This window comes from Rhododendron vialii, chromosome 4a, assembly GCF_030253575.1.
Source record: "Rhododendron vialii isolate Sample 1 chromosome 4a, ASM3025357v1".
In the NCBI taxonomy this organism is placed as follows: domain Eukaryota; kingdom Viridiplantae; phylum Streptophyta; class Magnoliopsida; order Ericales; family Ericaceae; genus Rhododendron; species Rhododendron vialii.
In genome coordinates, this window is record NC_080560.1 from 24864316 (window position 1) to 25008494 (window position 144179).

A 144179-nucleotide genomic window follows, 5' to 3' on the forward strand; every position below is an offset into this window, starting at 1 on the left:
GAAGCCTGTGAATATGCCTTCATCTCATCCAAATAGGAGAAATCAAGCAAATTTTAGACAATACTCATTTGATTTATCCAAAGCTGATCAACTATTTGATAAACTAATTAATCAAAAGTTCTTAACTTTATCACCAGGGCATATGATTCCTCCTGAAAATGACAGAAAAGGAAAAGATTACTGTAAGTCCCATAATTCTTTTAGACATAATACTAACAATTGTGTTACATTTCGAAATTGTGTGCAGGACCTAATCCAGAAGAGCCTATTACAATATGCTAAGGGAAATAAGGAAGTGATGGGTATTGATATTGATCCTTTTCCTTTGGTGGAAGTCAACATGGTGACTGCCAGATTGAAGAAAGGAAAAATGGGGTCTCAAATTGAAAGAAGGATTCAAGAAGAAGAAGAAATTATGGAAAGAGAAGAGGAGGTACAAGTGAGGCAGAAATTTGAAAATTATTTCTGTTTGAGATGTGATGAGGAGATCAAGTCAGGGGAAGAGATTATTGCAGAAAAAGAGTATAATGGTACCTATGCTAAAAGTTCCATTAGATTCAATACTATGGGAAGTAATGATTTGCAGATTTATGTAGGACCAAAGTTGATTTTTGAAGGTGAAGACCCTGGGATTTTTATACCTTCTGAATCACTCAAATGGTACGGAGAAGATGATGGACCATTCCTATTTAAAGGATATCCTGTGATTCCAGCACTACCAGGGAAACTAGATACAAGCCTAATTTATCCTCCTTCATTTATGAATGAAAGGGAAAGAGGTTTTTACCCAAGGGGTGTAAGATCAAGGGGAAGAATGCCTTTTGTTAGAGGTGGATATCAAGGAAGGATGGCAATTCCACCAAATATCGAGCATCACGGGTGGGATACAGTTAGACATCCCAAGTTCCTAAATGTTAGGGAATTTGTTCCCATTACCAACACTCAGAAAAGGAGGTTACAAGGGAAGATTTCAGAAAGAGAAAGGAGAGACCAACAGATAATGATGGACTCAACATAGTGGTCAGAAATAAAGGCCAGAACAGTTCCAAATCAGGCAGCCCCTGGTTTGGACTAAAGAGTCAACTGTACCAGTTTCAACAGTGCCTAAACAAAAAGCGAAGGAGGTAGAAAAGCCTGGGGGGCAAACAATCAAACCAACCATTACTCAAAGGCTTGGGGGGCAAAGCTCAAGTTCATCCCCTGCTCTATCGATTAAGGAGCAAAAGGCGGAATTCAAGAAGAGCTTGAAAAAAAAGATGGAAGAGTTCCAACAAGTGTTGTTAGAAGATGATGAAGATGATGATCTACTGTTAGTTAACAGTTCAGATATGATGAAAGAAGATTTCAAAGATGACAAGAATGAAGTAGACTCTCAAAAGTCTACCACTTTTGGCCAAGCACTGGATACAATCCAATTCGGGTCAGTTTCCCCTACTAGAATCCATTGCAACATGATTTTAGTTTTGCCAAAAACTTTTCAGGCAAAACCTAATCAACCCACAAGTATAGAAGGGGATGTTGAAGACCAAATAGATGTTACAGTAAAAATAAATGAGCAAGAGGAAGACTCAAAACAGAAGTCTTTTCAAATTGAGAAAGACACAAAAGGAAAAGATGTGGTTGTCTTGAGGACTCCTGAAAATGCCTCGGTCAAGCATTTAAAGCCATTATATATTATGATTCATATCAATGGACAACCTATTAATAAGGTTTTGATTGATAATGGAGCTATAGTAAACATCTTGCCCTCAAAAATGATGAAAATCTTGAACAAAAATGAGTCAGACTTGATCCCAACAGAAATGACAGTTGGAAACTTTGCAGTAGGATGTTCACCTGCTAAAGGTGTGATTTCTTTGCAATTACAAATTGGAAACAGAAAAATGAACACTACTTTCTTTGTTATCGATTCTTCTTCCAATTATAATGCCTTGTTAGGCAGAGATTGGATTCACACAAACGGTTGTGTTCCCTCTTCTTTACATCAGGCATTAATATTTTTGAAACAAGGAGAGGATAAAGATGTTGGTGGAATGAAAGTTTTCTAGGCAGATAAACATCCATACAAAGCAGATACCAACAATGTGGAGGCAGGTCTATATGATGAAGACTTATGGCCGATCAAGTTTGAAGGTTCAGAAGTGAAGTCAGTAGGGGTAAGCCTTACTGAAAGCCAATTCCTTAAATACATTACAGATATTTTTAAGGAAATAAGTAGAGATTTTGTTAGACCTAACATGATACTAAGGTCTAGTGGTTCTAAATCAAAGATTTCTTATGACTAGTGACAATCTGAGCCATGTAAATGAAGAGTTAGCTACTTTAAAAGCTACTTTTAAGAGATTATTTTCTTTTATTGTATCTAGGAAATTAGAGGCTGATGAGCCTATTTCTTGTAATTGGGCAGACTGTGTAGTGGATGATAGTCCTTTGACTTTTAAGGAATTGACTATGGAAGATCTTAAAGCTGTTTCTGCTAAACTTGATGATTATAAAGCAGAAGTAAAAGATCCTTTAGAGGATTTTAATGTAGGAACAAAGGAAAATCCTAGGATTCTTCATGTATGTGCTGCTTTACCTGATGAAATGAAAGATCGTTTGAAGTACTTGTTGTCTGAATTTAAAGATTGCTTTGCTTGGGACTATCCTGATATGCCTGGTTTGATTAGATCATTGGTTGAACATAAAATTCCTTAAAGAGGACTTTGTTCCATATCAACAAATTCCAAGACAGATGACACCTGAAGTTCAAAGAGAAGTAAAGAAAGAAATGGAATGATTATTTAAGGCCAAATTTATTAGGCCTGTTAAATATGTTGAATGGATTTCAAATATTGTTCCTGTAATTAAGAAAAATAGTAAGGTAAGAATATGCATCGATTTTAGAAATTTAAATACAGCATCACCAAAAGATGAGTATCATATGCCTGTTGTAGACCATTTAGTGGATGCAACTGCAGGCCATCGATTTCTTTCTTCCATGGATGGTTATTCTGGGTATAACCAGATATTTATTGTTGAAGAAGATACACACAAAACTGCATTTAGATGTCCAGGGTATATTGGACTGTTTGAATGGATTGTTATGGCATTTGGATTAAAAAATGCAGGGGCAACTTATCAGAGAACAATGAATGTAATTTTTCATGACCTAATTGGAAGGTTTATGGAAGTTTACATTGATGATATAGTAGTAAAATCACATACATTTGATGAGCATATAGACTACTTAAGGCAAGTCTTGATGAGGATGAGACAATACAAGTTGAAAATGAATGCAATGAAATGCGCTTTTGGAGACTGCTGGAAATTTTTTGGGATTTCTGGTTCATAAGAAAGGGATTGAGGTTGATAAAGATAAGGCCAAAGCTATAATAGAAGCACAGCCTCCAACAAATAAACAAGAACTTCAACAGTTTTTGGGACATGTAAATTTTCTTAGGAGATTTATCTCCAATTTATCTGGAAAAACTCTTGCTTTTTCCCCACTTTTGAAATTAAAGTCTCAAAAAGATTTTAAATGGGAAAAAGAACATCAGAAAGCTTTTGAGTTTTTAAAACAATCATTGGTAAGCCCTCCTGTTCTGATGCCACCAATAATTGAAAAACCTTTAAAATTGTATATTTCAGCAGGACACCAATCGATTGGTTGTCTTTTGGCTCAAGATAATGAAAATGGTCATGAACAAGCCATTTATTATCTTAGTATGAGATTAAATGAATGTTAGATAAAGTATAAGCCTATTGAGAAGTTATGCTTAACATTATATTTTTCTGCAATCAAGTTAAGATATTACATGTTACCGTCGACGGTGCATATAATTGCACAGACAGATATCATTAAATATATCTTAACAAGGCCCATATTAAGAGGCAAACAAGGAAAATGGTTGTTATCTCTAATAGAATATGATTTACAGTACGTGCCTCAAAAGGCAGTAAAAGGGCAAGCTTTAGCTGATTTTGTAGCTAATCATCCTAACATGTTAATGGAAAAGGATGAATTTGAGATACATATGATTGAAATAAAACCATGGAAATTATCATTTGATGGTTCTAAAACTGACAGAGGGGTTGGAGCAGGCATAGTTTTTACATCTCTGAAAGGGGAACTTTTACAGTTTTCTTTTCAGTTAGATGAAAGTAGGATTTTGACCAATAATCAAGCTTAGTATGAAGCTTTGATTATCGGTTTAGAGATTGGAAAAGAATTGAATATTAGGTATTTAAATGTTACGGGGGATTCACATTTGGTGATTCGACAAATAATAGGTGAATATAAGTGCAATCATCCTTTGCTAGAATTACAACTACAGAAAGTTAAAATTCTTGTATCATATTTTGATGAAGTACAGTTGCAACATGTTTATAGATTAGAAAATGGTGATGCTAATCAAATGGCACAAATTGATTCTGGAATTAGGATTCCAGAAGGACAAAATGAAAAATTAATAAGAGTCCAAAATAGATTCTTGCGTTTCTCTATCGAAAGAGATAGGAATGATTTTGATATTATGGAACTAAATTTGGTTGATGATTGGAGAGTTCCAATAAGGAAATTCCTAGAGAATCCAAGTGAAAAAACAGATAGAAATATAAAGCAAAGGGCCATTAACTATGTTATAATAGGCAATGATATGTTTAGAAAATCTTCAGATGAAGTATTATTGCTTTGTATTGCTAAACCCCAAACAATGATAGTTATGGGAGAAGTTCATGAAAGAACTTGTGGTTCTCATCAATTTGGAGAGAAAATGAAATGGTTACTTAAAAGATATGGCTATTATTGGCCAACAATAAGGAAAGATTGCATCTCTTATGCTAAGGGATGTCAAAAATGTCAACAATATGGACCCATTCAAAGGGTTCCAGCTTTTCCTTTACAATCAATTGTTAAACCATGGCCTTTCAGAGGTTGGGCAATTGATATGATTGGAGAAATAATTCCTCATTCTTCTCAACAACATGAGTATGTCATGGTAGCTACTGATTATTTTATGAAATGGACAGAAGCTATCCCATTGAAGAGTGTAGCACAAAAAAAGGTAATTGATTTCATTGAGGAGTATATTTTCTGTCAATTTGGTATTCCTGAAACAATTACGGTAGACCAAGCATCTATGTTCAATGGTCACGAAGTAATGACTTATGCTAATTCATATGGAGTAAAAATCTTGAATTCTTCTCCTTATTATGCCCAAGCAAATGGGCAAGTGGAATCTACTAATAAAATTATTGAGAATACTCTATCTAAAATGATAACTGATAATCCCAGAGAATGGCATGATTTATTGCCAAAAGTGTTATGGGCTTACAGGACTTCAAAAAGGGAAAGCACGAGAGCTACACCATATGAGTTAGTATATGGCCAAGCTGCAGTATTACCCGTTGAAATTAATGTTACATCTCATAGAGTTGCTAGGCATTGTGACCCAAATAATGTTGATTTTGAAGAAGCAATGTATAAAGAGTTAGATGGACTAGAAGAGTCCAGAATAGATGCTTTAAATAATATACAAGCACAAAAGAAAAATCTAGAGAGAGTTTATAATAAAAGAGTTCATGAGAAATCATTTGCAGAAGGTGATTTAGTTTGGAAGGCAATTTTTCCTTTAGATAAGAAAAAGAAAAGATATTTTGGTAAATGGTCTCCAAATTGGGAGGGACCATTTCGTGTATTAAAAGTATTGAGAGGTGGAGCTTATCAGTTAGAATCCATTCTTGGAACTGTACATGAAAGAACAATCAATGGAAAGTATTTAAAGGCATATTTTCCATCTCCTTGGGAGTTAATCGATGGATAAAAGAGTTAAAGGTGATTCATACATAAATAGATCATTTGCAAAAGCCTACAAACTAAGGCTTACTTCTCATTCAACATAAAACAAGTTACATTTCCTACTTACAAAAAGGAAATAAAACATAATATTTCCTATTCAAAAAGGAAACAGAATATAAAAAATAGAATTTAAATAATGCCTATAAATTTAGGCATTGACAGGCGCAATAGGGTTACCATCAGCATCAATTCGAATTATTTCGAAATAATGTGAGAAACTCCAAGTGACAAAAACATGGAATTTTTTCCAAGCATAGGTTAGGAATTCATGCTCTTTGTCCCTAGCCATTTCCTCTGCATCCATTTTTATCTTTTTATCTACTAATGGCCTTATGGCCATTACACTCTTCTCAGCTTTAGCCAAGAGATTGGCTCTCTTGTGATTTTTCTTTCGGAGCCAGTTCTGATGTTTCTTGAGTAGAGTTTTTGAGGGGTTCGGTGGTAGCTCCCAGTTGGAGTGATCTAGGTCCAATACTTTGTTATGAAGTTGAACCACTTTCTCATGGTGAACTTCATAATCAACCCAAAAGGGATCATAGTGAGCAGCAGTGCTGGTCTTCATCCAGAGCCTCATAAGAAGCAGTGCAGATTTAAACCCATGAAGGTGGGTAGTAATGAGACTGCTCTCATAAAACTGGAGGGTTTCACATGCCCACAAGAAGTTCAAATATGAGACATGTTCTTCCAGAATGTGGATATCCAGAAAGGCAAAAGCAGCCAGTAGTTCTTTGGCTATATTTTCATCAGAGTCTCTATAAGTCGAATACCCTGCATGGACATGAGATAGTGGAGGGTTGTACCTTAATTTCTCCAATTCTTGGAACCAATCAGGGTTCTTAGGGAGAGGAGAGATGTCAGGCTGATCATCAGAAAAGCCATCAGGAAAACATGGCTTTCTCACCACTTCTTTCCAAAAAGCTTGTTGATTTTTTGCCCTCTCGAAAAGGGATTCATGATTTTCCAAGCTTGGCTTGCCGCCTGCCTCTGCCAATTGAAATGGCATTGGCCTATATTGCATGGAAAGTAGTGAATCCCATAGATTGCCATTGGTTCCTCTCTGACCCAGGGGAATTGATAGCTGACTTTGACATGTGAGCGTCGAATACTTGAGTTGGGATACAGAGGAGGATCCTCCATTCTTACGACCACCCTTTCAGTGGGTGATTTGACGCTCTAAATGGCTGGAGGATTTGATGGCAAAGGGTCATCCCAGCCAAAAATGGCCGTAATGGGAGAGAGTGGTTGATCGACGACATCAAAAGAAGACGAAGGGGTGTGTAGATCAATTTCCATGGCTTCAATTTGACTATGAGTAGAAAAATTACGAAAAATGAGAAGTCAAGTTAGAATAAAAGAGAGTCGATGTGAAACCATTCCATAAAGGTTTAATTTATAAAAGAAAAGATCAATAACGGTTCAGTTTTCTAAGCAGTTAATCGAGCAGTTATTACGCATGATTATCTCCACTATCAGGAAGTGGAGGAGACGGTTGGTGTTTCCCATGGAGTGTCATTGGTTTATCCCATCGATGAAGAGTTAATATTTAGCCACGATTTATATCCACTATCAAGAAACGGAATAGTCGGTTAATGGTTTTATGATTTCCTATGAAGTGACCTTATCAATAAGGGTTGACGAAAAGTCATAATTTGTTGCTTCAAGTGTAAAGAGGTAAACGGGTGAGGTTTGGTATTTCCCTATCGATTCCGAACGGGAATTGATTAGAGATCCTTATAATTTTGAAAAATGCAGGAATGAGATAAACATACTCAAAATTAATATAAATGTTCTTATCACAGAAAACAAAAGCCATAAAAGCCTGAAAAGTAGGCTAAACATTACAAGAGAATAAAAGATACAACTAAAGAAGCCCGAAACATATAGGCCAAATTTACAGTTGTATTATACAGACTAGCTAATGATTCTTGGACTTAACTTCCAAGAACAACTTGGAGAAGTAGCTCCACTTGCTATTTGTAGCATGGTATTTCTCTTGATATTTCCGAAAGTCAGTGTTGGCCATTGTTATGATGGCTTTAGTCCCTTGCTCATCACAGGAGATTTTGGACAATTCATGATTGATCAACTCTTTCCGTGCTAATAAAATTTTCTGTTGCTCATCGAGTTGACTTAAGCGTGCAAGGAGTTCAGCCTTTTCATTCTCAATTTGTTGCAATTCATCCTTCAGCTGATGAATGTCGCTCCCCATTGTGTCCAATTTTGTTGAAATAGCTGCAAATTGACTGAGAGTATCTTGCTTGTTCTTCATTTCTTTCTGGCAATAGGCTGCTATTGTCAGACTCTCGTTTATAATTGAGCCAAACTCCTCAAGTTTGATTTGCTCAGATAATGGAAAAACCTTCTTGGATATCAAATAATTCACACAGCTAGTAAAAGCTGTAGTGTGATCAGTAGCAATTTCCGATAAAGGAAGCTCAAGCAACTCAAAGAAGGTTTTCATTTCACCTTTGGTCTCTTCACTAAGTTCAGAGGAATTTGGAGGAGTCAAAGATTCAGAAAATTCAGAAACGGACCTTGAGTAGAATTCAGAATATTTCTTGATTTTAGTCAGCATGAGGTCCAAGTCAGAGGTTGGTGAATTTGTTGTCAAATCAGCATCAGCCCTATTAACAAATGGAGGAGAGGCCATTGGAGTTGTGGATTTAATGATCAAATCTGGGGTGTCGATTCCCATTTCAGTTTGTGGCTGTTCTAGGACCTCAGTAGCCTCAATCGATGGTTCCATTGAAAGAAAAGGCTCTGGCACTATTTCTCCTTGAGTAGGAGAATGGATCTCTGGCTGTTCAACATTAAAAGTCTCCTTTTCTACAGGAGGTTCAACTTCCAGAATCGTAGGAAAATTAGGAACTGAACTCAAAATGATAGGATCGAATGGTAAAACCCCTGGGGAAGTTGAAATGTTTCCCATGTCAGAAATATTGTCATCTTCATCCAAAATTGGTGCTGGACGTTTCAAAGGTGAAGGGGCATTAGATGAAAGATCAGGTTTATTGACAGAAGAGGAATTGACAGGAGTTAACAGGTTTGTAATCGAACCTTTGTCTTTATCACCTTCATCATCTGATTGAAGTGCCAGTTGGAGTTTTCTCCTTGTTTTCTAACATAAAAGAAAAGAAATGAATCAATAAAGGACTAAAATATGATATCTAAGTCCAATAAAATAGCAAAAAAAATGAAATTATTACCCTTTGAAATGTTACCAATATCTCTGAGTCCTCAGTTATCTCTATCAGACTTGTCTGTCGATCAGGTAAGTTAAGTCCCTTCATTGCATCTGCCATAAGTGGGGAATCTCGCAATGTATCTTGGACTTGAGAACTCTTGGTTCTTTTCTTTGTTGGAAGTAAAATCTCAGATTTCTTCCCTTTATCTTGACCTCTTGGACCTCTTGGTTTAGAAACAGGAACTTTCTTAGGAACTGAAATTATGAGAAATCAATAATAAGAATATAACTCTTATGACCATTAAGTAAGGGATGATTTCATAAACATAATAGAGGATACCTGGCAAGGAATCTTCAGGGTCAAGCCTCAAAAGACAGTTACTCAACTCTTTGTTGAATATGGTAGGTTTGACAACAATCCCAAAACAACTTGAATTCTGAAGTGAAAGAAGGATCGGCCACAAAACTCACAAGTTGGAAATTGGCTTTGATACCTTGAAACTGACCAATCAATTCCGTGATCAAAGAAGTTTGAGTTACATTTGGCCTTGTCTTAGCCAAATCCTTAATCCTTGAATGAGTATGAGGGACAGGGATCCCTTGCACCAAGCCAAACTGTCTAGCACATTGATTTGGCATATAAACTTCAAAACTGCAGTTTGAAAAGCGCGTAGTTGATGGAGAGAATCCTATCGATAGGAACCTCAAGATCAAGATACTAGCCCAAAATTCATTGACCATTTGGGCTGGAACTAAAAATTTAAGGATGGGTTCTATCCTTTTTGATGCTGAGTAATGGCAGTCCTTAAAAGGAAGCCAATTAGGTAGTTCTTAAAAAACAGGGCTATAAAAAGCCTTGAAATACCTCTTGAAAGATGAATCTTCATGTTTGGGTTCATGAGCTAATAAGTGTTCCGCATAGCTCAAGCATTCGCCCCCATCTTTCCTCTTCGAATAAAAACTCATGGGCTTAAGATATGGAAAGTAGGCGTACAGTCATGCTTGAAGGATCCAGAAGGGACCACCACAATTGCTAGTGATTTTATTTTATGTGAATGTCCACAATCCTTTATATAATGTCTCTAGCACAAAGGGAGCTAATGCAAGCTTCGCATCTTGAGCCAAGCAAATGGCTAAGCGAAAATATTCCTTGGTAATCTTCAAACCAGACACACATAGTACGTATTTGTTGAGCCAATACAAGTAAAATGCTACTTTTTCAGTAAATGATGGCTCTCTGAGATCAGAAGTACTGAAAATGGATATAAAATTTGCATAACTCCATGAGTTATCAAAATCCTCGAACGGTGGATCACAAGGGTGATGATCCAGGGCATCATTAACTTCTGTGCCCGTACTCGATAGGCCAGTCAGATGAATAACGTCCAAAATAGTGAGACTCATGGGGCCATACGGAAAAACAAAAGCGTTGGATGAAACAGACCAAAAACAAGCGGCAGCAGCAATCAAATTAGGGTTAAATTCGAAGGCCTGTGTAGATAGGTCTATAGCTTCATAAATACCCATTGCATGCCACGAGAGATGTAAATATCTCTTCATACGATCAACCCACTTTGCCCAAGATGGGAATACGGTGGGCCATGATCGAATTGTTCCTTTGGTATTCCAGCCGGTGCGATGGAGACCTGGGAGCGAAAAGAGCAAAGGCTCGTCGAAATTCACCGGATAGTAGGTTGGTAATGTTTCAAGAGAATTTGGAGAATAAATAGGACCCAATACGAATTTGGAGGGATAATTAACTACAGGAATGAAATAGAGAAGTAACTGAAGTGCCTCACTTAGACATTGAGGGTACCTTGGAAAATATGACTCCGTTGGGGTCTCAGTTTCTTGAGAACGCGATTCTTTCTTCTTGCTTGACTGAGGAGTCGATGACTTGGAAGAAGCCTTTGAGGCCATTGCTTTGATTAGTAGAGCTTTCTTGGGAGCGATCGATTCTGGAGTTGATTGTTTGCAACGGTGCCCTAATTTTTATAAACGAAAGGGTATATATACGTTGGAAGAACCCTGTGTATTGATCACGCCTTTTAAAGAGGTGAAGGAATTATTTATTCGAGTTAAATGATTTTAACTCAAATAAATAAGGGGGGCATTGTTTGTACCATAACTGAGATTTCCTTTTACCCGTCGATCGGGCGACACGTGGCAAGGGTAAATATGGGCAAATAAAAGAATAGAGTGGACTCACCTTAATTAATTAGGATGGAATTGAATCGATGATGAAACTATGAAAAGTCTTGTCCGTCGATTGGCCAACACGTGGCGTATTTTTATGGTCCTTTGGTCCGTCGATCAAGTGACAGATGTCAAAGGGAATTAAGTCCCATGATTCCATGATTAAAGAGGATGTTAACCACAATTAACGAAACAGTTTTCCAGACATGGGCATGATCGGCAGTTGAAGAAGTTACTTCGCCAAAATTTGAAGGAGTTCTAACTGCTACTTCGGAGGGAAGATTTGAATTCAAAAGTGAAGGGATCTCTATTTATAATCAAAGTGCAAGACAATTTACGAACACACAAATAACGCCAATCAGGCCTTTATCTTTTCTTTTCTAGGAGTAGAGTTAACTTGTAATTGTTCACTCAATTATCTTGATTGATTGTTCTTCTACTTTAAGGGTTAATAAAGTCCATTTTGTTAATCTTCTTTCATACTTCATCCACTTCATTGTTTGTTTCCAAAGAAGTCTTGAAATACGGCAAGGAACCAAATTTCACTTTTCACACCCACATTCCAGCAAGCTTACGATACGATTTCCCGTTGATTCTCCATCGATTGGAAAGAAAACAAGAATTTTGGTAACAATTAGGACGAAAGACATCGATTGTCTTATGATTTACTCATTTTGTATTTTTTAGACAATTATTTTGAATTTGTCTAAGTTCTTTGTAATGATCTTCATTTTGTAAGTGCCGTTGAACATTATAATATTCTTACTTTAAAAAAAAATAATAATCAGTCACCTCATTCAAACTTGCGGTAGGTGGCCCAAAGAGTCAAAAACTCTCCTCTTGGAATACAATAACCATTATAATATCCTCAAAATGTATTTTCAGGGGCGTATTAGGATTTTTTTTTAGCTTTGATTTTAAAATAGTCTTCTATATATTATTTGTACCCTTTCTTTTTAAAATATTTCTGACCCATATTAATTCGTACATAAATTCCCTTGGTTATGAAAACTGTTTGTATGAGAACTGTCTCTATGAAAAATTGCTATAAGAACTCTCTATGAGAACTCACTATGATAACTGACTATGAGAACTAAGCTATGAAAATTGAAAAATATACAGTTTACATAGTCTCATTACACATTATAATACACAGTTCACATAATCTTACCACACACTACAATACACAGTTCACATAGCTCCAATACACACAGTTCATATAATAAAAAATACACAGATCACATAATCTCACCACACCCTAAAAATACACAGTTCACATCACTACAAGAAATTTAGGATCTCCCAACGATTTTTTAGCAACGGTTAAAAAAAACCATCGGTATAGATGATGTATAGTAACGGTTTACAAAACGTTACTAGAAACAGGACTATAGCAACGGTTTTCATGTGACCGTTAGTAGATTACAACATTATAGCAACGGTTTTCATTAACCGTTACTAAAAATTGGACTATAGCAATAGTTTTCATTAACCATTGCTAAAAATGGGACTATAGCAACGGTTTTCAAGAACCGTTACTATAAACTGGTCTATAGCTTCGGTTTTCATTAACTGTTAGTAGAAATCGGATTTAAAAAAAAAGAATTAAAAAAAATCGATTAGTATAGTATAAATATTAAAAGGTGTATGATTTTTCGCAAGTTATAGGCTAGCACAATTGGTTCGCACATGCGCGTGCACACACGAGGTCGGAGGTTTGATTCTCAGAAGGAGCAAGAATATTTCGCCCGCCACGCGGGCTGCCATGTCAATGCCATGTAGACTGCCACATGGGTGCCACGTCAGCGCCACGCGGGCGACATGTGGCTGCCACGTCAGTGCCACGTGGAGGCTTACGTCACACAGTGGTTGGTTTTTTAAAAAATGAAAATTGCCTTTAGCAACGGTTGCTAATGAAACCGTTGGTAAAAAAAAATCTGTACCAACGCTCGTCAAAACCGTTGCTATACCTCTATAGCAACGGATATATTGCAACGGTTTGGCCAAACCGTTGGTATAGCCTAAACGAGTCTCTACCAACGGTTTTTGAATTTTTTGGCAACGCTTTCGACCGTTGCTATAGAACGATTTTCTTGTAGTGCATAGATCCCACACACAATTTCCATAGACCCAACATACACAATTTGCTTAGACCCAATCTACACAATTCGTATAGAAAATACATAGTTCTCATATTTCACATAGAAAAATAATCCAATTCTCTCTTGCCAACGATACAAAAAAGAATAAGTGACTCACCTTTGTCTTCACTGTTTGCTTCATATCCATCCCAAACCCCACCAATTCATTCATCTTCTTTTTTCCCTTCTTCTTTCTCTTTCGTAAATTGAAGGCCAAAACCAAAACGCACAGCATCCACATATTATTTGAAGAGACTTTTCACCTTAAAATTATATACTGATTCACCTTAAAATTCACAAAGACTTTTCCTGCCAAGAGAGGGATTTGTGGAAAACCCTCGAACGGACTTGATCGGCTAGGAGTGGGTTTTGACATCTAGCAGGTACTGATTAAGTGATTATGGATCATAAGTTCTTGGGAAGAACTTCTTGGACTCGATGTCGGCCCACGAATCAGAAATGGCGGTGTACATGTCCAGTAGTCGGAACACTTCTCCAGCCACCTTTACTTCTTTCCGATCTGAGGACGTCTTTGGACTGGACCGGTGATTCAGGGTCGTCGGAGGGCGGGGCGAGTTCGAGTTGGCGGAAGCGTTCGATGGTGCCGTCTTTGTCGACTCGGAAGAAGGGGGAAGTTGTGGGTTATTTCAGTTGGGGTGGAGTCCATTATAGAGCAGAAGGGACTGGTTTATGAACATAACGACATAACCAAGCCTGTCCGGGAGAGAAGAAGAGATTTTCTTCATCTGGGTTGAACGGAGCAAAAAAGTCATTACTCAACATAAAACCAATCTAGCTTCGAAAATAATATTCAGGGTTGGGATCAAGCTGAACCTAAAAACTAGGGACTGCCTCTAATTTTTTATGTATCATTTTGTTTCAAGTATCTTAGTTAGGATTATATACGTGAGCAATATGCTGCATAAACAGATTTATGAGCTCATATCCAAGCATAAATGTGTCTAAGACTGTCTGATGCACGTGGCCCCTCATTATTTTGTGCAATTCAAGTTTATCAAATGATTCTGAATATATTTGTGTTTAAATATGTACTTACAAATCTGTGAGACTAGCTCTCTTAATATAAACAAAATTTTCATATCGTGAAAATTGTAAAGTTTGTGATACAACTAACATTAACCCAAAAAAGATTATTCCGATAATTAAATCATGAAACTTAAAGAGTTTGCTCCCTTCAAGATTTCAGCTTTCAAATAGCTCAGACACTGTAAACTCTTTTGGACTAACCCATGGGATCATTGGGATTGGTCTGCTTTTGAATTAGTCAGACATGCCGGCTGGGCACATGGGCCATGAAAAAACTTTTCCAGCAATTAAATATGAAAAAATGACGGTCAATGACATGTTTTGATAATTAATATTCGTCAAAGACATGATAAAAACATTTGTTAGTGCTGAAAATATCTTTGACAAATATTAATTATCAAAACACGTCATGAACCGTTATTTTCCCATTAAATATATGTGTGCATATCGTTGGTCTTAGTATCAATGTTATTTTCTACTACATCACAATCAGCATTCTTGTTTTTAAATGACCTCGTTCGCTTAAATGATCACACTCACTTAAATATCTGGAGTCGCCACTGCTTGCACTTACAGTCACCTAACAAGAGAGCTATTTGCTAACAACTTGAACTTATCAACATACAAAAAAGCTAGGGGTAATTTTTTGAGTGACCATGCAAAAATCAGCTCAATTGGATATTTGTAAAGTAATTGATCCAATCTTTAAATTTCTCATTAAGACTTTAGGATTATGAATTTTGAATGAAAACTTGAAGTTTAGACCAACAACTTACACGTATCTTATTGAGCTAAGTTTTTACAAGACCACTTAAAAAAATTATTTTGAAATTAATAGTCGGACTCTCAATCACATGCTTCACATGACAGATAGTCAGATACTACCGGATAAACATAGGCTTGCCCAATGTGCTTGACTGAACTCAAGGACGGTACTGTTGTGTGTCCATTTTATAATAGGATGTTCAAACTAATTTGTTGGCATCTTAATTAATTTTACAATCTTGAAATTCATGACTGACTAACCATTTCGCGAGACCTCTTTTGGTTTAATAATCGTGGAAGATTATATTTTGTGTTTATCCAAAAAAAATCACCTTTAGTAGTTTTGCCTCAATTTTTAATGAATTTTCGGTTAGTGTCGACAAGAGAAATTTAAGAAGTAAAATCTTATAATCAAAACCTTAAAATTAAGGATTCACTAAAAATAAAACTAATCCAAAAGAAACAATTTTTTTTTACTATTTTTTGAGGACGATGATTTTCACACTCCATTTTTATATATGCACTCCATTTCTTATTTTTTGTCAAACTTTGATATGAAATATTTCTACTAAAGACAAAAGAAAGGAGTGCATACATCAAAAGAGGTTTTTTTTTTTTATCCCATAAACTATGCAAATTTTTTCTACTTAGTCCCTAAACTATCATATCGTTACCTACTTAGTCTAATAGATAATGAAAATTAGAAATTTGGACGAAAAATGTCACGTAAGACCATATTTGGGACCCTGTAAAGCAGATTCTTGATTATGAGAGCCTTAGAGATAAAAAAAATTAATTATGACTCTTTAGGATAAAATAATTAGAAAAATATGACCTTCGCATCGATTCAAACAAATTAAAAATTGGAGTACTTAAATTTTTTACAAGGTTCATAGATTAGAATCTTACGTGGCATTTTATAGAGACTAATACATACATTTTTTTTTAAAGACTGAGTGCTTTATATATAATTTAGACTGTTTATAAATAAAAAAATATGGTTAAAAATTAAGCACTCTAATTTTCATTCCATGTGAACCGGTGTGAAGATATTATTCTTCTAATCATTTATGATAAAAGTTATAATTAATTTTTTTTTCTAGAGCTCTCATAATCAAGTATCTGCTCTAAATGGTCTCAAATAAAAAAAAATTATCATAGCCCTATAGATAAAAATTAATCATGACTTTTTAGAATAATATGATCAAAAAAATAAGATCTTTGTACCATTCCAAACAGATTGAAAATTCGAGTACTTAATTTTTTTAGAAGGTTTATATACTAAAAAATATGGTTACAAAATTAAGTATTCCAATTTTCAATCTGTTGAAATTGGTGTGAAGGTCTTATTTTTCTGATCATTTTATCCTAAAGGGTCATAATTATTTTTATCTTTAAGGCTCTCATAATCAAGTATCTGCTCTATAGGATCCCAAACAGACCTTACAGGATATTTTCCGTCCAAATTCTTAACTTCCATTATCTATTGGACTAAGTAGGTAACGGTATGATAGTTGAGGGGATGAAATTGTCAAATTAATAGTTTAGGAACTAAATAGAGAAAAGATGCATAGTTTGAGGGATATAAAGAAAAAACACTCTGCATCAAAATAGTGAGTGTGGAAATCATTTTCCTAATTTTTTATTTATTTGATTTTTCTAGTTTGGTTCTTTTGTTTACTTTTCTAATTCTTCTTATCGAGACAAATCAACAATGCACACAAAAATGAACACAAAACCACGAAAAACCGAAAGAAATTAGATTAAAATAGCCTTGCAAACTTAGAAAAAAATTCAAATAAAATAGCCTTGCAAATTTAGAAAAATTATATTAAGCCTGGTCAGCCCTAAGCATCAATTTAAAAAACTTTACTCAATTTGACTCAAACTTTTATGTTTTGGGTGGAAGCCACCATGCAGTATAAATTCATTATTATTAATATTTGGGCTTCTTCCAAGCTGGTCTGTTTTTGTCTCCATTCAGCTGATACCAAATTGTCACGCCTTCGATTTTTGAACATAAAAATAATATTCCATATGTAAAACATCATCTCATCCATACTAACATACTCATGAATGTCACGCCAATGTCATCACATAGACAAAACTCCTTTCAAACCGATATCCACATGTTTACATTTCACAAATTACATATTCCCTTAGTCCATTTTTAATTGTTCTGTTTCGTAATTCCAACTTATTAAAAAGACTTATCATTACGCCTTTTACATCAACTTTTACCTCTATTTTCTCTCATTACCCTCTATGAAAATATCATCATTATATTTTTACTCACTAACTTTTCAAAATGAAATCTACTTTTATGGACAAAATGAAAAATTCATCAACTTTTACCCATTAACTTTGCAAAATGGACACTTATTAAGGGACAACCCAAAATGGAATATTAGACTCTAAAAAAATGACGGAGGGAATAATAGTCAGGAGATAGAAATATTACATAGTGCTACATTTGTCTTAAGATAAAGATATGACATTTAAGTTACAATTTCCTTTCAAAACATAATTAGACAAGGTGGCAAAGATACTCTTTTAACATAAAGCTCCAACGACATCCGGAAATGCACCCTGATACTCCATGCTATACACCTTGATTGAGACCTGAAAATGGAAGGGTTGAGCTACACTAGTTCAGTAAAAAAATATCCAACTAACTTTAATTTACATGCATATGGGATGACAGGTACCAAAGAAATATATATTTTTAATTTAAAAAAGCAACGATTTTCCGAATGCAAGTAGAAAATGCAGCACTATCCTTATTTTAGACTACTCAAAGTTCTCTTTCACATACACATCAACACACACATCAACTATTTCTCATCTGAGTTTATCTTTTATAGAATTGCAATCGTCGAGTTTTCAATGTAAGTCCGAAGTGCCAATACCAGAGTAAACCCTCCTCAATTCATTGCACCTCACCGTACCAAAAATTCATTATGTCCCCAAATACACAGTCTCAACATTTATCGTAAAAGCAACGAGTAGAACACCACAAGGATAGCCACAAGTAGTCAAAATGGAAATACACTCCATAACTCTAGCATACCAAAGGATGCATAAACCGCGCACAAATAGGAACTCTATGAACAATGCTTATAACTATGAAATCAAAACGAATTAATTAATAGTATATCAAACATGCCTTTGAACTCCATCCCGCGTACGCTATTCTTTCTAATTCTAAAGTATCCACTTCCGTATCACATTTGTCACATTTCCCTTCAATCTTAATATATATTGTGAATTTCCTGGCGACATACCGAATGATGGACCTAGAGACATTCTGGGCAATTAGAATTCCGTACATCCTTTTCACATTCCGAACGATTAGGACCCGTAGCACTTTTCACATTCCGGAAGATTAGGACCCGTAGGCCTTTTCACATTTCGGGCGATTAGGACCCCGTAGCCCTTTTAACATTCTGGGCAATTAGGACCCGTAGCCCCCACCTAGCACCCCACCCGTTCGTTGGGTCTAGTACGTGTCCACCATTTGTGTTAATGTCAACGTATCACATTTTCGTCATTCTCCTTCAATTATTCATTTAAATTACTCATTGAATCTCCACGTATCAAATATTTATTTTAGAAGTTCAATATCTTATAATTATGAGAAATTATCCAATGTTAAGAAAACTCTATTTTACACAAGTAATGCTATATGTACCGATTGGGGGAGGGAAAACGTACAGACGGCAGCTGGACGGCTGATTCGAGCCGTCCAAAAATTCTATAAAAAAAAAAACCGATGGGGCTAATGCGGAAATCAATGACATCCGAGGTGTATAGGGTGCTTGATCAGAGCAACCCTTTTTCGTGTATTATCACGAAAAAGGATTGCTCGGGTCAAGCACCCTACACACTAGATGCCGTTGATTCTCGCGTGGGCTCTATTGGTTTATTTTTTTTGAAATTTTTGGACGGCACGGATCGGCCATCCGGTGGCCGGAGACGGCCCGGCGCGGCCGGTTGGTACGTTTTCCCTCCCCCCCTTCCGGTACCTATATCTTTACTCATTTTACACACTTGTTCCCATTTCCACACTAGACTTACCGTAATAAGAAAATATCATATCATGCTGCCACAATACCAAGTGTGCCCAAATATTCAAGCTTAAGTAAAGCCATCAAAACAATCCAATAAAAATGAATCAGTAGTTTCGTCATCAAGAAGCTTACACACCCATGTCAATATTTCAAGTCTCAGACCATCCTCAACCGTATTATCTATCCCATCTCTTTTGCTCATTTCTCATTCCAATCCTAATCCATTTCAGACCATTGGTATACAACTCTAAGTTCAGGGGAAAACAACACCTACGCTATACATTCCTCATTTCCTCGATAAGTATTTGTTACCCTACGTATTCCCATACTTCTAAGTTCTTAGACAACCATCTTCCTTTGATCATTCTCATTTTTCGTTAAGTTCATTATTCACTTCAGGTTGGATACTTTTAAAGGCTCAATCCCATGAATATAATTAAGGGAGTCCAATCCCAAGAGAACCATTCATTTTACAACACATACTCTTATCTCATCACTAAAAACACTTCCTCAATCAATTCATTGATATACCAAGCAATCATCTACATCCTCATTATCACAAAGCAATGTTGAAACAATCCATTATAAACCAACCATGGTATTGAAATTTTCACGACTAAAATCGCGATGACAAAAAAGAGAGGGTACAAGCTTACTCAAAGGCTGAAGCCAATACAAATGAAATTTCAAAGTGATGTTGCCAATGATCTCACATGTGTTCCCGGATTGTTAAAACAATACTGGATGTTACCAGTAACATCGCGTGTATTTTCTAAATAAAATTTCAGCAAGCAAGGGTATCGTTGGGTATCAATACCCAAGCAATCACGGTCCAGAGAGAAGACGGGTATCGATACCTACTGGTTTTCTGCGCGCGATTCCCAGATTTTGCAGATTTCAACATACTATGACAAGGGACGATCAAACACCAAAAACTACACCCAATCAACACATATAAACATATAAAGAGAGAGGAGAGATCCCTACCTCAAGGGTTTTGAACAAAACCCCAAAGATCCAAGCAAAGCCTTAATTCTCCAAGCTTGAAATCGGCCAAGAGCACCTCCTCTGACTTATCCCACGCGATCTACAAGCCGAACCCACTTGGAAGCATCCGCATTGTAATAAATAAATGGATGTGAATAAGCAAATTTAACAACAATGCTCAAAAAACACCTCACATTGTAATAACCAAAGTTACAAGTCTTTTAGTAAATAACCAAATTTCACTTATTCCATAACCAAACTTAACAACTTTTACCAATAACCAAAACTCAATAACCAAACTCAACAATCAAACTCAATAACTCAAAAACACCCTATATTGGAATCGTCTTATCGAGACGAATAATTTGGTGTGGTCGGGTGCATGATTAAAACTCGTTTGCTATTGGACAAATGTGCATTGTGTATTGTGGGATTTTTTTTGGTTAAGGATACAAAAATAACCAATGTGGAGATAGAGATTGTTAAGTTTGATTATGAACTAAATGGATAATCAAATGCTGACGTGGCACATTTTGATTATTAATTTTGATTAATACCATTGCGGATGCTCTAATATACTTGTGTTTTCAAGGAATTTGATCTCTTCGAAGAGACCCATGAGTGAGATGGTGAGAGCCAAGTACGAGCGAGATGTGAGGTGTACGTGAGAAGGAAAAAAAGAAGGGGAAAATGGGTCTCCTGACCCAGAAGTTGATTTATATACAAGTTTAAATAGAGTACTATTTACATTTCCTCCCTTTATATACTAAATAAGGCACCACTTCAAATCCCACAAGAAACTAGTTACCATTTACATTCGAACAACTTAAGCGCATATTATTAACATTTAAATTAAGGGCAAATTTTTGTAGTCATCCCTCTAGTTTTGCAGTTGTCTCAATTTCATCCATCTAGTTTCAATTGTCTTAATTTCATCCCTGTAGTTTGTTTTACGTTCCATATTGGTAAAATCGTTAACATCATTAAAGAAACTAACGGAAAAAATATGATTAAAAAATTAAATGCTATAATTTTCAATCCGGTTAAACCGGTACGAAGATATTATTTTTTTGATCATTTTATCCTAGATGATTGTAATGAATTTTTGGCTTTAAGGCCTTTTAACGAGCACCCGAAGACTCCTTATTTAGTTTCAGGGCTCTCTCAGGGTGCTCATTGAAATGCCTTAGAGCCAAAAATCCATTATGACTATTTAAGATAAAATGATCAGAAAAATAAGATCTTCGCACCGGTTCAACCGGATTGAAAATTGGAGCACTTAATTTTTTAATCATATTTTTTCCGTTAGTTTCATTAATGGTGTTAAAGATTTTACCAATTTGGAACGTAAAACAAACTACAATGACGAAATTGAGACAATTGAAACTAGATGGACGAAATTAAGACAACTGTAAAACTAGAGAGACGACTACAAAAATTTGCCCTTAAATTAAAGAACTTACTCTACAGAGAGTACAAATGGTTATTTTTGAAATTTTTTGTTTTCTTTCTAATGTATTATGTTACTCTGCATAGAGGTCGGGTACTACATATAAACTATTGAACTTCAAAGTATACTTAGTTACGCACATGAATTGTTCGATGAAATGTGTGAGTGGAACTTTAGGTGTGTTCAACGCTAGTGAATTTCACTAGTTGTTCATGGTTATTTTTGAAAGAGCTATTTTGTTGTGTTTTGAAATCTAGTAAATTTCATGAGTTCAAAGTTAATGAAATTCACGAGCTCGAAGCTAATGTTATTCACCAGTTAGTGGTTGTGTTTTAAAATCCAGTGAAATTCATGTGCTCAAACTAATGAAATTTACGAGCTCGAAACTAACGAAATTCACTTGACAATTGTTGTGTTTTAAAATCCAGTGAAATTCACGAGCTCTAAGCTAATGAAATTCACGAGTTCAAAGCTAATGAAATTCACTTGGTGGGTGGTTGTGTTTTAAAAATTCAGTGAAATTCATGAGGTCTAAGCTCGTGAATATTTAGAACTCATGAATTTCACGAGATTCGTGGTGCTTATGTTCTTAAATAGCTACTGAGATGGTGAAATTCATGAGTTTGAAAGCTAGTGAAATTCACTAGGTAAAATCTATAACTAGTGAAATTTGAAATCTAACAAAAATTAGTGAAATTTGAGAAGTAGTGAAATTTCGCCGAAAAAAGTCACCGGCCGGAGTGGTCACTGAAATTAGTGAAATTTGAGAAATAGTGAATTTCACTAATTTTTTGAAGTAGTGAAATTTCGATAGAAAAAGTCTCCGGTTGGAGGTGGTCACCGATGGGAAGTGGTTGTGGGGTAAAGGTGGAAGGGGGTGATGAAAACTTTGAAAAAATAATAATGATGTGTGAAATTATATTTAGTTAATGGTAAAAAGATAATTTTCATATGAGGCTGTCCTTAGAGGTAAATAAAAATTGAGTACATCCTTAATGAAAATTAAGTACTAATTTTCTAGACCCACTTTTCTGTTAAGTGATTTGCCCTAAATTATTAAGCGACGACGGTGTGAATTCTTTAAAGAGCTGTGAATTATGAAGATGTGAAAAAATGACAAGAATAAAATAATAAAAACATCTTTTAAAAGGATATTGACAGGATAGTATGACAAAAAAAAAAAAAAAAAGGTGGCCCGAAACTCCAATAAAAAAATGGGGCCGATCTGTTATTTCCCGTTAATATTATTTTTGAAATGAACCATCCATTATGAATGATTCGCCATATAATATAAGTTATGATTGTGATTGTAGCACTTTAAAAATTAATGGAAGAGCTCTAAAATTGAACTGTGTTGATACACAAAACGACACCGTTTTGGAGCCCGCCATCAATTTTTTGGAGTTTTAAAATCAGTTTCCTATGGGCTTATTTCGATGAGGTATTAGGTTTGGAGATATTATGTAAGAAGAGGGGATTGGATAGTCGGAGGTATTATGTAAGAAGAGTGAGTCCACATTGATGTGACGGATGGATTAAATAATACTTTATTTGGATGATGAATAAAATGAGGGGATAAGGTTGTTTTGTAATTGAATGGAAGAGAGATGAGGTATTATAAGGGTGGATTCCACATTGATGTAAGAATGGTGAGTCCACATTGATGTGACGGATGGATTAAATAATACTTGATTTGGATGATGAATAAAATGAGGGAATAAAGTTGTTTTGTAATTGAATGGAAGAAAAATGAGGTATTATAAGGGGGGATTCCACATTGCCGGCTCCACCTCAGCCATGTGTAAGCCCCCCTCGGGGGGTATTAAGGGGTTATGGAGGAGGGGTATTAAGATATCCATCGTTATTAGCTTGCCAAACCACACCACAGAAAAGGACCCACATATTAGAAGAGTGTATATTACAATATCCCTTTATATTGTGGCATCCAAACAGGCCCTAAAGTTATATATAATGCCCCCGACCAAAAAGAAATCTGAAACCCGATCCACCCACATGGTTTGATGATCCTATTCTTCGTCAATAATCTCAACCTGTTCTCTCTCTCTCTCTCTCTTCAATGGCAATGGCAACAATCAACCTATCATCATCATCACCAATCCGCAGCACCTCCTCATCTTTACTCTCTTCTTCTTATTCTCCCCAAACTACCCCCACCCATGCATTCTACTCCCACCCCAAGAATCCCTCCCATCACTTCCCCTCCATAATAATCTCTCTCCGACCCAAAACCCTAACTAAATCTCGCCTTCGAACCGCCGTTGTTTCTGCTGTCAAGAAGCTCTCCGAGACTAAGCCGGTCGGAGTTCCCCCGGAATCTGAGGAAATCGCCGGGACTTTCCCGGCGGTGGCCGGAGTGTACAGCGTTTACGATCAGAACGGGGACCTTCAGTTCGTGGGTCTGTCTCGGAACATTGCGGCCAGTGTTCTTGGTCACAGGAAATCGCTGCCGGAGCTCTGTTGCTCCATTAAGGTAATCTTAGCATCTCCAGCCCTGACCCATTTTAAACCCAAATTCGGGTGAAATTTGGGGTAAAAATTCCAATTCGGGGTATGCCTTCTCCAGTGCTACTCCCTTATTTTTTCCGGCAAAATTTGGGTCAAAATGGCACATTTGTAAATAATAAGAAAGTGAAAGTGGGGTTGAGAAAAAAAGGTTTGGATTTGGGTGACCCTCATTTTGGGAAGAAAAAAGGTAGAGCTCAAAAAAGGGTAGGCAAAATGGTGTGCAATTGGAGATGAATTTTTAGTGTTTGGAGTCAAATTTTGAGTTTTCGTAGGAAAAAGGTTAAGGATTGGAGATGCTTTATGCATATTTCGTTCAGATTCCACCGTAAGAAAATGGGATGTTGTGGTATGCCTACTTAGAGCATCTCCGATGGTTGGTGCCAAAATGGCAATGCCAGCTCTCAGTGCACTAGAAATTCCATAACTTAAAAGTTGTTGCTCCAAAGATGTGAATATCGCTTCTTTATTTTCTTAACACAAACAAATGTGCATGCCATTTGTGGGTCCTATCAGGAGAGAGATAGAGAGGAGAACCACACTGAACCAATCAATGTTCTAAAAATCGCTCGGCGTTCGTCGCTCGGTCGACCACCTTCAAGCTTCAAGGCCTTTTAATCGCCGATTAATCGGCTTGTAACAATTAATCGGTTTTATATATATACACACACACACACATACACACACACCCCAATGACAACCCTTATGAAAAAGTAGTAAAGTACTACGAAATAACTAGTCAATACAATGAGAAGTTTAATGTTCACAGTTCAACTTCATACCAAAGGACACCAAATACGAAATTACTAGTCAATTACAAACCAAATAAAATCAAGTACGGAATTACTAGCCAATTACTCTTTACTCATCCTCTTCTTCCCCATATCCATCCATAACTTGGTCTCCATCGGACTCAAACTCAAAATCCTCATCTACCTCCTCTTCGGGATCATCTTCCGACAAAAAATCTTCCTCATGTAGCTCTCGTACTCCCACATTTCTAGTACTTCTTCTATGTTGGAGGACTTCATCCGCTCCCGTAGCTTCCCCGATCATCTCCCATGTAAGTCCCGAAATCGGGTCTTCTTCATCAACATCACCACCTTCCACAATCCATCCTTGCGCATGTGTTGCTTCACTAGCACGTAATACATCCTTTCCCTTTCTTTTATTGTTGATGAGTCTGGCATTGAATTGGACATACACTAGATTGTTCAACCTTGTCGCATCTAGTCTATTCCTTTTCTTTGTATGTATCTATACAAAAAAGAAAAAATCCTAAGTTAATATAATTCTTGTCCGATGCATATATATATAAAGAAAGAGAGAGAGTGTGTATGTATTTACTCCCTCAAAAGTGCTCCAATTTCTCTCACACCCCGATGAACTTGAAGTCAAAGAGAGAATTCGAGTGGCCATTCTTTTCAAATTGGGTGTATGATTGCCATAGTTAGACCACCATCCAACTAGTCATGAAAGAAAGCACAAAAAAAAAATATTACTAAGTAACCTAGCCAAAAAAAAAAAAAACACTTAAGGAAAGTAACTACTTATTTACCCGGATCATAAGAGTCATTGTTTGTCGCACATCCCATTGTGGCTAATGGTCTTCCAAATCCACCTTCTTTGTTCTTGTACTTCAACAACTCTCTATTGATGACTTCATCTTGAACATTGACATCATCGGGAAAAAAAGCTTCAACACAAGTAAGAACCCCATCCATAATGATAGGATCATCTTGAATGGTATGATCTTTGTAGAAGTAAAAAGGATTCAAAAAGTAACCCGTCAAATGCAATGCACTATCTAACCGACCCTTGGCTTTCCCATCAATGACATCTAGTATTGGCCGGTAGTTAGTCTCAACTTGCTTGTATGCCCCTTTGATCTCTTCTTTTGCATTTTTGAGCTCACCATATACGAATCCCATTGAGGGCTTCCGATCCCCGTCAACAAGTCGAAGAACCATAACCAATGGACCAAACACTTTCAAGCATAAGGTTACACCATTCCAAAATGCCGTACTCATCACAGTAGCAAATGCCGTTTTCCCCTTTGGGCTCTTCGCCCATTTACTCTTGTCCCATGCGTCACTACTAAACATTGCCCGCAATTCTTGTTTCTTTTCCATCAAGCTTTGCAAAGTCAAGAAGGCTGTCGCGAATCTAGTAACACCCGGCCTCACTATGTCTCTCCTCTTCGTATATTTTCTCATCATCGCCAATGTATTATGATGAGCATAAACAAAAATAGTGAACGCCTTGGCCTTATCAATAATTCCTTTAAACTTGGATTGCTTACCGATTCCTTCAAGCATGAGATTTATTGTGTGGGTGCCGCATGAGGTCCAAAATATGTTAGGCCTCTTGATCTTTAGCAAATCCGCCGCTGCCATATTGTTGGATGCATTATCCGTGACTACTTGAACTACATTTTGTGCCCCAATATCTTCAATGAACTTGTCAACGTATTCAAAGATATACACCCCCGTGTGTGATGCCTCCGAATCTTCCTTCGAAGAAAGAAAACAAGTCCCTTGCTTACAGTTAACGCACAAGTTCATAATGCTTCTCCTCTTTCGATCGGTCCAAGCATCCGTCATGATAGAACAACCCGTCAAAGCCCACTCTTCTTCTTGCCTCTTGAGTAATTTTTTTGTTCTATCCACCTCTTCCTTCAACAATGGCTCCCTTAGTTGGTATTGGCTTGGAGGTTCGTATCCCGGTCCAAATTGGCCAACCGCTTCAACAAAACGTTTGAAACTATCATTGTCTATGGCATGAAATGGAATACCGGCTTCGTACACCCATCGAGCCAAGTATTGATTCACTTCATGACTCTTCTTCTTCCAAATTGAATCTTTTATGTTTGGTTGTTTTACCTTCTTGAATCCACTCGTAGTCGTGTCAGAAGAACCAGGATTGATCTCTGTATATCTATCTAGGGGACCAAGAACATGGGGCCTCTTCCTTGAACCTACATGCTCAACTTCATCATCTTCAAATTCATCACCTTCTTCATGTACTATATTAACTTCCCCCCTAAGATTAATGCCTTCTTGCTTCTTCTCTTTCTTTTTAGCTGCTGTCTCATCAAGTGCCTTCTTACACTTTAATATATCTTCCTTGCTTGCCTTAGTGCATGCGGCAACATCTCCCTTAACCTGAGCTATGTGTTTTTTCATCCTACTAACCCCTCCAGTATACTGATTCCCACACAAAATGCATCTTAGGCGGTCCTTATTTTTAACATCCACAATAACTCCATACTCCCATCCAACATCATCCGAATTTCTTTTCAATACTGGCTCAGAATTAGAGGCCTCTGAAGATGGAATATGAGTGGGATCCATTGACATTTGATATCAATATAGTCTACACAGTAACACACACAAAAAAAACCAAAAAAAAAAAAAAAAACAGAGAAGAAAGTCAAGAAATTGGTAAGTGTTAACATGATTATAAGTTAAGATTTTACACTTTGTGTTAATTGTTAACACCAAACAATACTACTGACAACACTTTGTTTTAAGATTTAAAAAAAAAAAAAAACACTGCGCCACTTTGGCCACTGTCCAGACATGGCCGGCTGGTATGGAGTGAGTCGAGTGACTGGAGTCTATGGACTTACAAAATAAAAATAAGTTACAGCAGTGCGACTGTGCGAGAGAGAAACTGTGAGAGAGAGAGACCATACGGGAGAGGGAGAGGGATCGAGGATTCGAGAGAGAGAGAGAGAGAGAGAGAGAGAGAGAGAGAGAAATTACAGCAGTGCACTGGTGATGGAAGACGACGGCGACGGCAGGCGACGGCGACGGCGACGGCGATGGCAGGCGGCTGCGGCGGCGGCGGCGAAGGCAGGCGGCGACGTCGGCTTCGGTCCAAGTCAAAGATTGATCGAGAGTGGTCTGGGTAAAAAGCCCTAAACAGGATTCGAATTCCTTGAATCCCTTTTAACTGGGAATGAGACATAATTACAGTTACCCCCCTTCATTTTCCAAAAATACAGATTTTACCCCTTTTAATTACCTTTTAACCGATTAATCGCCTTTTAACCGATTAATCTCCTTTTAATCGATTAATCGAGTAATCGCCTACTAATCGCCTACCGATTAAACGCCGATTAATCGGCGATTAATGCCGATTAACCTCCCGAGCGCCAAATTCAGCCGATTAGGCATTAATTTTATCGGAGATGGCAATTTTCCGATTAATCGCCGATTAATCGGCGATTAATTCCGCCTTTTAGAACACTGGAACCAATGGAGCCTCAAGTCCCAATCAATTGGGGTAGACTACATGAATCCGTTTTATGTATTGAAATCTTTCGACGCCATCATGGAAAACCTAAGTTCCATGGAGCTACAACCTCTGAGGTCAATTATGGTCTACCTCCCCTTAGTGCTACTTAGGGCTGTAAATGAATTGAGCCATTCGCGAACTGTTCGATGCTCGGTTCGGCAAGAGCTCGTTTGAGTTCGATTCGTCTGCTAAATGAACTGAACATGAACCTCAATTCTAGGCTCGTTCCGTAAATGAGCCGAACCTGAGCCTAACGGTATTTGGCTCGGTTAGGCTCGTGAACCTATACTTAAATTTAATTAATAATTCAATAGGGGTCTATTTGTAAATATAAAAAAATTTAAGGTTGTATATGTAATTCAATACTTATTTTTTTCCTCAAATTCTATACGATCAACGAGAGAGTTTGGGTTTGCTTGAGTTTAATGAGCCGAGCTGAACCAAACTCGAGTCTTGACGAGTGTAATTCTAGCTTAGATTCAGCTCGGCTCGATTCGTTTGAGTTTAATGAGCCAAACTCGAGTCAAGATGTTCAGGTTCGAATCAAACCCGAGCCGAACTCGAGCCAGACTAGTACCTTAACGAACCCAACCGAGCCGAACCTGAGCCTTGAAAAATTTTAACGAGCCGAACTCGAGCCAAATTGTTCAAGCTCGAATCGAACACGAGCCGAACTCGAGCCAGACTAATATCTTAACAAACTCGAGCCAAACTTAACAGGGTTCGGCTCGATTCGGTTTGTTTACAGCCCTAGTACTGCTACTTGAGATAGAGAGGAGAAATTGTGCCAAATTTTTACATTTTTCCAAATTCTGGAAAAATTGGGAAGAAACTTGGCATGGAAGACACCATCCACTGATTTGGAGTAGTTGTGTCAAGTTTTTTGTTTTGACATGGAGGATTCAGGAGGTATCAGATGATTGATGTTGCTCTTAATGACGTATTACTGTGAGATGTCTGAAATGGAGTTGGAGGACTGTGACAACAAAGTTGTGGCGCAAAATTATTATCGTGTTGCTTTTTGTACACCTTTTCACATTGTTCCTGTGATTTTGAGCCTGAGTCGTGCAATGCAAAACCTAGCCTAGTCCGCTTATGTCAAATCATGAATGTGCCAAGCAAATAGCAGACCCATTATTCTGTGCACCAGCCACATTGTCAGCTAGCTTGGTGAAAAAGCTGCTGAAATCTCAGAATTCTATGTTTGGATTTTCCAATGCATGAAATTGGTGCACTTTCAGTGTGCAATTTTTTTTGTTTTGTTTTGTTGTACATGTTTCATTGCCAGTATATTGAATTATGAGCATTTGTGTCCGTTTGTTTGACTGCACTGATAGTAAAGGGACACATAATCTCATAGGGTATGCAAACCTATTACACTAATAGTGGTAGGGTTATAAGATCATATCTTCCAACGTATGACCCTGTTTTCTCGGAATTGCATATCCAATGGATATTTAATCATATGACTCTAAATGTTTCAACAAAACATAGGATAGGTGACCCTGTTGGATTTGTAATATAATCTAATGCTCAAATCCCAACAAACAAAGAGGCCCTTAAGGGATAGGTTAGATAACACCAAGCCTTCCAATATTTCATTACTAATGTTTCTGTGCAGGTTGGGGTGGTAGATGACCCAGATAGAACAGCTCTAACCCAAGCCTGGAAATCATGGATGGAGGAACACATAGGATCCACTGGAAAGGTCCCACCAGGCAACAAATCTGGAAACACGACATGGGTTCAGCAGCCACCAAAGAAGAAGCCCGATTTACGGTTAACACCTGGCCGACACGTCCAATTAACAGTCCCACTGGAGGAACTCATTGACCGGCTGGTGAAGGAAAATAAGGTGGTGGCCTTCATCAAGGGATCACGAAGTGCTCCGTTATGCGGATTTTCCCAAAAGGTGGTGGGAATACTTGAAAGCGAAGGTGTGGAATATGAGAGCATAGATGTGCTTGACGAAGAGTATAATCAGGGATTGAGGGAGACGCTGAAGAAGTATAGTAACTGGCCTACGTTTCCGCAGATTTTTGTGAATGGTGAGTTGGTTGGCGGGTGTGATATCTTTTCGTCGATGTATGAGAAGGGTGAGCTTTCTGGTTTATTAAAAAAGTAGTAGATGGGAAAATGAGAGCTTTGGAAATTGGTTGAGCCGGGGCAGGATGATATGAAATAGCCCACTGTTTGAGTTGATCATAGAGAAACTAGGCAAGTAGAGCCTGATTTTTTAATGTTCTTGTCGAGCAACCCATTTGTATGTAGTTCTGTTCTTGTCTACTCCGTGTTGCTAGTATGATCTTTTTCCCTCTGGGCATGTCTTGTATGGATTTGAGCAAAATGCAGACGTAGAATGGGAGCCCTTCATAGCATCAGAGAGCATCTTTTGCTCATCTTTCAAATTTCAACACGAAAATTATACATCGCTACTAAATATAGCAATTCAAAAGATGAGCAAAAGATGTCTGGGCGCTTGGCCAGATAGTGGAGTGCCCTTGAGCTTGTCAGCCGGCACGTTGTCGAGTCACGTGGCCGCACCGGGTTGGACCTGTACACCCGTACTTACAACCGCTAAAAGGCTTGCTACAGCCCAACCGGAGACCGTGCCATGTGTAGACACCCAATGGTGACACGTGGTTGGACTGTACTAGTATTGTGCGGTGATCTCGTTGTTTACTGTTTGGCCGCGCCACATGGCAGAACCAGTGCAGTGCCTGATCGCAACCTGAGTCAATGCTCCGACCCGACTGTCTCCCAAACGGGCAAGGAATCTCTATGCTCCTCCCCAGTCCCCTCGTTCCTAAGAGTGGATGTGACATATTGACAGGAGATTTTATAATTTATCTCATTTTTCTTCACTTTTTGTATTTTTTTAAAGAATCTTGGAGGGACTCATTATTCTTTTTAGAAATTTGGTCTCCAAATTTAAAGTGGTCTCCATATTTGGAGATCTAAAAAGTAAATTTGAAAACCAAATCTATAGAAACGACGATGGATTTCTCCCAAATTCACCAAAAAATATATAAAAAGTGAAGAAAATATGGAATAAATTACAAAATCTATCATCAATATGTCACATTCATGCTCTATGGATTAGAGATGCTCTAACGAAAGGGCAATAGGAGGGGACCAATCAGGCCATTGGGCTATAATCAATATTTCGGCTCACTACAGAAAATAAAATAAAAACACGAATGGATTACAATTCACAAGGAAGGAATTTAAATACTGCCTTTCCACCTTAAGGGAGTCAGATCCCATCCAGTATGGTCCATTCGGCTTTTTATGGGCTTTTTGTGGATTCACAATAATAATCGGAGCCGTTCACTTTTTAGAGCTAGTAAAAAATAACAATCATGCTAAAAATCACGTTGATCGGATACCATTATATCATTTTAAAATGCATTATTGTTTGTATAAGAAAGATGTGTGAAACACACGATTGTAGTCCTTCAACACATTTCTCTGAAACTTAATGCATTTTAAAATAATAGAAAACGATATCCGATCAATGTGATTTTTTGACATGGTCGTTGGTCTTGACAAACTATAAAAAGTGAACGGTTTCGATTATTGTAAACTAGAAAAAGACCCCCCAAAACCTGAACTGGATGGGTTTACGGGATCTGAGTCTCACCTTAGCGCTACGGAGGGGACCAAACCTTTCGATTGTCTTAAAGGCCAAGTGAAACGTCTAGATCAGTAGATTGTCGCGAAGGAGTCCATCTATGGTACATAATTTTATTTTTTTTATTTTTGTGTATAGTACCTAAAAAATCACTTTAGTGATAAGTATTTCACATTGAGCGATAAATATTTCGTAAGAAGTGGTAAGCATTTTACATTGAGTAGTAAATATATAAATACTTGCCACTCAATGTGGAATACTTACCGTTCCATATGAAATACTTACTACTCAGTGTGAAATTATTTTATATGAAGTAGTAAGTATTTCACATTGAGTATAAGTATTATACATCTAGTTACCATTTCACATTGAGTGGTAAAAATACTTGTCACTCGATGTGAAATTATTTCATATGAAGTGGTAAGTATTTTACATTGAGTTATAAATATTATACATTTATAATACTTATAACTCCTTATGAAATACTTACAATTCAATGTGGAGTACGTAAACTAAAGTGACTTTTTAGGTACCATATACCAAAAAATAATTTATATACCATAGAAAAATTCGTCATAAAAGGGCAAGTGAAACGTATGGAAAAGTATGCTTTTTTTGTTTCCCCCCCTTCATCTGATCTCTTTTTTTGGTAAACCCTTCTTCTGATCTCTAAGGAAAAGTATCAGTGCACAGGCTTTTTTCGGGAAAGGATAGACTGGATAGTGAACCGGAGAGGAGAAGCATAATAGCCAATTTACCTCATTATGGGTTTTGATTTCTTCTAGAAAAAGACTTCCTTTTTTTCCCTTGGGCTATTTGGACTTTGAACAAGGGCATTGATAATGCCACTTTTTAAATTTATAATGTCATTCCTCAAAATCAATTTTCTATAGAGATTGATAATGCAACTCCCAAAATTGATAATCGCTCTTTTTCTGTGGAAGTGACATTATAAATATCCTAGAATAATCTTTTACCATAAGATTTTTCGTATTTAATAAGAATAAATCGACTACACCTGCCCGGCTTGGTATGAATGCATGAACAAACCAATAACATCAATAGACCACGAACTAGTACGATGTGCGTAATTGATATCCTAAGGGGGACTCCTAAACGCACGAAGAACCACCTTTGAAAATCTTCATTCCCGGGGATAAGCTCCAAGCATCCCAAACACCTTGGGGTTTCTAATATTCCATGGATAACGATAAACTAGGGTACTCCTACCCTAGTTGAACGTTTGTAAACGATATTTACAAACAGTCCACAAATTTCTTTTTTGCCTATAACATATTTATATGCTTTTTGAGTTGGTATTGCAACCAAATATAACTGCAAATTGTCAAACCAAAACGCAAATAACATACAATGGAACAAGTACAGCTGGTCCAATGAATTACGGATTTCGGGTTGGTGTTGTGCAGTGAGGTGTACAGCACCGTGCTGCGCACTCCGAACCGTCGGATCGTGCATCTGATGACTCGGATCTCATCTCGACAACCAATGACCGAGAGCCGTTCATTGCCGAGATGATATCTAAGCCGTCGGATGCACGATCCAACGGCTCGGAGGTGCGCAACACGATACTACGCATACAGCTGCACAGTACGATACTACACACACCACTGCACAACACCATCCCCCAATTCATGAATTACATTCCCTTAACTATGTTCCATAAATTTGTCTAAAATTCTTTGCAAAGAGGGTGTAAATTAACCATCTATGAATTTGGATTTTCAACGCTCAAAATTAGCAAATTTTTCTTTGCATAGTATAACTTTTCGAAGAAAAATATTATTTGATTTTTTGGAGTATTTTTTTCCTGATGTAAGGAAAACTATCAGTTGGATTTACGCAGGATGACACTATACATGGATTGCTTTAATTCAGTTGTTATTTATAATTTTTTTGGGGTGACTCAGAAATACAATTCAGTTGTTATTGTTTGGCCATATCTAGCCGTGGACTCAAATTTGTACTCAGTTCGATCGTGTAAAATAAACTTTTATGCACCATCAGTTTTCTTATAACTTAATTTCTTCAGTTTTACGCCGTAAGGGCGGAACCGTGTGTACAGGTTGGATTGGGGCCGTTGGGCTATATAGCCCAGATCAACCCCAAAACGAAACGAAAAAATTAAAAAAATTTTTATGTAGGATTTCGGTCCAAAAGGATTTTAGCCCAACCCATTTATCTCCCACAGCCCGGCCCAACCCAATTCACCATCCTTCAGTCGACAGAGAAGACGTTACCCCGCGCGATCTTTATCCACATACCCCCACGAACCGCTTCTTCCTGGCCCAGCTTTGCCTGGTTCAAGCGCTGGCTACGGGAGCTATAGAGCCGCCCGTACCTCTCCTCTTCCAATACCTCGTCAGTCCTCCCCCTTCCATAATATTCTCCACCCACTTCTTTATTGCGAAGAACTTCTCTCTCGACGGCGGAACATTATTGAATATCAACGCCGGCAGAGGATCCAAAACATTTCAGCGTTGCTGCGGCCTGCGTTGGTATAATGACTCTCTCCTTTTTCCACTTCTTTATCTTATTCAGTATGTATGAATAGATTATAGGTGGCAAATGAGCATGTTTGGACGGGTTAAAACGGATCACGGGTTGAATATGGATAGATCAAACATGAGTCAAGTCAAAACCCGACCCGACCCGACCTGTTCCCTCCCCCCACATACACACCCGCCCTTTCCCCATTACAGGTTGAACATGGGTCAAACAACTCCACATTGAGTTGCTTTTCTTCCTTCCACATGTCATTGACTTGCAACCTCACTTGAAAAAAAAAGGCAAATCCAACAATTGAAAAGTGTGAACCATAGAGTTTGACAGATACAGAGTATAATAAACTTAAACATTTGAATGCTGGCGATACCCACTGTTAATAAACTTAACCATATAGTTTGACAGATATTTCTGCACCTAAGCTACACTTTTCTGCAACTGATAGTTGGGTAGTTATAGACTTTCTTAGACACTAATGGTTGTATTTGCGCGGAGTGCAGCAACTCTCTCTCCAAAATCCTCCACAAGCTCTTCCTCCTCTTCAACAACTACAATTTTTCAACAAGTACATAACAACTACAATTTTTCAACAAGTACATAAAACAACTGTTATATATCATCCATAAAGTATATCAATCTCCAATAAAAAAAAAGGACCGATTGCTTACTATTTGCATTGTATTGCCAATCTCGAGTACATAACAATGCCTCTACATTTTTCGGTATGAGTGAAGAGCGATATTTGTCTATAATACGGCCTCCAATATTAAAAGCCGACTCTGAAGCAACTGTGGTGATTGGAATACTCAAAATGTCACGTGCCATGAATGAGAGATTTGGATATCTAGAGGTGTTTGCCTTCCAATAACAAAGAATATCCAAATCCACATTTTTCTTCCTGTCAAGTCTAGGCTCTTCTAAATATAAGCCAAGTTCTGACTTGACTCTACTTAATCCACATTCTTGACTCTCAAAAACATCAAATTCCTGCAAAAGTTATGCAGTTAAGACTTATCAAACATTAGAATTAGAAATTGACAAATTTAGACATATATACTCACGTCCAACACATCAAGTATGTCATTTTGATTGCCTCCACTAGTAGTGTGTACTGATGACGGATTGAAAGTCGATGCGGGAGAACGGCTCACATAATCTTCAAACAATAAATATAGCTTCTCACGAATGCTTTTAACCCGATCAGAAAAGTTCACCAAATCTAGCTTTTTCAAGCAAAACTCAACAAATTGTAGCTTGTATCGAGGATCTAATATAATGGCCAACGATAAAACCATGCTATAGCATTCCCAATACTTGTCAAATTTCCCTTTCATCCTTCTTGCGATGAAACTTATAACATCGTCTAAACTTTCCATCTCCTCCTTAATGAGAAGTTGTATCTTCCACACCCCATGAAAGTATAAATTTGCAGTTGGATACCGGGACGAGGAAAATAGTGTAGTTATCTCAAAAAATGGCTTTAAAACCCTAGTTATTCTTTCAACCCTTTCCCACTCCTCTTCTGATGGGCATGTCCTGAAATTTTTATCAACCAACTGTAATAGATAGTAAGCAAGATGATGAACTAGGGCACCTTCAAGCATCAAATATGTTGAGTTCCATCTAGTCACAATATCTTGCCGAACCTTCTTACTACAACATGAAGGTAATTGAGCAAGGCATTCAACAAATTTGATTTTCCTTACTTCTGAACCTCTAACATACTTGACACTTTCTCTAACACTATGTATCGCTTCCTCAATCACTATCAAACCCTCTTGAACTATGAGATTCAACACATGTGCACCACAACGTATATGAAAGAATTGACCATCACACGACAAAGAGTTGCTCAACAAAATATGACACTTGAAGACATCAACGAGACCATCATTATACTTTGCATTATCCAACGTGAGGGTGAATATCTTTTTGTCAATTCCCCAATCTTTCAACAAATGAATAACTCTTTTAGCCAAAATTGGTTCATTATGTGGAGGAGGAACATGACGAAAATTCAAGATCTTTTTCTATAGAACCCAATCCTCATCAATGTAATGTGCCGTAAGAGCTAGATATCCATCACTAGTTAGGGAAGACCATAAATCTGAAGTTAGGCATATCCTACTTGTAATGGATTCTAATGTACGTTTCAATGTTACTGTATCCCTTTCAAATAGCTTCAATACATCCGCCTTTGCTGTATTTCTTGAAACAGATTTCACCATTGGATTTAAAAAAGAATGTATGTCTCTAATTCCTTCATGTTCCACAAATGTAAAAGGGTAATTGTGCTTAGTAATTGTCATGGCCATTTTTGCATGGTACATCTCTTGGTCTACCTGAATAAAAGGATGAAAGTCATGAGGCTCTCTGTTAGGACATTTTTCCCTATGGCGTAATAAATTCGACGTGCCTGATTTACCAATGACATATTGTAGCCCACATAAAATACACTTGGCCCTAATTTTTCCATCAGCACCATGAGGCAATTTTTCAAATTCATCCCATACAGATGAAGTGGACCTCTTCGGATGTTAAGCAGCACTCGAAGAGCATTGCTCAATATTGTCATCAATATTTTCTTCCATTTTAACTATTCAAAAAACACAGTAACACGATCATCTACACCCAATTTCCCACAAACCAAATTCCCTACAAACCAATAGTACTACAAAGATCTCGCAACCCATTCGGAAAATAGAGTCATGAACAATTGGAAGAGTAGAAAATAGTCACCTGTGATGGTGGTCTAAGCCTGACAAAAGACAGTGGTAGAGTTTAGACTGTTGTGTGTATATATATGGCGGTTCCGGAGACCTTAAAAAAACCTCTAAAAAAACCCTCTAAATCTTAATCTCATAGTTCTCGATCAAAATTTGATGATATATCTGAGCCGCTCAATGTATTCAGAACGTGATTTTAAGGGTGCCCGCGAGAAATTGGCAAAAAAAAATAACCGGGAAGAGTTTGATTTGAGCAGTTTTTTATTGAACCGTTCAATAAAGTTCAATAAAAAACTGTTCGGATGAAGCCATTCCCAGTCATTTTTTTTGCTGATTTCTCGCGGGTACTCTTAAAATCACGTTTTGATTATATTGAGCGGCTCGGATCATCGAAATTCGATCGGGAACTTGGGGGGGGGGGGGGGGGGGGGGGGGGGGGGGGGGGGTTTAGAGGTTTTTTTAAGGGTCCCCAGAAGTGCCCCGATATATATATATATATATCGAGGCGGTTTAATGGACAACTATTTAGACACCTAAAAAAACACCTCATAGTTCCCGATCAAATTTTGATGATCCGAGCCGCTCAATGTGATCAGAACGTGATTTTAAGAGTACTTGTGAGAAATCAGCAAAAAAAAAGACCGAAAAGGTCTTCATCTGAGCAGTTTTTAGCTTATATTTAATGAACGATTCAATTAAAAACTATTTAAAACAAGCACTTCCTGGTCATTTTGTTTTGCTAATTTCTCGCATGTACCCTTAAAATCATATTCTACACACATTGAACGGTTCAAATCGTAAAAATTTGATCGGGAACTATGTGATTGAGATTTGGGGTATTTTTTTAGGTGTTTAATTGGTTGTCCGTGGAACCGCCTATATATATATGGGTACTAATTATCGAAAAACAACAGAACCAAAGGGACTTACCGGATACACAGAAGATACATAGAGCGAGATGGGTTTAGGGAGAGAGAGAGAGAGAGAGAGAGAGAGAGAGAGAGAGAGAGAGAGAGAGAGAGAGAGAGAGAGAACCAGATCAAATTCAATCCATTCAATCCTACTCCTTCATTTCAATCCTACTTCTCTTTCTGTACATACATATCATTCATGCATCATTGCATTTTTGCCGGCTAGAGGGTAGGGCTCCCTTATGATTCGATCAGTCTAGGAGACTTTAAATCCATGGAGTTTGAGAAACCTCTGGTGTTTGCCGTGCCCGAACGGCTCCCTTAATCCAAGACTAACCTTAGGTGTGTACGTATTTGGATTCCGGCAATCATATTGCTCTATCTCGGACGGTCAAGGTAAGGAGATTGGCTCTGATTCCGAACCGTTCGGAATTTAAACTGGGACAGAGGGAGTACATGAATGTACTTCTCCACGTAATCTACGATATGAGCGATTTCCGTTACTATTGTGAGCTTGAAACAAGCCTTCAAAGTTGTGAAACTTGGGGATAGACACTTACAAATCTCCATATAGCATCTACAACCCATCTCTATATCTTTATTTGAAAGTATGGATGTAAATATTGAGGACAAATTTTCTAATTTATCCCATCTTTTCTTCAACTTTTTGTATTTTATAAGAGAATGTTGGAATTTATTTGAGAGTATGGATGTAACATATTGAGGACGTCAATCATTCTAAAACCACAAACACTTACACAAATATTTACACAAATTCACTCACATTCACATTGGGGCCCACGATGTAGTGTGTGTGAGACCCATCAAAAGATGTGAGTGTGTGTGTGGTTATATAATTATTGTTAAGGATAGATTTTCTAATTTATCCCATCTTTTCTTCAATTTTTTGTACCTTAGGAGAATGTTGGAGGCATAGTCCTTTGTAACGATCAGTCCCAACTGACCTGCCAACACTTCACCTAACCACGTGGCTCAAAAGGTTAATCTCAAGTTAATAGTAGCTGGTCGGCCTTTACTTATATTCCATTCAACTTTCCCCAAAGTTCCTAATGTGCATGGGACTTTTTTCCCATTGTGGGTTCTCACAATCACCCCACCTTGGTTGCAAGGTCCAAGTTGCATAGGGCTAAAAATCTTCCCCTAGTCGCCATGGTGTGACACTTAGTTCTGTATAGCACAGTAAGTGTGCTCGTATCAGATTCTAGAGGTTCTATACAACATAGTAAGTGTGCTCGTACTAGATTCTAGAGGTGACCCCCACCATGTAGATTCAGGATTGTGCTCTAATACTAACTGTAACGACCCGCCTCAGCTGACCTGTCAACCCTTTGCCTAATCACGTGGCTCAAAAGGTTAACCTCAAGATAATAGTAGTTGGTCGGCCTTTACTTATATTCCATTCAACTTTCCTCAAAGTTGCCGATGTGGGACTTCTTTCCCATTGTGGGCTCTCTCATCATTTTTAAAGATTTGGTCTTCAAATTTATTTTTCGATTTCTATAGTTGAAGACCCAAATATTGTTAGGTCTCCAAATCTTTTAAAAGGGCAACGGATTCCTCTAATACTATACTCATAAAGTACAAAAAGATGAAGAAAAAATGGAATAAATTGAAATTCTACCCTCAATATATTACATTCACTCTCAAATAGAGATATAGAAATGAGTTGGATATAGAGATGTGTTGGAGATGCTCTTAGTAGAAGAGATAAGGACTTTGGAGTTAGGACATAACATTATAAACCACCTTTTTGTAATGTTAGTTTAGAGTTAGTGTAGGTACAGAAAATTCAAAGCATCTTCCATCGGGTCAGGCCAAAATCATTAAATACATTTTTAAGTTAAGCCAAAATTTTATACTAAAAATACTCTTCCACCACTATTGATGACTGTTGACCAAATATCGGCGTTGACCGTTTGAGAACGTACGTTCTCAGCTTTGAGAATATTCTCAACACACGTCTAGACTTAATGGTAATACTGACAACTCTAATGGTAATACTGACAACTCTGGATATTTCAAAGCTGAAAACGTTCTCGAAGCATTCTCACTCTGAGAACGTTCTTAGCACACGCCTATTCTCAGCACACACCTAGACTTTGTGGTAATTCATTCTTAGACGTTTTTATTTCTGAGAACATTCTTAGTGCGGAGAACATTCTCAGCACACACCTAGACTTAGAGTTAATTCATTCTCAAACGTTTTTAGCACACGCCTAGACTTAGTGGTAATTTGTTTTTTGATGTTATCAGCTCTTAGAACGTTCTCAACACATGCCTATACTTGGTGGTAATCAAAAAGACTGTTATACTTTAATTGGAATAAGGTGCAATTTTCTGTAGCTAGTGGTAAAAAGCGAGTTATTTTCAGCATTATCCAAATTGGTTGTTTAGTAAAATCAAGAAAATGTAACTGTTCACCTTTCCATTTCCTTTTCTTTTTTTTTTTGATCCGACACCTTTCCACTTCAATCTCTCTACTTTAGTTTCTAGTTTTTTAGTGTGTTTAAATTTTATTAATTGTATGTGATATTAGTCTCATGCAGTCTAAAGGTATCAACGATATATTCTTAATGATACCAATTTTAAAAAATCTAGTAGTATGTAACATTAGACTCAATTCTAAAGGTAACGTGGATATATTCTTAATGATACCAATTTTTGGCAAAATCTAGTCTATAATGTTGTAATGTAAGTATTTAATAAAATGTAAAAAAACAAATGTAGTTGGTTTTATAATTAAAAAAGATAGATTGGATAGAATGGTGATTTATGGAAAAGGAAACGGAGATGGTTCTCCATTCGGTGGGAGGGATTCCCAACATGGATAATGAAACTTGAGATTCTATTTTGGAGACCTGAGATGAAGTATGGTTGAGGCTATTAATTTTTTGAAATACTAGTATTTATTCCTTTTTTCTCGAGAAATGCTAGGTGTAAAGAAAATTAGCAAAGAAAATACTCTTAAAGTGTACATGAACGGCTCAGATGCACTGGTTGAGGCTATTAATTTTTTGAAATACTAGTATTTATTCCCTTTTTCTCAAGAAATACTAGGTGTAAAGAAAATTAGCAAAGAAAATACCCTTAAAGTGTACATGAACGGCTCAGATGCACTGCACAGTGAATCTGAGCCGTTCATGTACACTTTAAGAGTATTTTCTTTATTCCTAACACTCCTCCTCTTTCTCTCCTCACCCCACCATTCTCTCTTCTTTTTTCTCTCTAAAATTTGGACCGTCCAAAATACGTTTGAATGGTCCGGATCGCCGATGGGGTACCATATGTGTGGACCCCACCGGCACCCAAAAATTTCTCAAATTTGATACAGAAGAGTGTAAAATTAACTTTTGAATAAAAACGTAATTTTTCCCTATTTAAAGTTATTTAAAACTTAATTTAAGAAAAACAAATTTACTTCGTTTTGCGGCACTTTAAACTCTGCATTCCTCATTCGTTTCACGTCTTTCACGCATGCTCCAATTGGTGGAAAGACTATTGGTGGCCTGTGGGAAATCAGGGTCCCTGTAGTGAGGGCGCTTTTGATGAAAGTTGCAGCGCCCCACAGTGATAAGAGTGATGCTATGGAAATGCTTGTGGAAATGACAAGAAAACAAAAGAATGAATGGGGAAGAACGAAGGAAATTGGCTGTGTTATTCAAGAACAGTTGCAGGGTAATTTGACCCACTTCACAACTAATTCTTATGACTTCATTTTACAATTGCATACCTCACTACATCTCTCCCTTTCTCTTTTATACGTCAACGCAAAACCAGCAGCTAACAAAACCACTCACAAACCAACTAACTAACTGTCCAGTTCACCAACTATCAACTAACTCTGGGTAGGTGCGTATCATTCCCACTCCCTTGTTGAGAGCCTTGTCCGCAAGGCAGGAACTCAGGAAACTTGGCTTGCAAATGAGTATAGAACTCCCAACCCACAGCGTCGGCATGGGCGTTGTGCTCACGGTTGATTTGCTCGATCTTGAATTTCTTAAAGTGTTGATTAAGTTCGGTCGCCGTTTCTTGGTACTTCATCATCCTGGGGTCCCTTGCTTCATAGTCCCTCAGAACCTGGTTGACTATGAGTTGGGAGTCGCAAAAGACGGCCAGGTTGTCGACCTTCATTGCAAGAGCCGAACGCAAGCAAGCCAAAAGGGCCACGTACTCGGCTTCATTGTTTGTGGCGGGGAAGTCGATGCTGATAGCGCTTTCATGAAGTGTCCCGCAAGGGGAGACCAAGACGACCCTTGTTCTTGCTCCATTGCTGTTAGAGCTACCATCGACCTGTAGACGCCATATGTCTCCTTGGAAGAAGTGCTAAGGCCTTTGGGTGGCTTGTTGTTCGGCTACGGGTTGGGGTGGTGTGGGAGTGTTGAGAATATCCGTATCTTCTGGAGTTAGTTCAGCTATGAAGTCGACGAGAATCTGCCCCTTAATTGTCGTTCGTGGCTGAAAGCGAATGTCGAAATTTGCCAATTCAACGGCCCACTTGGAGACCTTGTTGGAGAGGTCAGCTTTCTGAAAAAGGCTCTTGAGAGGGTGCTCCGTCAAGATGGTGATTGTATGGGACTGGAAGTACGGAAGGAGTTTCCTCGCAGCTGAGACTAATGCAAGTGCTAACTTCTCGAGAGGGAGGTATCATGTTTGCACGAGTAGGAGCATTTTGCTTTTGAAATAGATTGGCATGTCGTCGGCGTCTTCTCACCAAATCAGTGCTGAACTGACTGCATGAGCTGAGACCGCGAGGTACAAGTAAAGGGTTTCGAATTATTTTGGTTTCACCATTAGTGGAGCCAAGCTCAGGTAGCCTTTGAGTTTGGCTAATGCTTTGTCGCAGTCCGGAGTCCACTCGAAAACTGCGTTGGCTTTTCCTTTTTAATGCATGGAAAAATGCATGGCACTTATCTGAGGACTTGTTAATGAACCAGTTTAGGGCCACCGCCATGCCTGTTAGTCTCTGGACTTCTCTGATTGTTCGTGGTGGGCGCAAGTCTGCAACGGCTTTGATTTGGGTGGGGTCGGTCTCGATACCGCATCTGGTGACCAAGTGTCCAAGAAATTTTCCCGCGCTCATGCCGAACGCACATTTTTCTGCGTTCAAGCGAAGCTTGTGGAACTTGAGAATTTTGAAGACTTCGGCCAACTCTTGAAGGTGGTTGTACTCCTTTTGGCTTTTGACGATAAGGTTGTCGATGTATGCTTCCACTATATGGCCAATCTAGGCATGGAGCATTTTAGAGATGGCTCGGGTGAATGTGGCACCGGAGTTCTTGAGCCAAAAGGGCATAACTCAGTAACAGAAGATGCCATATGGAGTAATGAACGCCGACTTTTCCATGTCGTCAGGATCCATTGCGATCTGGTGGTAGTCTCGGTAGGCGTCTAAGAAGCTTAACCAAGCATTGCTAACCGTGGCATCCAAAAGTTGATCGATCTTCGGGAGTGGGAACCAGTCTTTAGGGCAGGCGTCGTTCAAATTGGTGTAGTCGACACAAACTCTCCATTTGCCATTCTTTTTCTTCATGACCATGGTGTTTGATAACCAAGTGGGATATTGCACCTCCTAACTTACATTGGCCTTTAGCAGGCAGTTGACTTCATCTATGATGGCCTCGGCGTGTTCAGGACTTGAACGCCTGGCCTTCTATATGCCTGGCTTAGAATCCTTCTTGATATTGAGGGAGTGGTTAATGAAGTTTGGGTCTACCCTTTGCATCTCGTAGGGGGTCCATGAGAATACTTCAATGTTATCCTTAAGGAATTGGAACATTTCTTCACGTTTGGCGTCGCTTAGGGAGGAGTCGAGTAAAAAGAAGCGAGAGCCGTCCTCATTGATTTGTATGGATACGAGGTCTTCGATTGCTTTATCCTTGACTTTTTTGCCGACATCTTCAATGATTGCCATGTCTGGTATTTCGACCCATTGGACTTGCTTTACTTTGCTAGAGTTGTGAACGGCTGAAACGCAGCACTTTTTGGAGGCAACTTGGTTGCCACGCAGTTCCTCTTGCCTTTCGTTTGCGTCGATAAAACAGATGACCTGGCGGTAGGTGGAGGTAATGGCTTGTATGACGTGAAGCCAGGTTCGGCCAAGAATGGCGTTGTATGGACTCGGGGCGTTGACGATGACAAACTCGATGCTTAACGTTTTTGTACCGACGACAATAGGAAGGTAGACGCGACCAAGCAGCCAAAAGGGGGTGCCGTTAAAACCGATGAGGGGCACCTCCACCGGCTGTAGGGCCAACTCTGGGAGATCAAGCTTGTTGAAAAGGTCATAGTACATAACCTCCGCCAAACTGCCTTGATCAATAAGTACTTACTTAACATCATGAACGCCAATTTGAATGGTAACCACTAAAGCGTTAGAGTGCGAGGTTTGTACCATCTCAAGGTCATGCTCAAAAAAGGTGATCGTCCATTTTGGTGTGTCTTGCGGGCGGGGTCATTTTGACCCAGGTCCCACCGAGAGTATCTGCTTCAAGGTGGAAGCACAATCGAGTTTGGCTCGAAGGGTGGCCTCGAATTCCTTGTTGACAGGGCCATGGATGACGTAGATTGTCATTCGTGGCTCGTTCTAGTTTGGGATTGTGTTAGGCTGGCGGGCAGGTGTTTTGGCTGGGTCAATGTATTGATCAAGGTGACCCTGGGACGCCAGGCGCTCCAGGAGTGCTTTGAATGGGGCACAGGCGGTTGTATAGTGGCCGAGCTCATTGTGGTAGGAGCACTTCTTCCTTAGGTTTTGATCTGGCTGGCCCGTGTTCGTGCCGAGCTTGCCTGCTAGCCATTCAAACCACTGCTGTCTCATGATCTCTTTGAGGAAAGACCAAATTGGTTCCTTGAAAACCGTTGATTTAGCGACATAGTTGTGTTCCTTTGGAGGACGCTTCTTTCCTTCTTTGATGTTGTTGATGTGCTTCTTGGGTTGGGATTGCGGGGTGGAAATTGGCGCCGAAAGTTGAGGGATTGCGATCGATAGAGGAGCTGTTGGGTTGGGAATCCCTTGTGCTGGTCAATCTGCGTAGAGTTCCTCAAGGGCACAAAATCGCTCCATGATGCGCATTAGTTCGCCCATGCCATGTGAGGACGAATTGCTAGCTCGTCTAAGATCTTGCTGCCTGATTCCAAGCCATTCTTGAAGGAACGCCCAGCCCAGTATTCGTCAATCCCAGGAATCTCGTTAAAAAGTTGCCAATAGCATTCGAAATACTGTCTCAGTGTTTCACTTGGGAGCATCCTCATCTAGGATAAAGACTCAGGCTCCTTGGTTGTCTTGTAGCTGGTGATAAAACGGGTGTTGAATGCACGTTCGAGGTCTGCTAGGTTCTGTATGGATCTAGCGAGTAATTTGTTGAACCGCTGGAGTCCAAGGGAGCCAAGGCAGGATGGGAACGCTTTGCACTTAATTTCGTCCTTTATGGTGCACAGCTCAATGATTTGACGAAAATGAGTTAGGTGGGTGTAAGCTTCGCAGGTGGTTGGGTCAAATTTGGTGAACTTCGGCAAGTGGAAGTTGGGTTCAGCCATTGTGTTAATTATATGGGGTGCGAAGGGCGAGAAGCCGAGGTCTTTCAACTGCCGTTCAAATCCTGGGCGCGGTGGTTTGCTGTGTCCGTCGGTTCTTGACCGCTTGTATCTCTGTCCTTAATCCTAAGGTTATTCGTTGTCTCGGCGCCGGAGTTTATATCTCAAATCGGCCTCTGCTCGGCGTGGTCCATCAATTGATTTCTCTCATTCACGACAGGCCTTGGGATCGTCATCTTTCCCATCAATGCGTACGCCCTTTCCATTTCACTGAAACGGCTTATCATTTTCCAAGTTTTCATGTGGGATTTCACCTAGATGCTCGAAAACATGTCGCCTTGTTTCCAAGGAGCCTCAACTATGGTGGGAAGCGGTGGTGCGGGAGAATTCCGCACGTTCGGTCGAGTATGTACTTGTGAAGGACCCGACGGTGTCCCTAGATCTGCTCCGCTCCTGGTGGCTCCTCAAGCGATGCGTTGCGAAGGTTGTTGGCTGTCTGTAGAGGATTAGTTCTCTTGTAGTGTCTTTTTCTGGTGTGAAGCCAAGGCGGTCCTTCACGGAGCCACGGTAACTCATTTCGTGGGGTTGCTCTTGCGGTGGTGGAGGTGGTGTTTGCCTGCGCCGCCTCCTATCACTAGCAAATCTGGATGTAGCAGGTTCGACTTCTTGCATGTGCTGCTTCATTTGGGTCAACTCTGCCCTTAGAGCCGCCAGTTCGTTGTCTCTCTCGTCGTCGTGCAGCTGCAACAAGCGGATGTAGGGCGCCGTTACATTGTCTGTGGCCAGAGATGGCCCGGAGCTAGCGGGGATTGAGATGGACATGTGCCTTTCCAGGGTGGTGGAAGGATAACGTACGTTTCCACTGGCGTCTTTGGCCCCCGAAACGGTAACGTCCATTAGATCTCCGCTCATGGTGGTTAAATTTGTGGTTGTCTTTTGGAAGAGGAAAGGTGATTTGAAGGGAATTTGAGCCATTTGAATTAGAAGAGTTTCACGTCAGGTTCACCAATTGTGTATTTGATCCTTGATCTCAGTTCCTATTCGATTGGTTCAAGTGTTTCCTAGCCGTCTTGCCCTAACCTGCACAGTGAACGCACGACTAAGATCTAGCCGGGGTTGCCCCCGACAAGGTCCTCCGGTGAGAGGATGAGAATGTGCAGAGAGTCAAGCAAGAGACTAGGGTTTAGGGGTTTAGTAGCATGTACCTTTCTAGGGCTACTTCTCTTGGTATTTATAAAGTCTGCTTAACTTGCTCTCTAAGTACAGGCATGTGCCTTTCACGGGTTAGCTAACATCATCGTGACGCCACTAATGAGATCTGGTAACCGTTTTGGTGTGAGCTGGTACCCCCATGTGCGCCCATCATTATCTATTGGCATAACCGCTTTAGTGGGGGGGGGGGGGGGGTTCGTCATGTGGCATCACGGTTGGCCGAGCCCCACCCTTGGCCGAGCTTAGGAATAAACGATTCGTGGGAGGTAACAGTTGACGGAGTCACTGGTCTTGAAGGTAGCCGAGCCTGATGACTCTCCTTGTCAGGCTATCAGGTGGGTGCATCATTGTTCGTTGCCATGCCTCGGTTATAGCCGAACCAGGGATCTAGCATGGCCACTTCTCTTGTCCCTAGCCTAGGCCTGTGCTTCTCAGGCGCGCGATTTGAGCCATTAGGTTCAACCAACTACATAATTTATTTTATACCTCTACTTTATTTTTATTTTTTTTCCATATACTAAAACTACATGAAATATATGTTACGGTCAATCCGGAACAGTACCAAGATATACACCGGTACCAAATCTATCGTCCTAGTAGAGAAGATGATACGCTTGCCAATTCGGGATTGATAACTTTGCCCAAAACTACATAGTTTGGGGCACTACAAATTCCAGCGAGGACTCCGTTGCTTCAGGGACTCGATTCCAACCTACGAAATAGTACATAGTTTGGGGCGCTGCCAATTCCAGTGAGGGCTCCGTTAGTCCGATTCTGATGCACTTATTAGGGTGGATCATAAGCATCTTAATTTGTGCGTTTTAGGTAACAAACTAACAAAGTGTGTAACAATGTGAGTAGATGGAGCCATATGATCGAAAAGTCTGTTTGCATAGAGCACAGATCATGCACATACATTTTTTTGGTGCCCACCTTTTTTTTTTAACCAGATTTTGGTGCCTACCTCAGACAAAAATGATTCAAGTCACTCATTTTTTTAAAAGTTTTTTTTTTCTGATTTTGTGTAAAAAATCAATTCAATTGGATATCAATTAAGGCTTTTTGAGAATTCGTAGGGCGAAACTGGCTTTTTAAGAATTCGTAAGGCAAAACTAAATGGTTTGCCTCACGGATGTAGGAAAAGTTCTTATCGATATTCGATTGAGCTAATTTTTTTTTATATAAAAAACCATAAAATATTTTTTTTTAAAACTAAGCAGTTTGAATTTTCAGGATGGAGATTGCCCTTACCGATATCCCATGTACGTGCATAGCACGTTTGCATATGAATACATTGCCACTATCTATATTATAAAACAGAGCGGTTTTTGTTTACATATACAAACATGAGCACATTTATAGCCGTTGATCGCATTCAAGCCAAGATTGTAGCCATCTGATTAAGAGAATGTTTCCTTAAGTTATATTTTGACCTGTTGTTGTGGTAATATATACACTTTCCTTTCCAATTTATTATCTTTTGGATTTTTCCATTTTAAGAGGGTTGATAATTAACTTGTAACTTATTGCCTTTTTTTTTATTATTTCTTCTCTGTATATACCTTGGCATGAGCTTAATTTTTAAAGTGAGGTAGAGAGTTAGTAGATTATGTTGGATAGGTAGAGTAGATGGGTAGAGCATACAATTTATTTAAGTTGGAATTGTATTTCGTTTGGGCGTGCCTTTAGGTATGGGCATCCACTAGTGCATACTATACAATACAACATACTACAACACACACAATAATATATAGTAGTACGTAGTAAATATAAAGTATATCTATAACGCCCCAAATTTTGGGTACGTTAAATAAACATTTTTATTGATAAAACCAAATGGAGTCTGGCTCGTTATTACAACAAAACTCCCACAAGAGTTCAATATTTACACAAATGAAGGGGGTTCTAGGGTTCCTAACTACAGCTCCACCTGCTCCTCCATCCTAGCCAGCTCCTCAGCTCCAAAAGCCTCCAAGGTTTACTGTTCGTCTTGAATATCTACAAAGTCTGACACATTATACCAGCGTCGCCACCGATATAATATGTCAGGGTCACCAAAGGTAACACCATGAGCTACAAAAGCTCAGCGAAACAATCCCATACCTGCTAACCCGTAACTTACAAACAATAAGACATCGATTTTCACATGATACATGTATACACAGCTAACAATGACACATCCATATTCGTTAATCAACTATCGTTGGTGTCCAAGATTTTCTGTGTTTCTCCTACGCGACTCGTCGTAGACTGTGTCAATATTTTCATTTACAAATCAACCTTTCAAAAATCGTTTTTAACACGCCCAACCTCGGTTCCGCCATTCCGGGTTCCCGAGAATCCTCACAATGGTTCCGCCGTCCCGGGTTCCCATTGGCACACATTGCATTGGCTCCGTACCGCGGATAACCAAGCACACACCCAACATCGGTTCCGCCGTTCCGGGTTCCCGAGTATCCTCACAATGGTTCCGCCGTCCCGAGTTCCCATTGGCACACATTGCATTGGCTCCGTACCTCGGATAACCAAGCCATAATTCAAAACCCTCGGTTCCGCCGCTCCGGGTTCCCGAGTATCCCACAATGGTTCTGCCACTCCGGGTTCCCATTTGGGGTTTTCGAAAAACTAAACCCTCGGTTCCGCCGCTCCGGGTTCCCGAGTATCCCCACAATGATTCCGCCGCTCCGGGTTCTCATTGGGTTTTTCATAAATCTTACTTGTACACACACACACAACTCACATAATGCCACCCAAAACCGGTCATTATGTAGTTTCAAAATATTTCCTTCCTCGAAAAACATTTCCTTTCATTAATCACACCCTAGGTGCCATGTTTCTACTTTCTCGGTTCTCATGTCTCGTTTACATGCAAAGACTCCGCGGTAGGACAAAAGTAAGCAGGAATCATTCTAACAAGATCATCCAATTCTATATTACTTATCACGCTCAATCACCACTTATAGCATAACGCCACATGTACGGACGCCCTTGGAGTGTATCACTTATGCTTATTCAAAGCACAACGCCACATGTACGGACGCCCTTGGAGTGAAATCACTTATGCTTTATCACACCACAAGTAATACAAGCACTTCATATATGCATGCTCGAAATCATCTTAAAGATCAAAATACAAATACTTCTAAACAAATGATAAGTTCTATCTTTCGAAATCCGTTAAGGATAATCTATTTATACTTAGGGAAGTGAGTACAGGTATTCTACTTTCTAACATACGGTTCTATACGTAGAGTTAGGGGGCAAGGGGTTCTACCTTACTTCTTGGCGGTAGGACGGCTATGGAAAGTACGTCGGTGAGAGAAGTTTGGGTTCTTAGGTTGAGTTTCTTGAAGAACTCAAGAACACTCAAGAACAAAGTAAGAACAAACTAGAACAAAGAAAGAACAAGATTTTTCTAGAGAGAGAAGTTGCTAGGTGAAGGTGTGAGTTGAAATGCTTGGAATGGGGTCCTATTTATAGAAAAACCTTGGCTCTCTCTCTTCTCTTCAAGGCCGCCCCCCCCCCCCCCCCATCTCTCCATAGCTCACAATTTTGACACTTGTCAAGCACTCATGGAAGATCAAAGCCTAACCCTAGGCTTGCATGGCTAAGATTTGTACCAAGGATGAGATTTTGGAAGATTTGTTGGAAGGAAAGGAGACAATGGTACAAGATTTGGGTATTAAACAATCCTAGAAGTACAATGGGAGATAGATTTTGGCTAGGAAGGATATTCATGGCCAAGGATTTGAAGTACAAAGAAGATCAAAGATCAAGGTACACATCAAATCCCCTTTCTCTCTCTCCCTCTCTCTCCTCTCTTGGCTCACTCTCTCCTCTCCCTCTCTCTCGGCCTCTCTCTCCTCTCTCTCTCCCTCACCCTCACGGCCTCTCTCTCGGCCCTCTCCTCTCTCTCTCTCTCTTGCAAAAGTACACACACACACACACACACACACACATATATATATATATATATATATATATATATATATATATATATATTACAAGAAAGAATAAGAAAGTACCAAAGTACAAGATTTTTCAAATCCAAAATTCCATTAAAGAAATCCAATTAGGCACATGTCCCTTTAAATAAATAAACTAGTGTACTAATGTAATCTAGGAAGATCAACTCCCCAATAAATTAATCCAATTGGGTACAAAACCCCAATATAAAATAATAAAAGAGTACTTTAAGAATCTTAGGCCTTAAAGGCTACTAAGTACTTTAATAATAAAATATATGTACTTCATCACATGGGCAATTAGGAAAAAGACTAGTTTAATAAACTCATGTACTTGTTTGAAAGACTAAACCTTTTACCCAATGGATAATAAGTCCCCTAACTTTTATTGTCCAATGGACAAAAGTTAAAAGGAAACTTTTATATTAAAATAATCAAAGTTGTCCTTTAAAGCATGTGACAAAAGCCCTATATTTAAATATAGGTGTGGTACCAAGTACCCCAATTAAATAAAAAGGCTAGGATTCTCCCCATTAGATTATAATAGAGTACAAGTATTAAATTAATCAATAAAGTACTAGAAAATCTAGGGTTTAGATATACCCCAATAGAAAATCTAGGGTTTAGAAAATCTAGAAAATCATGGGAATCCAAATCTTGATTATAAAAATAAAACTTTGTACCTGGTAGGAAGATTGAAGCTATTACCCAATGGATAATAGTTTCTCTTGCGGTTAATAACCAAAGGATAATAGAAGTACAAGTACTTTTATACTTAAAATAAGATTTTGAAAAGACTACATGTACTTTTAGTCAAATATTATAATGAAAAGCTTATTGTCCAATGGACAAAAATTACCCTAACATTATGGACCAAAGAGTAAAGGCAAAAGGTTCAAGAGGTTCAAAAGGTTCATCTAGTAACTAGGTGAGTTTGGTTGCTCGGTTCCTCCAAGTAGTCGGTTGGAATCTAATTCGATTGGCCCTGAAGGACTAGAATCTAATTACGACGGATTACTGAAAGTAAAAATAAGTAATTCAAATAAAATTCAAATATTTAACGAAATTTTTACTGACCAAAATTCAGGGGCGTTATAATATCACATCTGAGTATTGCCTATCACATTTGAATGAGTATTTATAAGAATAATCCTTATGAGGGGAAGTGATTTTGCCATTTTCCTTTTTTTAACGGCACTCCTTTTTGTGTCTCTATGAGGTGATTTGTTTTGTGAAAGAAGATGAGTGCTGTAATACCCATGACCTTTTATTACGTTTGGAATTTAGTTATGTGTTGTGTTTTGGGCTTATTATGTGAGTTATTGGGCTCAATTTGCTAGCTAAATGAAATTAGAACATAAGTTGGCGTATGGCACACTCACACTCAATATCTTTTCCTAAGCTTAGCAAAACAAAATAGAGAGCTTCTACGTTCTTCCTTTCTCTTGTTCCTATCACAAAACGTAGAGAGAGAGAGAGAGAGAGAGAGAGAGAGCACTACTACAATAATAGATAAATACCACACTAAGGAGGTTCACAAAGATCACAGTTTTCAGTGAAAGCGTGATAAAAAATTGTAAGCTAACTTTTTAATCTCAGTTTAAATCAAACGCTGAGATAAAATGTGGTGCTTAGCCACAGAAAAGAGCAAGATAATAGATCTCACTCTTGCAAGGAGATAAAAGAAAAAAGACCTCATTCTTACAGTGTGATAGAAGACTTTAGCATGGAAAAGAGAGAGACAAAGACCTCGCTTGTGGGGTGAGATAAAAAAAAAAGACCTCACTCTTGCGGCGTGATAAAAAACTTTGGTGCGAAAAAAGGGCGAGATAAAAGATCTCGCTCTCGTGGTGAGATAAAAAGACTACGGAAAAAACCGGGAACTTCTGAATTTTTTGGCTCATTTAGGCGCGCTTGGAAAAGGGAAAGTAATTGAAAGGGTGCTCAAAACGACGTTGTTTCACGTTAGCCCAAATAAGCCCTAGTTCCTCTCCACTCACCTGTTGAAGCTCTCCAGTACACGTTGAAGCTTCATCCTCCCACGCTGCCGTCGCCTCTTCGCCCCCATCCTCACACGCCGCTGCCGCCGCCTCTTCTCTCTCCACCACCACCGTGAAGGAAGAAACGGTGCGCTCCCTCTTTGTGATTTCTTGTATTCCTCCATTATCCTTCTCCAAAATGTCTTCTAATTTAATCATCGGTATGGAAAATCACATGGGAGATGAAGATTTTCGTGTATTTTTATTGCATTATAGAAATGCAATTTGTATCTATTTCAGTGTTGTGTTATCAGATCTGAATATCTTTCACTCTCCAGAATTTTTTCATAACTAGAGGATAGATTTTCATTTCTTCAATGGATTCTACCGATGGAACAATCACCTGGGACGAAAAGGGTAATCCTAGTCTGTTCGCAGCGTTAGTGGGCTACAAGGACAGTAAAGCATCATTGGCGAGTGAGGGACTCAACAGTAGGGGCCTTTGCAGTATCAATACCATGAATGTGAAGTAGTGCCCAACGAGGAACAAAGAGGGTGCAAAAAGAAAATAACAAAGAAAGTTTCTCCAGTTATGCATTTGTCCTAATTTTTCCAATTTAACTTTCAATTTCCCAATCTTTCTCTTCTGCATGTCCTCCATTTTTCATTTCTGGTATTTCATACTTGACACATTCAGTAGACTTGCATGTTGCTGCTCTGGAATTTACCGACATGACTTAGGTACTTTTTAGTTTCCTAGAGAAGGAATGAAATTGTTATTCCTAGGTCTTTTCATGGAATGGGCTGCGTGGCCACGCAAAGCCATGTAGTTTAATTAGTCTTCCCTTCCATTAATAGCTTTTGTTTTTTCTAAATGAGGCCTATGGTTTTACCCCTTAACTGTTGCTGCACTCAAACAGACAGGACCTAGGGAAAAGAGAGATCAACTCTTAAGATTTTGCTTTACTTGTTTGTTTTTCAGCGAATAGGGATGTGATGCGTCAATGGTTATGGTTGGGTTGACTGAATTAGGTGGTGGATGGTGTTAGTAATCTAAACTAGTCAAGTTGTTAAAAATAGTATTTGATATCAACATGGGCCTTTATGCTAGTTCAGGGGCTTATGTCTAGGGGGAAGGTTGGCCCTTTATTGCAAGTTTGTAATGATTATTAGGTGAAAAGGGAAGCCCATAACTGCAATGGACACAATTGTCATGTCTAAATGGTTTCTGTTAATAAGTTAGCAGCCATAAATCTCTTTGATTAAGGTTGAAGATTTGGAACAGTTGCAGCGGCAATACTTAACCTAGCCTTATATCAGTTTTTTTGCTCATTTGGTATTATATTTTGCTGCAAAACCTCCTTTATTCTTACTTATATGGAAGGAATTCAATTGCAAGTCTTGTCCTCTAGTTTTGAATATGTGTGCTAGTGGATTAGTTCTCATGCTTTTGAATAGCTGAATTCACTCGATATTTGTTTCAAAACATGATCATACTCATGCAATCGTAAAGTCATGTTAATCCCTTTATCTCGCACTCACTTGCACACAATCACTTTTTCATCTATTCAGTGCCCATGTCTACTATGTGGGTTTGCTCTAATGTTTAACTATCAATTTTTTAAATTGAAGCACTTAACCAACTAACTATATGTTTTTCTACATTCAGAGACTGTGAACTACACAATTGTGCATCAGACAGCAAAGTGATTGTCGCCAAAGAGCTCCATTCATTCCAAAGACCTTGGTAAGCTCACTATGTGTTCTTTTCCAATTTGGTTCCCAACATTATGTGTTCTTTTTCAATTTGGTTCCCTACATGACAATTTTTGTACGAGGCCTTCCTAGTGTATTGATTCAATTGTGTCTGTGTTTCTCAACATGACCATTTTTTACAATTTTTGTACGAGATCTTCGTAAATGTGTTTCTCTTTTTTACAGTTTTTTTTTTCAATCTATTGCAGTTCAATGGAAAAAAAAACTTACATGTAAGCCGAAATTGATGAAGTGTGAGCCGAGTGGTTAAAGTCCATCATGAACAAAGTATAATCAGCTTATACATGTAAGTTAGCTCTTTGTTTGTTTAGATGGCTTTGATCAAGAATGTAGGTTGTAGCTTGTTAATTGTTTGCATTGGGAGTGTTGAGATTAGTTTCAAGCTTTGGAAATGTTGGTCATTTGATTCGTTTGTGTTTCTCTTTGTTTGTAGATGTAGCTTTCTGACCACGATACTTTCAGTTGATACTGTGCCCTCATGGACCATTTTGTTGTTCTCTGCTACTTGTTTTCGTTTCCTTATCGTGAATTTTATGAAGCTTCTATGATTCAAAAGTTAGGATTGCAATAGGTAAATCTCTCCTGTTATGTTACAGAGATGTCCAATATCATCTGAAATAAACTTAGACCAAGCATCTGGCCCAGTACACAAAATTTTAGATTGGCAATCTGCGAAGAGGAGTTATATTTCAAACCCAACTCTTCAAGCTGAAATTGGACGTGTTTCAGGCTCAGATTAAACAGGCCATCGGGCCTAGTTCGAGGCGAATAGGAGCCCTTACTAACTGGATTGCAGCTTTTAAAACTTTTTCATACATGTAACGCCTACTACAATTTACGAATCCGATGCTTTGGCAATGGAATCGTCCCGTGTCTTTTCGTTCTTTATGCCACATAATTCTGTGTTCCTGCGGGTCAAATACCGTTATCCTCACTAATCTTCCAATCACCATTCCAGTCTCAAGAATTACTTGCACTCTGTGGAAAATGAATGTAACTTAATGTAAATCCAGTATTACAGTAGTCTCCGCATTTGGAGATTATTTATCCAGTGTACATATTGGTATAGTGATGAATGGGAAATGAACCGGGCAAAGTTTTCCGTGTAAACTTAAAAATGCCCTTGAAGTAGAGATGTTCCTAAACCGTCGAAAGCATGAGTTTTCGTTTGTGCTAGTGGCCTTTGTGGTCTTGTTTTCATCTCGATTTATACTACTCCTACCCTTGTGTTAAGAAAATTGCTATAGTCACTTAATTCTTGGTGGTTTCTGTGAATGAAAATTCTTCCTGTGAATCTGTTTCCTTTGCTTAAAATCCCTTGTAAAGATAATAGCTTACAGCTATCCCTGGAACCGTTGCACTTGATTCTGATTCCTTAGGAATTGAATTGCATTGATTCTGATAGAAATTTTCATTTCTGTTGATCTCTGGAATGGAGTGGCTAATCTGTCAAGGAAAATGCATAATGTGTATCGACTATTGACGAGGCTATTCCCTTGATGAAAATGGGAAAAGTATTGTCAGAAATCTTCTTGAAGTGGGGTTTTTTTTATTGCACAATCAATCGTCCCGAATACCCTCTCTATCGCACGATCAATCTCTCCGACTCTGATCGCGTGATAACAGTTGAGGTATCAATGCAATCTTTCTCCTTTTGGCTTTTTTTGGAATTGTTTTTATGTTTTTTCTGATTGAAATTATTGTATTTGTCTACAATGCCCGAAACAACCTACAAACGTGGAATGTGGGTTCTATGTAATGAAATACATGAAAGATTTGATTAGAGATGAGAGGATCTTAAGCAGAGGAAATGTGAGACTTATTTTTAACTTGTATTTCTTTATATTGCTTTATGAATAGAATTGTTAACTTGTAAGTATTTTTTTTTCAATCTATTGCAGTTCAATGGAAAAAAAACTTACACGAAAGCCGAAATTGATGAAGTGCGAGCCGAGTGGATAAAGTCTGTCATGAACGAAGTATAATCAGCTTATACATGTAAATTACCTCTTCGTTTGTTTAGATGGCTTTATCAAGAATGTAGGTTGTAGCTTGTTAATTGTGTTGCATTGGGAGTGTTGAGATTAGTTTCAAGCTTTGGAAATGTTGGTCATTTGCTTGGAGCTATTTTATGAGCTCCTATGTGTTTGCAAAACATGTTATCCTCTTTATTCTTTGACATGTCTAGATGAAGGCCTCATGTGGCAAAACTCTGGACTTCACGTTTCGTAAATGCTCACTTCTATTTCTTGGTACTTGCATAGTTGCATGAAACCCTGAAGTCACCTGTGTGAATCAATTTTCATAGGATGGTGTTCAACTTCTATTTGAGTTTACTGTTGTTGAAGCACAAACTGTCATTCTTCCATCCTTGAATTCAGTTCTGGATTGAAACGCCTTTATGTGTTTGGATCAAATAGCTTGGAAGTTGGGTCTATTGGATTCAGAATGTGGTCTGAACATTCATTTGACTGGAAACTCTCCTACTCACCTTCAACATCTCATATCTCAAATGCACTCTGCATTTCTATGAAGGAACTTGGTTCTCTTTCCTATTTTCTGGGTATTGCTGTTCAATCTTGTGCTAAGGGCCTTTTCTTATCTCAGTCTAAATATGCTAGAGAAATCCTCCACAAAGCTGGTCTTGCTGATTGTAAGCCCTGCATTTCTCCTTCAGTGATCAAGCCTACTTCCTCTTTTGTGTCCTCTGTCCCCTTTGCTTCTCTAGTTCTTTTTAGGAGTATTGTAGGTGCTCTCCAATATCTCACTATTACTCGTCCGATCTTGCTTTTGCTGTCAACCAAGCCTGCCAACATATGCATTCTCCTGCCATTGGTGACTTTGCAGCAGTGAAACGATTGCTCAGATATCTTAAGGGTACTATTGATCATGGTCTGATTTATCAACCTTCCTCATTTGAGCTTCATACTTTCTCCGATTTTGATTGGGCTGGGGACTACTCTACCCTCAAGTCTTCTTCTGGCTATTGTGTGTATCTTGGTGACAATCTTATTTCCTGGTCTGCAAACAAGCAGACAACCGTTTCTCGTTCCTCTACCGAGGCTGAGTATTGCTCTCTTGCTCACACTGCTGCTGAATTGAGTTGGCTTCAAATGCTTCTTCGTGACCTTCATATTCCGATTACTTCCACTCCGGTGTTGTGGTGTGATAACACCTCTGTTATTGCCTTGGCCACGAATATGATAAGAGTACTGAATCTAATGTATCCTCACAGTAAAATGATGGGTCTAGTTACTGTGGTATAACTGTGGTAAGTCGGTTAGGAGTCAGTTATTGGAAGTATGTAGTGGAGTGGAGGTGCTAGTTGTTGACAGCTGTATTAGTTCAAGTAGTTCGTCTTTACTCTTGTATGAAGTTGTATTCTGTATAAATTCCTGAATCAAGAATGGATCTTTTCTAAATCTCTTTAACAGAGATGTCCAATATCATCTAAAATAAACTTAGACCAAGCATTTGGCCCAGTACACAAAATTTTAGAATGGCAATCTGCCAAGAGGAGGAATATTTCAAACCCAACTCTTCAAGCTGAAATTGGATGTGTTTCCGGCTCAGATTAAACAGGCCATCGGGCCTAATTCGAGGCGAATAGGAGCCCTTGCATTTTGGATATGGCACATTCTCTTAAAAAGGAGGAGACTTTTTTATTATGTTGATTTTGCTGTTGCCATGATGTTTATGTGAAGTGCTCTATTAGCCTGCTGCTTGTTCTACTTCTCTTGATGCTGCTACTTTTTGCTTGGAGTTCTTGATCTTTTATATGCCTGAGTTTGGTTCTAAAGATATGTTTTCTGCTGGATTAATTTAGGCATGCTCAGAGAATGACGAAGTGCTTGAAATTGGCTTCAGAGAATGACAAAGTGCGATTCGTTGTAGCTTAGGACATAACTCCATGCTTGTGGTTCAAGTTTTCTTTGTCTTTTTTGTTGTTGAAGCTTTTGTTCTGCATTTTTTATGCATTTTCAGAAATTTAATTGATCTTATATTGAAAGTAGGCTTTGTGGCACCATGTTTAATTCTATCTATGATATGTTTTGGGCAAGATGTAGTATCATTTATGCATATTTCGTATGGCAATGTCTTTTGTTTTGGAAAAGATAGCTATGGGCTGAATACATATTTTATGTGCATTTATTATTGGTTACAGATTCGGGCATTTTTTAAATGCAAAAAAAAGAAAAAAAGTATCTTTCAATCGCGGTACTAGACTGTGATGATAAGAACATTTAATCACGCTTTTAGACGAAAACCGTGATCTAAAAACCACAAAAGACCACGCCTAACTATTTTCCATCTCATTTTTTAGACATGAAAGATCACAGTTTTTTGTGGTGATTGTTATCTACATACAATCACGGTTTTTTGAGAAAAGCGTGATAAAAAACCCAGGATGGAACACGCTGGTGAGTTTCCATCTCGGTTTTGCCTAGAAACGATCACACCTTTTGGGTGTGATTGTTTCTATCTTTCAATCACGGCTTATAACAGTGATAAAAAAGAGTGATTTATAATCACACTCAAATCTATCACGGTAGCGCGAGTGTGATGGAAAACTAACAATCACTGCAAATAGCTGTGATTGTTATGCTTTATTGTAGTAGTGGAGAGCAACCAAGAGAAGGAGAAGTGAGAGAAGAAAAAATTAGGGGAAACCTTGCTTGGCTTGAAATTGAAAATTTAACTTGATAATTCTTGCATCTCCTACTTGAATTCATGTTTTGTATGTTGAATTCCATGCTTTAGTAGTTGAATTTCATGTTTAGTTGATGAATCTTGCATGTATTTGGTGAACTTCCGTTTGGGGAGGAACACCACTTGAATCTCTTGTATTGATGAGTTTAAAGCTTATTTTGATGCATGAATTTGATGTTCTTGGAGTAGCTCTTCTATATATATGAGTTTGAGCATGATTAGTGAGGTTTTGACGTGAGTTCAAAGTATTTTGGAAGGATTTAAGAGTTGAAAATTGAAGGAAGAACAAGATGTACATTTCTGGAAAATTTGCAGAATTGAGAAACTTGTATCTGACCTGATTTTGAGGAATTTTATTGAGATAGTTCGGAAGTTATGAAATTTCTGAAACTTTTATTGAGAGTTCCTCTATGAGTCCTTTGTCAATGGTAAAAATTTCAGGATCAGATTCGAAGTATTGAATTCTGTAAAAATTTGTAACATTGCATCGTGCAGTTTTGGACTGTGCTGCCAACACAGACACGTGTTGGGGAAACGGCTATAATTTTTAGCTCGAGCGACAAAAAAGCAAACCGTTTTCTGATTTAGAAACTAGACTCATAGATCTTAAAAAATATGTAAAGTTTGTGCCTTAGTTACCCCTGTGCAAAGTCAGATTTTAGGTTGAAGTTCTAGAATTGCATATTCTAGAATTATTTCTTGAGACTAACTATCTAACTTCATATCTTTCACCCTAGGACCTTATGTTCATAAAAATAGGTGTATTAACATCTTCTAACCATGTTTTATTGCCTATTTGTCATAGGAGGTTCAGGTGACACATGATCGAGGTGAGTGACTCAATACCTAAATTACATGGTTTTATGCAAGTTTTCAATTCAAAGCTTATTCTACATGTTTTGTACTATGAGTTGAATTCCATGGAAATAAATGAAAGGTGGTTTTGTTTTCTTATCTAGAAAGACATTCCTACTATGTGACACTTATACGCTAGTGGTAGTGCTAAGATGTCGAAGCTTATCCACTACCGGGGACGCCTGGTAGATACACCAACTATGGGGAATGTGCTTTATAAAGGCTATGCTTCTATGTTTGAAATCTCTATGAAATGTTTTTATCATTTCCATGGAGAGTGTGTAAATTATGTATTGGTCACTCATATGAGCGTTAGCTTATGTATTTTTCTCCACCTTTCAGGAAGCGATGATTAAAGTGTCGACGTGGTCTTTTTTGTGTGGATATGTTGTAGATAGAAGACTTGTACTTTTGTTGTAGATGGTGAAGCTTACTTTAGAGGCTTGTTTGTTTGTAGTTGAATCTTGTAAGATATGTAGAAGGCACAGCTTTGAGAGGTTGACAAGAAAAACCATGTATATAACCTATGATGTTTGATATGGTAATAAATGTTTTGTTTCCGCTGAATCCATATTTGTCCCTTTGTCATTGCTTATGAGTTAAATGTTACTTGATATGGCATTGGTGGGAGTTCCACCGGCGTTTTGTTATGGCTTAACCTCTAGGGACGGGCTAGGGTCGTTTCAAGTGTTGTTAGAGAAAATGGGAATGACAAAATTATCATGACTTAAAGCATCTTATGAGGTACATTATCTTATGACTTGATGATATAATCACCTACGCAAAGTAAGAAAACCCAGAGTATTCGGCTCTGATTGATGTTTGTTCTCAAAGAAAGCAAATTGCCGACCCTATCTCTCTCCCTCCCTCTCAACCCTAGCCACCACAACTCCTCTTCTCCCTTTCCCACTCCCCCGTGGGTTTCATACCCGTGTGCGGCGGCGGGAGGGGAAGGCCATGGTACTATTTCGACTCACTTTCTTTGCTTTTTCCTTTTTTTCTTCCGTCTCTCCAGATCAACGACTTTGTCGTCTGATCTGTGAGAGTTTTGTCTCTCTGTGGGAAGCGCTTTCTCCGATTATGAACCCTCTTGGAGCCTTGGAAGGTGTGGTTAATCCTTTGGATATGGAGAAGGTTGAGTCCTGCACACTTAGGCCCCGTTCCAGAAATCTTCTTAAAAAATAAACAGCTTATTTCACATTTTCAAACTCAAAAATAAAGTAAATGAAAAATAATTTTTAAATTTTTTTTGCATCATATAAAAGATCTCATCAAGATCTTCTAAACAAGATCCATATTGCATACTTTTAGATTTCAATAAGACCATAATTTTTGAGCTTGAAATTGCCTTCTTAAAAAATAAGGACTTATTTTGGTTTCCGGAACGGAGCCTTAGCGAACATGTTAGTGCGAAACTCGGATCGTTAGGAGTCCGGGAAGGGCACTCCGATGATCAATTCAGTATTCTAGGGAGAGAGGGGAATTTCTTGGAGAGAATGTGTAGAAAGGGAGAGGAAGGATTACCTTCTTCTGAAGGGGGAGTCCTCCTTTTATAGGTGGGAGGTTGCTTGGAGCCCAACCCACGAGTGACCACCATGCGCTCAATGGTTGGGGGCTAAGGCGATATGCTCAGATGAGCCTGCTCTTATCCAAAAAGCCTGTCACGAGCTCTATCCTCCGATCATTGGCCAACATAGGTAGGATCATGCCAACTCTCTGCCACCTGCTGGCATGTAGCTAGCGTGGCATTTCAACCCCTCCCCTTACCTATCTCCACTTGACTTCTTCTCTTAGTCAAGAGGCAGGTGGTGGCTCGGCATAAAAAGGTGTATCCGGATAAGGCTGTTCGGCACTCTCTGGCTGGGACATCCTTTGTGACGAGTAGCCTTGGTTCAGTGAGATCTTGCCGAACTATCAGAGTAAGAGGCCAATCATCCTGGGAGCACAAGCTTGCCGAGTCTCAATGTGCTTGGTGGTCCCCTTCAGTGGCCGGTGTCTCTCAGGGCATTGCCAGCAGACAGGCTCCGTAAGCTACTGGTCAACCCATGGACCCTTGTGGTTAGTCAGTTGCCAATGACGTGGCCGAACCTTGCCACCACACTCTCATTTTTTTGAGAGTTGTTAGTTTCGTTTTTGGACGAATTTTGTCTATAGATCGGGTTCTCTCAATTGAGGTTGCTTCACAACAATATCTGTGCTTCAGCATTCTATCCCTTGATGATGTCTTTGGCGGGGCAACTCGTGGCGGCTAGGCAGATCTATAGTTCTTGGGAGTTCATTGGTGTGTTCATCTTTGGTTGGAGTGCATCTGATTGTCTGGATATTTGGTGTCTTTATCCTTAACTTTGCACTTTTTCTCGTTTAAGACTCCTAATTAGATGTTAGGCAAGTTAAAAGTGTCATCATTGCATCAAGCCATGCCTGGGTTAAGATGAAAGATATCGATTGCCTTGTGATTTACTCATTTTTATTTGTTAGGCGATTAGTTTGGCTTTGTCTAAGTTCTTTGTAATGATCTCTGTTTTGTAAGTGTCGCTGGGCGTTTATCAATACAATCTTCTCACTTTTGACAAAAAAATAATAATGATATAATGAATTACATCAGCTAGTATCCTGTATCTAAATCTAAGCACAAACACGCCCTTCGAAAGTCTAGAGCATTATTAGAGCATGTACACCAAGCAAGAGGTATTTTACTTACCCAACACTCCATTTTTTTCATTTTACCTACTCAAATCTCTCTCAACTCCACATCAATCCTCTCTATAATCATCTCTATCTAATAATATATAAAGAAGGAGAGTATTTGTTAATAATATATAAAGAATGAGAGAGAATGAAAGGGTGGTAGGGAGGAGAGAGAGAGAGAGAGAAAATAATTTTTTAGTGAACAGCTCTTGAACATTGCTCGGTACTTGTAGTGTAACGACCCTGATTTATGGTAAATAAAAATTTCGTTAAGTATTTGAATTTTATTGGATTGCTTTTAAAATTCCTTGTTAATTTCTAATAATCCATCATAATTAAATTTGAGACTTATAAAATTATATTTTTTCGTTCCAGACAATTTAGTCATTTTCTAAAAACAAGTATACTTGTAGAAGCACTTGTATATTTTCCTAGCAAGTTAAATAAAATCTTTAAATTTCATTTCTTGGCTAGAAATCCTATTTGGCAAGTCTAGTTAAATCCTAACTACTAGTTTGGCCTAAAATGGAAATGACAAGTGAGGAAGGCATGGCATGCTTGATTTGACAAGACCATGGAACAAATCCATGGGAGAATTGGAGAGAGAGAGGGCCAGCCAAGAGAGGGAGGGAGAAAGCTCAATGCTTTGCTATAAATAGCACCCCATTCTCACCATTCAACTCACACCTTCAAGCCTTTCAACTTCTCGCTCTAGAATTCTTGAGTTTGTTCTTTGTTCTTATTGTTCATAAGTTGTTCTTGAAATTCTTCCTAAGTTCTTCAAGAAACCCATCCCAGGCCGCCACTAAACCACCACTCGATCACCCTTTCGATTCCAAAAGTTAGTAGTTTTAGTCAAGAACTAGTTTCGAGAGAAACCTTTCTCTTTCGAAGCTATCGGAAGCTTACGGTAGGAAGCTACTCCATTCGACCGCCGACTTACTTTCCGTAGCCGCCCTACCGCCAAAGAAGAACGGTAGAATCTTCTTATCCCCTATCTCTAATTATATGTAGAATATTTCTACTCTTTACTCTATGTATGATCGAAGTTTGTATATTGTTTGTATAATTTGAAAAGCATGAAGAAAGATAGCTAGTATACTTATTTTGCTAAAGGATATATGAGCATGTTGAATAATCGACCTTTACTTCAATAAACATCTGTTGTTTTGAACTTCCCACAAAGGAAAAAAGAACGGATTTTGAAAGATAAGAATTTAACGTTTGATTAGAAGTATTCGTATTTTGATCTTTAGGATGGTTATGACCATGTATACATGAATTGTTTGTATTACTTGTTATGTGACAAAGCATAAGTGATTTTCACTCCAAAGGCATCCGTACATATGGCGTTATGCTTTAAGTGGTGACTTGAGCATGAGTAGTAATATAGAGTGGATGATCTTGCTAGTTTAGTTTCAAGATTACAATGAATGATTTATGATTACATATGTAAAAAGTCCTACCGCAGAGTCATTGCGTGAAAACGAGACACCAAAGTCGAGAAAGTAGAAACATGACACCTAGGGTGTGGTTAATGGAAATATGTGATTTGAAAAAGAGAAAGGTTTTGGAAACCGCAATGTGGGTAGACGTGGTAGCCCATTGTGTGGTGTGTGTGTGTGTGCGCGCGTGCCAATGGGAACCCGGTGCGGGGGAACTATTGTGAGGATACTCGGAAGACCAGAACGACGGAATCGAGGTTGGGTGTATAGCTTGGTTATTCGCGGAGAGGAGCCAATGCAAGTTTTATGTGCTAATGGGAACCCGGTGCGGCGGAACCACTGTGAAGATAGTCGAGAGACCGGAACGGCGGAACCAAGGTTGGGTGTGTAAAAACGATTTTGAAATGATGATTTGATTTATGAAATGTGGGAAAATAGTGACACGGTCTACGAGAAGTTGCGTAGGAGAACTCAGAAAATCATGGACACCAACATTAGATTGGATAGTGAATGGGGATGTGTCATTGTTAGCTGCTTTGTCTAAAATGCATGTACTATGTGGAAAACGTTAATATTATGTTGTATTGTTCATAAGTTAAGGGTTAGTAGGTATGAATTATTCTATTGAATTTTTGTAGCTCATGGTGTTACCTTTGGTGACCCTGACATATTATATTGGTGGCGACGCTGGTATAATGTGTCAGACCTTATCGATGAACAGGGTGAACTCTACACCCTGTAAGCTTTTGGAGCCGAGAAGCTTGCTAGAATAGAGGAGCAGACGGAGCAGTAGATAGGAACCCTAGTTTTCCCCTGTTTGTTAAATAAAAGTACTCTTGATAGAGTTATGATGTAATATCGAGCCAGACTCTATTTAGCTTTTCAATGAAATTACCTATTTAACGTTCCTAAAATTAGGAGCGTTACATGTAGAGAGCATTTTCTGTAAAGGGAAAATAGCTACTAGTTTACGTAGGCTGATGCAAGGTATTTTTGGTGTCCAAAATAGGTAAAATAGCTGTAAAGTAACGTTTTGCTAGTCTTGTGTACATCTCTATTACTCCCTCCGTCCCTAAATGTTTGGCACTTTCATGCTTTTTATTGTCCCATATTATTTGTCCATTTTGAAAAGTCAAAAGCAAAATATGGTAAATTTCCTATGTTACCCTTTTCTTTTGGGCACCAAATTTCAAATTCAAATTTTCAAGTACTATTCAAAGTACACTAGAAGGGTAAGATTGGACACTTGATTTTTGCACAATACAATAATATTTGTTCATTAAAAGTTAGAACTCCCAAAAGTGCCAAACATTTAGGGACGGAGAGAGTATAAAACACAATGGTGTGGGGACAAGTTGTTGCAATGATTGAGATTGAATTGATCCAATGGTTGAGGTGAAATTTCCCTTTTATTAAATTGTCTAGCCTTTTTCGTTTAATTATAGAATTGCCACCGATCAATATTACACCCACTTTCAAATTTGAAACCCTACTGCAGAAGAGTTCTCATTCTCTCTCTATGATCCCACACAAACACTACCTCACCCAGACCATCTCTCTTCTTCTCATGCGCCATTTTCTCCTTCACCGTCCTCCACCACTCACGACAACACTGACCCGCCTTTCAATCCTTCCACAATCGAGACCCCCTTGCCCCTCTCTAGCTTTTGCTCACGGTTCGAATCTAGTGGAAGGGTACAAATCAATTTCAATCGGGGTGAATAGTGCCGTAGGCACAGAAAAACACTAGTGCTCTTATACGGCAAATGTCATCTCCTTGTGTGATAAAGGAGACGAGAGAGGGAGTAACTATTTTGTGCTCCAAAAGTAATGCTCATTCCTTTCACAAAAATGTGTGGGGTCAACGCTTAATTGCGAAACGCAAGTAACCGTTCTTCAATTTGAATGGCTTTCTAGTCCGTGGCGGTTATGCAAATTTTTGTTAGGGATGTCAATCAGAAAATTTATTTATTTTTTAATCCTATCAAGAAACATGTGCAAAAAGCCTTCTACTAAGCATTCTTAAAAAATAAGTATTCATTTGTAATTTTTAAGCTTAAAAATAATGAACTTACTGAAATAGTCTTTTGTGCAATATGAATCTTGTTTGATAGATCTCAATGAGATCTTCTAAACGGTTCAAAAAAGTTAAAAAATAATTTTCATAAATACATTATTTCAAAATTTGAAAATTGCAAATAAGTACTTACTATTTTTCAGGATCCTTTAACGAAATAGTGCCTAAATCTATTGCGCTGATGTTTAACCCCAAAAAAAACCATGAAAATGCATTGGTTGTGTTTGGGATGTTTGCTAGTCACGGTTTTCTAGCTGCTGCTTTCACAAGTCCTTCCTGTTAAGGGTCAAACCAAAATCGACCAGTAACCATAATTTACCAGCCGCTTAGCTCTTCTAAAAATTCAACTAACCATTTCACTATATATATCTTTCTATCTATCTATTCTATTCTATCTATCTCCTATACAAATGTGTGTGTCCTAAAAGCCTCAAAATTCCCAATCCTACTTTCCTAGATTTTTCATTTACTTTAAAAAAAAGGAAAAGAAAATGACTTCTACACTCTCCTTTTTATCACATACACTCCTTTTTTTTTGTCTTTATTTGGTATGAATTTACTCTATTGTCCCTTAATGTGTAAAAAAGTGAACTTCATGGTAAAAAGGTAAATTCACACGAATAAGGACAAAAAAGGGAGTGTATGTGGTAAAAAGGGGAGTATAGAAGTCAATTCCCAGAGGAAAGGAAAAATGATGGCTCATGACTTATTTTGATAATTAATACCCGTCAAGAACATTTTTAGCATTAACAAATATTCTCAACATGTCCTTGGCAAGTATTAATTATCAAAATACGTCATTGGCCGCCATTTTGTCTTAAAAAAAGAAAAATCTAATACCCACGGATATATATTCCTCTGAGCCAACACGTGTCCCACCCTACCCTTGCACCTGAATCGTTACACTCAACTTAATCCAAAAATGACTCCCCCATGTCTTCCCCCACGTTGCCCAATTGGAAGGAAAAAACAGTATGCAAGAACAAGCAAGAACAAGGTGAAAAGAAGAAGGCAATTAGCAAAAAATAGTTAATTAGCTAGCCCACGTACGTTCTCCGATATTACAACATCCAACAACACTTATATTTCCCTCATAAATTATCACATTCCACGTGTAGACACTCCAATTTGGGCTTCCAGATTAGTTTACTTACGGTATTTGATTCCCCAATGATGAAGCGAATCAAGAACACCTCGGGAATGTCAGGTGTTTGAACTTTGGGTATTGACACCCTTTTGAACCTAATCAAGCCTAAGCCACTTAAAAAGAGCCACAAACCCTACTGGCACGCGTTGGTTGAGAGCCCGCGCGCACAGATCAACTTGACAGGTGTTGGTCAATGGTCAAAGCTTGACTGTTTACCAAAGCGTGAGTAGGTGGTACACGCGCGCGCTGCTCCCAAACTCGCGCGCGCTGGTCAAACTGCCAGGTGATGGTCAACAGTCAAAACTTAGCCGTTGACCATCGCGCGCCAGGGCGCAGCCCTCGCGCGCCATACTGACTCCCGCACGCGACCGACCAAGCCTGTCCCTATCACCTTTATTGGTTGGTAAGCTTAGCCACTAAGCAACCCTCAACCAGCCTTGTGGATTGGCTGAGCTCCTCTCTTTGCACCAACCAGATTTACCTTATCTCTCCCTATAAATACCCCTCTTTGTTTCTCTTTCAAAGGGTTTTTGATTTTTAAAATTTTTAGGAAGGATTACACACACCATCCTCCATTTTCACACTTCAACCAAGTAACATAGCTTGTTCTTTGCTTCTACCTTTTCAAGGACCTCAATCAAGCCTTCAAGCATCAAAGCTCAAACATGTTTCAAACTCAATTTAGGTATAGCATACATGCTGTTTTCTGTTCTAAATCCTGAGGGGGGCTGGCAGGACCAAGGCTGGTAATTAGTACCAGTCTTGGTCCTAAAGCTGACAGGGTTTCAAAAACCGTTGTGGTAGGAACCAGCGCGCGAAACTACGTGGCCGCGTGCACAGGACCGCGTGGAGATTGGTTTCCTACTACTTTATGTCTTTTTGTTTATATAGATCACTCTGCAAGCATGATAATAACCAGTTTACTGTTTTTCTTTGTTAGAAATATTAGTTGTAGTTCAATATGTATTTCTGCTGTTATGGAGTACTCCTAGGATCATTCTGAACCTGTCCTAGAACCCAAAAACGTGTAAATCAAGCACTGGTGTCGTTCAGACCCTCGTGCGCCAGGGCACAACCCTCGCGCGCCGAAGCGCCACCCTCGCGCGCCGGAGCACCTCTGACCAGTGGTTGGCCTTGCATGGGTAGCTTGGCTTTAGGCCATTATTTTGTCCCCACACTATTTATGTGATGTTTTGTTAATTTGTAGGACTTTTTCAGCCTTTAAATTGTATATTAACTGCTTATAACTGTTTGGTTTGTCCTGGATGTGCACTGGTCCTTCCAGAGCTCAGAGGGTTTGAGAATAAGAGCTGTGGGTTTGAGCTCACTATCGCGCACGTGTCTTAGAGTCGCACGCACAGGAGTGAACAGCATGCAATGACTTGTTCGGTGCATACTGGTTTCTTCCTGCGCACGTCATTCCAAAATAGGGGCTTCCCAGTTTGTTTAAACTCCCACAGCAGTCTGTTTTCATCCTATACTAACTGCTCATCTTTGCTATTATTCACATCCTGCAAACATGTTACAGCTTTAATTCCCATTAAGCTGTTCCCCGCCCCTAAATGGCTAAAGAATTGATTAATCAAACAGAATTGCAAACGTTTTCGCAAATGCCTAAGTAGAGACCGATCTCCGGATTGGGCAAGAGGGATGCCTTAAAACCCTTCCCCTCTCGTAACCTGGCTCCCGAACCCAGATATGGTTATGACGGACTGGTGCCTTCACCTTTTTCAAAAATCAAACAGCACAGCGAGCGTTTCAAGTTCGGTTCGTTGGGTGTCGAACCTTCAAACCCAAGTGACGACTCTGAATTAAGCGCTCATCCGCCAAAAAACGTGCTCATCGATCCGCCCTTCTCAGGGCATGCTGCCCACACCACAACACTTATATTCCAACCTCCAAACTCCAATTGCACATCCCACGTTCTCTGAAATTATCACTGCAATTATAACATTCATTCACCGCTAATGGTTTCCAAGATCCCACGCCATAGTTACGAGAATTTCTTCATAGAAATTTAAGCAACAAATCGGCTTCTCCATTCTCTACAAGAATTTGTTCACGGATTTTGAGACCAAGTACAGCTCTAATTGTTACGAGAATACCATTCGATCAAAGGTTGGTTTCCATCTTCAAATTACCTACGCATTTACCAAGTTAAGATCACCGTGTGCATATTTTGTTTTGTTCTTCAGCCTCTATATTTGATTTAGTTCTTCAGCTTGGAGTTCTTCCAAAATCTTTTTTTTTTTTTTGTCTCTTTGGTTAAGAATTTGTTCATGTTAGTCCATGCACGTGGGATTCTAACCCCATATAAAAGAATGGTTAACTTTGAAGCAAAGAATGTGTATTGTTTCTGTATTTTTTTTAGGAAGTTCAAATGCTCAAGCTCCCTTCAAATCCTTAACACACTACCATGGAGTTTTCTTAAAAAATAAATAAATAAATAAATTTAAAAAAAAAAAAAAACCGGCTCCATAGTGAAGCAACTTTTCCAAAATGATTTTTTTATGGGAAAAAAATATTTTTGTTCCTAACATTTCCATTCCCCACAAATGTACATCCACGGGTTTTGATTTAAGCAAGGTGTAGCAGTTAAGGGCCCGATTTGATGCAGGTATAATTTTTGAAGGATTATTTATGGAGGGAGAAAAAGATGGTAGGGAGAATTAGTTATGGAAGATAAAGCCCACATTGATGTAAATTTTATGAAGGGAAGATTAAATAGTACTCCCTCCGTCCCTTTTTTAGAGTCCAGTATTTTATTTTGAATTGTCCTTTAATAAGTGTTCATTTTGTAAAGTTAGTGGGTAAAAATTAGTGAATTTTCTATTTTACCCGTACAAAAAGATTTCATTTTGAAAAGTTAGCAAGTAAAAAATATAATGATGATGTTTCCATAGAGGGTAAGTAGGAAAAGTAGAGGTAAAAGTTGATATGAAAGATATAATAATGATGTCTTTTTAATAAATTGAAATTATGAAGTAGGACATTTAAAAAGGGACGGAGGGAGTACGTGGTTTGGATGTGAGATAAAATGGGAGGATAAAAAATGGTGGATGATGTAAAAAGGTATTAAATGACGAATTTGCCCTTATTCAGTTCCAAACTTAATATGTATTGTATTAAATATGTAAATGCAAATATAACTAATTTTTCAGAATTAAGGTATTTATGTATTACATTAATAATAAAGTTTACTAACAAATTAATGTTTGTTAAATAGTATAATAATTAAAAAAAACTAAAAAAATTATTTTTATTATTATTGTGGTTTATTATCATGAGTGGAGTACACAGAAGTGTGGTGCAACTTGTTACACACAATCAAAACTCTTTCGCAGAAAACCCTTTACTGTCTTTTCCTTTTTTTCGGTGAGCAATCTATTTTCAAGAGAAAAGCTTTGAAGTCCCATGGCCGAACGACGGCACCTCTGCAATAACTGGGTTTCACGATCATCCGCAGCTCGTCGCTGTCGTCACAGTACCTCTCTATTTTCCATTTTTCCCGATCTGGTGTGCATGTGTGTGACTGTGTGTGATGAGGAGGGTGGATGAGGAGGGGCAAAATCGTTCCAAAATGAGGTGGATTGTCCCGGATTAGTTTTCTCCACCTCAAAACCTGTCCATAATTTATGCCCCCTTAGTCAAATAAGAGAAGGAAATAATCAGGGAGGATGACGTATGGAGGGGGAGGAAATGTTTGCCAAAGGAAGCCAAAACTGTCAAATCAGGTCCTCATCCGCCTGGATTGGCTATGGAGGGCAACTATGGCTACATCCAATCGGGCCCTAAGCTTCAAAGTGTTTATTTCCATTTGGATTATCATCGGTCAAATGCTTAAACTCCCTTCAAATCCGTAACCCACTACCACTGAATTTTTCTTAATAAAAAAAAAAAAAAAAAAAGTGACTCCATATGTGAAGCAACTTTTCCGAAATAATTTCATTTTTTTATGGGCAAAAAATAACTTCGTCCCTAACAGTTCCATTTCCCACAAATAATTTCCATTATCTATGGCTCAAAAAGTTGGTCCAAGTCTAATATTGAATATGTTTCCAAACCTTCTTTCTCCGTGTATATATAGATAGATTTATATTATGATTCCTGCTTTAGTCAAGGGTTTCTTATTCACATGTTACACTATGTTATGTTAGATATATTAAGCATGTATAATTGTGGATCCACATGCTACCTATCATGTCAGGTGCATATATTGGCATGGATTTTAATCTCGACCGTACATGTTAGTCTTGCATGTGCATAGAACAAGTTGAAACGCTAGTAAGAGGGTAAAAAAAGTTTCTGAAGCATCATTGATATTGCCAACTTCTTGTGTTAGACTTCATCTCACATCGCTCATCTAAACCACCCAAACTTGTTTAATAAAATCCAGAGACTATTCAAGCTATTGCCAATTAATTTTAGGTTGGAACCCTCCAAGAGTGCATATAACTTCTTCAATATGTAACCAGCCAAGGTAAAATGAAATTACATTAGTTGTTATTAAATTGTTACTTCTTTTTGGAAGCCATACAACTTCTTTTAATTCAGTCAACCTGAAATCTCTTTTTCATTTTTTTTAGCTAACGGGGGAGAGCTTATAAGATCACAAGCGGCTTCGTTGGGGTGATGGAGCTGGCTTGAAGCTGGCAATCCCAGTGATCTCCCTGCCTGCGACCAATGTGTTGATATCGTAAGTGCCTTCATATGTGTAGATGGGCTCTAAGTCACAGAATGCCTAAAAAACACCATAAAGGCAACAATTAATCCAACAGACGGTGGTGTGGATTAGTGGATACAGATCTGAGAACAAGAAAACACTGGCCAACCATAAGCAAGCAAGAAATGACGATAGGAGGGAATTAATTCAAGAAATAGTGATCTAACAAAGTGGATGTGAGTACAGCATGAAAAGTCGAAAACATTTACTATGTGTTCAGTCCTAACATAACAACAGACTACAACTATTTGATAATGGAGGTTGTAGTTCAGATTTTGGGTCGTTCAAGACCTGCTACAATCAAAGGAATATCAGTCACAATCAGGATTCAGGACTGATTGAGCAGCAGAGAACAGTGCCAGTTCCAGCTCAATGCTGCTGCTCCTATAGTCCTATCGCAACTGCTTAAAATACTTGCAAAAGTTCTAACCTAATCTTCAAGCTAAACAGGAAGGGGGTAGTCATTCAGTTCCTTACATTTCTAGAAATGAACAGGGAGGGTGCAGCTAGATTGGTTCCTTTCGACTATAATGAAACAAAAACTGAAGTCTAGAACACTCTGGTGTTATCAAATGTCCAATGCAGCTCCTCCATTTAGAATGGTTTCATAGTTTATTGCCAAACCAAACCAAACCAAACTGATCCTTGTGTCCCAATCAATTGGGGTTGGCTACATGAATCCTATTTTTCCATTGAGCTGTCCAGGGCTACCTGTTCACTTAGATTTAGTAAGCCCAAATTCTTAGTAGTTCATTGCCACAGATAAGAAAACCGTTGCAGGGGCAGATTTGATTGACAAGTTTGAATTCATATCCTACACTATCAGATTGGATATCACTAGAAACGTGAGTTCAGATCCCTTTCTAGTTTCTTGTTACTCTAGGAAGTATTTTAAATTCTACTCTTTACAATTTGAGAAATTTTGGATCCCATTTTACTTATCAAACAGCATTATCAATACAGCCTAGACTTGGTTAAAAATCGGATTTCTTAAAAGCAGAGTCACAAGGGAAAGTATGAAGGAAAGTATGAACCAAGAAATGCAAACCTTTGCAACTAGAAAGTCGGTCAAGATTCCATTGCCACCAAGTAACTCCCGCCCAAGAGATGTAGTCTCCCTTGCTTTTGAGGTAATCCATGCCTGGAAAACACATCATCAGTACAATGCATCACCTCCATTGCAAATCTACAAGAACAAGAAACAATAAAAGCCCGTACCTTTCCTAAGCTTACACGACCAGGAGTCATTTTCCCACTGTCATACAACTTACAAAGGCGCCAACCAACAAGAATCATAGCCTGAATATTCCCCAACATGCGAACTAGTTTTTGTTGGGTAAGTTGGAAAGCTGCCAATGGTGCACCAAACTGTTTCCTCTCTTTCAAGTACCTTAGAATTTAAAAAAAAAAAAAAAACCGTCAATTGCTCAAATTGAAGACCGGAAGCAAGTTAAAAGCACATTAAAAGAAGGAAGCCAAATACTTTAGTAAATCTCATGCTAAGTTCTACTTCCATATTAGACAACTTCCCAAGTAGAAAAGGTGGGGGCTCTCTCTCTCTAGGTGACTTCTTCCCTCTGGTTTTCCGTCACTAGGGTTTCTACTTGGGGTGGGGGGGGAGGGGGGTGCGCCCCTCTCTCTCTCTCTCTCTCTCCCCCTAGATTTTCAGCGCCTCCTCTTCCTCCCCTTTTTCTCCCACTGCTGCTCTCTCCAACGTCGATCTTCTCTGTCTCGCCGGATTCACCCGTCGGTGTCTTTCTCCTGGGTTGATCCGATCTTTGAGCTTAACAGCTAGGTGGTGCGTTTGGCAGCAGAGGATGGTCATTTGTTTGGGCGTTTTGGTCTCCCACCGGTGCTGTAATTCTGGTTTTAAGCTTAACGGCGAAGTGGTTTCCATGAGGCCTTTTCTGTTTGCAGCCCTCCTCTTCGGCTGTTTGCAGATCTTTTCCGTCCATGGTGCTCCTGTCTGTTTTGGTGGTGGGTGCAAGCGTGTGTCTCTGTTGTTCTGGGCTTCAGTCCAGAATTGCGATGGCGGCTGCTGATGGTGGAGGTTTGTGTCTGGTATGGGCCCTTGGACAGCGGTTTTCCTGGTGGCCGAAGCTGTTGGGGTTGTTTTCAGTGGGTTGCAAGGCGGCGGTGATGTTTGGCAGCTGGGATGGTGTTGCTGTTGTCTAGGATTAGGCTTTGTTTTTTCAGGTTTGGGCTTTTCCCTCTTAGGTGTTGGTTTTGGGCCTTTTCGCCCATTTGTTTGGGCTGGGCTCTTTTTGGGTGCTTGTTGGTGTTTTACTTACCAACTTTGGATGTTTTTTTCTCCGGGTTTTTTCAAAAAAATGTGAGGTGAGGTGTAGTTTTAGGTGAGGTACTACTATTTGTGTATGATGCTCCCCGGTGTATCACTACAAGATTTCAGTTTTCTGTTTTGCATCATTTTTAATGGTATGGAAACCTTTCTTTGCTGATAAAAAAAAAAGAAGAAGTTCTACTTCCATATCGAGATTGAACAAAATGGCTTCTGGCTACTGACTACTACCATCAAAATTTACTTGATTTATTTTCCTTTTCCTTTTTTTCCACCCCTCGTGGTTGGCTATAGTGTGACCTTGGGGCTTAAGTATAGGTCACAAAGGAAGTCCCTTCAACAGCGGGTTTTATAATGAGTAGAACCCAGGTGAAATTAGATTGTTACTCTCTGCAGCACGAATATTTTGTCCAAACTGGGCATTCAACAACTTACCAAATAGATTATTTTCTACCAAAAAAAAAAGGAACATAGGCAACAAAAACGAAAGAAGTACATATTTTGCTTTCTTAGTTGAAAGGTGGTCTTGTACACGAGCTCATACCACCCATTCAACAACTCTATACTGAGTTTTCAGACACGAAGTGGGTACAAACACAAAGTAGGTTAGGATCAAAGGGAACACAAAGCTAAGGAGATATATTTAAGAAGACACTGATTTTATTAACTTCAACTGACTTGGTTATTACAATAAGCGGAGCCCTCCCTTTATAGGCGTAAGGAGGGAATACAAACACTGGTGATTACATCACTGATTACATCATAGGGATAGTACCTATGCATAATTGTGAATTACTATTTTTAGTCTACCTGACACCAACTACATTGTACAACTACTATGACTTATTAGTTTACAGACACACTTACTATTACATCATTGACTAAAGCTTACACCTTTCTAACTTCGTACACCAATAATACAACTACTACCAACAGTAAACACCAATTATTTCACCCTCTCTGTGTTCCCTTTGATCCCTTTGATCCTAACCTACTTTGTGTTTGTACCCACTTCGTGTCTGAAAACTTGGTATCAGAGCCATGTCTTCCATTCTAGCTTAAACCTCTTCTGGGAATTTCTTTTTCAACACAACTTCAAATCTTTTCTAAAAGAAAACACTTGAAGTGTATGCTCTGTGGTTGCCTTCTCAGGATCCTCCACATCAGAAACTTCACTAACTATTTTGGTTAAAGAATTTTGTATCAGTGGGATAAAAGTACATTGAGACTTTGGCCCTGGAGTTGGCAGTGTGTCTCGGTTTATCTTCCCTAGTATACAGAATTTTATTAATCAAAATTGGTTGAAGATCTTACTTTGAAAAAAAAAAGGTTTGCTGTACTAAGGAAAAGAAGAACCCAGATTTTTATCTAAAGATGAATCATCTGTTTTCTACTTACTCTTCTGCTACCTCGTCTCTTGTTCCTTCACGATCGTCTACCAGTAGAAATTCCTCCGCATCCTCTTCTAATCTTGAATACTTGTATGAGTTTGAATACCTACCTGATGATAGTAAGGTCCCTCTTACTAATCTCCCTTTCCTTAATCCCTATAATGCTTTTGTTAGACCCCAAACCTCTGTAAAGAAATCCGTCATCCAACTTTTCTCCACAAAACGCCAAACTTCTGTAAAAGAGTATGTCCAAGCCTCCAAATTTGATCAATCTTTTATTGCAGCAACAAAGGCTGAACAACTTTTACCTTTAGAAATCCCAGTTGATTTGCCTCGTCTTTGGCAACAACAAGGATTTACCCACCTTCACTTTGGAGCCATTAGACTGGCCGTCACTTTCCATGGAAGAAAGGGTTTACCTGTTACTTCCAGACTTGCTCTGGTAGATACCAGGTTTCTACAGTATCAGCACGCATGTATCGCTACAGTCCAAACCACCTTAAATGCTGGAACTGTGATTTTTACCTTTTACCCCAATTTTAACATGCCACTAGCAGATCCTCATTTGCTATCAGCCTTGAAAGTGCAAGTTCAAATTGGTGGTGCCTCCCAAATCTCTACCACATATGCAGCAACCCTTCACTACCAAATGGCCTACCGTCTCCAAAACCATGCTTTTGACATGTCCTTACCTTCGTCCACAGATGAAGCCATTTTCCTCACTGTTAACGCACCTCATCAAGCTTCATGTGTCCATGTGCCGCGTCAAATTTCCCGTCCTGAGCTTCTCAAGCTTCTCCCAGAGTCTTGGGTTACAGCTTATGAGAAAAATCAAAACTAGCCCATTCCTGTCCAATCATCCAACCCACTTTTCATCACCAAACCTGATGGTACCGTGGAAATCACTTTTCCAAAAGAAACCTCTGCCTCATCTTCAACCCATTCTGTTATCTTTCCCTCGCGAATAGACATGTTTGTCGATGGTTCTAGACCTGGTCCTTCAATTCAATATTTTCAACCCAGTGGTCTCCCAGTCTACTATTTCAAAAATTCAGAAACAGGTCGTTGTTACTTTGATGCCTGTGACTGTGATGAATGTCTAGAGGAGAGTCTTTTAGAAGATGACGAGGACTTTGATGATGATCCATGTCCCCTATGCACATCTCCACCTCTCACTCCTTGTCAATCTCCACCTTCTCCTCAACCTCCATCTGATGATGGTTCTTCGAGTCAACCCAGTGGATGTTTCATGTTCACATCATCCTCTTCCTGGACAGAAGCAGATTTTCCTCCTTTGGACTTCCATAGTTCCCAAGAATGGACAACCCACCGTCATAAAATCCCAGATTCTACTACCATTCTCCCTGATGGTAGTACCAAGGCAGTCTCAGTAGCAAAAGCAGCGATAAATTGGCAGTCAGCAAATTCTCTCGCCCAAAATAAAATTCTTCAGAGAATTGCTAACTCCCAGCAAAATTTGAAGAATGTTGTTCATAAGAAGTTATCAACCTTGGAACTTCTTATCAAAGATTTGCAGCAGAAAATCCAGAATGTTCACCAGGAACTTCTCCAGATGGCCTATGCCAACCAAGCATTTTCAGCAGCCTTTTACCAAAAGGATGCTGAAATGAAGCATCTCAAGAACCAGCTTCATTCTCTCCAAGCTTAGCAGAATTCTCAACAAAAAAGCCATTTTGACATGTTCACATCTTCCTCTCAACAAAATTTGTTTGGGTATCCTCAAATGTCTCAACGTTTACCTATAAATCCTACTTCAGGATTTGGTGAGTCCAATATCTTTGGGAGCTCATCAGCTTTTCTTCCTCCACCAAAAAGACCATCTCCACCAAAACTTACTTTCCCAAAGCCCCAGATTAACCTGTTCAACCTCCAACCATTCCGTCTTCATCCTCCATCTTTACACCTGCCCCAACTATTTCCACTTCTTCTCAACCATCAGACCCAAATTCCAAGTCGCCTCAGTTAATGGTCCAGCCAACATCTAGCCCTACTAAAAATCCAATCTCCACTCTCCTACATTCCTTAGCCACTATACCTGAAACCCCATCTCCTGAACCAACCATTGAGTTTGATTCAGATACTGAATCCACAAACTCTATGCCAATTCCTCATGTTTTCATGATGAACCCTAAAAACCCAGAGGAACATGTTGAAGATCCCATCATTGAAGAAGGTCCTGAGTTTGATACACCCCCTGAAATTCCAACTTTTGATTCCTTCTCACATTCCAACATCCATTCCCAAGATTTCTCTTTTGATACCATTTCCCCCTCAAAATGGTTGGATAAACTTTATGAGATTCATGCTTGGTGCACAGCTGCTATGCTTTCCCCAAACGCTACACTCAGTGATGTCATTACTAAGTGTACAGCAAAATTTCTTGGCCGTCTACGTTAATGGTACTTAGCTCTTGGTGAGTACCAACAGCTGCAGCTTAAGCAACTCCCAACTCTTGATCAATTCATCTCAGTTCTGCATACTGAGTTTCTTGGAGACCATAACAATACGAAAGAATTCGTTCGAGAAGAATATCTCAGCATGAAGTGTTGTTCATTCAAAAGAAAGGACTTGGAGATCCATTATGACCGCATGTCTCAGAGATTCTATCTTCTCAACGGCATGGATGATGTCAACCTCAAGCAAGCTTTTCTCAATTCCCTTCCTGAACCATTGGGAAATGAGACAGCACGGCTACTTCAAACAAAAGGATTGATGCTGAATGCAACATCGCTTGGCGGAATTTACCAGCACTCTTTGATTGCCTTGGAAAAGTTGTGCAATCACCAGAAATTCCTCAGAACGCTTGAAGAACAGGGAAAACTTCTTGGCGAAGCATGTGACCGGCCTGACCTATCTATAAAATGCAAAGACAAGAAGTGCACTTGCCGACCATCATATCGGAAGACCAAACACTTTCAGAAATGGAAGTTCAGACCTCCTGGCAAGTTTTCAAAGTTTTCCAAATCTGGCAAGTTCTCACACCGAAAAAAATGGAAATTCTTCAAGAAGAAGCAATTCAGAGGACAGCGAAAGTCTGATCGCTGCTACATATGCAGAAAGAAAGGGCACTATGCAAAACAGTGTCCCAATAAAGCAGCACGAGACAAGATGGTGAGCTCTTTGGTTCTCATTGACGATGATCTTGAGGATGCTGATGTCGAATCTCTATTTTCCATTGATGATGAAGCAACAGATGAAGCAGTCCTTGCCTTCACGTTTGACGACTCTTCATCAGAATCAGAAGACTCTTCTGAAGATTCTGACTCATTCCCTTATGAAATCCAAACCTTTGGATTCTCAAACATCATGCTGGATCAACCCTTAGCCAAGGTCAAAATCTTGCTTGGCAAATATGAGAAACCCATACCAGTTATCGCTTTCTTTGATACTGGTGCAGCAGCCTCCATCCTCAACCCTGCAATTCTCCCCAGGTCCTACTGGCAGTCCTATTTCAGACCCTTTACAGCAGCCAATGGAGAAACTTTTGTCATCACTTTGATCAGTAAGCCTATTGTCATCCAACTTTTCCCTAGATACACCATAAAACATCAAGTCTATGGTTCTGATCTCCCAGGAAAAGATTTATTGTTAGGCTTTGATATCCTTCAAAATCTCAGCAAAGTCTCCTGGCTCAAAAAAGACTTGAAATTTAAAAATTACCTGTTACCTTGGACCACTCAACCCAACCTCTTTTCCATAGAAACTTTCTCCTCCATCAAAGAAGCCATAATCCAAACTTCTTGTGCAGAATCCCATTCTCAGTTCCTCACCAAATGTTCCAATCCTCTTTGGAAAAATCCAGACTTCTTCATTTCTCTTCCCTTTAAGAAAAATGAAGATATCAACCCCACCAAAGCTACCCATCATGGAATGAACCCAGAACATTACCAGCTTGCTCTTCAAGAGCTCCAGCAACTTCAGTTAGAAGGTTTAATTGAGCCCACAACCTCTCAGTGGGCGTGTGAAGCATTTTATGTGAACAAAAGGACAGAACAGATAAGAGGAAAGCTCCGCCTGGTTATCAATTACCAGCCTCTTAATCATTTTCTGCAGGATAACAAATTCTCTCTTCCTCGGAGAAGTGTTCTTTTTGCAAACTTGCCTAAAGCACAAATTTTCTCAAAGTTTGACTTGAAAGCAGGTTTTTGGCAGCTGGGCATCCATCCAGATGATCGTCCCAAAACTGGTTTCTGCATTCCAGATCACCATTTTCAGTGGTCAGTCATGCCTTTTGGATTAAAAACAGCCCCATCTTTGTTTCAAAAGGCCATGATTCGGGTATTTGCTCTCATTCTATCCTCAGCCCTTGTTTACATTGATGACATCCTACTTTTTTCTCCAGATATTGAGTCTCATGTTGTCTTACTACAAATTTTCCATTCCCTCGTCCAAACCCATGGTATAATGCTCTCAGAGAAAAAGATGCTCCTTGCTCAACCAGAAATTGATTTTTTAGGGATGCATATCTCTAAAGGTCAATATACCCTCCAGCCTCATATAGCCTCCCAACTTGACCATTTTCCAGATGAAAATCTCACAGTCAAACAAGTTCAACAGTTCCTTGGAATTGTTAACTATATGGTTGATTTCATTTCTAGCCTTGCTCAATACCGTACTCCTCTTTCAGCTCTCCTAAAGAAAAGTCCTCCTCCTTGGTCAGTCCATTGTACCAAAGCTATCACAGACCTCAAAGCCATATCCAAAACCCTTCCTCCATTAACCATACCTTCCGATGGGAAACGAGTTCTTCAAACAGATGCCTCTGATCTATATTGGGGAGCAGTTCTTTTGGAAGAAAATTCAGAACAGAAGCGCAGAATTTGTGGATACAAGAGTGGTGCTTTCTCTCCAGCAGAACTTCATTACCACTCTACTTACAAAGAAATTCTGGCAATCAAAAGGAGCATTGAGAAGTTTGAATTTCATCTAATCGGTCATCATTTTCTCATTGAGACTGATATGATGAGTTTCCCCAGCATGCTCAAGTTTAAACAGAAACACCTTCCAAAGGCACAGTTGCTCAGATGGGCAAATTGGTTTTCCAATTGGAGTTTTGATGTTGTCCACATAAAGGGAAAAAAAAATGTCCTCCCAGATTTTCTGTCAAGGCTCAAAAAAGAAATCGACCAGTTTTCCAAAACAAAACCATATTCATTTGTCCCTGGTTGCTTTCCCATAATTTCCTGTTTCCACCCAGTTAATCTTCCTATCCACCTCCAGTGTCATCTTGTGGAATTAACCCTTCTCTCCAGGTGTGTCCAAATATGTCAAAACCTTCAACATCTCTGTATTTTCAAATATGGTCTTGATGAAGGTCCCATAAAAGGTCTACCCTTCCATCCTGTCTATCCTTTTCTCACCCAGTTTGAAGTGTCCTACCATAATGTCTTTTATTTCAAAAAAGAAGTCTTTCTCCTCTTATGGTATTTAGTTGATGTGTATACTATAAGTGTCAGTTTCAATAAATCAGCAATATTGGTGTATCTAGCACATGCACCGTTCAATCGAGTCCAACCCCCAGAAGATTTCTTTTTGAAATTTCTCTTGCTCTTTGGCAACATACCCTACTGGCAACAGCAAATCAGAAGAATCCCTACCGGTGCAGATGAAGACCTCCAATTTGCTTTTTGGTCAACTCGCATCAACAGATGTCTTCCTAATCCAGATGGTTCTCTCACTTGGCGAAAGGAGTATCACACTATATTTCTTTCAGCATATCAAGAGTCTCCGAGCATTGAGATCCACAGTGGAAATTATTTGGTCATGACTCAAACAATGTGTTCACTCAATGGATTAACACCTGCAGACGTTCTCTCATCTCTCCTCCATTATGAGTCTGCAAACTGGAAATTCAATGATACTTATCTGGAAGAATGGCGCCAAAATATCCGCTATCTTTTGGAACAGTATCACTTGACTGAAGATTATTCTGGAAGCAGTGGTTCAGATAATCCAGAGTGAAAACCATGTGCTCATACCAACTGTCTCTTTTGTGTGGTGTATATTTACTTTTTGTAATAAAGTGTGGTAGTGTTGTCCTCTTTTCCAGAGAGGGTGAAATAATTGGTGTTAACTGTTGGTAGTAGTTGTATAATTGGTGTACCAAGTTAGAAAGGTGTAAGCTTTAGTCAATGATGTAATAGTAAGTGTGTCTGTAAACTAATAAGTCATAGTAGTTGTACAAAGTAGTTGGTGTCAGGTAGACTAAAAATAGTAATTCACAATTATGCATAGGTACTATCCCTATGATGTAATCAGTAATGTAATCACCAATGTTTGTATTCCCTCTCTACGCCTATAAAGGGAGGGCTCCGCTTATTGTAATAACCAAGTCAGTTGAAGTTAATAAAATCAGTGTCTTCTTAAATATATCTCCTTAGCTTTGTGTTCCCTTTGATCCTAACCTACTTTGTGTTTGTACCCACTTCGTGTCTGAAAACTGTCATTTGTTCAGAAATAAATAAGTAAATACAATAGTGGTTAGAGTTTTCTGATTCTGAACAAATATCTGAAACTTTATTGCTTATATTTTATGTCTTGCAATTGTACGCTAAAGGTTGCTAAACTTGTTACAAGCAAAAACTTGAAAAACATTGGCAATATCATACCTGTGACACATATCATAGACACCCATTGAAATGCCAATAGGCTGCCAGGCAACCATGAGACGTGAAGCAGCAAGGACCTGTTTGCAGAGAGCAGTAAGTGAGTACGCCACTAAAAACCCTCCAGCAATACAAGTTCAAATAAAACACCATGCAGTAAGTAATTATTGGGTGTTTTGACCCGATTCGTTGCGCTGTATCAATAACCATGGGGATACAGGGTTAGGACTCCAGAAACTTATGATCTGCGTGTTTCCTAATTTATCTCATCAACACTCCAATAATAGATTAAAGAGATTTTCAGAAGTGATAGTTCAGTTTCATTTTTCAATGAAACAGAGGAGGGTGGGGAAGGATGAACGACAGCACAAATAAAAAGAGAGAGATCGCAAAAAGCGAAGCAAAATCACTCTTTTCAACAGGAATTCTATGACAAAAGCTCCATAGGCACACGTGTTGGATGTAGCATTTGTTAGAAAAGCGAGGTACGCTTTTTAATCTGGCAATAAATAAATATTAAATCTGAGATCATGATAGCATAATTCTTAGTGGTGCCACCACAGACTAGCCTTGGCCTGGCTTAAAACCTAAAATTGGCCCATCAGTCTCCCATGGGTAATGGTCCTAATGGACCTGATAAAGTACAGCACATGACATGGCAAAATTGCATAGAAACATCCATAATAAGCAGCAGGAAGGACCTCTTAGGGTATCAAGTTGCAGAGGTTGATTCGAAACTCTGTTGTGACATAGCTCTAAGTTTTATTGTACAACAAAATGCAATCATTTAACATACAGTCCCAAAAAATGCCCAAAATTCAACTAGACAAGACTTGTGCACTTATTTTGTCCTCTTTTGGGGGTAATTCAGAAGCCATCCCATCAACCGCAAGTTTGCATGACCACACCACAAATTGGAGCCCCCTTCTGCAGTTACTTCAAAAGCTTGTGGGGAGGTGGCCCAAAGGTTTTGCTTTTAGTGGGATGCTTATTTTGCCCTTATTCATAACCAAATGCAAATGAGTGTTAACTAGATATATAAAGGAGGGGAAAAAAGGTTGCAAACCGCATGGTGTACTACCAGAGTTAAAAACCTAGTGGCATGATTTAGACAAATTAAAGAAGGGGAAATGCAAAAGAGTAATGGTAGTTTTGCATACAAACTAAAAGATGGGCAGATAAGGTATGTAGAAAAATATAGAAGTTTTTGGACTCTTTCCAAAAAAAGACTTATATTTCCTAACAAAACTCATACTTTTATCCTTTTTCCTTGCTGTTTCATGGAGGAAAGGGACTTTAAAGAGAATGAAACAAGTATTAACTGTGAAAATGACATAACTTGTGAACGTTAATTTAAACGCTAAGCCATTAGTAAAGCAATTATAAATTCCAAATTTTCCAATGATAAGTGTACATGTAGCAAGGGATTAAAACTGAAACTCCAAGAGCACCGACTATAATTGGTCTCTGCGGGATAAACTACCAGAATCTGTAGATACTTCTACGACAAATATGCTGAAAATAGAACTAAGGGGTAACTATGCGGCTTGCTTGTGATTAATGGTTTTCGATTCCATCAGAAAGAATACATCAACTTATTACGAGAGAATCCATAAGATGGGTTCATCATGCATTGCATATGATTCCCGTTTTGAGTCTACAGAAATAGACCATGCTATTTTATATCTTGAAAATTGAGTACTTCCTTCTTTCTTCTAACTTTGAAAGAACTCCATACGAAATCAACTATGTTTGGTAGGAGAGTGAATGAGATATGAGAACACTGTAAAAGAACCAATTTGTTGCCATACCTTATTCGTATCCTGAAAAGAATTGATACCGGGCAATCTGTCCTCATCGGCGACAAAAACTCTTTTCAAGACAATATCTCCATTTTGGACAATACGTAGGCCAATCTTATTTTCAATTTTAGTAGCTTGTAGTCCAGGGGCATCCTTCATTACTAGAAATCTGAAACAGATGGAAGAAGCACTGGTCATGCTAAAACAAAGAGAGAGTCAGATTTAGATCCCCGAATTCGATGTAGTGAAATGAAAATAGAACTTAATCAACTTCTCCGGGGGACCCTTGAAAGAAACTGGTTCAGCCCTCTCCTAGGCTTGAACTGAACGTGGGTAGCATTTGAACGCGTGGAACAATCGCCATAAAGAGTGAAAACCCATTTAAATGGTGGATATACAAGCCCATAGACAATTAAATACTAACATATCTAGGCGTCAGCTGTGGAGGAGTATAGGGATGTAAACAACATACTTGGAGAGGAATGTAAAAAAATATTAGTAGATTGTTAAACAGTAAGTCTAACGGTACAGAAAAAGTGTACAGATTTTGTGTGGGGCCCACTACGGGTCCCACTCAAATGATCCGAGCCGTTCATTAAATGTAAAACAGTTTTTCAAGGGCCCCCGCAAAAAATCAGTTCAATCCAATACTTATAGATGCTCAATCCAATAATAGAATGTTTCATTATCCGAGAATCGAAATCAAAATTTAGATGATTGGATTGAGCATCTATATGTATCGGATTGAACTGATTTTTCGCGGGGGCCCTTGAAAAACTGTTTTACATTTAATGAACGGCTCGGATCATTTGAGTGGGACCCGTAGTGGCCCCCACACAAAATCTGTACGCAAAATCTGTACACTTTTTCTGTACCGTTAGACTGACTGATAATCACAAAAAGTGTACAGATTTTGCGTACAGATTTTGTGTGGGGCCCACTACGGATCCCACTCAAATGATCCGAGCTGTTCATTAAATGTAAAACAGTTTTTCAAGGGCCCCCGCGAAAAATCAGTTCAATCCAATACTTATAGATGCTCAATCCAATAATAGAATGTTTCATTATCCGAGAATCGAAATCAAAAGTTAGATGATTGGATTGAGCATCTATATGTATCGGTTTGAACTGACTTTTCGCGGGGGCCCTTGAAAAACTGTTTTACATTTAATAAACGGCTCGGATCATTTGTGTCAGACCCGTAGTGGGTCCCACACAAAATCTGTACGCAAAATCTGTACCGTTGGACTTATTGATTATTAAACATACTTGGAGAGGAATGTAAAAAATTACTTAGTAGATTATTAAACATGCTCTGGGAGGAATGTAAGAAAGTTAGTTTAGAAATATTTAGTAGATTATTAAATTACTTTTGTTCCATTTTGAAGTATGATAAATCTTAGAGAAATATGTGCATGTTTTTTTTTTTTCCCTTAGTAACAAATATATAGATATTTGTGATGAATTTTTAATTTTATTTTCTAGTAATGAATATGAGAAATTCATTTATGAAATACAATTCCTTCTAACATAGAACAGTCAAATCCTAAGATACTTAAGGCTTAATCCAAATCCTAGCTCCACCTCTATTGGGCGTGCAGTCAAGGAAGCTAAAACCAGAAAATTATGACGACCATGCAGTGAATCCAGCACTACCCAAACACATTAGTGCAACAAATGAAACAATCCAACTTACTGGCTTCTCAGAAGCACGTGCTCTCTCTCTCTCTCACCACAGAGAATTAAGAAAACATAAAATGGTAACTGGTAAGTACAGGAAAGTGGAAATTGGACATTTTAGAGCAGGGCAATTGTAGCTTAAAACATCCATGTTGGATAAGTGAGACACTAACAGCCATTCAAAGAATCCTGTTTCAGGAGTCAATGAATCAGTACTAGTCAATCTGAAAAGTGAGCAACCTTACAGACTAGCACAACAGGTTGGTTTCTTCAGGTTAGTAAGTTTGCATGCTAGTGTATCTGCCCTAAAATCTAGTAAGTGGTGCTCTATTTCAGATACTTTTTTATAGCAATAATTTGATGCTCAAAAGTGTATGAGGTCTGTCATCAGTCCTACTCTATGACAACTGAACAAACATCCTTACGCGTTTATCTGATTTGTTGTTGTGTTCCTAGCAAATATAACCAGCACATCTGCAAAAGTGCTGTTGCCTATCCAGCGCTTTTGGCCTTCAAGGATCCAACCTCCATCAACCTAATCTTACCAAAAGAAAGTCAAAAGCAAGAACATAATACAGAAAGAAACTGCGGTTAAACACAAAATGAAATTCAACCTGAAAACTAAAACAAACCATTATCCCCATTACAACTTAATAAAATACAAGAGATTATGACCATGCACCTTTGCTGCTGTTGTTTTCAGAGAACTTGCATCACTTCCATAGTCAGGTTCAGTCAAACCCTATAAATTGAATACATTATGTGAGTTGCTTACAGCTAACAAAGATATCAATGCAATATTAGAAACCAAGACACATGCCAAAGAGACACATCCTTACCCAACAAGCTATAGTTTTTAGTTGTGCCAATGAAGGTAAATATTTCTGTTTCTGTGCTTCAGAACCTCCAATTGCTGTGGTCAATAGACCAAGAAGGTATAAGAACCCTCACATTCATCAACAAATCATGCAACGAATAGAAAAAATGCTCTCTAACAACTAATTAGTCTTATTTTTTCACACCAAACTAAAAAGTTGCAATAATGCTGCAAAAGCAAAGAAACACAATCATGAACGTACAAATAGTAAGCATTCCCAAAGAAGAATGCACCAAAATAAATGTAGAGCAGCTTGCATCAACTCTGGCAATCTCTGCTGCACAGATGGCATTTGCAGTTATTGATACACCTGGACATCCGTAGCCCTGGAACAATAAATCTAAATGAAATGTCAAATATAACAAGCTAATAAACATAGATCGAAGCAAAATCTGTATAAGTACCTTAATTGTGCCACCAGCAATACCCAGGGCACCAAGTTTTGGAACAACATGAAATGGAAATTCTGCCTTCTCCCAGTACTGAAAGACAAATTTGGAATAGTATCACTTAAAAATTATCTGACTAGAAGGCCATAAAGACTGTTACCAGTTCTTGTGTATCAAAGAAACTTCTGAAATCTGACGCTGCTTGACGTCCTATGGGAATACGATAACATTCACATGGAAAATTGTGCCTACACTTGTTCCATAATTTCTATCCCACAAACCAACAAAGTTATAATGACACCTAGAGAAGTCAGGTTTAACAAATGAAAATACCTTTGCCATTATTGGAGCTATTTCTTTTTCCATACACTCTCTTACTTTCATCCTTAAGCCCTGCTCCTCAGGAGTCAATAAGTCATCAAGCTGATAATAGTCTGAAGCTGTATTTTAAGAGTTAAGCATTATAAGTACAACAAAAATACATGTATGCAGCCCAAGAATCTTCTTCCTTGCCCAAATATTACATCCAATATAATCATTTTCATTTTCAGAACAAATAGTTGCAAAACAGCGCAGCAATTTTGTGCTTTGTTGCAGGGAGCTTTCAAAGTGGATGCGCTCCCGAGACGGGAGCTCGAATCGGCACTCCTAATTAAGGAGCATGCTCCCATCTCGGTCCCATCAAGACGGGAGAGCCCTCCTAAATAGGATGGGAGCTTCCACACTAATATCAGGGAAGAAACTCAATTTTCTCTTTGCAAACATATGCAAGGAAGAAGAAAAAAGAGAAAAAAAGTAAGATAGATTTGGGACTATCTTCTCGTCTTTGACCTATCTGCTTAGTCCATAACATTGACGAAAAAACAATATCGGGCCGTCTTTTTCTCACTCATGTCTATATATAATAAACACCTATATACACGCTACTTTCGGCGCACCCAACTTAGGATCTTCTACATTCCGCACTCCCGCTCCAGCTCCCACTCTCGTTCCCGCTTCGTGCAACTAAGGTTTTGTGTTCGTATTTTTCCTTGTTTTTCGGTAAATAAGCAGCTATTGATAGAATAGGATTGCAAATGTAAAAATCTGCATTCAATAGAAACCAAGGTATTTCAAATTTTTAATGAGTAGTTATCGGTATATTTTGCAAGGATCATCAACATTTTACCACATGAAATGTCCATACTATATGTACGGTGTGAATGTCAGCTCAAGTGGTGGAAAAAATAGTATCAATGCCTAGTTGGCTGAATTCTACGTGCTCTGGAGTTGCTTCGGTGGTGTTGGAACTGTAAAATTGATGCTAACTAACATATATGTTTCTGCAGTAGATTGTGCAGATTTAGGATTTAGGATTTAGTGTTATTCGCTATCTCTACTCAGACTATTTAGAGATTTGGGTTCATAAAGGTCTCTTATGGGTTACATCTCTACTCTTCCTAGATGAGGTATTAGTTGTAAGGCAATACGAACAACCAATGAGTGATGGTGGAACTATTCCATCACTCAAATTCATGCTAACTAAGAACTTTGAATCGGAAATCTGCGGCCTTTCTTCAGTTCTTCTCCCTCAGGTCGAGTGACTTTCAGTTCCATCTGCTTTGAATGCAGATGTGAAACCCACGTCGCGGTCTATAATTGGCATGTCCACAACTAATGCAGAATATATAGCCATCCCCACACATCGAGTGGAGGGGATGTTTGTTGCATGTGATTGTCCGCCACGTGGTGTGAAAAGCCCAATAGAGTACACAAGACACACCCTACGTGAAAGGGAAAAGGATAGCAGTCTTACTGCAAGGAGGAAAGACGGAAGCTGGAGTAGCTTGGGGGAAGGCTTCTGATACATCTAATGCTGGTAAATTGAAGTAAGAGCTCTTCACATCCTTGTAGTGCTCATCTGCGTTCAATTGCAGCCGAGTCAGTCAATAAAACCACAAAATGACTTCATCAGGAGGGAAAAAAAAAATAGGGTGAAGAAAACAAAATAAACTTTGCCCCGAAATTTACTCAATTCGAACCTGATAATCCATTAAGAACCACAATAAAGCCCATTATTTCCTATCATTTCAAACTATCCTGTAAGATTCTCAATTTTCCATTATTATCTACTCAATTTACTATCATTTCAAACTATCCTGTAATAAGATTCTCAATTTTCCATTATTATCTACTCAATCCGGGTCACAGATTTGTATTCTATTGGTTCCAATTCAGTAAGAGATCTCAATTTCAACAACAATAATCCAGGGATTTAACTACTAATAACAGCTTTTCAGTTCAAGACTAAGATAGAAAAGAATCGGATGATCAAACTGAAGCGTTGACAATTTTATTACAAAATATGTTCAACCATGAATGTTACAGATTACTACAAGACTACAACGAACGAGCGAGAGAGAGAGAGAGAGAGAGAGAGAGAGAGAGAGAGTATCATGCAATCAGAATCTCTAGTTTGACCTAATCATGCTCGCAGATGATGATTCTGTTGGTTCCAAGTTGATGAAAGATCCCAATGTTATTTAGGAAAACACAACCTAATTATACTATAAAACTACCCAACGGAAGCCTAGACTATTTCAATAGAATTATGTTTATGATCAAACGGAGAAAGAAAATGCAAAAGCGTTATTCAGGGAAAGACAGACCTTGATTATCCGAGGATAGAACAGTCATGGCGATTCAGCTACGAGAGAATTACAAATCTGGAAGTAAAACAAAATGGTGGTAAGGATAAAAGAACTGAGGATGAATCCAGAGAGAGATTGGGGCACGCAAGTCTAGACAATACAGTTGGGAGGGGATATCTATATTTACCTGGGGAAAGAAATGGGGACCACGTCCACGTCCACGTCCACGTCCACGTCCTTACAAGTCAGTGTCCTCGTCCCGAAGTTCTTGAGCCCAGTTTGGTAAGCATTGCAACAAGGGTGTTCCAGTTTTTCCAGTTTCTAAAAAGGGAAAATTACCCACAGGCGGTGTGGTGTGGACCGGAAAATACCACCAGGACCGGAAAATACCACCAACCCATGGTCCCAACTCTCAAAATCACCACTCTCATGACATGAGGGGAAATATTCACCAAAACATGGTAGGCTTGGTTGAATTGACAATTATACCCTCCAATATATTATCTGTAAAATGCCCTAATATTTATTCTCTCCTAAATCCATCGCTTTCTGATTTCAAGCCTCTCATCCGCTCAGTAGCTCTCGACCCTCTCTCTCCAGGTAGCTCTCTTTCTCTGTGGTAGCTCTCTCTCTCTCTCTTTGGTAGCTCTCTCTCTCTCTCGTAGGTGCGTGTGTGTGCTATGTGTTCTGTGAAAATCGAACAAAACCTCACTCCAAACCCCCCCTCTCTTTCTCACACACACAGAGTCGTAGTATCCAGACATTGAGACAAATTTTTGGTTGTTTTATGCAGATTTTTGCCCACATTGTTGTGTGAACCCTGATTTAAGGTTTGACAGAAGCTACTTTGGTCGAGTTGGTGAGTTTGCTGTATTATGTCCATATTTAGGTAACTGTGTATGATTTTGTTATTTTGTACTATCTGTGTAGTTCATGTTGTTGTTTGGCATGTGGGCATGTGGGTTTGTTTACAAATATCGTGTAACCACCTGATCTGAACAGAGTTTATGGTTTCCATGGTCGGTATAGAGTTTTGATCTTTATGATTAGGTGATTGTGTCCTTACAGAACATGTATGTGGTCCATAGTCACATTTCACTTGTAACAATAAAACCTCCTGATCTGAACAGAGTTCATGGTTTCCATGGTCGGTATAAAGTTTTGATCTTTATGATTAGGTGATTGTGTCCTTACAGAACATGTATGTGGTCCATATTCACATTTCACTTGTAACAATAAAACCTCCTGATCTAAACAGAGTTTATGGTTTCCATGGTCGGTATAGAGTTTTGATCTTTATGATTAGGTGATTTTGTCTTTACAGAACATGTATGTGGTCCATATTCACATTTCACCTGCAACCAAAAAACGTGGTAGGTATTTGATTAAGTTTGGGAAAAGGACACTGCAATCTGTAGCTTAGAAGAAATTAGGGCATGTTGACCGTGTTCCCATTATTAAAATTCTTGTTGTCGAGTTGGGGAAGAAAAATCATGCCGAAGCTTAAATCATGGTAGTTTTATTCACCTTTAGTGACATCCTTTGATTTGTCATGTGTTTTATTGACCTGGAACAGATTTTTGGTTTTGATTGATGACTGAGTTTGGTCTTACTCTTCTATTGGAATGTACTTTTATGATTCATAACCTAAACTACCATGAAAACATTTAGAAATTGGCGTGCAATTGGAAAAATTAGGATGGACATTGGAACAAATAGGGATGAAATTGAGTATAGAGTCTGGAAATATATAATTCCCCTCCCTTTCGTTTGAATCTCTTGAACATTGCATTTTCACAAATACGTTGTAGGCAAAAGCATGCCTTCTCAGCTAGGTATGAACCGTGAGCAAAAGCAGAGAGGGAAGAGGGCCAAAAGGGGCATATATCAGTTACAAATGAGTTGCGATGAGGGCCGACGAACTGGTGGTGGTGATAGAGGAGGATGGACTGACAAATTGGTGGTCGGAGATCCCAAGAGCACTTCCCCTCTTCCCTCACAATGCCTCTTGCTAAGCTGCATTGAAAAAAAAATTAACCATACCGTATTTCCTCTTTTGCTAACCTGCATTCAAATCATCACTAAATCTTTTTTTGGTAAGTTGCATCCAAACACAAAACTCGTATCCAACCCTCCAAACCGAAAAAAACTAGACTTTTGAATAGGGGGGAACAGTGGTGTTATGTCACTATACATTGAGTGATATTGGAACGGAGAGTACACTGTTTGTGAAAGAGAGAGGTTGGTCGGAGGAGTTGGGGGCCAAATTTGGGGCCTTGGATTTAATATCAGTTTTGTAATTAAGTTTAAAACTATGGGCACTTTAATGAAAAGAGGACAAAGCTTTTCAACCCTTGGATTAAATGAATCTCAGCCATCATAAAAAAAATGTGTTTGTATCGGTCCACACCCTCGTGTTTTATTAGGTAGATATTTGTTTTTCACTGATACTCTACTGAAGGAAGAAGCCATGTTTATTGACTTTACTTGCATAGTTTAACTTAATTAATAATATTGAAGATGAATTGAAATATTGTTTGGAACTCTAATAATTAGATTATTCTCACGCCTAGTCATTTTTTTAATGGTAGGGGAGTCATGGCGTGTAGTTCAAATAGTGGTACTCAAGTCCTTTGAGGATACGACTTTGCGACCACGGCAAGGAAGCGGTAGTGCACACCTCCTAGACCGATAAAAATCCGGGTAGGAGGTTCTTTTGCTTCCCTTTCTGAGTTCCTGGTGCGCCAAAGAGGAATGGTCCACACTGCAACTACTTCGAATGGTTGGATGGTGAGATAGGTGAGCAAGAGAAAGTGGCTCGCCAATCTGAAAGGGACACAAGATCACTCCATAAGCGTATTGAGGAATATGAGAGAATGATGGGGGAATATGAGAGCAAGATGGTGGAAAGTGAATTTAAGTGTAAGGAACAGGAGGACAAATGCAAGGAGTATGAGAGAAAGATGAAAGAAATTGAGAAAAAGATTAATGATTTAGAGGCGAAGGTGTGGAAAACCACCGGAATGATGTGGGGAGCATGGGTTGCATGTTCCATTTTGGTTGTCATCATTTTTGCTATCTCAACTGGACGTGGGTTTGAGAAAAAGTATTTAGGAAGACCTCGTTGAATGAAGGGTCGTATGCTTTGGTTTTTGAAGTTTAGAATGCGGGACTACTAGGTTGTTCCTTTTTGTAAGAACATGTTATGAAAGCTGATTGTGGAGACAGTTAAGATGGTTCTTATATGTAATATGTGAATAAAATATTAAGTACTGAATTTCTGTATTATATACTCCCTCCGTCCCTAATTAACTGTCCACTTTCACTTTTTCCAAATTTTTTAAAATGAGTTATATCTTTTAATTTATACTATTTTTCATAATTTTCAAAATTTTGTCTAATAGAATCAATCGAAATCTATCAAACAAGATCCATATTGCATATAAAAAATATTATACTTTGGAAGATATAAATAATTTTTTAAAATGTCCGGAATAGTAACGTGGACAGTTAATTAGGGACGGAGGGAGTATATATATATATGTTTCTGTTGGCATTTATATTTGTCCTCTCCTTTTCATTAGAATCGTTTGCACTTTGCATTCAATATTATTGTTTAGATAAAACCTTGTATCTTGTACCATCCAAGTAATAGTACAAGTCATAATATTGGTCAACTAGAGCTCACAAATGGTAACTTTTACACCAGTGTAGTTTAGCTGAGGACCAGCTAGTGAAATGAAAGAAACTTTATTTAGTTTGATCATGCAAGAAGCCTGGTCTCAATAGTATCAGAATGTTAGTTAATTACCAAATCGAACCAAGCATTACGTCCCAACCCTTTGGGGTCTGCTAAATGTTGGTTAATGTAGTGAGAAAGTATCTTATAAGTAGTGTTCTAACAAATTCAATATCTATAGATAGGCGAGCAGTGTTGTGGCTCTCATGTAACCAAACCAGAAAATGATTAGGTTTTTTTTGGTGTTGAAATCATGAGGAAGTTGTACCATGAGCTCAACAAGAAAATTTTAATCGTATCGCGTAGGGGAAAAGCACACGATGTATACATGTTCAGTATGTTGTTGAGTTGGGTTGACTAATTGTGGTTGGCATACGTATTACTATGATTGAATCCTCCTGGTTCTCTGTCATTGACTATAGGCACTTGGATGCATTATGCCCTGTTCTATAATCAGCTCAAATAACAAGAGACAGTGTTTGGTTTATGGGAGGGAATGTTTGTGAACTGTAATATGTTAATCATAGGTTTTCGGTTTTGGAAGCTACATAGCCTTAAATTTGCTTTGTTGGATCCGTATCTTATCTCATCAAAGGCGTCGAAAATATAAAATGCTTGGTTAATGAATAGTGCAAACCATTGTCCTTCCTAGAGCAACTATATTCGTCACTGTGCCCATGACTATTGCCGATGCTTCAGCATGTAAACCTGATGTAGCCTCATCCATGAACATTATGGAGGGATTGAAAACAAGCTCCACAACATTTGTTAATCTCTTGCACTAGTTAGTTGAAAGACCACTTTGCCCTGGAATTCCAACAAAAGAACCTTTGATGCCATCAAGCTCAATTACTTCAATAACTTGTGCTACAAATTTCTGCATTTTTTACATGTGGGGAAATAGACAACCTCATTTTGATATATTAACTGTAAACAGAATTTGTTTGTCAGTGGTCTATGTAGTATTAAAGACTAGGAGTAATCAGTTGCTCACTTCTTACATGGTTTATGTCTGATGTTCATGTATGTGAACATCTAGTACAACACAAGGCTAATTTATTGGTTTCATTTGTTGTAATTCAACTGTGTCAAACCCTACCGGATTTGCTAGAGTTGACGTGCTCGTTATACAATAAATATGTGGTCCACACAGACATAGAGTGTAGTCTTTTAGCAATATGGACTCGGTCTTTGTCTTCAAAGAAACACTAACTAATACTGAATTTATGTATTAAGTACGCAATTTTTGTCAAATTAACATTCCGTCCACAAATAACCTTGTATCATTTCATTGATTATCAATTGTGTTGTAGTTATATAATGAAACCGGAATATGGTTGTGCAGCCATGTCGACGACTCCTCAAAAGAAGTTGATGTGCTTTTGTTATTCCGATGGTGAGCGCATGGTGAATGCGAATGGTGTGTTAGGAAAATATTCGGGTAGTGTTTCTAAAGCTACAGTCATCGAAGATGGCATATCATTTGACGAGTTAGTTAAACAAGTTTGCTCCCGTATGGATATTAGCCACGACGGGAAGACTTTATTTTATATTACTTCTAGGGACAAGTCAAAGCATTTACGTATTAGGGATGAAGATGGTGTTGCTATGTTGTTCCATTTAAATGATGATGAGGTTGACATTTATGTACAAGAAGAGACTATTAACCATTTGCCTTGCAACATAAGCAGCAGGTATATAAGCTACAAATTTCATAAGTATATAGAGAGAAATAGTAAGATTTTCACATGTGTATTTTTGTCTTTCATTTACGTGTTTTCTTTGCTTTCCTTCTGTAGGGAGTTGAACTTGTTAAGTAGCAGCCCCTCCACCGCTGGTGGAGGAACTTGTTCGCGTAGTGAAGGTAGCCTGACTGTTTGCCACGAAATGGTTTGGTGCCATACTCCCAACAACGAGGTGAAGACATCCTAACTGGGGACGGCCAACTGTTTGACAACCCCAGCCTCTTTAAGAAGGCTATTATTCTATTTTCTGCATTGAACAAGTTCACATTCAAGTATTTGGACAATAGTCGTTCATATTATAGGTTGGTATGCGTCATTGATGGTTGTCCATGAAAGCTCATGGCTAGATCGCAAGGCAAGTCTGAACTAATTAGAGTGATCAAGCTGAACAACGAACATTTGCACACTGCACACGACACGGCTTCTTTCAAACCAAGGATTCGGGCAAAAGAGATGGGTATGATTTTCAAGAACAAACTACTTGTGCAACCCAAGCACGTCCCAAGGAGCACATGCAACGACTTTGAGTTAGCGTTCCATAGTCCCCTAACTTACTCGCAGGGATGGAGGACTAAGGAACGCGCCCGTAAATTGATAAGTGGGCCAATTTCGATGACGTATCACTTAGTGCCGTGGATGTGTGAACGACTTATACAATCGATTCCAAACACAAGGGTAGTTTGGACTTCGAACATGGATGGCAAGTTCAGTCAACTTTTTGTCGCTTATGGTTGTAGCATTACGGGGTTCTTGTCGGGATGTCGACCCATGTTGTTTATCGATGCCTGTTTCTTGACTGGTCCTTATCGAGGTAGTTGCTTGTCTGCAGTCGCGTATGATGTGAATGATCAGTTGTTCCCCGTTGCATATGTTGTTGTATCATCTGAGAATTATGAGGATTGGCTATGGTTCATGCAGAATTTGAAGGAAACTATTGGAGATAAAGCAATTGTGTTAGTCACCGACTGCAACAATTCGTTGTTAAGGGCAGTGAAAGAGGTGTTTGGCGAGGAATTTAACGCATGGTGTGTTCGCCACGTGAAGGAGAATTTTAGTAAGTTTGCCACCGGGAAAGGATTGAAGGGGAACCCAAAGAGTACCGCATTGGACCTTTTCACAAAAATTGCGTATGCAAGAGATCATCGACTCTATGGGGTGTACATGACAAAATTATTCGGTGTGTCACCTGAGTTGGCAAAGTGGGTTGAAGACAATGGCCCACAACACTGGTCAAATGCCTTTTTTCCGTACCGGAGGTGGAACAAATTGTATACGAATATTGCCGAAAGCTTCAACAATTGGATATTAAAATTGAGAGACTTGGACATCATTCAATTCATGAAGGGGCATGTGAACATAACAAGAGAGGAGCCATATATCAACCTCAGTGCTAGTGCATCTCATAAGGACAATGGAGTAGAAGAATAACAAATTATCTTTCAGACAATAGCAGTAACACTAAACGCCCTGTTCAAACATTAGTACGATAGTAATATGCAACATTCGTAATCTGCTTCAGTTCAAGCCCCCTATGCAGACTGGATTTTTGCAGTAATGCACATCCAAATTGAAGAAGCTCTTCAAATTCTTGGACGTCCAAATTGCAACCTAATTGAACTTTTCTAGCTAAATGTTCGAATAGGAAGGGTATTCGATAAAACTTCTTCAGGATTTGCAGCTGATGTGTTTTTCCAACATGAAAAGCTGAAATTATGCTCAAAAGGCCTAAATTTTTGCAAGATTCACTTAGTTGCCTTTTTGAGCTTGCTTTTGTTGAAACAATTGAACTCAAATGGGCCAAGAGCCCTTAACACTTGAATTAGATAGAAGATAAAATCAAATAACTATGCATAAATCTTAAAATAACTTGTAGCTTTTGCCATGATTGCTTCTAAAAGATAAACAACATAATACAAACTGGTCAATATAAATGAGGAAAGGCAATGTATTAGGGATTAGTGGAGTATTATTTAAAAAGGTCATAAGTATCAGATGAAGATATATTAAAAATAACACTTGCAGAAAATATTTCATACAACAAATGTTTCCAAAACAGATATACCGTGCGATGTAAATGATGCAAACAATGTATCACGGATGTAAGAAATGTTGAGAGAAGACATAATAGGTCTAAGTCAAAAGCCATCTTTTTCTTTTCAGTTTTTTTATTGGGACAAGCTAAATATTCAGTAGGCAAGAATCTCAATTTTTCTTTTCATTTTTTTTCATTTTTTATTGTCTTGCCTACCATCTCGCCTGTTTGTCTTCTTTCCTAACCTTCAAGTTTTCTGCTCAGTTTATCTTTTGGGTCAAGCAATGCATTACTTTTGCTATGTATTCAATGGTAATAAATGGTGAGTTGGTAGGGTTCTTTAAAGGAGAAAGGGGCAGAGACAAGACGACCCAATTTTCCCATATCTCTTCGTCATGGTAATGAAAGGGCTTTATTCTATTCTTTAGAGAAGAATTGCTCAGAGCCAGTTCACCTACCATCTTAGATGTGCCAATCTCTCCATTTCTTACCTTGCTTTTGCTCATGATCTGTTCATCTTAGCTGGAGCAGATTATCCTTCAGTAAGGGTTCTTAAAGAGGCTTTGGATTAATTTTACTATTCCTCAGGATTGGAGCCTAATTTACAGAAGAGCGAAGTCTTCTTTTCTGGTGTCAATGGTACAACTAAAACTGCTATTCTTTAGATGCTACCTAGGAGTGCCTCTCATTTCAACTAAACTCAAATATGAGGACTGTGTGCAGTTGAAGGAACAAACACAACAAAGAATTAATAGTTGGTCTAATAGAATGTTGTCTTTAGGTGGTAGGGCTCTCCTCATTCAACCAGTCTTATTCAACATGCAAACTTTTTGGTGTTCCTTGTTTATTTTACCAAAGAAGATTTTGAGAGAGATTGAGGCTATCCTTAAGAATTTTCTGTGGTATGGTATTAATCTCAAAAGAGCAGGAGCCAAAGTCAAATAGTTGGCAGTGTGCACCCCAAAAGCTTAAGGTGGACTGGGGTTAAAGTCTCTTACTATTTGGAATAATGCTACTATGATGAGGCACTTGTGGCCTTATGTAAAAAAGAAGACACTTTATGGGTGCCATCATATATAGGTTTGAGATTTTTTTAAATGGAGGTAAACATAAAACAAATAGAATGTAGCAAAGCGTGCCATCATATTTTTTGTTTACTTTGTATTCTTTAGGTAGTTATGTAAATATCGAAGCCTACAAGCCATGATCAGGACGGTTTGTTTTGGACTAGCGGTTGTACCAAGTTTGTTTGAGAAAACATCATCATACTATATAAACAGTTCATCAAAAAAGTTTTTATTTTTTCCTTGTAATTTTATTTTCTAGAAAAATGAATCTTTTAAGAAGTATACATTTGAGGTCCATTTAATATCGCTGCTTAACAGCGACGTTTTAACATTTTGTGACCTACTTAATGTTGTTCTCTGCCTTAAGATTTTCCCAAAACTCCTCTCAAAGAAGTTGAAATATCCTAGTGGGAGATATTTCGTGTCCTAAACATGACATTAATCATTTTCTTTTCTTTTTTTATAACCAGGTTTTTGGGTTCATTTGTGCGCAACCCAACTAATTAATTTTGGGCTCCTACAGTTAATGGCCGGACAAATTCCCCAATGGCTTCAAAGTTAGGAATGTTTGGGCTTCCGTGGGATTCAAACCTGCAACTACATAAAGAGAAACTACTTAAATTCAATCAAAGTTATGAATGCAATTTTTTCTACTTTGGTTTGCATACAACACTTCCAAATTCAATCACAAGATTCTCACTACAGATCAAGTAAACTTTGCAACACAAAACCCAATAACACAACTACATACACCGAAAAACACACACATCTCACTACAGATCGAGTAAACTAACCTAATGAACTGGCGATGGCAATGGCAATGTTCAAAGCTTGGACGATTGAAGGTAGCGTCTCCAGAGTAGACGATTCAAACGGAGGCGAAGGAGGGAGTTGGGGAACCACGTCGGCTGTTGAATGGGAGAGAGTAGGGAGAAGTCTTGAGAGGCTAGGGAGCACAGATGAATTTCCGCCGGACCAAACCCTAGACTGCTTCGTATGTCAGGAGAATGGAAAAGAGGGAAAGAAGAGAGAAGGAAAAAGGGAAAGATTGGGACGAACGGGAAGGGAACGGTGTCGTTTTTTAATCAAAGGGCAAATTTGTCCACTCACATCATGCTTAATACCTCATACCATGTATTGGTAATATTGGTTCCAGGTGCCATGTCTTGATAATTTGGAAACTTCAGACCATGAAACTGGTGATATTTTCCGGTCCACACCGCCTGTGGGTAATTTTCCCTTCTAAAAAAAACGAACTTATAGAAAGTGAAAGTAATTTTAAGTTTAAAAATTATGTATTTATGTAAATAATTTTTTTATTAATATGGATCTTGTGTTCATATATCTCATTGAGATCTTTTAAAGGGTGTAAAAAATTTTAAAAAATTATTTTTCATTTTTATTATATTTGAACTTAAAATTATATATATTTTTAAAAAAATTTAGAAAGAAAGCGGAACAGGATAGTCCATAATTGTAGTGGTTCGGCCAGCCCCTTAAATGCATAGTATTTTGCCTAATAGGATTTTTTTTTTAATAACTCCATGAAAGGAGGCAACTTCTCGGGCCCTGTTTGGTAAGCATTGTAGACCATAAATTGTACTCCCTTCGTCCCGCAATGTTTGGCCCATAAATTGTACTCCTTTCGTCCCGCAATGTTTGGCACTTTTGTGCTTTTCCTTGTCCCGTAATATTTGGCTAGTTTGAAAAGTCAATAGCAAAATTAGGTGAACTTCCCATTTTACCCATTTTCTTTTGCACACTAAACCATTTTCTTTTGCACACTAAACAACAATCTATTCAAAGAAACAAAAGTACACTTTTCATTACCCATGCACTACCAATTTACATACGGCCCGTTCAACATTTACAATTGAAATTAACAACTGGATTGAAAAACTTGGACAACAAAAACTCCATGTTCTTTCTTTTCAATAACAAAAAAAAACTGGAAATGCTTCACTTCAACTTGACTTTACAAAAAAACACCATAGTTGATTGAAGAACTTGGCCACAAAAATTCAGCAACTTCTTCTAGAGTTAACCTGGAAAAAAAACCGGGAGAAAGCATCACCAATGCATAAAAGAAAGAAAAGAAAAAAATTGAAGAAAATGAGAATGAACAGAATGTAACACTAAACAAAAAGAAGAAAAAAGAAACATGGAGTACCTTGATTTAAACTCTGTAAATGAGCCAATGCACTCTCCATGATACCGCTTTCACATTTGAGTTGAGAAGGAAGCATCGCACTTCGAATCAATTGGTTTTTTTTAATGTGAGGCAACTTTTAATTGTTTCCCCCGTGAACTTTCATCACTTCAACCATACACGCTTGCAATGATACGAACACACGATTAAGACTATCCGTCGACAATTCTTCAAAAGATTTTTCCACCGCATTGACAAGCGCATCAACTGTCTTAGGCGCCTCTTGATGTTGCAATGATTGAATTGCTCTAAAATAACCAAGATCCAAAACATTCATGTTCGGACTACTTGGAGGTTGATTCGATAAACAGATATCAAATCCATATTTCGTTGCCACTTCAACAAATTGAAGATCGAATGGTTGGATATGTGGCTTTGCATTGTCTTGTTGAATAAATATGGTTTCATGTGCACTAGAATGTGGCCATTTAGAGTGGATTGCAGGCAAAACTTGATTAATCATGCAAGAGCGAATAATATCTTTGGTTACCGATATTATTGCCTTTGTCTCCAATATACCCGCAGGGTGATTTTTACTGGATCGTCGGGCTGGTTCTTTGAATACAAAAGGAAAAATACCAATCTTACCAGAGAATTCCTCATTTTGGTTAGCATCAAATCAAGGCCGAGCTACCGCGGCCAAGAACATGACCTTTGGGATGAACCTTTTACGTTTGCAAGTGCGGTGAGGTTCTTCTTCTTCCGGGAGTAGATAATACCTCTCCGCTTCTTTTGTCATGTAGAACCATTTTTCATCAATGTGAACATAGTTGTACATACTCTTGAATTTTCTTGGCTGATTTTCATCATCACTGGGCTCGAGCATTGAAAGGCAAAACTGGAGTCTTGCCTTCTTAGCTTGCTCCGATAAATATGGTTTCAATGCGTTGGAATGAGACCGAATTTTACCTTCTTTAATTCACCTGTGAATGGTTGTTTTTGGGACTTTCATTGCCGCTGCCAATGATAGGATGTTTGTTCGACGGGCGCGATCAATATCCCTTATTTTGGTGAAGTCGATTGGTACTCGTTTGCGACCGCATGAAGGCATTTTGCTGTAAACATTGACCATCACTCCATTAGTAATACAAGCCATCCCTCGATTCCAAATTCGGCGCATTGTGTTGATACTAGTCGAGAACAATTCAGCAACCTCTCTTACAGAACTTCTCTTTAATTTTCCATTCACACTTTGCAGCAACACAGCTGCAAAAATTGCTTCTCTTTGTTGATTGGTTGGATTTCTTTTTGTTCTTGAATGAAGAGAGGCAATTTCAAGTGCATGATTCATGATCGATTTTGGAGGAGAAAAGTGGAGTATTTAGAGTAGGAAATTTCCCTAGTAGAAAAAACTAGACAAACAGAGAGAGAGAGAGAGAGAGAGAGAGAGAGAGAGAGAGAGAGAGAGAGAGAGAGAGAGAGAGAGAGAGAGAGAGAGAGAGATGGCAATTGGAGAGAGAATGGGCTAAATTTTAGGAATAGATTATGCTTGGAGAAGGGGAATACTTGTGATTGGAGCAGAAAATTAAGGAAAAGATAGAAGGAGAGAAACGTGGGAAGTGGGAACAGGGAAGTGGTGAGAGAGAGAGAGACACTTTGAGAAGGAAATTGAATTTATAGTGGGTAGTTGTCAGCCCTATCAAGAGGTAAAAATTGACTCAATTCAATTTTCAATTTCAATTTGGGAGCCACAATTAGCGCCAAAACTTTTTGGTATACAGCCCAAATTTGAAAAAATTCAAATAGTGTTGAAATTACACAAGGGTAAAATTGAAAAGTTAGCTCATCAATTGTACATCAATTTTTTTCTCTTAAAAGTGGGAATTCCAAAAAGAGCCATACATTGCATGACGGAGGGAGTAGTGGTTTGGCCAGCCCTTGAAAAGCATGGTATTTTGCCCAATAGGATTTAGGAAATTGATATTCGCGTTCTATTTTTTACTAATGGTGCTCTACTTTGTTTATGAAGCTACTAGTAATTTCACGTTAAAATTGGAGCATCATCAGTAAAAAATGGAGCGCAAAAATCAATTTCCTCGGATTTACTCCATCATAAGGAGTGTAGGGGTTCGATTTAGGAGGAGGGACCTTGGCCTGAACTAGTACTTCTGTTCCGCTGCTCCCTTCCTCCGCCGCTGACCCTGCAACAAGTCACTAAGGCTGGAATAGCCTAGTGACCCTCCGACGATCAAGTTAGATGTAAGGAGAGATGCTTTTAGGTCTAGGGTTAGGGAAAGATGGCATACCTCTCAAAGATGAGTATCCCTTTGTATTTATAGACCTAGGTTAACTTGGGCTCCAAGCTAACCCGTGGAGATCATGCTTAGGTAACCGCCTCGGGTGACGTCATAGATGACGCACCAGATAAGACGGTTACGAAGCACATGGCCAGACCTGGCCTAGATGATTCTTTCCGCCACGTGTTGCTCTTGGTCCCCTCTTGGTGCGCTACTCTTTCAAGAGATCTTAACGGAATGCTTGTTCTTCGGTAATACCCGAAGCGCCAACAGGAGACTTGACACCGAGCGAGTACAGAGGAGTATACACGGTCACGCCTGATATGAGACTTCGGTTAATGGTAGTCCGGTTAGATAACCGAGGCCATCGCCGAAGCCCCCACAATAGCCCCTCAAGGCCCTGGAGCCTTATACGCCTGCTTCAGGGTCTTGACCTCATCATGCGAAATATCAGACCTCGGACCCTTTCTTTACAGAACCACCAGAGAGTAAACTTGCCTCGGTAGATCCCATCCTGCATGTGTCAGAGACGAGAGCCACGTGTCAGCAGTTGCCGAGGTCTTCAAAATAGAAAGGCTGTCTCGGCACGTGCCATGTCAGCTGATTGGTACGAAACGTCGCTTCGGTGACACGCGTCAACATGCCTAAGGTCTGAATATCCGGCACCTGTCCTCGGTGCAGAGTCCTTGATACTAGTCGTTCGATGATAACACGTGTCAATGATCTAACGGCTCGGTGCACGACGCCTCGTTTCCGGCGCAGCTTTCCATCTCTCCCATTATAAATAGGAGAGACAGAGGTGAGATCGTCACCTTTTCCTCCGCTTCTGAAGTTGAACCACCGCCGCCGTCTACTTCCAGCTTTCAATCGAGATTTTGATCGTTTTGGTTGGGAGATCTTGCACGAACTTGAGGTATGTCGATCTCCTTGCTTTAATCTTCACGTTTTGACCATTGTTTTTGAGTTTTTCGCCGTTTTCTGCATTTGTTCTGGCTGAGCAACCGCTCGCCGCCGCCTGGTTTAAGGCGGCGCTGGGCTTCTCCAGCGCTGCTCACGCTCTTACCGAGGTCTAAACTCATCCGAGGCCAAAACTCATCCCGAGGCCAAAACTCATCCCGAGACCTAGATTCATCTTGATACCAAGGGAATGGACTTCTGAACCTCAAAAATTCTTCCAAGAGGGAAGCGCCTTCATAGGAATTGATTGCCCGAGGGTTCCGAGGAGCGATGACCATTCCACACCGAGCGTTAGATCTTGATTTTTCCCAGAGCATATAGCTAACGGGTTTTTTGTATTCCTTTCCTTGGTTAGGCAGAAGCGAATGGTCATCGAGCTCTCTTTGGACAGTTCCAGTAGTTCGGGCTCTTCTCCCATCGAAATTCCCGAGGATATTCGCCAGACACTTCGGGAGAGGGCATTCTTTCGGACTCCAATTGACTGCGTTGAACCATTCGAACCCTCGAGAGCTCCTCGTGAGGTGACGACATTCGTCCCCCAAGAGATGGAAGCCCCAAGTACCTCAAACCAAGGTCCGGGTCCATTCGCAGATGCCCCCGAGGAAGTTCGGGGACGCAGGAGGGCGATGAGGCCATGCCCATACCGAAACCAATATTTTGATGGCTCCTCGGCCTCTTATGCTGAATTCAAGAGGGTGTACAGCGTTCCCCATGACGTTGACGTTCGGATTTTACCGAACAGTGACCTCAAAGACCTTCCACACCGAGAGGGAGCGCTGATCTTCCCCTTGATGGCCATCACCGAGGGGGGCATTAGATTCCCCCTACATCAGTTCGTTCGAAGGGTTCTCCGAGCCCTCTCTCTCACGTCTTCTCAGCTCACGGTGAATTCCTACCGGATCATTACAAACATCATAGAACTGAGGAGGCAATATAACCTTACGTTTGGACTCGAGGAGCTCTTCGGTGTTTACCTCCTTGGAGTCAACCGAGAGAGCGATCGACATTACCTCTCCTGTAGGACGGGGTATGATACATTCCTTATCGACCATCTTCCCGACTCGGAAGAATGGGCGAGCATCTACGTGTCGGTTACAGGGAATTTTATGTTTGGGCCTGGGGAGAGCGCGGACACAGCCACTACGGTTCAGTTCAAAAACGGGGCTCCTGGTCGGTAGAAATTTCTTTTTGCCTTCTGTATATGTTAGCACATTTTTCCTTTCCTCATCGTATACTGATTCTTCCATTGCTTTTCAGCCGAGGGCATCGTTGTAGAGCTTCGAGGAAAGGCTATCCGAGCACGGATAACAGCTGCATATGCCATTCCTGTCACGAGTCGGTATGTGCCTGATCTGCTTGGATACAAACCGACCTATACCGGCTATTTGAAAAAGAAGCTGAGGCAGCAAGGTGTTCCTCGAGCGGGACGAGGACGTGGCCGAGGGAGAAGCCGAGGAAGAGGAGAAGGTAAGGGAGGAGGAGCTGGGAAGACAGAAGACGAAGTTGGAGATTCTGGTCCCCGAGGCGTGATCCGAGAAAAAATTGACCAAGAGACCCCAGAGAGGACAGGGCTCAGCGACGAGATGAGCGGTCGTGGAAGAGAAGTGCTCAACCTTCGGCGCCAGAGGCCACTAGGACGGGGCGCTGGGGTCATGATTGGCTCACCGAGGGCCGGGACTTCGAGGGTAGTCCCTGTTTCTCCTCAGGAGCCTCCGGAGAAGAGGGCTCGGACCGAAGAAGAAGCCTTCGGACAAGGAAGGGGCGGGGAGCCGATCTTGATAGACGAGATAGGAGCCGGAGGAGATGAGGGGGATGTGGAGAGCAGGGGAAGAGCCGACACGGGGACTCGTGTTCCGGCGAGGGAGGTCCCGTGGGCCCCTGAGGTTCGTCACTACTCGGGGCGCCTAATTCATCACGCCGATAGTGCATCCTCCAACATTGGGACAGCGTTTGGGCTCCTTCGGTCGTGTATTCTTCCGAAGGACACCCGAGCCGTCGAGGGCTGCACCGAGGATCTCACAGGAGAGATAGCGCAGGCGCTTCTAAAAGTAAGTTACTCTTCTTATCCCCTTGATAAAGTTACTTTTCTTATCCCCTTGATTTGAATGTTGAAACTCGATCATTTTTACTTGTGTTGGTAGGCCGGCGCTCGGGCGCTCGTGGTGAGTGACCGATGCAAGGCACAGGAGCAGGAGATAGAGCTACTGAAGAGAACCCTTGCTCAGAAGGAGGACGATCTGAAGGTGGCGAGGGAAACTTGTGACCTTTATCTAGCCGACTTCCAGAGGTGCGACCGGGAATGGGTGGCCGCTGAGGGGAGGGCCACAAAAGCTGAAGAGGATGCTAACACCTTGAGGGTTGCTGGAGCCCAGGAGGTGGAATTTGCGAAGAACAAAGGCTACGATGAAGGCTGGGACGCAGCCGGAGTAGAATATAAGAAACAAGTCCGAGAAATAGAGGCCGAGCTCTACAGAGACCGGTTCTTGGATGGGCTCCGGTATGGGCACGAGGCTTTGATTAGCAAGCTTACACTGCCAGAAGGTTCTGAGCTTCGAACCGTGCCTGAGCCCCCTCCTGGAGAGCTCGTGCTACCAGTGGAGGAAAGCGAGCAGGTGCCGAACCCAGAGCTGTGAGCGTCCGAGAAGCGATTTGATCCCAGCGCCCCTATTCCCTGATGATGCATAGGAACTTTGCCTTTTCTGAAAAACACTTCAATCTTTTGTTTGAATAGTCGGTTAACTGGACGGCTCCGAACATTTGGAGTTTGCCGTTCCAGGGTTTGTAATTGTTTGATACCGAAGTAGTTAATTTGTGAATGAATGCTCTTCTTTTCTTGAATGCTTTTATCTTTGAAATGCTTGTTTGATTGGTTTGCTCCTTAGGTTATGATGCCCCTGCTTCGGTGGGACTTGAAAAGTTTGTAGAAACAAGTTTAACCTAAGCGTTAACCGAATCGTTTTGCCAAGCATAAAAAAGATGTTTAATCAAGAAAAAATGACTCGTTCCGAAGCCCCAGCTAGTGGGAGGGCTGGTAGGGACCGAATCAGAAGCACCTGTTTAATGAATTTTTGACTTTGCACGCCCCTGCTTATTAATAGAAATGAACTTATCGAGCAGAGGCGGGATGGTATTACTGCTAGGGACGTAGGGCGGGGTCACGAAGGGGTATGGCTTCTGTCATAGGTTCGTGATGCAGCGAGTCCGAACAGTGGGAAATTTCTGGTGGGTCGGTATAAGGGGCTCGGAGAGAGAGGCCGAGTATCCTTAGAGCGAGTGACCAGAAATCAAGACGACCGAAGAGGCCTGGGCGACTTGGTGGGAATTTTGTCCGAGGGTATCACCTATGGGAGAACAATATCCCTGAAGTCGGTATAAAATGGTCCGGGCAAGAACGAACCAAGTATAAGTAATTTAAACAATCAGTGTACGAATAGTGCCAAAGAGAATTCTCATTAAAACTCGGTGGAGTACTGTCAATACATAAGCAGATTGCCTTCAAAACTTTCTTAAAAGAAAATGCAACGTAATAAACATCAAACGGGCTTGGGTAACCGAGCACTATCCGTAGAACTTCTTCAAGTTGTTTGCATTCCATGACTTAGCAATGGGGGAACCATCCAGCTTCTCCAATTTGTAGTTACCCGATCCGAGGTGCTTGAGAACTCGGTAAGGACCCTCCCAATTGGGCATTAGCTTTCGCTTTTTGGACTTCTCCACCACCTTTTTCCAAACGAGATCGTCAGGCTTGAATGACCTGAGGCGCACGCTTCGGTTGTAACCCTTTGCAACCTCCTGTTGGTATGAAGCGAGTTTGATCCTTGCGTTGTCCCGTTCTTCTTCGGCTAAATCGAGGTCCGAAGCAATGGTGTTGCTGTTGACCGACTCATCAAAATTTTCTGTTCTCATTGTTGGGAGTCCGACTTAGAGTGGGATGACCGCCTCCATTCCGAATGCCAAGGAGAAAGGAGTGCGACCGGTGGATCGCCGAAGCGTCGTACGGTAGCCCCAGAGTACCCTGGGTAGCTCTTCGGCCCATTTTCCTCGCCGTGACTCGAGTCGTCGCTTAAGTCCAGATGAAATTGCCTTGTTTGCAGCCTCGGCTTGTCCGTTGCCCTAGGGGTAAGCCGGAGTGGATGTGTCCCATTTGATACCGTATTCGTCAAGAAGGGCCCGGTACTTCTGCCCTGTAAACTGCCCTCCATTGTCAGTAATTATGGCGAACGGCACACCGAAGCGTGAGATGATGTTGCGCCACACAAAGCGGATGACGTCTGTTTCTTCGATGGTTACCAGGGGCTCGGCCTCGACCCATTTCGAGAAATAATCTGTTGCGGTTAAGAGGAACTTGAATCCACCCGGAGTGACTGGGAGCTTTCCAACGATATCCATGCCCCATTGGGAGAAGGGCCAGGGGCTGGTGAGAGGGCTAAGGTCCCGAGCCGGCTGATGGATAATGGGAGCGAACATCTGACACTTCTTGCAACGCTTGACGAACTCCTCAGAATCCTTCTTCATTGTCGGCCACCAATACCCCTGAGTGATGGCTCGGTGGGCGAGTGACCGTCCACCGGAGTGACAACCGCTGCCGCCGGCGTGAAGCTCTTCGATGATGCCCGAAACTTGATGTGGGTGCGCAACCAATAAGTATGGCCCGGTAAATGATCTTCGGTAAAGCTTGCCGTTGGGATTGAGCCAGAAGAGAGCGGCTTTGTGTCGGAGTCGGTGAGCCTCCTTTTTGTCAGTGGGAAAGGAGTCATCCCTCAGGTAAAGGACGATTTCATCCATCCAGCTCGGGCCAAACTCTATGTTGAGTACTTCCTTTTGTAGATCTTCGAGCTCAAAACTGGGCTTGTCAATAGAATTGAAGGAAATGGAGCGGTGTCCGGTACATGAGAATGCCGAAGCGAGCCCTGCGAGGGCGTCGGCATGGGCGTTCTGTTCCCTTGAGATATGCTCGACCCTGATTGCTTTAAAGCGTTGAATGAGCTGGACTGCGGCGCTGAGGTAGGTATGCATGTGATCATCCCGAGCTTCATATTCTTCAGAGAGTTGGTTAACCACCAATTGAGAGTCGCTGTAAACGACGAGCTCTTCGATGCCAATGGCTTCGGCAGTCTTGAGTCCCGAGATAAGTGCTTCATATTCGGCCTCGTTGTTAGAAGCTGGGAAGTTGATGGAGAACGAGCTTTCATGCAAGACACCGGAAAGTGAGAGAAGAACGACGCCTGCACCTACGCCTCGGCTGTTGGAGGCACCATCGACGTACATTTTCCAAACATCTCCGTGAAAAAGTTGCCATGCTGTGCTAGGGTTGGCCTGGAGTACTGCCTCGGTGCTCGGGGTGGGTTCCGAAGCGGATATGTTGGGCGGTGTAAGCTCGGCAATGAAGTCGGCCAGCACCTAAGCTTTTATTGCTGTTCGAGGCTGAAAGTGGATTTCAAAATTGGCAAGCTCAACGGCCCATTGTGAGATTCGGTTGGAGAGATCGGCCTTCCGGAGAAGAGATTTGAGGGGGAACTCGGTCAGGATGATGATGCGATGCGACTGGAAGTACGGGGCAAGCTTTCGGGAGGCTGAGATGAGGGCGAGCACGAGCTTCTCCAGGGGGAGGTAACGCGTCTCGGCGGGAGTCATGGTTTTGCTGGAGTAATAGATTGGCTGGTGCTCTCGGCCCTCCTGTCGGACGAGCACCGAGCTCACAGCGTGCGGAGAGACAGCTAGGTAGAGGAAAAGGTCCTCTTGGTTCTGAGGAGTGACGAGGAGTGGAGCCGCGGAAAGATACTCTTTTAGTCGCTGTAGGGCTCGGTCACAGTCTTCCGTCCAATTGAAGCTTCGTCGGCTACCCTTCAGGAGTGCGAAGAATAGCCGACATTTGTCCGAAGAACGACTTATAAACCGATTCAGGGCTGCAGCCATGCCGGTTAGACGCTGAACATCGCGCTTGTTGTCGGGAGCCGAGAGCTGATCAATAGCTCGAATCTGGGAAGGATCGGCCTCAATACCACGTCGGGAGACGAGGTGGCCGAGAAATTTGCCGGAGCTGACGCCGAAGACGCATTTCTCGGCATTGAGGCGGAGTTTGTGATTCTTGAGTATCTCAAAGACTTCGGCGAGGTGAGTTAGATGATCACCGGCGTGAAGACTTTTAACCACCATGTCGTCAATGTACGCCAGCATAGTGTCGCCTAGTAATCGCTCGAACATCTTGGTTATCATTCGCTGGAAAGTTGCTCCGGCATTTTTTAAACCGAAGGGCATGACAAGGTAACCGAAGATCCCGTGGGGGGTAATGAAGGCGGTGTTCTCAATATCGCCTTCACTCATGGCGATCTGGTGGTAGCCCCGGTACGCATCCAAAAAGCTTAGTCGATCGTGTCCGGAGGTGGCGTCGACGAGCTAGCCGATACGGGGAAGAGGAAAGAAGTCTTTCGGGCAAGCGTCGTTGAGGTTTGAGTAGTCGACGCAGACACGCCATTTGCCATTCTTCTTCTTGACTACGACGGGGTTAGCCAACCACTTGGGGTACTGGACCTCTCTGATTGCCCCAGCGTTTAGGAGTCGGTTGACTTCTTCAATGACGGCCTCGGAGTGAATAGGAGAGGACCGTCATGCCTTCTGTACGACCGGTCGTTTGGCTTTGTCGATGTTGAGCTCGTGGCAGATGAAAGAGGGGTCGAGCCTCGGCATCTCATAGGGGGTCCAGGCGAACACTTCAATGTTTCGGTTGAGAAAAGCTACCGTCTCATTCCGATCAGTATCACTAAGTGAAGAACTGACAAGGAAGAAGCGGGAGCCGTCCTCGGTAATTGGGATGGTGGCCACGTCTTCAATGGTTTTGTCGTCGGGGGATCTACCGACGTCCTCCAAAACTGGGGCTTCGGAGGTTTCGATGAGATTCACCCGGGAGGTCTGTTTGGTGCTTCGGACGGCGTTGAAGTAGCACTGCTTGGCCGCGGTTTGGTCTCCGTACAAGTCTTCCTGGTGCTCGTGAGTGCCAATGAAACGTACCACTTGGTGATAAGTGGAGGCAATCGCTTTAAGCCTATGCAGCCAGGTTCGATCGACAATGGCATTGTAAGGGCCAGGGACGTCGACCACCACAAATTCCATTTCAAGAGTTACCGAGCCGGCACGGACAGGAAGAGTGATCATACCGATGGGCCAGACAGGAGCTCCGTTGAAGCCGATAAGGGGAACTTCGGAGGGACGGAGGTCGGTCTCGGGAATCTTCAGATCCTTGAAAAGAGAGTAATACATGACTTCGGCCGAGCTACCCTGGTCTACGAGGACGCGACGGACGTTGAAATTTCCGATGCGTAGCGTGACCACGAGGGCGTCGTTGTGGGGAAGCTGGACGCGGTCGAGATCCTTCTCGGTAAACGTTATCGTCCATTTGGAGCCGTCATCGGTTTTAGGGCGCTTTGGTTCGGGGCCGACTAACATGACCTGCTTTGAGGAGGAGGCTTCATTCAACTCTGCTCGGATGACTTGAGCGGCCTCGGGGTTCAAGGGACCGTGTATGACGTGGATTGTCTGGACCTCTTCCTCCGTATTTGTTTCGGTCCGTTGTGCCCGAGCCGTCGTCTTTTCATGATCGATGAAGTTGCCGAGGTGGCCTCCCGCGACAAGCTGCTCCAAGTAGGCTTTGAAGGGCTTGCAAGATGTGGTGAAGTGACCTTGTTCGCTGTGGTAACTGCATCGGACGATGGGATTCTTGATTTTCCCATTCTCGGTTCCTAGCTTTTGATTTGGGAAGGAGAAAAAGGGCTGATCCTTTACTTGATCGATGATCCGGTAGATAGGAATAGTGAAGACGGTCTTTTCGGCGTTGAAGTCACTTGGCTTCGGTCCCCTCCTCGGCGACTGCTTGATCGTGTTGACTTGTTTCTTCGATGTTGGGACAGGTGGGGGAGCCGGTATGGACACCGAGGTGTTTAACGTCTTTGAACTCGTGGGCTTCCCAATGCCTCTCTCTGCCTTGGATTCGATGAGCTGACACCAGCCCTCAATTCGAGTCATAAGGTCCTTCATGGAGTTTGACTTATGGTGAGCGAGGTCGTCGTAGACTTGCTCATCTTGGGAGGTGAGACCGAGCTTGAATCCTCGGGCAGAGATGACGCCGTCGCAACCCTCTATTTCATTGAACAACTCCCAATAACGGCCGGCATACTGCCGAAGCGTTTCGTTGTTCTTCTTCCGGAGGGCTAAGAGGGAGTCGATCTCCTTCTCGTGCTTGTTGCTCGTTACGAACCGGGCCATGAAGGCATCACAGAGGGAATCGAACGAGGAGATTGACCGAGCCAGGAGTTGATTGAACCAGGTGAGGCCCAGGTTGCCAAGGCTTGCAGGAAACACTTTGCACAGGAAGGCGTCGTCCGAGGGTTCATTCCGAAGAAATAGAGACATGACAGTTTTATACTGAACCAGATGAGTGTACGCCTCGGTCTTGCCGTCATATTTGGCAAACTTGGGTTGGGAGAATCCCTTGGGGGGGGGGGGGGGGGGGGGGTAACCGAGTCGATCTCTCTTGTGAAGGGAGAGGTCATGAGTCGTGCAAGTCGCGCATCGCGATGAGGTCGGATCGAATGGTCGGGGCCGTCTGGATGCTCAGTCGCTGTACGCTTCTTGGGGACGAGTTTGTCCAATCGTTCATGCTCTTTTCTCTTTGGATTAATACTAACCGATTTCCTGGGAAAACGCTCTTGGTGGTAATGACGGTAGCTATCCCGAGCGGAAGGCTCGAGGCGCTCGGTGATCGGGCTCCTGCTGTGTGCGCCGCCGGGGTGTGAGACGATGGGACTTCTGGCTCGGGGGCCCTTCAGGCGCTCTCGGTATCCTCTGGTCTGGATCTCGACAAGGCCGTCATCCCCCCTGGCTGCCCTTGTGAGGCTAGGGGTAGATTCCCGACCTGTCCTGCCCACTAGGACCGAGTGGGTGGAGGAGGCAGAGACGCTCCCACCACCGAGCCTGTCAAAGGCCGATGGCCTCTTTCGAAGTTGCACAGGGGAGCGGGAACGATCCCTATGCGATGCGTCTTTTGGGGCTCGAGTGTCCGCCGCCCTTGGTGACTCGAGACGATCCTTGACTGAAGGGCGGGGTCTGTGCTCTAGAAGGTGCCCGGCTTCGTGACTGCATGGGGGGGTGCGACGGTTTGTCCTTCCGCTGCGGCTCCCGGAGGAATGAGATGGGGAGATGAGGAGGTGTTTGATCTCTGCCAACTCGTCTCGGACGTGTCTGTCGCGGTCCACGACCGTCGTGAGGTCGTCGATTTTTCGCTCGAGATGGCAAATGTAGGAATGGAGCTCGGAAGATGGGCCTGCGTCTGGAGCTGACGCTCCGGCGCCAACTTCGATGGATATGTGGGTCTTTCCAAGGGCGGCCGCTCCGCCAGAAGCCAGGCTGTGGTCCACGAGGGAACCGAGCCCGTGGGCGGTACCACCGTGATGTGCGTCGTCGATCTCCACCATGTTTGATTTTGGATGTTTTAACAGAGCAGAAAGGGGGAGGTGAAAGTTGAAAGGGTGGCTAGGTCCCCAGCAGAGTCGCCAATTGTAGGGGTTTGATTTAGGAGGAGGGACCTTGGCCTGAACTAGTACTTCTGTTCCGCTGCTCCATTCCTCCGCCGCTGACCCTGCAACAAGTCACTAAGGCTGGAATAGCCTAGTGACCCTCCGACGATCAAGTTAGATGTAAGGAGAGATGCTTTTAGGTCTAGGGTTAGGGAAAGATGGCATACCTCTCAAAGATGAGTATCCCTTTGTATTTATAGACCTAGGTTAACTTGGGCTCCAAGCTAACGCGTGGAGATCACGCTTAGGTAACCGCCTCGGGTGACGTCATAAATGACGCACCGGATAAGACGGTTACGAAGCACATGGCCAGACCTGGCCTAGATGATTCTTTCCGCCACGTGTCGCTCTTGGTCCCCTCTTGGTGCGCTACTCTTTCAAGAGATCTTAACGGAATGCTTGTTCTTCGGTAATACCCGAAGCGCCAACAGGAGACTTGACACCGAGCGAGTACAGAGGAGTATACACGGTCACGCCTGATATGAGACTTCGGTTAATGGTAGTCCGGTTAGATAACCGAGGCCATCGCCGAAGCCCCCACAAGGAGGCAGCTTCTCGGCAGTTTGCCCGCAAACTGCACACCGTATGGTCGCCCATTTTCCGGTGCCTTGCCGGAGTTAATTCAATAATCTGGTCCATTAGTAGTGCAGCTTACATCCAAACACTTAAGTGTGATTCGAAATTACATAAATTGAATACCCAAATAATAAACTTGATTTTCGTGGGTTTTGTTGCAGTGTGTGGAGAACCCAAGTTTGATTTTGTTTTTGTGTTGGTGTTTGTCTATTTTTACTTGCAGTCGACTAATCGACTAAAGGTTGTTGAGTGTGCTGGAATGTGGGTGTTTGTGGTGGTGGAGTTTGGTCCCTTGCCGTATTTCAGGACTTCTCTGGAAGCAAACTTAATGAAGTGAATGGAGATGAAAGAAGAACAACAAAATGGACTTTATTATTCTTCGAGGTAGAAGTCGATCGACGGTGAGAACACAATCGAACGGACAGTTACGTTACAAGCTACTCCTAGAGCAAGAAATGTAAAGTACAGATAAAAGTAGAAGCCTTTGGGCGATTGATTGAGGGGTTCTAAATATCTTCTATTCTTGTATTTATAGGCTGTCTTCGACTTGTAATTCAAATCGGATGGAATTCCCTCCTTTGATTTGAATTGAGTGGTTACTTCCATGCCTCCTATTCTTGCTCCACTACGAGGCGGTTGTTTCTCCATGATCTCACATGTTCCCAACGTTGTAATTACTTCATTTGCCTGCCTGCATTAATTGTCTTGTCCACGTTCCGTATATAACTCACGCTCTGAAACGTGTTCTGGAGTTGAACTTTAACCGTCGATCAGTCCACTTGATTTTTCCTTAATAGGCTTCACATTGCATTTACATTAGTTAGTCTAAAACGTGCTGACACGTGTAACATACGTGTAACATTTTGACCCAATCGATCATATTAAACTAAAATACTAAATTATGGTGTAAACAGTTGGGATCATGTATTATTTCGTATCCAGTTTATTTAATTATAAACCACACATAAATGTTTTGATGGTGCTACAATATGGACGGAACAACAGCAAGAAAGAAGCCGTCATTGACCCTATCTATCTCCAAAGCTTATCGAAAGACATCACACCTTCCTAACCCAGTCATTTACCTATCTATCGCCCTTCAGAGATAGAGGCGCAACAAAAAGTCTTCAAAAAGGCGACAGATCATTGAATTAACTCTGGCAAGAGGTTTAAAAATGGGCAATCACACATCGTGCAATTCTTGGGCAAACTCCAAAGAAGCTATCTCTATTTATAGATACCATTTTGGTCGGATCGGTAATCCTCGGACAAGCCATCCCAAGGAGATTTTACCACACCCATCCTAGGAGCTCGAATGTCGAAGGAAATTTTGTTTGTATCCCTGTGGTTTCTCAGTACCCACACCACCCATGTATATGTGAGTGACATAGATTCAAATACCCGAATTCGACAAGATACACTACTCTTGTCATTATGAGAACGATTGAACATATTTTAAGTATCTAGCATGCAAAATCACTACTTACAAAGGAAGATAGCACTAAAAATTTGTAAACAAAACCGAAAACATAAGCTATAAGTATAACTAAACCCCCCCTCCCAAAAATAAATAAATAAATAAATAATAATAATAATAATAATAATAATAATAAATAAATAAATAAAATGTGCATTGTCCTCAATGTATAAGGCATAAAAGTAAGGAGAGAGAAGAACCAAATACCAGAGGAGTGGAATGTCAACCACCCTATACCTCGACCAAGTTTGAGGATTTTGCATCATCTTACTCCTTTTGTCTTTGGTAGAGCTTCCAAGGCTCATTCCTTCGGACCCATGGCGGGACCACAACTCGTCACACAGGGCCATCGTCGAGACTTTCTTGGCCTTCCAATTGCGACACATAGTTGCACCCATGCTTAGAGCTCTTGAATGCCGCATTCACCCCGACTTTTAGACCCAAGCTACCAAGACTGGTGTGATAGCTCGTTCACCCTGCAAAAGACTTAAGTACCAACTACCTACTTGGCGAAAATGATTAGAGCACCAACTTGCTATGCCAAGTCCAAAAATTGACATAAAAGTAAATTCACCAAATCTTACACGATAGCACGAGTACTACTTTTCTCCCCGTCCTCACTCAAAGTGTCGTAGAGAAAATCATACAACAACTTCAAGTTCAAAATAGGTGGCTATACTAGACCATCAAAAGTGGAATAGAAAAAAGACAAAAAAAAAATAAAAAATTTGAGTTGCCCATAGGAATACTATCTAAGTTCAAACGTCTTCATCTAAACGTGGATTTCAAAAATGGATTATGCCATTAGGAGCAAAAATAATGAATATAGCACTCCACTCTTCACTCTTTGTCAAGAATTGAATTCGGCCATACCACAAGATAAGATATTTTAAGTAAAGCAATTGTTGAAGTCGTTTCAAAAACTTAAGTTTCACCAAGTGCATGTGCCAAACTAAATTAATTATTAAACTATTGACAAAATCTACAAAATATAAGGATGGTACATCAAATCGAAATCATCAACACCAAGAAAATCAATCAGTTACCCTCCCGCAGAATCTGGTTTCTCAAAAGTAAGAGACCAACTCTTGGTCTCATACGCGTTATGTAACGCCCCGCTATTTTCTAAAAATAAACTTCAAAATACACTGTATTTCAAACACTTTTAGGCCTTTATTTTCTCCATAAATAAATTATATCACTAAAATAAACCTAAGTCGCCTTCTAAATAATCTTCTAGATGCTCCAAAATTATCAACTCTTCGAAGACCTCTCCAAATTAATCCTTATATACTCCGATTCAATTTCTATTAATCCGGCTCTACACCTGAAAAAGAAAATTATCCGGGAAGTATACGATACAACAGAATAACAAAGCTTGTAACGACTCTAATTTTCATTGAATAAAAATTTCATTTAAATTTTGTTACTTCTTTTTAATTACTCGATATTACTTTAAATATTTCCTTTTAATTCCTATAATCCGTCATAATTAGATTTTAGCCCTTCAAAATTCATTTCTTGATTAAAAGCCCTATTTGGCTAGTAAAGTTAGTTTCCAACCGATTGGTTGGAGGAACCGGACCACCGATCCACTTAGTTACAATACCCTAACCCTAATTGGACCTTTTTGACCATCTTTGAGCCTTATGAACCCCTCAAAACCCTATTGAACCATTAAACCATAGAGGTAATCATTATTACCCCATGACTAGTCATTTCAAACCCTAATTATATCCAAAATCCCTTTGACCTTTGGGCAATAAATGTAACGCCCCTGATTTTGGTCAATAAAAATTTCGTTAAATATTTGAATTTTATTTGAATTACTTATTTTTACTTTCAATAATCCGTCGTAATTAGATTCTAGTCCTTCGGGGCCAATCGAATTAGATTCCAACCGATTACTTAGAGGAACCGAGCAACCAAACTCACCTAGTTATTAATTGAACCTTTTGAACCTTTGCCTTTACCCATTGGTCAATAGAAGTTAGGGTAATCTTTGTCCATTGGTTATTAACCACAAGGGGAATTATTATGCATTGGGTAATAGCCCAAATCTTTCAACTAAGTACAAGGATCCTATTTTATATTCAAGGGTTGATTTCCCATGTACTTTTAAACATTAGAATATGTGGGTAAATCTAAACCCTAGATTTTTAGTACCCTAGTCAATAGATTAGTACTAGTACTTTTATTATAATCTAATGGGGAAATCTTAGGCTATATATTCTTGGTACCTAGGTGTATATAGGCATGTGTACATTTATACAATATTATATATGGGTATAGATTTCCTAAAGTACTCTATTTATTAGTTTAATGGGAACATGTGTCTAATTAGGATTGTTTAATGGTTATTGGATTTGGAAGAATCTTATACTTTTGTACTTTTATATTATTATATGCATATATATATAAGTGTACTTGAGAGAGAGGGAGAGAGAGAGAGAGATTGCCGAGAGAGGGAGAGAGAGAGTGACCCAAGAGAGAGAGGGAGGGAGAGAGAAAGAGAGAGAGGAAGAAAGAAAGAAGAAGATTGGGTTGTACATGCCTTAATCACCATGATCTTCTTACATCTTTCAAAATCCATGAGTGTATCTTTCTTCCTAGCCAAAAATCTATCCTCTCATTGTCCTTTTATGGTTGTTTAAGCACCAAATCTTGTACAAACTCTCCTTTCCATCCACCAAATCTTCCAAAATCCCATCCAAGGTACACAATCTAGCCATGCAAGCCTAGGTAGCCCCATGACCTAACCCATCAAGCTTTCAATCAAGCTTGACATTTGAAAGATTGAGATATGGAGAGAGAGAGAGGGGGCCGGCCTTTAGAGAGAGAAAGGGAGTTCAAATTTTGGCTATAAATAGAGCCACCTCCATGCCATTCAACACACTTCATTCCATCCTTCAACTTCTCTCTCTAGAAATCCTTTGTTCTTACTTTGTTCTTGAGTTCTTCTTCTGTTCTTCAAGAAACTCATCCAAAGCCGCCACTAAACCGCCACCCGACCACCTTTCGATCCATAAAGTAGAGTAGTGTTAGTCAAGAAGAAGTTTCGAGAGAAACCATTCTCTTTCGAAGCTCCCGAAGGCATACCGTAGGAAGTTACTCCGTCCAACCGCCGATTACCGTCCGTAAGCCGTTACTACCGCCTAGAAGAACGGTAAGGAAATCCTTAGTTACTTCATATTTACTTACTTACTCAAGTATAACGTTGTTGTTTTGAATTGCTAAGAAAGAACGGTTTTCAAAAAAATAAAACTTTACTATTTGGATTGAAGTATTCGTATTTTGATATTTCAAGGAGTTTGAGTTGCATATGTGAATTGATGGAGTTGGATGATCTTGTTAGATTCATGCTTGCTTTTGTCCTACCGCGGAGTCTTTGTATGAAAACGAGACACGAAAATCGAGAAAATAGAAATATGGCACCTAGGGTGTGGTTAATGAAAGGAAATGTATTCCGAGGAAGGAAATATTTTTGGAACTACATTAAGACCGGTTTTGGTGCGTAATGTGAGTTGTGTGTGTGTGTGCCAATGGGAACCCGGCACGGCGGAACCGAGGTTGGGTGCGTGGCTTGGTTATCCGCGGTACGGAGCCAATGCAATTGTGTGCCAATGGGAACCCGGCGCGGCGGAACCATTGTGAGGATACTCGGGAGACCGGCCCGGCGGAACCGAGGTTGGGTGTGTTAAACAAATGATTTTGGGAAATGATGATTTGGTTTATGAGAAACGGAAAATGGAGACACGGTCTACGATGAGTTGCGTAGAAGAAACTCGGAGAATCTTGGACACCAACGATAGTTATATAGCGATTGTGGATGTGTTATTAATATTGTCTTTTGTAGCTGTGTATACACATATCATGTGGAAATCGATGTTTTATTATAATCTGTTGTTTGTAAGTTATGGGTTAGTGGGTATGGGATTGTTCTGCTGAGCTTTTGTAGCTCATGGTGTTACCTTTGGTGACCCTGACATATTATATCGGTGGCGACGCTGGTATAATGTGTCAGACCTTATAGATGTTCAAGACGAACAGTTCACCGTGGAAGCTTTTGGAGCAGAGGAGCTTGCTAGGATGGAAGAACAAGCAGAGTAGTATTAGGAACCCTAGTTTCCTTCCTTGTTGAATAAATGTACCCTTTACTCATGATGTATTTATGATGTAATAATGAGCCAGACTCTCTTTATTATGTAATAAATGCCTCATTAACGTACCCAAAATTCGGGGCATTACAATAAATGTTAGGGAAAAGTCCAACAAATATTAGGCTTGGCTAATGAAGGTATGTATATGACAAGACAAGTCATACAAAGAATCCCATCATTTTGCTTCCAAAAGAAGCTACTTTAGCCATGCATGCATGCAACCCTAGGAACTAATAGGCCTAACCCTAAATTACCCACCAAAGTTACCTTCCTAGATTCTTTGTACTTGGCATACTTATACTTATATACCATAAGCATATATATATACATATATATATATATGTATATATATATATACATATATATATATATATGTATATATATATATATATATATATATATGTACCAAGGAGAGAAAGAGAGAGAGAGAGAGGAGAGGCCGAGAGAGGGAGAGAGTGTGTGTGCGTGCACGCTTTTGGACACTTACACAAGCTACCTTATAGCCTTAAGCCTATTATTCTCATGACAACCCATGACTAGACCACTTTAAGTATAATCTTAGCCTAGAATCTTGTTCTTTCTTTCAAGTTAGCCCATACTAGGACAAGACAAGTCAATGAAACCTTCATAATAACCTAGGATTTGGCCTAATATTGGAATGACAAGTGAGGGAAGGCTATGACTTGATTGAAAGGCTTGATTTGACCAAACAATGGAACAAAATCCATGGGAAAGAAGAGAGAAAGAGGACCGGCCATGGGGGAGGAGAGGGAGCCAAATTTTTGGCTATAAATAGCACCCCATGTTTGCCATTCAACTCACACCTTCATCCTCCAACTTCTCTCTCTAGAAATTCTAGCATTCTTGCCTTGTTCTTGTTGTTCTTGAGCTTTTCTTGAAGTCCTTCAAGAAACCCACCCAAAAACCCCTTTTCGATCCAAAAAGTTCAAGTAGTTTAGTCAAGATCAAGTTTCGAGAGAAACCTTTCTCTTTCGAAACTACTGAAAGCCAACCGTAGGAAGTTACTCCACCTGATCGTCAACTTACCTTTCATAGTCGCCACTACCGCCAAGAAGAAAGGTAGAACCCCTAGTCCAATAACTCTACGTATAGCATAGAATCGTACGTTAGAAAGTAGAATGTTCTTGATTCAAAGTATCAATATCCTCATCATTATCCTTAAGTAGATAAGGTTATCTATTATTTAGTTTTCAAGTAGATAAGGTTATCTATCGTTTATTATCGCCATGCATGGCAGTCAACAAGTGTATCTTAATAATGGAAGAATGAGCATGTTGAATAAGCTACTTTTACTTTAATAAACATGTGCTGTTTTGAATCTCCCACAAAGGAAGAAAGAACGGTTTTCGAAAGATAAGACTTTATCGTTGATAGAAGTATTCGTATTTTGATCTTTAGGATGGTTATGAGCATGATTACTAATATAGAGTTGGATGATCTCGCTAGTTTAGTTTCAAGATTACAATGAATGATTTATGTTTGTGAAAAGTCCTACCGCGGAGTCTATGCATGAAAACGAGACACGAAAATCGAGAAAGTAGAAACATGACACTTAGGGTGTGGTTTAATGAAAAGGCGTGTTTTGAAAAGGTAAAATATTTTGGAAACCGCAATGTGGCCGAACATGGTAGCCCATTGTGTGGTGTGTGTTTTGTGTGCTGATGGGAACCCGGTGCGGCGGAACCATTGTGAGGATACTCGGTAACCCGGAACGGCAGGACCGAGGTTGGGTGTGTGGCTTGGTTATCCGCGGAGAGGAGCCAATGCAAAGTGTGCCAATGGGAACCCGGTGTGGCAGAACCATTGTGGGGTGACTCGGGAACCCAGAAAGGCGAAACCGAGGTTGGGTGTGTTAAAGACGATTTTGAAAATGATTTATATGGTTATGAAATGGAGACACGGTCTACAAGAAGTCACGTAGGAGAAACTCAGAAAATCATGAACACCAACGTTAGTTTGGATAATGAATGTGGATGTTTCATTGTTTGTCATATATGTTTGAACTATGTGGAAATCGTTGTTTTTATGGCTTAATGTTTGTAAGTTAAGGGTTAGTGGGTATGGGTTATTCTATTGAGCCTTCGTAGCTCAAGATGTTACCTTTGGTGTCCCTGACATATTATATTGGTGGCGACACCGATATAATGTGTCAGATCTCATAGATGAACCGGGTGAACTTTATACCTTGGAAGATTTTGGAGCCGAAGAGCTGGCCCGAATGGAAGAGGAAGCGGAGCAGTAGATAGGAACCCTAGCTACCCCTTCTTTGTTGATTAGAAGTACTCTTTTGAAATTTATGTTGTAATATTGAGCCAGACTCCTTTTAATATTTAATGAAATTGTCTTATTTAACGTTCCCAAAATTTGGGGCGTTACAACTTGGTATCAGAGCTTTAGGTTCAAAACTTCGGCCATTGGTAGAATGGGTAGAACCATAAGATAGTTTGACCGTTGCACAAACGTGAATTGAGTTTAAGTTTACCGTCCCAAATTGGGTGGAATTCTGACAAAACAATCTTCGGATTGAAGCAAGGTGTAGGAAATTGGCAGTACCACCGAGCTGGGAATTCCCGAACAATTGGATGATGACTTAAATCAAGAATCGAATGTGGAACTAGAAACTCGAAAGCATTTTTAGTATTAGTAAACCTTGCCTAAAGACGTCACTAATTGAGGTTTAAAACTTTTCCTTGTAGATGAATCACATGAGTCCCTACCAAGTCAACCTGCTAGCCGAAGCTCACCATCTCGCAAGCACCCTAAGGTCGATGACGAACCAACTGGTGGGAGATCCCTATTTTCCCTATGCATTCCCCTACACTCACGACTTCTACCAAGAGCATGGCACCCTTGCCCTTCCCGTAAATGAAGAAGAAGTAGATGAGGCCGAAGCAGTAACCGTCCTAGTCCAAATAGCACCGCCCAACGATGTGGAGTTTCTAATTGAGGAAGGCAATGCCAAAGTAGCACCTGCCCCAGCCCCAATAGCACCCCCCAACAACATGGTTGAGGAAGTTGAGGAGGATCCCGAAGAAGATCCCGAGGAGGAACCCGAGGAAGACCCTGAGGAGGAGGAACCCAAAGTAGAACCGATGGAAATTTGGGGAAATGAAAATTGGGCCTCAAACGACGAAGAGATATTTTTTGGAGCAGAACCAGTAGAACAAGTTATGCCCGACTTCATGGACATACCCGCTGACTCGGGAGATGTACCCCCACCACCTTTCGAGACCGACATAGGGGCAAATCAGGGTCGAATTCCCGAGTATCTTTTAGACCAGTTAGGAAAGCTTAGCAAATGGTTGGATCTTTTGTTGTAATCGGAATGAAGTAGGAAGTTTAGGCTAGTAAGCTATCCATGTTGTACTTGTTATTCTGTAATGAAAATCATGCATTTCCTTTTGACATATGATCACTGTTTATGTGTGTACTTGTATTTATCTGTGTGTAATCCACCATTAAGTCTTATATATAATTTTCTTTATTGATATAGATGTCAAACCTACCACGAGGAGGATGCCCACCATTCGCCCCACGGGTCTTGGCCAACTATCGGTCATTGCTAGCATCAGAGTACACCGGACCAACCTTTGCATCCGAGGATGACATGGAGCTCTATGAAGTCCCAATCACTTGGGAAATGCCCCCACCAGTTGCAAATCCTGAGCCCCTTCCACCTACCCAGGTCCCTGCACCACCTGTGCAGAATTTTGAGCAACCATTTGGCCCTGCACCACCTGTGAGCAACCATTCGACTATCTCATGTCTGACCCAGAGTTGGAGGCTACAATGCTGAATCTCTCCCAGTATTACCTAAGACCACTGGAGGAACCACCCGTCTTAACTATGGATGAGATGCTCGCACAAGAACGTGAGCGTCTTCTTAGAGAAGAAACCGCTGCTGAGAGGAGCTATAAGATGTGGCTGAGAGAAGTCTTTGGAATCAGTCCACCCTAGAGTGTTGTGGCCATGGAGTAGAATAAGGCTTGTAAGCCCTAAGATTGTGTAGTAGAAGCGTGAAGGATCGTCTCAACGTGTATTAGGGAATCTTGCTTTAATTCTACTTGCCTTATAGTAGAACTCTATGTTGTGATTGTAATGTCCTGCTTATCTATGAAAAGTTTGCCTTGTTTTTGTTTAAGAGTACTGTTGCATACTATACAATCTATTGCGTTTAACTTCTAGAAAGATGTACCTTTTACAAAAGGAAATTGTTAAATAAACTAAGACTCCCCTTTTCAATTTTTACTCGTAGATGGTGAACCGACGCAGTGGACTAGGATATGAGAATGGTGAATCCTCTAACACTAACCCCAACCTAGCTCAAGTCATGCAATCGCTCGTAACAGCCTTAAACGCCAACCGCCGAAACCAAAACCGCGATGATGAACCTATGACCCGAACTCGAGCGATGAACGAATTTTGCAAACGCCGACCTCCAACCTTCAATGGAGATACCAACCCCACTGTAGTTGAAACACGGCTGAAGGAAGTCAAGGTGATCCTGGACACCTTGGAGATTAACCGAAATGGAGTTCGTGTAGCCTTAGCCACATACCAGCTAAAAGGAGAAGCCCGTTATTGGTGGGATTTGATGGAGGCAACCCATACCATAGCCACCATGACCTTCGACGAGTTCGAGACCCTGTTTCTCGACAAATACTTCCCCATCCCTCTTCGTTTGGTCAAGGAACAAGAGTTTCTAAATCTAAAACAAGGAACGATGACTATTACCCAATACGCGGCCAAGTTTGAGGAACTGTCGCGCTACGCCCTAGCTGCCATAGCAACGGAGGACAAGAAAGCGAGAAGGTTTGAATGGGGGTTGACAACTGCTAGAAGGGCTGTGGTGTCTCAAGCCTTTCCCACTTATGCCGGTGCCGTGAAGTGTGCTCTTCGGTTGGAGAGTGAGGAAATTGACTTCAAAACCCGATGGAGGAAGGCAACAGGCAACGTCGGCGGACCAATCCAAACTCAACCTTCCAATAATAACCGCGGACCCTACCCTACCAAACCCTTCACCCCGTCTCAAAACAATCAACCATGGAAGACTGTTGCACCAGGGCGTGGTGAACCACAGAGAGTCGGCCAAAACAAAGCGTCAGTTCAATGTTTCAACTATCAGGCCATGGGCGCCACTACAAGCGGGAATGCCCCGAGCCCCAGAGGAATCAGAATGGGAACTTTGGAGGCCAGGGAACTCAACAACCTGCACATGCCTGATTTGGGAAGCAAAACCTCAGAGGCTCAACACAGCAGCCGCAAAATGGGCAGAACAAAGGGAAACAGCCCATGGGAACGCAACAGAATACTGGAGGATGCATCTTTGCACTACAGACTAAGGAGCAGGAGCAGGATCCCTCTGTGATCCAAGGTACGCTATTATTGTACAGTACCTGTGTGCAAGCTTTGTTTGCCTCTGGAGCATCACATTCGTTTATATCTTCTGCTTGCGTAACTACCCTGGCACTAGAAACAGAACCCCTAAGTACGAGTACAAAAGTCACATCACCGTTGGGGGGGAGTATAGCTATTGATCTAGTGTGTAGAGGGTGCGAGATAGAAATAGCCAACCTACGTCTAACCTGCGACCTCAGAGTGATCGACATAGCGGATTTCGACGTAATCCTTGGGATGGACTGGCTATCAGCTCACCGAGCGGTCATAGACTGCCACCAGAAGACGGTGATGGTTCATACTTCCGAAGGGACTCGTTTCCGATTTAAGGGGGATAGACAAATGACAAGTTCAACGACAAAAAGATCCAGGTGGCAGAATCAACTGTTTGGATGGCTGGCTAGTCTCCAAATGGAAGAAACTGGCCAGATGGAATTGGGATTACCGCACATCGTTTGCGAGTACGCCGATAATTTCCCTGAAGAACTTCCAGGTTTACCACCTCTAAGAGAGATAGACTTCTCTATAGAACTCCAACCGGGAATAGCACCAATCTCGATGGCACCATACCGAATGGCCCCTGCAGAACTAAAGGAGCTCAAGACCCAATTGCAGGAGCTGTTGGATAAAGGATTCATCAGACCAAGTACATCACTGTGGGGAGCGCCCGCATTGTTTGTGAAGAAGAAAGAAGGAACACTTTAACTGTGTATTGACTATAGGAAGTTAAACCAAGTCACAATCAAGAACCGATATCCCCTGCCTAGGATTGACGATCTATTTGACCAATTGAGAGGAGCAACCTGTTTCTCCAAAATTGATCTCCGATCAGGTTACCATCAGTTAAGAATCCGGAACGAGAACATCGCCGAGACAGCCTTCCGTACCCAATACGGACACTACGAGTTTGTAGTGATGCCGTTCGGATTGACAAATGCTCCGGCAGTATTCATGTGTCTCATGAACAAGGTCTTTCAACCCTACTTAGACAAATTTGTAGTGGTGTTCATTGATGACATCTTGATATACTCCGCCAACAAGTAGCAGCACGAGGAACACCTCCGGATAGTGCTACAAGTACTTCGAGATAGCCAACTCTATGCCAAGGCGAGTAAATGCGAGTTTTGGCTGGAAGTGGTTAAGTTCTTGGGGCACGTAGTATCCAAGGACGGGATTGCAGTGGACGAAAGTAAGGTTGAAGTAGTACTAAATTGGAAACAGCTGACCTCGGTATTCGAAATCAGGAGTTTCCTAGGATTGGCTGGATATTACCGAAGATTCATACAGGACTTCTCAACCCTAGCCAAACCAATGACCAGGCTAACTCAGAAAGGAGTGAAGCTGGATTGGAATGAAGCCTGCAAAAAGTCTTTCCAGGAGCTAAAAAGAAGACTAACCAGTGCACCGATACTCATCATTCCCGAGCGGGGTGTAGATTATACGGCTTACTGCGACACGTCAAGAGATGACTTAGGATGCGTGCTGATGCAGAATGAAAAAGTTGTAGCCTACGGATCACAACAACTTCAACCGCACGAAAGGAATTACCCCATACATGACCTAGAATTGGCTGCAGTGGTATTCGCCCTTAAATCTTGGTGTTAGTATTTGTGGGGAGAACAATTCGAGGTCTTCACCGACCATAAGAGCCTCAAATACCTTTTCACTCAGAAGGAGTTGAACCTGAGGCAGCGTCGATGGATGGAATACTTGGAGGACTACAAGTTTACACTTCAGTATCACCCTGGCAAGGCCAATTTGGTAGCTGACGCTCTAAGCCGAAAGGATAGGGCACAGACGGTCAATACAGCTATTAAGGAATGGGAGATGGTAGATACCCTCAACGAGTTCAACCTGAGACCATCATCAGAAAACGGAGACGCTCGATTGCACGCTCTGGTTGCAGAACTGGCGCTTCATCGATAAATCTTATTGGCCCAAACCTTTGAGCAGGATTGTGAGTTCATTCGCTATCGAATCCGAGAAAGAAAGGCGCTACCAGGATGGACAATTGAGAAGGATAACAGCCTGAGATTCAAGGGAAAGGTGTTCTTACCTAATATTGGGACCCTTCGAGAAGCTGTACTCCGAGAAGCTCACCATTCGAACTTTGCTGTACATTCTGGCGGTACAAAGATGTATCATGAACTGCAGAGAACGTACTGGTGGGAAGGAATGAAGAAGGACGTAGCTCAATTTGTATCAACATGCCGAGTGTGTTAGCAAGTCAAGGCTGAACACTAGAAATCGGGAGGAGACCTTTAACCCTTATCGATACCAACCTGGAAGTGGGAGCACATTTCAATGGATTTCGTGACTGGACTGCTAAAATCCACCAAGTCAATCACTGCCATTTGGGTAATTGTGGATCGACTCACCAAATCCGCGCATTTTTTGCCTGTTAAGATGACAGAGAACATGGAACAACTAAGCCTATTGTATATTCGTGAGATTGTTCGCCTACATGGAGTACCTCTCTCGATTATATCCGATAGGGATCCATGTTTCGTGTCACACTTCTGGAAAGGATTGCAGAAGGCGTTGAGGACAGATGTAAGGCTTAGTACCGCATTCCACTCGCAAACAGATGGACAAACGCAGAGGACTATACAGAGATTGGAAGATATGCTGAGAGCTTGTGCCTTGGATTTTTTCGAGAATTGGGAGCAACACTTACCGTTCGTAGAGTTTGCCTACAACAATAGCTATCAAGCAAGTATCGAGATGGCACTGTACGAAGCTCTATACGGTTGACCCTGTCGATCTCCAGTCTGCTGGACCGATGCTGGAGAAACGGGATTGATTGGGCCTGACATAGTACGGGATACCACGGAGAAGGTCAAAACCATCAGGCAAAGGATCCAGACCGCTCAAAGCCGACAGAAGAGTTATGCTGATAAAAGGAACCGACCATTGACCTTCGCAGTAGGAGATCATGTATTCCTAAAGATCAGACCAAAGAAAGGAGTCATCAGATTTGGGAAAAAGGGAAAGTTGTCCCCACGCTACATTGGACCATTTGACATCATGGAGGAGATCGAGAAGGTTGCGTATCGTTTAGCGCTGCCACCACAGCTAGATAGAGTACATAACATGTTCCACGTTTCAATCCTCCGCAAGTATCTTGCATTGCCCACGCATGTCCTCAATTGGGAAGATCTCACCATCGAAGAAGATGCGACGTACGAGGAAGAACCAATAGAGATTCAGGACCGAAGTGAGAAGACAATCCGAAACAAGACCGTCAAGTTGGTACGAGTTTTGTGGAAGCACCGCGGTTCTGAAGAAACCACATGGGAAAGAGAAGAAACTATGAAGATGAATTACCTTCACCTATGCGAATCCGAGCGTGCACCTAATTTCAAGGACGAAATTTTTTAAGGGGGATAGTTTGTAACGACTATAATTTTCATTGAATAAAAATTTCATTTAAATTTTGTTACTTCTTTTTAATTACTCGATATTACTTTAAATATTTCCTTTTAATTCTTATAATCCGTCATAATTAGATTTTAGCCCTTCAAAATTCATTTCTTGATTAAAAGCCCTATTTGGCTAGTAAAGTTAGTTTCCAACCGATTAGTTGGAGGAACCGGACCATTGATCCACCTAGTTACAATACCCTAACCCTAATTGGACCTTTTTGACCATCTTTGAGCCTTATGAACCCCTCAAAACCCTATTGAACCATTAGTAGGGCTGCAAACGAACCGAGCGGCTCGCGAGCGGCTCCCAACTCGGCTCGTTAGTGGCTCGTTCGAACTCAACTCGAAAGATAAACGAACGAACTCGAGCTGAGTTTTTTAGCATGGTTTATAGACGAGCCGAGCTCGAGCTGGCTCGCGAGCCGAATATATATATATATATATATGTATATATATATATATAATATATATATGTATATGTATATATGTATGTATGGAGTTCTTTTCAGGTCCGGACGCCTTACGGTTTGGACCGTCTGGACCTCACATTTTCCGATCGAATTTCGATAATCCGAGCGGCTCAAAGTGATCAGAACGTGATTTTAAGGGTACCCACGAGAAATCAACAAAAAAAATTATCGGGAAGGGCTTGATCTGAACAGTTTTTTATTGAACGGTTCAGTAAAAAACTGCTCGGATCAAGCCCTTCCCGATCATTTTTTTTGCTAATTTCTTGCGAGTACCCTTAAAATCACGTTCTGAGCACATTGAGCGGCTCGGATCATCGCAAATCGATCGGGAAAGGGAAAATCCGGACCATAAGAAAATTCGGGCGAGTGGACCTGAAAATTACTGTGTATGTATTATATATATTTATAAATATTCAATTTAATAATAATACTTATTATTATTATATTATACTTGATATTTTGGTAAATATGACTGTTATCAACGTGAGAGCTCAGTGTTTTCCACGCATGGGAGCACGTGTAACCATGTAGCCCACCAGTTAGCTTTATAGACCCAAAGAAGGCCTCTCAAGCATGTTTTCCCGATGTGGGAGCAATGAAGAACAAAGCCAAAGTGTTTTCTCCCTTCTCTTCTAGTCCCACATCGGACACTTTACACAAGGGAGCAACGGAAACCACACTATAAATAGAGGGAAGGCCACAACAGATTTTTTCGTTGCTAGGCTGGACTCTACCTTATGACTTACGAGCCATTTCAAGCCAAGCTCGAGCCTAGAAATTAATTTTCGAGCCGAGCTCGAGCCTAGCAATTAGAGCTCGTCACGAGCTCGAGTTGAGCTCGAGCTCAATATTTTTTAGGCAAGCCGAGCCTGAACATGCTGAAACTCGGCTCGGCTCGGCTCGATTGCAGCTCTAACCATTAGACCATAGAGGTAATCATTATTACCCCATGACTAGTCATTTCAAACCCTAATTATATCCAAAATCCCTTTGACCTTTGGACAATAAATGTTAGGGAAAATATTGTCCATTGGACAACAAATATTAGGCTTGGCCAATGAAGGTAGGTATATGACAAGACAAGTCATACAAAGAATCCCATCATTTTGCTTCCAAAAGAAGCTACCTTAGCTATGCATGCATGCAACCCTAGGAACTAATAAACCTAACCCTAAATTACCCACCAAAGTTACCTTCCTAGATTCTTTGTACTTGGCATACTTATACTTATATACCATAAGCATATATATATATATATGTACCAAGGAGAGAGAGAGAGAGAGAGAGAGAGAGAGAGAGAGAGAGAGAGAGAGAGAGAGAGAGAGAGGAGGCCGAGAGAGGGAGAGAGAGTGTGTGTGTGTGCAAGCTTTTGGACACTTACACAAGCTACCATATAGCCTTAAGCCTATTATTCTCATGACAACCCATGACTAGACCACTTTAAGTATAATCTTAGCCTAGAATCTTGTTCTTTCTTTCAAGTTAGCCCATACTAGGATAAGACAAGTCAATGAAACCTTCATAATAACCTAGGATTTGGCCTAATATTGGAATGACAAGTGAGGAAAGGCTATGACTTGATTGAAAGGCTTGATTTAACCAAACAATGGAACAAAATCCATGGGAAAGAAGAGAGAGAGAGGGCCGGCCATGGGGGAGGAGAGGGAGCCAAATTTTTGGCTATAAATAGCACCCCATGTTTGCCATTCAACTCACACCTTCATCCTCCAACTTTTCTCTCTAGAAATTCTATCATTCTTGCCTTGTTCTTGTTGTTCTTGAGCTTTTCTTGAAGTCCTTCAAGAAACCCACCCAAAAACCCCTTTTCGATCCAAAAAGTTCAAGTAGCTTAGTCAAGATCAAGTTTCGAGAGAAACCTTTCTCTTTCAAAACTACCGGAAGCCAACCGTAGGAAGTTACTCCGCCCGATCGTCAACTTACCTTTCGTAGTCGCCACTACCGCCAAGAAGAAAGGTAGAACCCCTAGTCCAATAACTCTACGTATAGCATAGAATCGTACGTTAGAAAGTAGAATGTTCTTGACTCAAAGTATCAATATCCTCATTGTTATCCTTAAGTAGATAAGGTTATCTATTGTTTAGTTTTCAAGTAGATAAGGTTATCTATCATTTATTATCGTCATGCATGGTAGTCAACAAGTGTATCCTAATAATGGAAGAATGAACATGTTGAATAAGCTACTTTTACTATAATAAACATGTGTTGTTTTGAATCTCCCACAAAGGAAAAAAGAACGTTTTTTGAAAGATAAGACTTTACCGTTGATAGAAGTATTCGTATTTTGATATTTAGGATGGTTATGAGCATGATTACTAATATAGAGTTGGATGATCTTGCTAGTTTAGTTTCAAGATTATAATGAATGATTTATGTTTGTGAAAAGTCCTACCGCGGAGTCTATGCATGAAAATGAGACACGAAAATCGAGAAAGTAGAAACATCACACCTAGGGTGTGGTTTAATGAAAAGGCGTGTTTTGAAAAGGTGAAATATTTTGGAAACCGCAATGTTGCCGGACATGGTAGCCCATTGTGTGGTGTGTGTTTTGTGTGCCAATGGGAACCCGGTGCGGCGGAACCATTGTGAGGATACTCAGGAACCCGGAATGGCGGAACCGAGATTAAGTGTGTGGCTTGGTTATCCACGGAGAGGAGCCAATGCAAAGTGTGCCAATGGGAACCCGGTGTGGCGGAACCATTGTAAGGAGACTCGGGAACCCGAAACGGCGGAACCGAGGTTGGGTGTGTTAAAGACGATTTTGAAAATGATTGATATGGTTATGAAATGGAGACACGGTCTACGAGAAGTCACGTAGGAGAAACTCAGAAAATCATGAACACCAACGTTAGTTTGGATAATGAATGTGGATGTTTCATTGTTTGTCATATATGTTTGAACTATGTGGAAATCGTTGTTTTTATGGCTTAATGTTTGTAAGTTAAGGGTTAGTGGGTATGGGTTATTCTATTGAGCCTTCGTAGCTCACGGTGTTACCTTTGGTGGCCCTGACATATTATATTGGTGGCGACGCCGATATAATGTGTAAGATCTCATAGATGAACAGGGTGAACTTTATACCTTGGAAGCTTTTGGAGCTGAAGAGCTGCCCCGAATGGAAGAGGAAGCGAAGCAGTAGATAGGAACCCTAGCTACCCCTTCTTTGTTGATTAGAAGTACTCTTTTGAAATTTATGTTGTAAAATTGAGCCAGACTCCTTTTAATATTTAATGAAATTGTCCTATTTAACGTTCCCAAAATTCGGGGCGTTACAAAGCTCATGTTCAAGTGGAATCAATAAGCGATAATCGACCACCAAGTCGAAGCAACAATCACAGGGGACCTCATACCATGTCCTACTCAGTACATGACCAATGACACTCCCCCAATACCTTCCTCACCGAGTCATCCTCGATCCATCCTAAATATTGAATAGGCTATTGGTGCATGAGTTCACTCGAACCCTATACTAAACAGTTCTGTAGCACTGAGCCAACAACATCATATTCGATACCAATTATTCCACTTTTCAATGATATCCACAAGATTGAACAAATATCATGAGATAATCAAAAGGGGTACAAAATTGAGAGTGAAGAAAGGATTCCGGAAGTGGGAAGCATATTGTATACTCCCCGGATTACCTCAAATATGACCAGCCATTACGTCTATGAATCAATGCCTTAAAACATTTTTTCATCTTCCGATTAAATACACCACTAGCCCACTCTTTTTTTCTCTTTTATCTCTCTCTCACTCTCTCACTCTCTCACTCTCTTTAAGCGAACAATTGAAATGAGAAGTGAGGTGTGTTGTGGTGTGAGGAGGGGAGTGGAGAAGCCTATTTATACTAATGGGAGGAGCATCTAGATCATATCTAGAAAATCCTAACCATATCTTATATAATCTAATAATATCCAACAAAATCTATATAATGTCTAACAAAATCTATATAATATCTAATAAAATCCAATCAAATCTTATCTTAATCATATCTAATAAAATCCAATCTTTATAAAATCTAGGGATATCTAGAAAAAATCTATATCAAATCTCTCCCACTTGCTAGGATTTGTAAAAATAAAATCTATGTTAGGGTTTGCATGTACATATATATCCATATAGCTTTACATATTTACTCAATAGGGTTTTAGTATTTTCTTTTAAATAATATAAAAAAAATCGAGTCATTTATTAAAAGAATACTAAATTAACATCTAAATGAAAGAATTTCAATTAAAATATTAAATTTTATTATAAAATTTAGGGTTGTTACACGTTATCTTGCTTTTCTAACAATGAGTACAAATGATCCACCTCTGCGTCCATCTCCTCAGAACTGAGATATTTTTCCAATGGATTGTCACATAAAAGGGAGAACACAGGAGGAGAACATTGGATATTAAGCTCATCACTCCATCCAGACTCCAAGGAGTTTTCAAAACCTAAACTAACACCTTTAGAGAAAATAAATGGCTCAATTTCCTCTTCCATGGTATTTAAGTTGGTATCTTCAAAATTTATAAAATAAACCCACAATGCTTAGTCCACGAACCTAACCGTTGAAAAGGTTGGAATACCCCAAGCGTATGGCTAGGTCGTCAGTAACATAATATCCGAAAGTCCGGGATCGTACCCACAGAGATTCAAATATAGCTTGCTCGAATTTTAGGTTTGCAAAGGTTTGTGGTGTTTAGACAGCCAACTTTTGGTTTTGCTTTGAAGGTAAAAAATGACTAGGAGAGAGTTTTTAACTAGATTAACGAGCGGCAAGGTCTCAGGGATCAAACCATCCGCAACTTAAGCTAATGGTTCTTTTTGTATAACTCAAGTGAGAGTTACAACCGTGTGCTCTCACTCAGAAGGTTTAACGTTGAAGATCACGTGTATAAATGGAGTTTGAAAATGGACCAAAATTCATTTAGTCATTTCATCAAACACTTAAAGTGCCAAGGTTCCAAGCATTGTGCGTGCCAAGTTAAGCTTGTCGACGCACTGTGGGCAGCGTGCCTTTCGAAATTTCCGGATTCCAAAAATGCAGGAGCCTCGGGTCGAGGGAGCGCGAGCGGGGAAGCAAGCGCTCGCAAAATACAGAGTCGCCACTCGGGTTTTGAAGATCCGACACCCAAGGAACCGTATTTCGAAGCACTCGTCGCGCTGTTTGATTTGAAAAAGTTAAGGAACCAGTCCGTCATAACCATATCTGGGTTCGAGAGCCAGGTTATGAGAGGGGAAGGGTTTTATGGCACCCCTCTCGCCCGATCCGGAGATCGGTCTCTACTTAGGCATTTGCGAAAAATGTTTGTTTGCGATTCTGTTTCATTAATCAATTTTTAGCCAATTAAGGCGGGGGAACAGTTAATCGGGGATTAAAACTGTAACAGTTTGCAGGATGTGAAAAGATATGGCATGGACGGGTGAGATAACAAGTAATAAACGGAATGAAGTTCAAAACGTCGATCATACATCAAGGCAGTGCTGTGTACGATTTTGGCACGAACAAACAGCTAGCTTGCATGCGTGAATCCGTCTGCATGCAAGTGAACCATCGCGCGACAATACCATACACTCGCGCGAGTGTTGATGCTTCACCAACAGTTTGAATTTCACCCCCTTCTGGGCTCTGGAAGGACCAGTGCTCACCCAGGTGCAAACCAAGCAGTTTATAAGTACTTGAAAGTAAACAATATTACAACAGGCAGATGGAAATATTATGAAAACACGACCCCTAAACAGTGGGGGTATCTAAACAGAGGCCAAGGCCAAGCTGCTCATGCAAGGGCAGTCCCTGGAAAACACAGAACCATCGCGCGACAGTATGATACAGGCGCGCGATTGTTCAGACTGGACTTCCAGGAATTGCTTTGCATATTTAGGGCTCTGAGACATGTTCAAGAGCATCCCAAGAGCATTCTGAACCAAGTGAAGTTATAAACTAAGCTAAACGATGATTTTTAACATGCAAAACAGTGAACTAATACTTTTAAAAGACTTGAAAGTGACTATGAACACAACAAGAAACTTAAAGACCAGCATCCCTTCCCCACGTGGTCCAATCTCACGCAGACAGAACTGTCGCGCGAGTGTGTGGGACCATCGCGCGAGGGATTGCTTGGTAACGGCTCTTGAAACCTTGCTAGCTTTAGGGCCAGAACTGGTATTGATTACCAGCCTTGACCCTGCCAGCCCCCTTCAGGGGTTCGAACAGTGAGCAGAAAGGTATTATACCTTTGCTTGAGTGTCTTGGAGATGGCTTGAATGAGGTGGTGAGGCTTGGAGGGTGATTATGTGGGAGTGAGTGTGGTATGGGATGTTTGTGCTTGAGCTTTCCTTCTTCTATCTTGGAGAGAAATTGGTAACCCCTTGAAATGAAGCATGGAGGGGGGGTTTTATAGAAGAATGGGTTGGTTGGTGGCTAGACAAGGCCATGTAACCAGCCAACAAGGCTGGTCACAATTGCTTGGTGGAGAAGTGGGGTGGCAAAGGTGATGGGAGAATGGGGGGTGAGGTGGTGCAAGGGGAGCCCCCCAGAACGTTGTTCAGTCGACGAAACGGGATCACATAGGCCTGTAGCCCCCTGATCACCACGCAATCCGGGTGAAAACGACAGGTGTTGACCATCGCGCGAGACAGTGAGACCATCGCGTGAGGGTCAAGCTAACCCCGCGAGGGTTAATAGTCAAAACTTTGACTTTGACCACCACCTGGCAAACAAAGCATCGCGCGAGTATTTCAGACCGTCGTGCGACTATAAAACCTGAGGCCCAGGTTTGGATTCAAGGGTTTTCAGGGCTAAGGATGGGTTCCACACACGCCAAACTCATGCCATTCCAAATTCTCGAGACTGTTTTCGACCTGATTCATCATCGGGGAAACAAGAAACCGAAAAATGAAGTAAAATGATCGGGAAGTCAGATTGGGGTGTCTACAGTAGTCCCTCTTTGACGGCACGCGGAGCACCATTGGTTGGTACGGGTAACGTCAAAGATTTCTAGACACCCATCCAATTAACCCAAAAGCCGATTAAACAAAAAGTGCAAGCGAGTACATACAAATACCGTGCACCAAGGGATCGGAGAGCAGATAGATCGCTGTTTTGGATTCAGACGGATGAATCGTCGCTGATTTGATAATCGGACGGATAGATCGTTGCTGATTTGAAATTGGACGGATGGATCGTCGCTGATTGATAATTGGACGGATGGATCGTCGCCGATCTGATAATTGGACGGATGGATCGTCGCCGATCAGATAATGGGATGGATGGATCGTCGCTGATTGAAATGGGACGGATGGATCGTCGCTGACTTGATAATCGGACGGATGGATCGTCGCTGATTGAAATGGGACGGATAGATCGTCCCTGATTTGAAATTAGGACGGATGGATCGTCGCTGATTTGATAATCGGACGGATGGATCGTCGCTGATTTTAAATTGGACGGATGGATCGTCGCTGATTGAAATGGGACGAATGGATCATCGCCGATCTGATAATTGGACGGATGGATCGTCGTTGATTGATAATTGGACAGATGGATCGTCGCTGACTTGAAATTTGGACGGATAGATCGTCCCTGATTTGAAATTTGGACTGTACACGGGCAGACCACTGCTGGGGATATAAACGCGCCTCGGATTTTAAAAGTCATCAACTCACAATAAACCTCAAAATTGTTGCAGCGCCTAAGTGAGAACCTATGGGCTCTTAAGGGTGGATAAGCATGATTGGGCCTGTCCAGAAGCTGCATTGGGCCTGGAGGCCCAACCAAACCATCGCGCGACATAGTCACTCCGTCGCGCGAGGGTTTTCTGTTCAGGCCTGGGTCTGTTAAGAGCCCAGACCCGGCCCAGACCTGTTTTCTTCCATACAATCGACGGGGACGTTCTGAAAACCGCTCAGCACAGTTTCAAACTCTCTCCAACTATCTTCTCCCTCAAACCCCTAACTCAAACCCTTTGATTTCCCCATTAAAATTGATTAACCCACGCGTAAGAACACACCCATGGCGGATCACGGCAATGGTGGCGGTGGAGGAGAAGTTATTGATCGTCCAAGGGACGAGAGAGGACGAATGGAGGTTGTCACAGGGGATCAGACGGCAACGGCGGTAGCCATGGGTGCCAATGTAGCGGCTACAGGCAGCGGTGATGGCGTTCAGAGCCGCGAGCAGGAGGTGGGTGGCGAAGGCGACCATCGCGCGACGGTGTCAGATCATCGCGCGACGGAGGAGGCCGGGGCGACGGGGCTTGTTGTTCAGCCATTGGATCCGAGCATGGTAGTAGAAGGCTCGGTGGTGATGGGTGGTGGTTTTCGTAAAGATACCGGCAACAGCGGCGTTGGTGGTGACAGCGTTGGTGGTGATGGCACTGGGCCGGGCGATACCCCGCCGAGGGATCCGGCGAAGGGCAAGGGCGTAGTGGCCGAGGAGGAGGAGACCACCGGGGTTCCTGAGGAGGAGGTACTGTTTCGGCTAGGAGCCACGTCATCGGGCCACAGACCGATTTCAAGACAGGATCTCGCGGAGTTTTTTAGCGACGAGAGATTAGCCAGGCTCCTCGAAGAGGATCCCATGATCGGGTGCTGTTTTGGAGGCTCGAGAGGAGCGAGAGCGGGAGATAGCTGCTTCAGAGGCTACGGCGAGGGCCGAGAGGGCGAGGGCCGCTGAGGAGGAGGCTCTGAGAGATGCAGAGGCCGAGGAGCGAATTGGAGCCAGGGGACATGGGCCGAGGGTGACAGCGGTGTCCGAGGCAGAGAGTTTGACTCGTGCTCCATTTTCAGCAGAGGGATACAGGCCACCGGTTCCACACCTGTTTGTACCATCAGGTCTTGCGGCGTACAGGCCACGGCAAGCGGAGTATGACCCCGAGCTTGTTCTGAGAGACCCCGATACCCATATTTCGAGCAGCTGGGCTGAGGTAAATTTCTGAAAGTCCTTCATTTCCTTTTGTGATTACAAATTCAATACAATGCATGTGCTTACATACCGAAAAACGTAGGATAATCCTTTGAAGTAGATTCGAATAGTGACACTATAGTTTCACGTTGAATGCCATGCATGAGACCTAATAACTTGAACCAACCATCTACTGCCAAGTTGTATTGATTACCTAGAACTTGAGAATGAAAGCTTTACATGCTGATATATCCCCTGTTGCTTGTTTCCGTGTTTAATGCAGGAGAGAGCGAGACAGAGAGACATTCGAGGTTTTGGGGGCGCCTGCAGCTCCTTGGCGCTCTACCAGGGTTTGCCTGAGAGGGCGAGGCAGTTGGTGGATGAAGCAGGTTTCGGGGAGTACATACAGACCCTTACTCCGGCCAGAAATGACCATGCGGTCTTGGTTGCACTCGCAGAGAGGTGGAGGGATACCACCAACACCTTCCACCTACCGCTCGGGGAGATGACGGTGACGCCTACTGACTTTGCGGCGATTACTGGTTTGAGGGTTGGAGGCGATCCTATCCCGTTTGACTCGGGCATTCAAGAGGACGAGGCAGCCCTGGAATGGTTCTTGGGAGAGGTGCCCAAGGTTGAGGAGGGGATGGCGAGATACGGACAGTTCACGAGATACCTTGCAAAGGAGGTGGCGACTAAGCAAGAGGCAGAGCAGATGGCCCGGGCGTGCTTGCTGTATCTCTTTGGTGCTACCCTGTACCCGAATAGGCGTAGTAAGGTTCACCTATCGTATTTGCCTGCACTGAGAGATCTTAGGACGGCCTCGCGCTTCGACTGGGGGGGAGCTGCGCTTGGCGCAGCTTATGGCTTTATGGGGGACTCGTCGAGGACTGAGATGAGCACTGCTGGATACTGGCGGATTTGGGAGGTATGATCATAATTGAGTAAAGCACATTTCCAATATGCACTTATCAATTTGAATACATGAACTGCTCAAAAATATTCCTGCATTGTACTAATGATTTGAACTTTGATGACTGTGCAGCTTTGGGCCTACGAGGTTTTGAACATGTGTCGTCCAGTGACGAAGAGCCTGGACTTGGGGATCCTCCCGCGTGCTCATGTCTGGAGCAAGAAGAACATGGGAGAGAAAAGAGGGAGAGGCGACCTGAACGGCTTCAGGATATACCTAGACGAGCTCCGACCCTCACAGGTATGACATGACTTTATCAAATAGAAATATGCATCCCTTTTTATTGCTTTAATGTTGTCGCTGACCGACGCTTGCATTGCTTGCTTGTGCAGGTAGAGTGGGACCCTTGGAGAGTGGCAGAGCCAGAGCCTGAATACTTGGCCAGGAGCAGGGCCGTGACGGCGAGCAGAGTGCTGCTGGAGTCGGCCTTCGGTTGGCAGTGGTACTTGGGTGACCGAGTGACACGCCAATCACTTGGCCATGCAGGGTTCCAGGTGCCCGAACCGCTTCCACCACGGGCCTCACACACAGGGGAGTACACGTTGGCCGAGCTAGAGATCTTCACGCGGCCTGACACCGACTTGACACGCTACCTGCGTCCCAGCATGGACTATGCAGTTTACCAGAGAGAGCGCTTGGCGGGGCCGCTGAGAGTGCGAGAATTCAGGGAGGTCCAAAGTCAGGCCCGTGGAGCTGCTGAGGAGAGGAGAGCCATCACTGTGAGGCAGAGTAGCAGTGAGAATCGTGCGAGACGTGGTCCGAGTGGACCTGTGAGAGGTGGGCCACCAGAGTTGACATGGCATATAGTAGTGGTGGACTCTCAGGGTAACCCGGTCGAGCTACACCTAGTTCCTGCCAGAGTTGAGCCAGCGCCCGTCACCGTGCCGGTAAGACATTGTATCTTTCATCATTGTACTTCCATAAAATCTTGAAACATTGCTCCATTGCTCATATTCAAATTATTCTTGCAGGTGCCCAATGAGTGGGCGAACGAGGCCATTCGGCGTATGCTTGCACTGGAGAACGTGATAAGGCGGGCGGCAAGTGGCCTACCTTCAGACTTGCGCTACCCACCACCGGCAGCTCAGAGATCTCAGGTATATCCTTCAGAGAAACGATACATTCCTGCATTCGATACTTGACAAATGCATGCTTTTCTCGATACATAGTATACTTTAATTGCCATCAACTTTGAAATTGATTGTACCTGTCTGCAAACATACAATACATAGAACATGTACTAAATGTGCAAAATTTTACAATGCAGACACAGGGACGGGCGGCTCCTAGGAGAAAAAGCGCGAGAGAGCCTCCACAAAAGAAGCTAGCAACTAGGATTCCTGCTCCTCCACCTACTACTAGACCACAGACACGGGGCGTACAGCCACCTGCTGCGAGCGAGGAGGCGGCCCGAGAGGCCGTGGCACGCGCCGAGGAGAGGTATCAATTGAAGATGCGCCAAAGGCCCTCGCAAGACGAGCCGGTCCGCAAGAAGCGGCTGATCCTGCCCGAGGATTCTGAGGAGGAAGAGGAAGAGGAAGAGGAGGGAGAAGAAGAAGAGAAAGACGAGGAGGCGCCTGACAGCAGCGGTTCTGACGACTCAGCGGACGATCCTGGTTTTAGACAGGATCCTAGAGAGAGAGACGACGACGACGGAGATGGTGATTGGTTCGGAGAGAGCTGAGGGCTACCAAGAAGCCTCATTTCTCTTTCCACATCTTTGATTTTTGCTTTTTGGGCCTGCGCGCCCGCGTAGATAGATGGAAGGCCGGAGTGCCTTAGTTGATACTTGATACATGTTTTTGGGGCCTGTGTGCCTTTTTGACTTGATGGGCGAGTGTGCCCGCGTTGACATGATGACTTTGAGCGGCCGAAGCGCCGCACGCACAGTAGTCTTCCTTACTTTGACATGGATAGATTATGGATTAGCTACAAAATTTGCATTTTCGGTTTATTTTACTCTTGTAATGAACTTAGAATAAATAAACGCTTGCCACTAATACCACGCTTGCATTGATAATGTACCGAGACTGCTCACAAACGCACACATACGCACAGACAGAACTAACTCAGAGGAAAAACGAAAATGTTCCCCAGGATACGGTCAGGATACGAGGATACGAAGGAATGAAATATTGGACATTCTCAAGTCAAAACCTAAAACACCGCATCTTGGATAAAAGGGACGCTTCCGTGAGGTCATGTATATACAGAATGACCTACGAGAGTTGACAGATTCGAGAAATACATCCCGAAACGCAAAATTGCCCGAAAACCTTACGAAGGACACAAAACGGACACGAGATGGAAAAACATGACTCTATTATGTCCCGGACTGAAACCGACACCTCCGTACAGTCATACTAGGTCACCATGACTTGTACGGCCTGAGAGAAAAGGACACGAACCTTCGGACCGAGCTTCGAACTCCCGAAATGCTCATTTGGCCTTGAAACGAGCCACCGAGGGTTCAAAAACCTCGTTAAACGCAATATCTCGAATCCGATGCTTGGATATGGTTGCATATGCTCATAATGACTTGCCGGAACCATAAAAGTTACAAAAGTACCCTTGGAACAGGAAGCGACCAAAATTGGACAGTAGCTGGTGCAATCTGTCAAAATGCAGGCTGAACCATCGCGCGAGGGAGTGAGTATATCGCGCGATGGAATGGATGTTGATCACTCGCGCGATGGAATGAGATCATCGCGCGATGGTTGGGCCGTGCCAGGCCACCTTTATTTGACCATTTCAGATTTTTAGGATGACCAAGCCTTGTCATCACCCTTTAACTGCTCAGAGTACTTCAGGGGGCAGTGCAGAGATGCCTTCACTTTGGAGAAGAGGATGCCACGTTGTATGAATATTTGCACTGGGAAAGGAGAACATTTCATGTACTCTGTCTATAAAGAGGCCAATGCTTTGCTGATGAAAGGCATTCCTCCCACAGTTTGAGAGTCCCACGAGAAGCAGAATGGCGAATAATCTTCCGGCCTTGATTAGCCCATGGCTCACGGCCTTTGTTGCTGGAGATTGGCTGTCATTCCGATTTCACGGCTTGGCCGCATTCCGCTTCCTCCGCAATGTGAGGGTCCGTCCTGAGTTTCTGAGGGCAGCCCTACAATTCTGGGACCAGAGGTTCACGTGTTCAAGTTTGGGGTTAACGAGCTGTGCCCAACCGTGGAGGAATTCCAAGCATACCTCCAAGGAGTCGCCTCGAGCGTGATTGTCGTGCCGCCTTATAGGAAAAGCATGCCAAAGCTCTTATAGTCAAGTCTTGGTATCACCCGGGGAGCGGCCGAAAGTTTGCTAACCGGAGGGCAGATCAACATCATGCGCCTAATGGAGTGGTATGGGCCAGAAGGGGACGTAGAGAATATAGCCGTGCAGGCTCGACGTCGATTTGCTCTGGCAATCGACGTGCTGGCCGCCTATTTATTGGTATCTCCGAATGGGCAAGTCAACCCCATGCTGGTGAGCGTTGCCGCTCAAATGGGTGCCCGAAGAAACGTGGTACCACTGGTTCTGGCAGCGACACTCATAGGTTTGGATTTGGTTTCTTCCGGCCAAACAGACATGTTCGGCGGTAGTCCACTACTACTGCAGGTTAGCTTAGTTCTCACTCAACTCACCTTTTTCCGGCTTTCGCACGTTCTGTTTTTACCTCATCTCTCAGCTAAGGCTATATCGAAGTTCCTCACTTGTCTTTTCTCTCAAGCTTTATGTAACTTCTCACTTGTTTTTCCACTCATGCAGCTCTGGTTATCCGACAAATTGGGATTGCTTACAGTACCGGAAGCAAACTGGCCTCATTTGCTCGGCCGAATGCATCAGCGGGGTATGATCTATCCGGAAATGTCTGTGCATCAATGGTGCGCATTTATGAGAGAAATGCTGCCGAACGAGATCACATGGCGGCATGAAGCCTTAAACATTCCAGACATGGCCCTGAGTTCTGCAGGTTTCGAGAGAATAGTGATAGTCGGGCTGACCGCTTTCACGTTCTACATCCCCGGACTCATCCTTCGTCAGCTATGCATGAGCCAAGGACTCCACCGAGCTGGGACTGAAGATTTCCAAGTCCCTGCTTTCACTGCCCGGAATCTGAGAGGATATGAGCACAACTGGGGCCTGCGGCAACTCGGAGGAGCTGACCCAGACTTCAGTACAAAACTTACGCACCGATATCCAACATGTCTAAGAAGGGAAATCACAAGCAGGCAAAACAACAATTGACTTCTGACGAACCCTGATGATCTAGAATAAACCGTGAGCCTGTTAAGGCCTCGAGCACTTTATTCTGTTTTTATGCTTTACTCTTTTTAAGACTACTCAGCCTGTGTATTAGAAGTTATAATTTGAATAAAAATGAAAGCTCGAGAGTTTTCCCTTTTTGATCCAAGTGTTGAACCACCGGGTCACCCAAGTATCAAGTCGACTCTTGGTAACGGGAAACTGTGGATCAAGTTGATGGATTGTGACCGAATCTCACAGAGAGATTGCCTACGTATCCCTTTTCAGGGAATCAGGTCAGCACGTAGTTCAGGCTAGGGTTCACTCGAGTATTTTAGCTCTCCTTTTACGCTCTAAATTTTGCCTAGTGCCGCCACTTCGGGTTTTCAGCCTAGCGAGCTTTGATTGATGCCTATTTATTTTTGCCTAAACCGCCTTCTCAGGTTTTCGGTCTAGCAGGCTTGCTCTAATTTTTGCTTGGAACCGCCCACCCTTGTGGTTTTCAGCCCAACGAGCTTCTCTCAGGGATAGTATCGTTTGAGTTGATCCAGGTTAACCAGAGAGCTGAATTCGTTGCCGTCGAGATCAATGAGCTGAGCCGCTCCCCCAGAAAGGATGGTCTTGATGATGTAAGGTCCGGAACGCTTGGGTCGAAATTTGCCGCGGGGGTCAAAGACTGGCGCCCGAATCTCTTTCGTGACCATGTCTCCTTCGACCAAGTCTCTAGACTTCACTTTTTTGTTAAATGCCCGGGCGATTCTCCGTTGATACCCCTGAACATGATACAGGGCCCGAAGCCTCCTTTCATCAAAAAGCATGAGTTCAACAAATCTCCCATTGAGCCATTCAGATTCCGAG

The 144179-nt window shown here is 40.9% G+C and overlaps 7 protein-coding genes across 8 annotated transcripts; 1 reads left to right on the plus strand and 6 right to left on the minus strand.

Moving 5' to 3' along the window:
- Positions 1–23637: 23637 nt before the first annotated feature.
- Positions 23638–30821, plus strand: LOC131322666 (bifunctional monothiol glutaredoxin-S16, chloroplastic). Its single transcript, XM_058354073.1, has 2 exons — positions 23638–24170; positions 30126–30821. The coding sequence occupies exons 1-2, from the start codon at positions 23757–23759 to the stop codon at positions 30627–30629; spliced, it is 918 nt and encodes a 305-aa protein (XP_058210056.1). The 5' UTR covers positions 23638–23756; the 3' UTR covers positions 30630–30821.
- On the minus strand, positions 24909–27765 carry LOC131322665 (uncharacterized). Its single transcript, XM_058354072.1, has 3 exons — positions 25761–27765; positions 25550–25668; positions 24909–25459 (listed from the first exon to the last, which is right to left on the minus strand). The coding sequence occupies exons 1-3, from the start codon at positions 27559–27561 to the stop codon at positions 25064–25066; spliced, it is 2316 nt and encodes a 771-aa protein (XP_058210055.1). The 5' UTR covers positions 27562–27765; the 3' UTR covers positions 24909–25063.
- Positions 30822–34843: 4022 nt separating the features above from the next.
- Positions 34844–37425, minus strand: LOC131322601 (zinc finger BED domain-containing protein DAYSLEEPER-like). The gene is made up of 3 exons (XM_058353974.1): positions 35723–37425; positions 35330–35648; positions 34844–35209 (listed from the first exon to the last, which is right to left on the minus strand). The coding sequence occupies exons 1-3, from the start codon at positions 36263–36265 to the stop codon at positions 35127–35129; spliced, it is 945 nt and encodes a 314-aa protein (XP_058209957.1). The 5' UTR covers positions 36266–37425; the 3' UTR covers positions 34844–35126.
- On the minus strand, positions 36692–43855 carry LOC131323833 (uncharacterized). Its single transcript, XM_058355672.1, has 6 exons — positions 43624–43855; positions 43031–43530; positions 42676–42894; positions 42160–42609; positions 37087–37257; positions 36692–37003 (listed from the first exon to the last, which is right to left on the minus strand). The coding sequence occupies exons 1-6, from the start codon at positions 43853–43855 to the stop codon at positions 36692–36694; spliced, it is 1884 nt and encodes a 627-aa protein (XP_058211655.1).
- A 1047-nt stretch (positions 43856–44902) lies between these two features.
- On the minus strand, positions 44903–45567 carry LOC131323834 (uncharacterized). Its single transcript, XM_058355673.1, has 2 exons — positions 45414–45567; positions 44903–45309 (listed from the first exon to the last, which is right to left on the minus strand). The coding sequence occupies exons 1-2, from the start codon at positions 45565–45567 to the stop codon at positions 44903–44905; spliced, it is 561 nt and encodes a 186-aa protein (XP_058211656.1).
- A 26558-nt stretch (positions 45568–72125) lies between these two features.
- On the minus strand, positions 72126–90298 carry LOC131322132 (acyl-coenzyme A oxidase 4, peroxisomal). 2 transcript variants are annotated; one of them, XM_058353319.1, is made up of 13 exons: positions 90139–90298; positions 89286–89390; positions 87824–87930; positions 87506–87583; positions 87304–87427; positions 87064–87137; positions 86907–86966; positions 86650–86759; positions 84554–84713; positions 82746–82822; positions 73645–73816; positions 73475–73567; positions 72126–72444 (listed from the first exon to the last, which is right to left on the minus strand). In XM_058353319.1, exons 1-13 carry the CDS (start codon positions 90164–90166, stop codon positions 72313–72315), a joined length of 1320 nt encoding a protein of 439 aa, XP_058209302.1. In that variant the 5' UTR covers positions 90167–90298; the 3' UTR covers positions 72126–72312. The 2 variants fall into 2 exon arrangements, with proteins under 2 accessions (XP_058209302.1, XP_058209303.1); XM_058353320.1 differs by lacking the exon at positions 72126–72444 and adding an exon at positions 72580–73137.
- A 10693-nt stretch (positions 90299–100991) lies between these two features.
- Positions 100992–102203, minus strand: LOC131323836 (uncharacterized). Its single transcript, XM_058355674.1, has 3 exons — positions 101836–102203; positions 101585–101724; positions 100992–101467 (listed from the first exon to the last, which is right to left on the minus strand). The coding sequence occupies exons 1-3, from the start codon at positions 102201–102203 to the stop codon at positions 100992–100994; spliced, it is 984 nt and encodes a 327-aa protein (XP_058211657.1).
- Between the last annotated feature and the right edge of the window lie 41976 nt (positions 102204–144179).

Excerpts from the sequence above, each read along its gene's own strand:
- LOC131322601 (XM_058353974.1), bottom strand. The coding sequence starts at position 36,265 with ATGCTTGAAGGTGCCCTAGTTCATCATCTTGCTTACTATCTATTACAG. Across the intron at positions 35,649-35,722 it reads ACATACTTGATGTGTTGGAC|GAATTTGATGTTTTTGAGAG; the intron begins GTGAGTATATAT and ends TAACTTTTGCAG. Across the intron at positions 35,210-35,329 it reads TTGGCAATACAATGCAAATA|TTGTTGAAGAGGAGGAAGAG; the intron begins GTAAGCAATCGG and ends GAAAAATTGTAG.
- LOC131323833 (XM_058355672.1), bottom strand. The coding sequence starts at position 43,855 with ATGGTCATGAAGAAAAAGAATGGCAAATGGAGAGTTTGTGTCGACTAC. Across the intron at positions 42,895-43,030 it reads GTCAGTTCAGCACTGATTTG|TCCCATACAATCACCATCTT; the intron begins GTGAGAAGACGC and ends CCGTACTTCCAG. Across the intron at positions 37,004-37,086 it reads TGGGCTACAATATGTCATTG|GTAGACCAAGAGATGTACCA; the intron begins GTAAATCAGGCA and ends CCTTTTATTCAG.
- LOC131322665 (XM_058354072.1), bottom strand. The coding sequence starts at position 27,561 with ATGTCAATGGATCCCACTCATATTCCATCTTCAGAGGCCTCTAATTCT. Across the intron at positions 25,669-25,760 it reads CAATGACTCTTATGATCCGG|TTGGATGGTGGTCTAACTAT; the intron begins GTAAATAAGTAG and ends TTTCATGACTAG. Across the intron at positions 25,460-25,549 it reads ATTGGAGCACTTTTGAGGGA|ATACATACAAAGAAAAGGAA; the intron begins GTAAATACATAC and ends TTTTTTGTATAG.
- LOC131322132 (XM_058353319.1), bottom strand. The coding sequence starts at position 90,166 with ATGACTGTTCTATCCTCGGATAATCAAG. Across the intron at positions 86,967-87,063 it reads TAAAAACTATAGCTTGTTGG|GGTTTGACTGAACCTGACTA; the intron begins GTAAGGATGTGT and ends TTCAATTTATAG. Across the intron at positions 82,823-84,553 it reads CTTTTCAGGATACGAATAAG|GTCCTTGCTGCTTCACGTCT; the intron begins GTATGGCAACAA and ends CTCTGCAAACAG.
- LOC131323836 (XM_058355674.1), bottom strand. The coding sequence starts at position 102,203 with ATGAATCATGCACTTGAAATTGCCTCTCTTCATTCAAGAACAAAAAGA. Across the intron at positions 101,725-101,835 it reads CCAAAAACAACCATTCACAG|TGATGATGAAAATCAGCCAA; the intron begins GTGAATTAAAGA and ends GCTCGAGCCCAG. Across the intron at positions 101,468-101,584 it reads ACCTCACCGCACTTGCAAAC|AACCAGCCCGACGATCCAGT; the intron begins GTAAAAGGTTCA and ends TTGTATTCAAAG.
- LOC131323834 (XM_058355673.1), bottom strand. The coding sequence starts at position 45,567 with ATGAGGATGCTCCCAAGTGAAACACTGAGACAGTATTTCGAATGCTAT. Across the intron at positions 45,310-45,413 it reads CTTAGACGAGCTAGCAATTC|CTCCTCTATCGATCGCAATC; the intron begins GTCCTCACATGG and ends CCAACCCAACAG.
- LOC131322666 (XM_058354073.1), top strand. The coding sequence starts at position 23,757 with ATGGCAATGGCAACAATCAACCTATCATCATCATCACCAATCCGCAGC. Across the intron at positions 24,171-30,125 it reads AGCTCTGTTGCTCCATTAAG|GTTGGGGTGGTAGATGACCC; the intron begins GTAATCTTAGCA and ends GTTTCTGTGCAG.